This window comes from Spinacia oleracea, chromosome 4 (genome assembly GCF_020520425.1).
Source record: "Spinacia oleracea cultivar Varoflay chromosome 4, BTI_SOV_V1, whole genome shotgun sequence".
Taxonomy (NCBI): domain Eukaryota; kingdom Viridiplantae; phylum Streptophyta; class Magnoliopsida; order Caryophyllales; family Amaranthaceae; genus Spinacia; species Spinacia oleracea.
Window position 1 is genome coordinate 175,177,352 of NC_079490.1, and position 144,179 is coordinate 175,321,530.

At 36.8% G+C, this 144,179-nt stretch overlaps 6 protein-coding genes and 4 long non-coding RNA genes across 11 annotated transcripts in view; 9 read left to right on the plus strand and 1 right to left on the minus strand.

Moving 5' to 3' along the window:
• LOC110792373 (protein FLOWERING LOCUS T) overlaps nt 1-1,595 on the plus strand; it is a 2,616-nt gene extending 1,021 nt beyond the window's left edge. Inside the window, exons 3-4 of the mRNA XM_021997171.2 lie at nt 941-981; nt 1,067-1,595. Coding sequence (XP_021852863.1) covers nt 941-981; nt 1,067-1,290 — 265 coding nt within the window. The 3' untranslated portion in view covers nt 1,291-1,595. The remainder of the gene's footprint in view (nt 1-940; nt 982-1,066) is intronic.
• Nucleotides 1,596-3,556: 1,961 nt separating this feature from the next.
• On the plus strand, nt 3,557-11,834 carry LOC110792384 (uncharacterized). Its single transcript, XM_021997180.2, has 3 exons — nt 3,557-4,817; nt 10,503-10,848; nt 11,406-11,834. The coding sequence occupies exons 1-3, from the start codon at nt 3,730-3,732 to the stop codon at nt 11,646-11,648; spliced, it is 1,677 nt and encodes a 558-aa protein (XP_021852872.2). The 5' UTR covers nt 3,557-3,729; the 3' UTR covers nt 11,649-11,834.
• Nucleotides 11,835-20,360: 8,526 nt separating this feature from the next.
• Nucleotides 20,361-22,122, plus strand: LOC110792383 (actin-depolymerizing factor 5). Its single transcript, XM_021997179.2, has 3 exons — nt 20,361-20,505; nt 20,627-20,886; nt 21,626-22,122. The coding sequence occupies exons 1-3, from the start codon at nt 20,485-20,487 to the stop codon at nt 21,774-21,776; spliced, it is 432 nt and encodes a 143-aa protein (XP_021852871.1). The 5' UTR covers nt 20,361-20,484; the 3' UTR covers nt 21,777-22,122.
• A 2,627-nt stretch (nt 22,123-24,749) lies between these two features.
• Nucleotides 24,750-34,883, plus strand: LOC110792382 (acylamino-acid-releasing enzyme). Its single transcript, XM_021997178.2, has 18 exons — nt 24,750-24,994; nt 26,134-26,309; nt 26,413-26,722; nt 26,925-27,146; nt 27,245-27,463; nt 27,644-27,712; nt 29,298-29,436; nt 30,287-30,438; nt 30,514-30,596; nt 30,734-30,855; nt 30,952-31,030; nt 31,929-32,106; nt 32,463-32,523; nt 32,633-32,755; nt 33,530-33,727; nt 34,108-34,176; nt 34,437-34,513; nt 34,673-34,883. The coding sequence occupies exons 1-18, from the start codon at nt 24,855-24,857 to the stop codon at nt 34,734-34,736; spliced, it is 2,481 nt and encodes an 826-aa protein (XP_021852870.2). The 5' UTR covers nt 24,750-24,854; the 3' UTR covers nt 34,737-34,883.
• Nucleotides 34,884-37,536: 2,653 nt separating this feature from the next.
• Nucleotides 37,537-40,275, plus strand: LOC130472329 (uncharacterized). The gene is made up of 5 exons (XR_008932439.1): nt 37,537-38,124; nt 39,074-39,118; nt 39,220-39,267; nt 39,886-39,940; nt 40,035-40,275. It is a non-coding gene; the product is annotated as an uncharacterized lncRNA (long non-coding RNA).
• Nucleotides 40,276-41,431: 1,156 nt separating this feature from the next.
• LOC110792381 (subtilisin-like protease SBT1.6) lies at nt 41,432-44,665 on the plus strand. The gene has a single exon (XM_021997177.2). It carries the CDS (start codon nt 41,966-41,968, stop codon nt 44,294-44,296), a length of 2,331 nt encoding a protein of 776 aa, XP_021852869.2. The 5' UTR covers nt 41,432-41,965; the 3' UTR covers nt 44,297-44,665.
• A 2,734-nt stretch (nt 44,666-47,399) lies between these two features.
• LOC110792380 (protein EARLY-RESPONSIVE TO DEHYDRATION 7, chloroplastic) lies at nt 47,400-50,686 on the plus strand. 2 transcript variants are annotated; one of them, XM_021997176.2, is made up of 4 exons: nt 47,400-48,425; nt 49,600-49,760; nt 49,881-49,965; nt 50,355-50,686. In XM_021997176.2, exons 1-4 carry the CDS (start codon nt 47,716-47,718, stop codon nt 50,524-50,526), a joined length of 1,128 nt encoding a protein of 375 aa, XP_021852868.2. In that variant the 5' UTR covers nt 47,400-47,715; the 3' UTR covers nt 50,527-50,686. The 2 variants fall into 2 exon arrangements, with proteins under 2 accessions (XP_021852868.2, XP_021852867.2); XM_021997175.2 differs by having other exon boundaries at nt 47,442-48,425; nt 49,600-49,766.
• Nucleotides 50,687-52,195: 1,509 nt separating this feature from the next.
• On the plus strand, nt 52,196-52,937 carry LOC110792372 (uncharacterized). The gene is made up of 2 exons (XR_002534385.2): nt 52,196-52,520; nt 52,698-52,937. It is a non-coding gene; the product is annotated as an uncharacterized lncRNA (long non-coding RNA).
• Nucleotides 52,938-62,778: 9,841 nt separating this feature from the next.
• Nucleotides 62,779-69,445, minus strand: LOC110792378 (uncharacterized). Its single transcript, XR_002534388.2, has 3 exons — nt 69,215-69,445; nt 63,077-63,175; nt 62,779-62,969 (listed from the first exon to the last, which is right to left on the minus strand). It is a non-coding gene; the product is annotated as an uncharacterized lncRNA (long non-coding RNA).
• Nucleotides 69,446-125,845: 56,400 nt separating this feature from the next.
• LOC110792371 (uncharacterized) lies at nt 125,846-127,915 on the plus strand. Its single transcript, XR_002534384.2, has 2 exons — nt 125,846-126,391; nt 126,833-127,915. It is a non-coding gene; the product is annotated as an uncharacterized lncRNA (long non-coding RNA).
• The last annotated feature ends 16,264 nt before the right edge of the window (nt 127,916-144,179 follow it).

Genomic DNA, 144,179 nt, shown 5'->3' on the forward strand with positions numbered 1-144,179 from the left:
ACATTGCACAAACCTTTATAAAATTGAGTCAGATCAGCTCTACATTGTTAATATAGGATACTCTTCATATATATATATATATATATATATATATATATATATATATATAGTTTCAAGATACGACAAGGGTATAAGGGTATGAGATATGAGAGACATTTGATACTCAATAGCATTCTTTGTCAAATTGTATAAACTTGTCAATGCTAAATGTCTCAAGCAATGTAAAGACATGAAAAAGTTGTACTCTGTAATGTCTTTTAACTTGCTAAAGGTAAAGTTTCTTGAAAAAAGTAACAAATATTCCGTACTTGGTAAAAGATACGGAACATGTATACTTAAAATGTACCTTATACGAAGTAATATATACTCCGTACTTCAAACCAAGTGTGTCTTAGCCTAGTGAAAAGGATTCCACCTTCCAACCAAAAGGTTGGGAGTTCAATCCCCACTAGGGGCACTTTGAGGGAGGGTTCCCCTTATAACTCCCCCCACTCTCAAAGTGTCTAGCATGCTAACCCGGGTGGGTTGACCCGTGCAGGGTTCCGACCCGGTAGGGCTATTCATCTTACCTAGCCAAAAAAAATAAAAAAAAATAAAATATATACTCCGTATATTGCATGGACGTACCATTACCATACATCAGTAGTATTTATATGCACTAGTTAGAATCTGAGCATGCATGTCAATTACTCATATCAGATGAGGTGTTATCCAGATAATATAGATTCTAAAATCAGCATTTTCTGATGTTGTGCGCATGAATACTTGATCGAATATGTCAATTCATGCTTTACAAAATTCTTGTTTAAATAAAATTCGCTCATATAATTGGTTGCATTATTTATTGCAGGTAACCAATTATTAATTTGACTAGTAATTCGTTGCATTACTATTTTACTAACTGGATTAATTTGATTTAATTTGTTTGGATTAAATTAAGGCTGGTGACTGATATTCCTGGGACCACTGGTGCATCCTTTGGTGAGTTTCCTTTCTTTTTGTTTCCACATTTTATAATTTTATTTATGTTTCTTTTTGTGACCTAATTATATTTGGGTTCGTTTAGGTCAAGAGGTGGTTTGCTATGAAAGTCCACGACCACCAATGGGGATACACCGATTTGTATTTGTGTTGTTTCAACAATTAGGAAGGCAAACTGTTTATCCACCAGGATGGCGTCCAAACTTCATAACTAGAGACTTTGCTGAACTTTATAATCTTGGACTACCAGTTGCTGCTGTCTATTTCAATTGTCAAAGGGAAGGAGGTTGTGGTGGAAGGAGGTTGTAATTTCGATCTCCATCTTATGTTTCTCTGGCAGCTCCTTAATTTCGCACTTAATTAAGATATTCATAATTTTAGTACACCTTTTAACGCTCTACTCATATAAAAATATTATATATATGTATACTTAGTATTTTATAGCTCTACCTAAATATATTTGCCTTTTTTGTATCATGTGACTCGTAGTACCGACTCACAAAATACAAAATGATCAAAGTTGTAGTAAGAAACTTAAGCAATTATATGCATTGTACTAATTCATGGGCTTGAATAAAACTAGTGATTCTCTTTTGTATAACTTTTTTTGCTTTTAGGTGTTTGATAATACATGTTAGAGTATCTTTGTAGTGCTCTTATTTCGTAAAAAATATTACGAACTACTTATATGAGATTGACAAAGAATTATTTTAGCAAAATATATGTTTATTTATCTTTTAACAACTTATTGTTCAGATCAAGTAAACATTTATGCGGAGTATGTATATTTCAATGGGATTTGTATATGGTAGGTTATATGTTTGAATTTTCTCTTAAAGGTTTGCAATTTGTATTGCTCTACCTCTCTCATTCACAACGAAACAATATGGAGTTTGTATGATAATAAATTAATAATAACCCAATATTTTACACTTTATTCATTTTTTCAATGTCAATTAAACATCATTGTTAGTTGTTATTTTGTCTATAACGTGTTAAGAAGACAACTACAATATACAAAATACAGGGCCGGTCCTAACTTTTTGGTGGCCTATGGGCGAAAAATAAATTGGGGTCCATGTCTTTTAGGGTTAGGGACAACAAAAATTCTCAAAGATGTGGTGTACTTTATTTTATTGAAAAAATATTTTTTAAATCATTAAGAATGATTATTACTCTATGTCTAATTAAACTGGCAAAGAAAATTTAATTCGATAAGAACAATATTAAGGCTCGCATACTTTTGACCTCGTGCTATAAAGAATGAATTATAGTTTAATATTTCACACATTATTATCAAGTTAATATAAGACAACATGACATCTTCAATCTCAATTCAGTTCTTGATTCTACATAACTCTCTTTTTAGTGTTAATCTGGATTTGAATTGGGTACTTTGTAATAGAAGTAATGAAGTATCAACCAAATTATCAAAAGAAAAAGTGACCAAAAAAAAAGACAAAAAAAACTATAGTATAAACATGAAAAAAAAGAACAAAGATTACAAAGAAAGCTGTATAACACGTGAAAAAGAGAAAACAAATAAGGCAATGTTCACAGTGCAAAGAATCGAACCCCGGGTGTATGTTATTTGAGGTGATAACCAAACCACCAGGCTAGTTTACTTAATTGTTAAATAATTTCACGAAAATTTATGTGACAATTGTTCAGGTTGACAAAAGAGACATGGGCTTCTTTCCCCGGGGCCCTGGGCGACGGCCCCTTATGCCCTGCCCCAGGGCCGGGCCTGACAAAATACAAAGTACTCCGCATATATACAAGAAGCTAATACTTCATACAAATACGAAGTGTATTGTATTCAATCAAAATTTTGCACATGAAATCACAAGTCACACAATTTATTACGGGTTACCAAATGGAATTCGATATCTATACTAATATATTAAAAGGCGTTGCGAAAAATGTTTATGTGTCATATAGAACTCTCCTGCTTAGAAAAATGTTTATGTGTCATATAGAACTCTCCTGCTTACGCCACATCATCCACTCACCAAGGTTATGTGATGTTATTGACAACCAAAAATCAATATAATAAGGTTCGAACACAAGACCTCAAGATTGGAGAATATCTCTCATTACCATCTTAACCAACCACTAATTGTTGTTTATCCATGCACGTTAATTTATAATACATGTTAACATGAAGTCTAAAACAACTAAATTTTTATGTTACTTCTTATTTCGTATGGACTATATTAGAATAAAAATAACCGTTACAATATTAGGAAAACCGTGAATTAAACAATTAAAACATTAGAAAAATTCCTTTGCATGGTGCAGATAATGTACATGTGTAATTGATGAATTTAATAAATCTTTTCACTTTTATGGTCTACACGTATCTTAGTCAAATATTGAGTTGAAAAAAAGTCGAATTTTAATTATTCAAAGTAGCAACCGGGGCATCGCCCAGGCTACACACTAGTTGCAATTGTCTAAGACGTGTCCCATTGACTGTCAAAGTCAAATACTGCACTTAGACCTTCCTCTCATACACTCACAACGGCGTCGTTTAGCTGTCGTCTTCCTCATTCTCACATCTCACTGATTCCATCATCATCGTTGTCATCCTCAAACAATCACGACAACAAAACACACTAATCTTTCTTCTCTCACCTTCATCATTTTAGTCAAACCCCCCGAAATGTTCTCCTCTTCTCATCTCTCACCATTCCCCATCACCGTTTCTTCTTCTTCAATCTAATTCTCCATTTTCAGTCTTCATCAATGGCTTCCAGTGAAGAACCCACCAAAAGCTCCAATCTTTACGACACCCCATCTTCCCCAACTCAACCCCTTCTCTCAAAACCCTACCCTTCTCCTTCAATTGAAGATCCTCAACAACAACAATCTTCCCCTCTATCTGATTCCGACCGCACCCAATTCCTTCAAATTGCCTACAATTTTGGTCCTAGACCCTTCAAGGATTTACCTTTCCTCATCCTTTTTATCCTCTTCTCAATTTCTACTTTTGGGTTTGGTATTTTCTCAATTTTTCATCATAATTCTAACTTCTCTTCTCTCTCTTCCTTCTCCTATGACCCCACTTCCTCTTCTTGTGTCAAAAACCCCATTTCCAATCATGGGTCTTTCCCCAATTTTTCTGGGGATTCCAAATTTTTGGGGTCTTTTCTCAATTTGAGTTCTTCTAGTAGTAGTGGCTTTGAAAGAGGTTTGATTTGGGTACTTGTGATTACTTTCATTTTGAGCTTGCCAATTGTATGGGGTGTGTTATTGTTGCTTAAGCATTATACTAAGCAGGTTGTTTATGTTTCTCTTCCTTTCTTTATTGTGATTCCTATTGGTATAAATGTGTACTGGTTTGTTGCCTGTACTATTAGCTCCTCATGTAGTACTTCATTGCCTCTTGCATATAGGATACTGGTGATGCTGTTTGTCTTTTTGGTAATTGGAGTTATTGTGTGGATAATTGTGATTAATTGGCATCGGATCGAGTTAACTATACACATAATTGGTATTGCATCCGATGCCCTATCGAGGAATTTGGGGTTATTTGGTGTTGTCCCATGTTTGAAACTTGGGCTGCTTGCTTATTATGTGCCAATTGTTGTGTTCTTGGTGTTTGCGAGGTATAATGGGAAGATTGTGCCTCGTGAATCCAAGGGAGACTATCACTGTGCTTGGAAGCAGGATAGTTGGGTAGCTGCCTATTATGCATTGGCAATTTTGACAATGTTGTGGTCAGCGACTGTGATGGTGGAAACTAAAGCTTATGTGGTCAGTGGGACTATTGCTCAGTGGTATTTTTCCAAGGATGATTCAACCCCAAAGCGAAAAATAAGAAGTTCGTTGAGGTAATTGCCTATACTTGTTTAGTCTTTGGATATAACTTCATAGCTAGTTCTCTTATGCATGAGGCTTATTGAACTCCAAATATAGATAACCTTCTGTCCTTATAAATTGTGTTTATAACCATGTATCATAATGTATATTCAGACCTCACTTCAGTTCAGGTGATTATGAACATTCAGTATTAGCTTTTGAACATATACTTTTTATTGTGGATATTCATATTTAGGAGTTACAGCATCAGTCGGAAGCATAAAGATACTGATATGGCACAGAGAAAGTACGTTATAATAAGCTTAACTAGGTGAAATAGTGTAGAAATATGTCACTTCTATTAAGAAATGCAGCATTTATCAATAGAATTTCCGGAGTTTTGATTCAAATTGATAGCTTTTCGGAAAGGTATGTTGACCCACTGTGCATTGGCTTGCTGGGAGAGTTCGAATTGGAGGGTATTGAAATGTGAAGAGATCTTGTTATGCTATTAATTTATTAGTGTAGTTCTGTCCGTGGAATTTGTTTTGCTTGAGAACATTGTGGAGGGTGCTATTTTGTATCCTATGAGAAGCCATATTTCTACAGGAAGCAGGTGTTCGGGAGGTTTGGTAGGTTTTTCTGGAGTTTCTTTTGTGTATTTATTAGATCAATAATTGGAGGGAAATTGAATTAGGTAGCCACACACAAATGTTTCGTCTATTTTTGCGTTTTCAGGTGGTAAGAAACAAGTTTTTTTTTTGTTTTAGGTGGTAAAAATATAAAACACAAGTTATAGTTTTTTAGGTGGTAAAAACAAATTTTTGATTTTTGGAGGTGGTAAAAAACAGTTTGTCCTAATTATCACCAGCCAATAAAATAATAAATTAGTCTTACCAGATGTTAGCCGGATCAAAAAGCTCTAAAAACTAAAAAGTTAGGTTAACTTAGTTTCCTCCTCCTTTTCTTTTTCATTTTTATATATTAAAATAATATAGGGAGGGAATGCTTCTGACACTTTATATGATAGCAATGTCTAAAGAATTAGTCAAGACACACCTTTGATCGTGTCGCCGTGTCTGTAAAATTTTGGATCAGAGTGTCGGATCCTCCGACGTCGGTGTCAGACATGACACCTAAATCCGTGTCTGAGCAACATAGGGTGAAAATCTATATCAGGCTAATGATCACTTGATCATCTAGAGATGAAGTGTTGGTAGTTGAAAATAAGATTACAGTATTCAAGTAAATCATCTTAAGATGTGATACATAGAGGTTCTCATTATTTTAATGGAAATTTCAAGATCACTGTAGTTCCTATACCTATATCTTTTAGTTGAGATTCATGGATATAAGGTTAGAACTGTAGTTTCTGATCTTGGCTATATGTATTTAAGTTTGAACATGGTTAGATATGTATCACTATCTTTTGGTTAAGCAAGCTGAGATAAGATGCCACAGTCCTGTGATTGATTTTGTTTATAGGACCCCATCAAAAATAAGGGAATATGCAAATGATGGAGTTTGATGATACTAAGCATACTTATATCTCAAGGTTGTATCTTGGTATACTTTTATTAGTGTATTTTGATTGCCATGGCTCTTGAGGTCCTAGGTGATCCAAGAAGCACTTGGGCTTTCCTATTGGATTTACTGGAATTTGACCTCCTTTAGGATCTCAATCTATCTTGTTTCTCATCCCTTAACTAAGAGGTTGGATGAGTCTTATGGTTCTGATCTGGGTATTTACTAGCAACAGTTTTTTGCTGTTATCAAGTAGACTGTAAATGAATTTCACTCTTGATGAGATTCACAAACCTCTAGCAAAAATTTAGAAACTTACTTAAGTTTGTAACAGGGGAGAATATCGGTGGTAATAAGCTTTACAGGCCTCTATTTTTCCGCCTTTTGTTAACTGGAAATGAAAGTGTAAGAGGATTATGGTATTCTATCTGTTGTTATCATGCTTTAGCTTCTATAATTCTATTTTACCACCTGGATTGCTCTCGAGAAATGAATTGCGAAAGGATCGCCAGCCTAAACCGAATTTCTTGCAGAAGGCACTGCTCTTCTCATCTTCTGCTATGGTTCTTTTTTTTCCTTTTTCTTTTTTCCCCCTCAGTCATGACAGTCTTTATTCTGATATGCATTCATGAGTCATGACAATGTGTATCAACACCTAATTTGTGTCATCTTGGAATACATGTGGTCTAGAATTGCTGTAGTTCCTGTTCAACTTGATTTTTTTACCTCTGCGTTTCTCTTCTTTATGGTTGTTTGATGTTAATTATTTGGTCTGTTGTCAGTACAATGCCTAATCGTGATCTTCACTAGTAAAAGTACCTCACACCACCCTTTATACAACATGTGAGGGGGACAACTGAAGTATTAGAAAGTATTGTATCTTTTTGGTGGTTGACAAGTGTTTCAATGTACCCGATCTCTAGAATGCTTTTTGTTGAAGTGATCAGCTGTCTATTTCAAATATTTTGGCTATGAAGGAATTGGTGTTATTTTATAGCCGAAATTAAGAGATCTCCTGATAAGGAATTATCGCGTCCATAAGTATTGTCTAACCATTGCAGTTTTATGCCTGATCATAGGGATTTCAATGTACATGTTCGTGTCTTTCATGTAAAAAGTGGCTCTTTCCATCTTAGTAATAGTAATCTTCACACAATTGGACGAATGCTTCACTATGGGATGATCCAACTTAATTCTTATCTGTGCGCGTATAGAGTTGTGCATTGAAGGTTGTAAAGCTCGGTTATCATCTTTGGTGGCATCTTAAGCAAGTAGGAAAAAAGAGGTGGTCAATGCTCAAAGCAGGGAGAAGTAGTCTCGAAGTGGGAGACTTTTTCTAGATGGATGTGCAGAAATATTTTTTGGAATATAAGGGGTTTGATAAGAGAGGCAAGGTGATCTTGGGAAATTCTTTTGTGATATAGAAGCACTTTTAAGAGTCTGAAACAGAAGTGGCTAATAGTGTTGCTTGAAATTATATCTTGGACCGGAAAGCACGCTCCTGGTCCCACCAGTGAAACATATCTTTAAGTTAGTTTGAAAGTTATCGTATAGGCGATAAAGCTCAAGATTTAATACATGGAGTATTATTGTTTTCTTTCTTTTTTTTTTGACAAAAAATTGCTGCAGAAAAAATGAACATGTAGTTCAAAAATTGAGAGTTGTATGTGGGGCTGACGTTTTTAGGACTTAGGAGTCCAACTTCTTGGAGCTGTTGGATTCCAGTCATTCCACAGTAGGAAAGTACTCTATGTCTCTATGTGTGTTGTAATTTCAAATTTGCCAGATAATTTGTTTGGGGCCTTGTTGCAGTTGTTAATATCTTTGGGTCTAATGATGACAGCATTTTTTGTGCTCTTTTGAATGAATTTAGCTTCTTTATGTCTCTTTGGGATTCATGGTGCTTATTCAGTGATTTTAATGTTGTTAGATTCCCGTAAGAAAGATCCTGGGGAAGTTGTTTGCCTTTGTCTTCAGCCATGTCTGAGCTTCCACTTACATATTGATTCTAAATTTCTAATTATCTAATTAACCCTGTATTCAAAGGTGGGAACTCTCTTTGCACCAATTGAGCAATGACGAACATCTGGTTGATCTCATATTGAGCGTTGAGTCAGAAGAGGTAGCATAAGGTGGTCACTCGTAGGAGCATTTGCAGATGCCTATTACATCATTTTGAAAGGATCTAGAAAAGTGTCATTTGGTATACGTATAGTCGTATATATATCAAAGCTTTTGTCAAGTATGGGTGGATTACCCTTGCCAAGAAGCATTTATCTGAATATCTCCCGTTACTTTATAGTGTGGCTTCAAAGCTAGAGAAAATTGACTAGACTGATTGTGGACTAACAAATAACAATCTAATAAGTTCTTTAATGGGTTTGAGTGGTAAGATTTGAGTCACCCCTAACATATTAGAGGTCTTGGTACTTTTAACTTTTTAAGGAAAAGTGGCTTTGGAGGATTGTAAATGCAGATGAGTTATTGTGGTAAGATGTCATCAAGTTCATATAGAGTTCTTGTCCTCTTGGGTGGTGGAAGATAAGGTCTTCTCCTCTCATGAAGTAGGAATATGGAAAATCATTGGATGAGAGTTGCGTGTTTTCAAGTTCTCGATTGTTCCGTTCAAGGGCTTTGGTTGTGCGTAACTTGAGGAAGCTGCAGTTGAAGAGGTATTAGTTTAGATTTGTTGAGAACTTCCTTACTTGAGGAAGCTGCAATTGAAGTGTTGTTAGTGTAGGATGGTAATAAGAAGCGTTCAAATGTTTACTTTTCAGGACATCCGAACGGGTGGAAAGAAATTCAGTCTTGAGGCTTTTGGGGTATTTGGAAATTGGAATACAAGCATCTCCTTTTGAGCCGTTTTTGTAAGCACGGGCAGCTGTCAAACAGAAGATCAAAGATGTTTTTAAGAGGAAAGGCTTTGATTCTTGGATTGTCATTTTTGTTAGAAGGAAGATGAGTGATTGAGAATATGTTTACAATCTTTTTTCTTTTCTATCCTTTGGTTCTTCCTCTTAATAATTTCTTCTAAGCCTTGATTTGATGAGCTGGTTGCAACCTCATTATTCCAAAAATATGTTGCTTGTAGAAAGGGGTGAATAAAGTTTGGAAAGCCGAACTAGGGAGGATAGTTCTGTATACATTGGTGCTGCTTTTAACTCTTGGAAAGAAAAAATTACGGATTTCGTACGGTGGTGCTTGCTTGGTCATCATGAAACTCATTCTTCAAGTTCTTTTTTTCTATTTTTTTTTCTTTTCCCGAGGGTGTTGTATAGCAGGAACTAAGTTTTAGATTTTATGGGATATTGTGGTGTGATAGCAGGCATGTTTTTTTTATAAAAATAGTTTTACTCCGTACCTTGGACCTTTTTGTTTATGGATTATGTCCCCAAAATTTCTTTTTACTATCTCTTGGTTACTTATCAAATAATATTTGTTTATAAAATTGTCTTGAAGGAATGAAAATTTGCATATTTCATGTAAGGGACTTTGTTGCTAAAAAACAAAAGATCTCTTTCCTTTTCACTCATGTACTAAAATAGAACTTGTCAAGAATGTCAATCCCTGTATTGGAAGTCCATGGAACATTATGAGAGAAGAATCCATTTCCCCCACCCTTTGGCCAAATAAGGAGGAAAAACCCATGGCTTGTTATGCTAAAATGACTGTTTCTTTGAATGGGTGTTGGTACCTTTTGTTTAACACTTTTTTGGTGTATACTTCTTCTTTTTAGTTTTTTACTACCTTAAGTTTTGTGACTCGCTAAACGTTGGAACCTTCATCTGTTCATCTAGCCTATGAAAGTATAAATGGTCCAGTCAATTGTGTTGCAACTCTGATGGCTGGATCTTTTACTCCTTTTTCTATAGAACTTCTACTAACAATAAGTAATTCACTTTTTTTTTTTTCCAGTCCAATAGAGCATTAGCCATCAGTCCGTCCAGTGACTCCAGTCCTCCCAATTTGGCTCTGTTTGCTTGTAACATTTTTGCTTATTTATCATATTCTAAAGCACTCAACTAGAATACTATTTTTTTCGGAGTTTAGGAGATTGTTCTTGCAAATTTGAAATAGCTACAGATGGGAATGGTTTAAAAAATTCTTAACGATTTTAATTATCGACTGTTTTTCTTTGATTGTTTTAGATTTAATGACATGGGTTTAATCTGACCATATTTTGACATTTACAGAAATGCGTTTGGCCCCTCAGCTGGAACCATATGCTTCTCTGGGTTAATAATATTTGTTGTCCGTATGGTGCGGGCTGCTGTTGATAGTGCAAGACAAGAAGGGGCTACTGGAATCGTGAATGTTGTCCTTAGGTGCTGTGTCAATGTTTTCATGGCAGCTGTAGATTTCTTAAACAAATTCACTGTCAACTTTGCAGCTATTACAGGTGAAGCTTATTGTACATCTGCAAGGATGACATATGAACTTTTGAAACGTAATCTTCTATCAGCTGTTTTTGTGGAGACTATTTCGACACGTTTACTGGGTGGGATAATCTTCGTGCTTTCAGCAGTATATGCTGTTGTGGTAAGTAGTTAATTCATTGTCTGTTGAAATATCGTTCGCGTGGCCTTTTCTTCTCCCTGCTTGAAAATAGATATTAATTTCAGGCATGGTCTTCCTAGTATATACAGTCAAGTATAAAATTTTCAGGCACAAATCTATCCAAAACAGGTGTTTAGTAGTTCCATATTCCATTTCGAGTGATTTTCTAGTGCCTGAATCAGTTAATGTGTGAAACGTTTCTGTTCTTGTAGTCCAAAATGGAAGTGTCAAGTGTCTATAATCTACCCATGTCAGACTGTCGGGGATGCAACATGGGTAATTGAGGTGAAATGAATTGTCCGAATAACATAGGTGAAGAGCATGCACACTATTGCCCTTGTGTTGAACATCATCCTCACTCATATGCCTAGCTTTTATTGTGATTTTTCTTGCAAATGAACACTTGTCCAAGTTATTGGCAATAGATATCGGAAGCCCTTTCTCTTGTTAGTTTTAAATGAAGTTCTGCTATCATAATTTTGGCTTCTCAATTATTACATAAGAAGTTGTGAATTTCATTTTTGTGGGGAATTTTATAGGTATGTGCCATCCTAAATGGTGTAACGAATCTGGGAGTGTATTCCTACTATGTTTCCCTGTTGGCTTGGTTGCTGCTCATCATAGTTCTGGGGTTCTTCGTGCACCTACTTGACGATGTGATCGACACAATATATGTATGCTATGCCATAGATCGGGATAGAGCAGAGGTTAATAAGCCTGAAGTCCATAATGTTTATGTTCAGCTTCCTATAAGCAGGAGCATCCGAACACCGCTCGTGTAAATTATCATTCTCCAGTTTCTTTTGTTTTTTTTATTTCTTCTGATGTGGTTTGATTTCATCCCTGTAATTTGTTATCCCTCTTTGTTAACACTTGGTGGGCTGTGCATATCTTTCTATGTTTCATTTGTAGAATTCCAGGTTTTGCTAACAATAAATTGAATAAATAGACTGAGGCCATTGATTGATTATCTTGTGCCGCCGTACTTACACTCGATAGTCGGTACCCTCTGTTATTCAGCAATGCTAAATACTGAAAAAATAATTAGCACAAGGAAAGACTTCCACACCTGTAAAGAAATCACTGTACTAGTGCCCGATCTATCCGTATTAGCTAAAAAGAATTGTACTACATATCAAGTACGTACTTCGAAAATGGTTATTAGGGATGTCAGTGGGCCGGATTTTGTGGGAGATCCGCCCCGTATCTGCTCCAAATAGGCGGGGATGGAGGTAGGTTTGGCGGGTGATGGGGCCGGGATGGATATAAAAATCGTACCCGCCATGGGTGATGGGCGCCCCCCCTCCCGCCCCATCCCTACTCGCCCCACTTCATACCCGTCATGGGTGATGGGTAAGTGTGGATTTATTACATTTCTAGGTGATAATATGAATTTATGTGAGATTTTTAAGTTTTTTGTTTGGATTTTTTTGTTATGACGGATATTTTTTTCGATTATATATGTTACTTTAGTCATAAGGGTTTTTTTTTTCTTCTAAATTTAACTTTCATTACTCCGTATACATAGCAAATTGGCAAATGTTTGCTAAATAAGAAAAATTAGGCGGGTATTGGCGCGGGTATGGGGAGGGGATGGATACCCAGTTGGGTGGTGGGCGGGGATGGATTTTAGTTTATACCCGTTGGGGCGGGGATGGTGATGGGTTTTGTACCCGTCATGGGTGATGGGGCGGGGATGGGGATGAAAATTTTAGGTGGGGATAGGGATGGAGGGACCTACATCCGCATCCATCCCGCCCCATTGACATCCCTAGTGGTCATTGTTCTTGCTACTTGTATTATACAACAATAGAGTTGCACGGTTGCGCCATTGATAGGTCTCCTATGAGACCTACTGCATGCATAAGACTGCATATAAAAAAATAACTATACGATGATAAAATATAACTGTTTGCTTAGAAAATATAACTAATTGATTTGTAAAGAATACGGAGTAATTAATTGAATATAATATGTAAGTATTTGATTAGAAAGTATAAGTTATAACTAGTAGTTGTAGAAAAGGAAATTAGGTTAGACCATCCTAGCAAGTAACAACGTGCCACAATGTTGCGGATGAGACCCTGATGGGTGATAGGTAGATCCATAGAATATGTGAATGAGGAAGAAAGAGGGGATTAGATCAGATGTTTGATTCCAAATGCATAATGGCTGAGACATATGCATATGTTGGTTGACGTTGAGTACCGAGGAAATGTGAGAAGAAGACAATTAGCCCACTAAACACGTTTCTCTTACTACATCCCATTTGCATAACACCTTCACACTAACGCCCATTTTCCATGGGCCCTGCTTCCCATCTACCCATCTATCCATCATCACCCTAACACCCTTGACCCTGAGGAAATGTTTGTGTAGAAACAACTTCAAACTAAAAAGACAATCACTATCTTCCTCTTCAAAAGAGAACATATACTATACATGTGGGTTATGAAAACGTTGCACCAAAAAAAGAAGGTAACATCTAAATGTGTGGCGGTTAAGGAGATGAAGTATTTCTCATATTTACGTACATAGTAATAGGTAAACATCACGGTAATTAATAATATGATTTATAGATGTTCACGCTCGTACATCTACTTCATTACTCGAATTCTTACTACGGATGTACCCACTGTTGGAAATTCTCATTGGGAAACACAAAGGGAAAAAAGTGAGTGAAAATAAAAGAGTCCCACATGGAAAAAACTCTTCATATTCTCCTTGTTTATTAATTGGGGAATGAGTGTAACTCTTGTTTAAGAAAGCGTGAGAGTGGTATGGGTGGACACATCACACACGCGGGTGCGCGCCGGGTCGGGCTCGGGCCTCGGGCCGTGGGCCCCTGGGCCTTGGTACTTGGGAATGCGGTTCGCGGGCGTGGGGTGGGTCAACCCTATTCTTTTTGGTAACTGGACCGTTTTGCTTAAGTCATTGTTACGGGAATCTGTATTGATTACGTAACCGTTGGATTAATTACCATTAATTACGTCCGTTACTACATTCAATGTCTCTGACCGTTTTTGGCTGTTGCAATATTCATTCCCTCAGCCGTTTTTGTCTGTTGAGTTGCTCTCCTTCTGATTACTTAAATCAGAGTTTTAGTTTCCTTCAAACACAGAAAATCATTCACACAAATACGAAAACACATTCTTTCTCTCACACAAAATTGCTCTCGGTTTTGGGCATATGTTCTGACTCCATCCGGCTTTGTGAGTGCACACAACGTCGGAGTTGCGCTAATCCTGGAGGGCGACCGCATTCTGTTCTACTACACCGGGAGGTAACGCGGAATCGTCTTTTAGGACAGTGGGTGTCCACGACGCAACAATTGTTCTTCGTTCAGTTCATCGAATCAGATAAGTTTGTTCTAATTTTTGGTTTAGTCGCAACACCCACTTCTTCAATCCAATAATTCACCTCTACTTTTTTAAGCTAACTAAGAATATGATATTGATAAATGATAGAGAATAATAGTCCGGTAGCTAGGGCAATAATTAAAGTAAATAATTCGATGCATATAGTAGTCTTGTAGCTAGAGTTGATAGATGATAATATATATTTAGAATTTAGTGTTTTGTGATCTTGCAAAATTTCAACATCTAATCGATCTTCTACTTTCCTATTACTTTTGTTAATAATGTTATGGATAGAGTTGCCATCCAGGACTAACACACAACGTACATTTTTCTATTTAACCATATTCGTTGGATAAATCAACCGATTTTGGGATCTGGTATATTGTGGAAACCATCAAAACTGTATCTTATTGCCCCAAAAAAATACGGAGTACTGTTTATTTGATCTAGAATATAGGCAAATTGGTCTATTCTATATGTTTTCCAAAAATGTTCAAACACCACTCTCTTCATTCCCGCTTCCCCATTTGTAATTTTATATTGCCTTTACGACTCATTCGCATCACATTAAGGGAAAAAAAAGACACTCTTCTTTTTTTGAAGGAAAAAAATCCCACTCTCTTCGTTCCTGTTTGATCATCTTAATTTACAAAATAAATTATTTTAATAAAAAAACTAAATACAAGGCTAATTATAGTAAAAATGTACATTAACAGTTCGTTTAATTTGTAATAAATTATAGTAATGGCCGGATCGTAAGATATTCGGTATGAAAAGAAATTAAAGTGGTGTTGGATATATTAACAAGGCCCTATTTTATTCAGCTTGTTTACACTTATTTCAAATAAAATAAAGTTAGATAAGACGAGTTCAATAAGAATAAGGTTACTCAAGTACTACGTATAATCTATACTAATACATTAAAAATCGTTTCTAATAAAGTATAAGTGCCATGTGGAACGTACCCCAATAACAAGAAACATGACATGTCATCAACTTAGCAAGAAATATGCGCATGAGACCAACAAGATATAAGGTAGAAGTTTTACCATCCTAGTCAACTATTTGTTATGATTTTTACTCCAAGTAAATATATAACTTTAAATAAATAATGAATGTTTATTACGAAATACTATGTACTAACCTGTACAATTATTTTATACTTTTACTGGATGTTAATGGGTAAAACATTTTAATTTGATACCAAATAATTTTTAAGTAGAGAAAATAGTTCAAAGCAACAATTATTCATGCTAAAATCAAATTATATTGTTCAAAGTATAAACCGAGGCATCGCCCGGGCGGTACACTAGCTTATAACTAAAATAAGTTCATATAAGACAAAATAAATGAAAATCAAGTGAATATAACGCACCATATATGTGAACAAGTCAAATAAGAGTGTTTCCTCTTCATCTCAATTTCCTTCATCTAAAGCTATTTTTTTTTCCTTACTTTTTTTTTTGTGGTAGCACCCGGTTAATCCTTAGGGCTAATCCGGATTCGGGGCGAGTTCTAGATGGATAGGTTTCAGTCCCCTCCCAATTGTTGTTGCGGGGGATCAAATACGAGTTCTCCCTATCAAGTTCTGCCCAATCACCACTGAACCAACAAGCAATTGATTTTTTTTTTCCTTACTTTAACTCATCTAAAGTTATCTAAACTTATTATTAAATGTATTTTCCCAAAGTGAAGAACAGGGAATTTGAAATTTGTAAGATCGAGAAAATGGCCTAAAGTTATAAAGTAGTAGTAACTAAAATTAAACATGAAGAAATCCCAGTAAACATGGAGATTTGGCTTCCATTAGTGCAACAATATGTCAATTTTCATGCATAATTTTTCTTATATCGGTAAATTAGTTTTGGGGGGAAGTAAATGGCCAACTTGGTAGACAAAAATAATGAGCAATGCGCACTGTAACCAAATTTCCTTCACTTTCACGTAAAGTTGATCGGCGGATAAACCCTTTGCAACTCCAAGAAATTTAACAGAAGCGAATGTTGGTGTGTGATCCAAGATTTGTCCATTGTATGTACTCGTCTTAATTCTACACTTTCATATTAGGAATGACGGCCCAAATTAGTGCACGTAAATGGGCGGAAAAAAAATCTGATTAACTTTTTATTTAGGATTATTTTTCGGTATGAAACGGGTTTATATTGTATCAATAAGGTAAACGGTAGCAAAACGTCTTGCACACACAAGTCTTTTTTAAACTTTTATCGGGTTTTTTTTAACTTTTAATATCTTTTGAATAATTTTTACAATATGGAAAAAAATTGATGGATAAACATTGTAAAGAGTTACTCCGTAAATTATTAATTTCATACATTATTTTAAAGAATAATTTTTATTAAAATAATAATAATAATAAATTATTATTAAAAAATACGGAGTAGATAACTTTTACCTATATCGGGAGAAGTTGAAAATTATTATGTACACCCGAGTGCACCGTGCACCCAGGGTATTTTATGCCCATTGGTGATCCCTACCACATTTTCTCCTCATATGTAAGGAGAAAAAGAAGGTGCACCGTGCATCCGAGTACATATAATATGCTCTAAGAGATCGAAGTGGATAACACTTTTAAGTACTTTGAGTTAACTTTTATTCTGGTGTAAAATAAAAAAGAATTTGCTTTTATGTGTGTGTGTGTGTAAAGAGAGCCACAAATGGCAAGATAACAAATGATATAGATGAGATTCGATCTCAGGTCTTTAATTGGCATCACCCCCTCAAAACTACCAATAAATAAGAATTTGTGGAACAGTAGAATGGTAGATGCAATTGTATAGTATGGGCATTGAAGACCATCCTTCCATACCAAGTTGTCTAATTGTCCTTATTTATACTTTAGATCTACCAAGTCCGTTTCAAATGATCTTTACAACTTTCCGTTTTACTCTGTTTTATAAAGTTCTTTACATTTCTTTATACATTTTTGTACATGAAAAGTTACAATATGACCTTTTTACTCACAACATTTACAACTCTATACTCAATAATGTCTCCTACTTTATTCATATTTTCCCTATATATACCTATCATTTTACATATTTCTCTTATTTTATCCATATTTTGATATTCATCCACCTTTTTTGTTTTAATATTTATACAAATAGTAATGTAAAGATCAATAATTTTAAAACAAAGGTAGTACAAGTAAATGAGAAGGACAAAAGAAGTCTTATCTCCGTCAAAAAAAAAATAGTCTTACCAAGTTTCGTGTCATGGATTTTTATATTGAATTGCTAATATTAAGAAAAATTGACTTCGAAGATGAACACCAGTTAAAGAAGAGAATATTTCTAAAAGGGATCCAATTGAAAGTAAAATCATTGACTCCTACAATTAAAAAAAAAAAGCGTAAATTTGTAAAAAATGACCTTTTATAACTCAAATTTTGCGAGAGGGAACCTTATATAATTTATTTTGTGAAATCACATCTTAGTGTAATTTTTTTTGCGAAAAAGGACCTAAGGAAAGACTGGGCTTTTCCGGCCATTTATCGAGCTTTTCCGGCCATTGACTTGCTCGTGGGCAACACGTGTGGCTTAACTTGGCTAAAGACACTGATTTTCCCGAGTCTTGAATTTTCAAACTTGATTTTATTTCGATTTTTTTTTCAACTTTAGATTTTAAAGCTTAGAATTTTGGAGGAAAATTTGGTGTGGGTAGCAAAATAAAGCCACACGTGCTTCTCACGTGCAAGTCAATGACCGGAAAAGCTTAGTCAATGTTGGAAACTTACTTTTAGTTGTCTTTTGCAAAAAAACAATTACATTAAGGAGTGATTTCACCAAAAAATAATTATATAAGGTCCTTTCTCGCAAAAAAAAATTACATTAAAGTGTGATTTCACAAAATAAATTATATAAGGTCCCTTCTCGAAAAATTTGGGTTATAAAAAGTCCTTTTTAACAAATTTGCCAAAAAAAAAAAAAAAAACTGGTTTACTTTCACGATATTAGAATGATACAAAGTATGATACTTCATATATAGCTTCCCCACAAGTTTGTAACCTAATTTTCTCAAGTTTGTAGCCTAATCCCAATAAAAAAATAAATTTGATTTTGCACCAAAATTTTAAAAATAAATTTGATTTTGCATCAAATATTAAAATTACTAGTATAATTTATCAGATTGGCTAGCTTTGTCAAATCCAAAAGTGAGTACAGAAATAAGGCTTTTCATGTATGTGGGTGGGGAGGGTTTCTAAACCTCAAGCGACTTGTGTCCACATGGACACAAGTGATCCAAATACAATCATCTTGAGTACCAACACATAATATGTCAGTACCAAAATGCAAAATTGCTTAGAAATATCACCAATATAAGTCATATGTGTTATTATTAGTATTCACATAATTTGTATTGGTATTAACATATTCTGTATTGGTACTCCAAATGTTGTATTGGTACTCACTTGTATACGGACACAAGTCACTTGTGACAAAGACTTGGGTGGGTGGGGGAAGGGAAAGAATTGCTCAACTGCTTAGCCAATACGAGTAGTAATCATGAATCACGCACCCAGTGGCTGAAATTGATGCAGTCACAGTTGACAATTCACATTTCTCACGCCCAATATTACATTTTGATTTTGTTCCTATTACATTTACATACTCTACATTTCGACATTAAAAATCTTCGATTTGTTCCTATTACTAACGATTACATATCACCAAAGTATATAATTTGGTGTAGAGAGAGCGCATAAACTATAATTTTATTGTGTAGGCAGTATTCAATATCAAGTTTTAGATTTTCCCCGCCCAATACGTTAATCAAATAAGATGGTTGGCCTCGAATACGTACATGCATTATAACTTACTAGTGTTTTATGCACGCTGTGTGTGTGGATTTTAGAATGACATTAAGAAATTAAAATTTATTAACGTAAACTGGCTACCTGTTTTCTGTTTCTTCTTCAGAAAGTATTTAAACCAATGATATAATATCAATTCCGAAATTTCATCATAGATGACTGATCGAAAAGTTAAGAAAATGTTTAAAAGATCTATATCAATCTAATGTGTGATTATTGTCATCGAAAATGATAAATCTCAACAACACAATTTATATTTATATTTTCTTAATTTGTTCACGGATTCGGGAGAAGAATATATACACTCACATGTGTCGACTTCAAGAAAAACGGTGGTGGAGTTTTTTTTGGATAAACTCGTTTGTTTGATTACTTTTTTTTCTTAGAATTGTTCAAACTCCTATTACTTTTACAATAAATCGAATGACAAAAGTGATTTGAATAATTTTAGTTTTCCGTATACAGAATAGAGATTTTGGCAATTATAATAAATTTGTAATATTATTTGATTTTTGTGTCTTCCTTTGACTTTAATTTACAATTTTTATTGTTTTCGTGAAAGAAAATGACTTAAATGAGATATTACAGGGCCGGTTTTCATAATTTTTTCTTACTTGTTTTTTATGATTGCTGGATAAATTATTTAATTATTTGTTGACTTTTAGCTGTAACATTATCAATATGGAAGATTTTATGAATGGTATTATTTAGTTTTTCTAACTTACAATTTTGCATGAAATAGCAAGTTTTAAAAATTACTAAAATAATTAATCAGCGTTAAATTTTGTGAAATAAATTATCGAGGATATTTTAGTCTATTCTATAGAAAACACCAAGAGGCCATGCATTTACGAAAATGACTTCATTAGTTCCCTTATAGAATAGAGATACATTTACCAGACCAGGCGAGTTTACCACCACAATGGTCTCCCAGCTCTTTCTTCATAATCACACATCCTGAAAGCAAGATTAGCGCTAGTTTGAGCAATAGTCTTATTGAGTAATGACTTAAGACCTCTCATTTAAGTGGGACAGTATGACAAAAGTTTGAGCAAGAGTCTTGGAATATCAAGACTCTACTTAAGACGTTTAAACAATACATTCTATCTAAATTTTTGTTTTGGTTTTTTTCATTTTCACAAGTTTGAGAAGTCTTAAATGAGTATTACAGTGAGTCTGAAAAGGTTTCGATAAGAATCTGAGAAATTAAAAATAAATAAAAAGATGATGTGGAAGTCTTAGCTCATACTAGAGCTCTACGTAACGAGTGTAATTATTAGCAACTTGAGTGGCAAATAACAAAACCTATTTCTATATAAAGCCAACCCAGTGCCACATCACTACCATCCTACTCAACAAACTTCACAATTACGGAGTAAAAAATACAGAGCAGAAGCAACTCAAGCAAGCAACACTAGTGCAAAAATGGCTATGGCATTCAAGATGGTAACACAATTTTCAATCTTAATTGCAAATTTGATTTATCTTAGTATTTCAAATTACTATTTTTCCCAACTACTAATGGTGATATTGATGATATTCTCTGAAAATTGAATGATAAAAACAGGCGACGTTGGGGATGAAGGTGACAGAGGAATGCAAGAATTCATTCATGGAGATGAAGTGGAAAAAGGTTCACCGCTACATCGTTTTTAAGATCGATGAGAAGTCCGGCGGATTCACCGTCGATAAGGTCGGCGCCTCCGGTGAGGGTTACGACGATCTCACCGCCTCGCTTCCCGATGACGATTGCCGCTACGCCGTCTTCGATTTTGATTTTGTCACCGTTGATAACTGCCGCAAGAGCAAGATCTTCTTCATCGCTTGGTATTGACGCCACTATCTCTTTTTCTTTTTCTTTTTCCTTTTTATTATTTATCTTTCTTTTTATTTGGAATCACTTTGCTGATTTAGTTTTGACCTTAACTTTATGATCTAACTTCCGTTCAAAACTTAAGATTTTTTAAGTTTTAGCGGGTAATCAATGTGAAGTAATATACCTATTACCCGTACCGTATTAGGCATGGCACAACCGCGAATTGTATCTTGTTCGAGACTCACCATCTGCTTGTGTTTAAGAGGATAGATTTGCGTAATTGAGCTGATTGATATGTGTCAGTTCAGTAGGATATGATAACTATGATAAAGATTTTGGACCAAAACGAGTACATAATTAAAACATGAAAATAAATTTACTATTTTGAATTTTCATCGTCTCAAAATTATATGGACAACAATTAAGAGATACTATGAATTCATCATAAGTGCCAACAACATTTTAATTAGGAGTTTATGTTTTTGATTAAAGAGTAACAAAAATTAAAAGAGTTTACCTTATTAACGGATTAACTTTATTCTAGAAGTTAGGTTGAGACCTCCAAGTCTTACTGATGAAGCCATTACCGACACTACCGAAAGTTAGTTCTAAAGCTTACAAATTATGATGATGAAACGCTTTGTTAAAATTGCATTACACTTTTTAGTTTTTACCTTCCTTAAAGTTGTGTTTGTTTGCGTACGAAATTACGATTATGGTCCTAAAGTTTGTGGTTAATTACGGTTTCAGGGCACCATCAGCATCAAGAATTAGAGCAAAAATGTTGTATGCAACATCAAAGGATGGAATAAGGAGAGCATTAGATGGAATACATTACGAAGTGCAGGCAACCGAACCTAGTGAGATGGGGTTCGATATCATCAAGGACCGCGCTAATTAGCTCTAATCTTGATTTTAACTGCCCCTCTAAATCTCAAATTAATCCCAAAATGTTCTAATTTATGTGTTTTTTTTTCTTTTCATAGTTTCAATTGATGACCTTAGATTTAGATCAAAGGTAGTATTAAGATCGGATTCGGAGGAGTTTTAATTAACATGTTTGGTAGTGTTGTTGCTCCCCTTCCTTTGATCTTTTCTTCTTGTCTTCTATTTTGTATGTTGTTGTTTGTACTCGAAATGATGCTAATCTTGTAATGCTAATCCTCTAATTTGGTAAAATAATTGAGGTGGGCATTTGTACTAATTAAATCAAGTAATAAAATAGTAGTATTATCAATTATCTATTATTTATTTTGTTATTTTTGTCGACCATTTTTGCTTTTGTTATTGAAACACAAATGATTCTCTTCTCTTTATTACTTTATTATAATCACAACGATTGTGATGCCTTACCAATCACCATAGTTGGTAGAGCACATTGGAGAAAAACGAAGAAGTAAAAAACGAAACCGTATAAGAAATTTGACCTTATTCGGCCCATGTAGGGTCATTTCTCATCATGTATATTGTAACTGTAGTAATGTGTGGTATTGGACCATTATAGGGAATTAGGGAGTAAGTATTTATCAATTTCGATTCCACTTGTTACTAAATCTAGTGATAAATTGATGCTAGATCTTCTTTTTGATATCCGTTTACGACTAAATGGAAGTTGATGTTTGTGGTCTATAAAGTAAACAGATCGAGTATGAATCACACTTTAACGATATCTAAAAGTTTTAGAAAACTTATACTCGCTTCATACGACATTAGCAAGGAGTATGCGACTTTTTCTGAAATACTAGTGTAGCTTACCATGGATGAAAGATTTTGTGGTATAGTATCATCGTATCATAGCACAAGTAATCGTGATTATAAGTAACATGTCATGTTAAATTAAAACGACATGGTAAAATATAAACTATATCTATATAGTTGGTTGAGAGAACAAATGACATGTTCATTGTACACCTAATAATTCTTCCACACTTTAGATGAGGTTCTTGCAGCCCATTTATCATTAATTTGGAAAAAGGGTCATTAAAATGGTGAGCATAAGTCTAGATCTGCAGACAGTGGACACCAACTAAATTAGTGAATAATAATTTTGATTATCCTAATACGTTTGTCTAATTAGGAAATGGGCAGCAATAATGGAGATTAGACAATAATAATTGGCCTACAATTAGTGAAACAGAATGTGACTGGCAGATAAGTAAATACAAGTAGTGTACTTAAACAAGGAAGTCAGGGACCATGTGATGTTACTTGATAGCTAAATCCTCGCTCTATGTACGCATTGCTAATTTTCTATGAGATTAATTGCCAACACTTTCTCCTACTAGATTTTACAGCAGAAAGAATGGCTCTTTGTTGATCTTATGTTTACTTTTGTATGGCCTGTGAATTGGGCCTATGGCCCCATAACCAGCATGTCCATTTTATTGACTCGGAACTGGCCCGAACCAATTGTGTTTTGATTATAACTAAAATTTCTCGGTTTTTTTACGCATTTGATTTGTAGAATCAACATAAACTATTTTTCAATATAACATGAATTGTAAGACTTGATCGGTAATCGACCGCAAACCTGGTTTGAAATCTCTAAGTTAAGGCTCGAACAAGTCAAATATGATCCTTGTGGTTTTGTGGTTCGGTGACTCTTTATTTTTTTTTATCTAAAAAAAACATTAATAATATGGAAGCTTAAAGTAGGGTTATTCCTATTATCAAAAAAAAAAAATTACCGTTGATGATAAGATGGACAAACTCATTCGATTAATATCCATTTTTTGATAACCTACCAATGAGGTTTTGGCCTAGTGTTTACGACTGAATATTTATATAGGGAAGTCAATAGGGTAAGATCGGAATGGAGTGTAAGTACCTCCATCCCCATCTCCATCCCAACTTAAAATTTTCTTCCACTTCTTTGCTCCATCACCAACCAAACCTTCATTCATCCCCATCTAGTTAGGGGCTTGGGGCGGATTCAGATCCTTGACATGTCATAGGATTCAAACATCTGACTTCTCATTTGTTGATAACATACTTTAACCACTATGCCACAACTCATTTTGTTGTTTCATATATGTTCAAAATTATATTAAGTCAATTTAATTAGATAAATGATCTTAATCATTTATTCATGCTTAATAGTCTCAAGTCACTAATTAGTCATTACTTTTACGCGTTACTAATCTTTACATGATAAATTTTATTAAAGCATATTCAAACCAACATATATTGTAAGGTAAAAAGTAAATTAGACTCAAAACCAGTAATAATAATCTAATTGATATATTTTTCTACTATTAGGGGCATCGATCAGGACACTAACTAGTTGTTAAAATATTAGCAATAAGAAAATAGGTCATTAGTTCATTACCCATTGTTAGAGCTGTCAAAAATCGACCCGACCCGAACCCGACCCGAAAATACTGGGTCCTGAACAAGATTTTGTGACCCGTAACCCGATTTTATCCGAACCCGAACAACCCGAAAAGGAATGGGTCAAAACCCGACCGAACCCGTTTTAGACCCGACCGATTGAAAATCATTGTATTTATAGTAATAAATGAGATTATGAGAAAATTTAAGCATAAAAGACACGTTGTTTTTACTATTGTTCTGTGTAATATGATTTTAATTTGAATTATACGCCATTTTATGATTGAATTTGACAAAATATAAACTTTCGTAGGAAAATTTGTTAACTTGTGCCAATATTTTGTATATTTTTCACCTAAATTAATGAAAATATAATGCGCGTTTTAAAATCTCTCAACCCGTTGGGTCGACCCGAACCCGAAAGTTCTGGGTCTTGAACAAGCATTTGTAAACCCGAACCCAAAAGTGACCGACCCGATTCAACCCGAACCCGAAAGTAAATTTTTACAACCCGACCCGACCGACCCGTTTGACAGGTCTACCCATTGTCCATTGATGATAAGATGGACAAAACAAAATTCGAAAGCAATCATCTTAAGACTTAAGGTGCACCAGAATAGAGGAATCTGTTTGATATGGGAAGCATGGAATGACAAGGTTATTGTATATTCCATTTCCATTTGCATCCACCCCCGCAATCAAAAGTGGATTGAAATTGGGTTTCCTATTCACACCTTTCTCCTCTTTTACAAAGTCCCACTCTTCGATCACTCTTCCTCGTTCTTCCTTGTAAGTATTCTCGCACCGTTGACCCACTTCACTTAACTCACCACTAAACTATTGACTACTGATTACAAATTTTTAATTAGTTCAACAGTGTCCATGTTTCATGCTCCTCAATTTCCTGTTTTGTTTCATTTCTTGTACTGATTAATGTTAATTTTATTTACCAATTATAAGAGATTAATTCTGCATAATATCGCATGTTTTTGTCTTCTTGATTTGGTTTTGAATATCTAGAATGAGCGCTATTGCTAATTAAAAGGTAATCATGGGTGGAAATTGTTGAAATTGAAAATAAAAAACAAAACCTTGATTGCTAATGTGTTTTTGGGTTGAATTGTGGGTTTATTCATCTTAATTGATCTGTGAAACTTGATTAGTTCGAGTTTTAGTTTGGTTTAGGTTTGTTCTAAAGATGACAACTTTTTGTCAAAGGGCTAGAATTTTCTCGGACTATAGTTGTGTTCTTATCAAATTTGCAACTTGAATTGTAAAGTCAATGAACCCCCTTTTCTGATTGAGTGAAGAGCGGGGTGATTAGAAACGATCTATGTGACAAGAAACGGCCAGAGAATGCATAAAGGCCTAGACGGATGCTACTCTTTTTTATTTTTTGTCCATTTCCGATGGAGCCAAAGAAAATCAAACTGACTCTTAAAACCTTTTCGCTTCCTTTCCATGAAGTAGAAGATGGTCGTCCCGTTGTCGTCCTGTTATCGCTTTTGGGTCAATTGGAAACAGCCTCTCTGCAATTGCCTCAAAGATACCCCGCTTCTTGCGGGAGCCTCTTTGAGGCAATGGGGTAATGATAATGATGAAAAAAATGTAAGAAATGTGAGACCTCTAATGGTAATGGCATTCTTAACAAGTTTTGTAAATTTGACTCCTTAATCAATGTTTTTAAACTTCTTGATAAGTTTACGAGTTTAATTGACACGATCAGTACTCACTAACACCGCATTTGAACTCTCAAAGAAGTGAGTGCTGAACTGCTGATATCTGTCTATTTCTTCATGTGTGCATTTTTAACATTTTGTACCTTGAATAGGCATTTGGTCTTTTATTCAAGTTCCCACTGTTTGGAAAATGTTTTAGGTTCAAGTTATTGCTTGTCTTTTGAATTCATCTTTTATGATCACTTGTAGCAAAAGATTATCAATCTTCTCAGCGATGGATGTTTCTAGAGCTGAATCTTCTAAGGAATTGCCACCGGACTTGGATTCAACCATGGTGGAAGAGTATGCTTCTCAGTCGAAATTGCTTTTACAGTTCACTAGCATTCCTAGCATTAATAAAGCTTGGGTGTTTAAATCAGATACAGGTACAACTTCCATTCTTATAGACATTTGCTGATTTTTGTGATCTTTTCAGAACGTACTTCTGTCTGTAAAACCGTTGTCCTCTCATTCCATAAACTTGTGCAGGGAAGAATTCCAAGGCAATATTTTCTATTAATCAACAAAACCTCTTGGCAAATAAATTGAGAAAGTCTCTAATATCTGCTTCCATAAGAAAAGATGACGACAATCCCATCAATATCGAATGGACCCCTTTCCCTATGGAGCTGTCAGGGGTAGCATTAATGGTGCCTTCACCATCAGGATTAAAGCTGCTTATTGTTCGAAATCCCGAGAATGACTCTCCCACCAAACTTGAAATATGGGGCCCTTCAGCCTTGGAGAAGGAGTTCCATATTCCCCAATCTATTCATGGTTCAGTCTATTCTGATGGATGGTAAACTAATTGTTGCTCCTCACATTACTGTCTTTTTCTCCATTACACATAGCTTGTATTTCTTATTAATTACTGAATGTTCTTTTGTAGTACTTTTTGTTTTCTATTGAGGACATGATTCTTTCTAGTTTTTTATGTCCACATAATTTGCCTGATGTTGAATTATTACCTGTTTGTTTTGTTTATCTTTTATGATCATCAGGTTTGAAGGTGTGTCCTGGAACTCTGATGAGACACTTATTGCATATGTTGCTGAGGAGCCTTCTCCTCCTAAACCAGTCTTTAACCAGTTTGGTTACAAGAGTGAAGGTTCAGTTGATAAGGATTGTAATAGTTGGAAAGCCCTGGGAGATTGGGAAGAGGGATGGGGAGAAACTTATGTGAATAAAAGAAGGCCAACACTCTTTGTTATCAATGCTAACAGGTTTGCATCACCATCTGAATGACATTGTGAAAAAAGGCGTGCGTTCTTTATTATGATATGCTATATCTGTAATGTTAGTTCTTTCTAACATTTTACAGCGGTAAAGTACATGCTGTTGAAGGAATAAATAAGTCATTGAGTATTGGTCAAGTTGTATGGGCTCCAGCATCTAAAGTCTCACAGCAAAAATTAGTTTTTGTTGGATGGTCATCGGATTCAAGAAAACTTGGCATGAAGTACTGTTATAACCGGCCGTGTGCCTTGTACGTTGCTTGCAGTCCGTTCGACGAATTAGCAGGTGATGATGTTGATTATAGGTGGGTAACCTTTATCAGTTGCTCGGTAGTAATAGTTTCCAGATTTCCGCTTTCATATTTTGCAATCTTCACCCCATTTTTTACACCTAACTGTCCTTTGGGTTCAGATTGTTTAGTAATGGTTCAGCTGATACATGTACTTGCACTTGATTTGACCTAAGTTTTGTTCATTTCTAACAGATGCAATAAAGACTTGGAGGTGGTGATTTTGACTCAGGGAATTAATAGTGCATTCGCTCCAATCTTTAGGTATGTTTTGTGTGTCAAGCACTTAATGAAATGCTTCGTGTGAGAAATAATTTCAAGGATCAACACTTTGACTTTATAGTTGTCTGAATTTAGTTTTATCAACTTCTGATTGAGGCCTTGTGCGTAAAACAACTACTTCGTATCTTTTTTTTCTAACATCACCAAAACAACATTGCATTTTCGTTTTGAGCGACATTTAATTTGAGCTATGCATGTTTCTGTTAATAATTGTAGCGATCTCTGAAAATCCTTTGTCGAAGTACACTTTCCTTTGACATTTTTACATAATGATGTCTTTTTGACATGAAGAAAATGACTTTTCAAGACCTTGTTGCACTAGATAGAGAAGCACGCGGAGAAAGAGGATCTTTGTGAATGACCATAGGAGGGAATCTATCTCAGATGTCGATTTTCGATCCGAAGAGATTCATGTCTGGTTAATGCCAGCTGAACCCATTCTTTTATGAATAAGGCTTTGGTTTAGTTTTCTCTTAAGAAGAGATGAAGTTACTTTGCATGTTATTAAGAAGCAATGACGTTTTATTTTTCTCTTTTAGGGGGCTTTGGCCCTCTTATTCACCAAAAAAAAGAAGCAGCAATGACGTTTCTTTTAACATCAAGGAAACTCATAACTTCGCCTTTTCCTTAATTTCAGATAGACCAGAAACTTCATTGAAATAGTGGATCATTTGGTTGAAGAAAAATGTGTTAGGGAATGGTAATAAAAAACCATACACTATTTTTTAATTAGTTTCTTGTGTTTCCTAAGAGGACACCTTGTCCACTTGCTGTACTTCTCTCTTTTGCTTAGTAAAATTTCTTCCTATAAAAAACATAAATTGATAAAAGAACCTACACTCGAATTGCACAGTTCTACTTTCTACTAAGATAAAAAATGTCAAAATTATAAGCTTGTAGCAGTGAGGTGGAGTCTATACGGTATTTGTATTAGTGGGGATAGGTAAGTATAATAGGAATAATCATATGGTTGCTTATAGAGATTAGAGACACATCACACAAATTTCCATACTCAGTAATTTGTCACCTCAAAACAAATGGGCATTGGGAGAATAACTAACTCATAAAGATACTACCTAAAGAGCCCCTCTTGTCAACTGTCAAGCCTCTGAATTCTGAGGAAAACCCCTACCTTCACCAAATACTGCAGACTAACTGCATCAATAATAGTTGTCAGAATTTCAGATTAATTCTTTGATTGTCAAATTTCTCACCGGGTAGTCTGTCAAAATGTGCTTTTTGTGAAAGAGGTCTACGAAGATAGGTTTTTCATTTCAATTTGTTCTCTATTTTTTGTTAACTAAAATGCCAAGCTTGACAAGGTCAAGTTCCGAGCAAACCTTTTGCAGAAATAAAATTTGATTTACCAACAAACTTTTGACTCCATGTCACCAATGAGGTCTTGGCCTAGTGGTTAAGACCGAGGGCTTGTGTACTATAGCCTATAGGTCACAAGTTCAAATCCCCGCTTCTCCATTTGTAATTTCCCATGTGGCTCACTTGCACCCAAAGAAAAAAACAATAAACTTTTAACTCCATGTAACATAGTGCTCTTTTCATTTTTCAGTCCTGATGGCAAATCCCTTGTCTTTTTGTCTGCCAAAGCTTCAATTGACTCGGGAGCACATTCAGCTACAAATTCTCTCCATCGGATTGATTGGCCTAGTGATGGAAATTCAAATCCTTCCTCGGAAATTGTTGATGTGGTGAGCCTAACTTCTAGTTTATGTTAAAACTGGATGAGATTAATATACTTATTTTTAGAATGTTTCCATATAGCATAATTTTTTTTTCCATCTTTTGTGTTATTTTCATTTTAAGTGATGTGGAAGTATCCTCATGGTGAGTGTTGTAAGACTTGTAACATAAATCACTTTTCATTAGGGCATAAAAATTCCACCAGCCTAGTGTCTATTAGGGGTGAGCACAACAGGGTACCCTGTCAAAATTTCAGGAACCGGAACCTGTTGCAACAGGTTCCTGAAAATGAGAACCGGAACCGGAACCTGTTCCAACAGGTTCCGATTCAGGGTACCCTGTCATATTAAAAAGTTAAATAAAATTAATAATTTATTGAGAAAAAGTCTACTTTATGGTTTGGGATTTAATTGTTTTATAGCTTGGGCTTAAATTGTAATTTTATATTTATATTTTTCAAAAACTAGCTTGGATTGTTTTATATTTTAGGCATAGGAAACATTTTTATAAGGCCCGAACCCTTATTTTGGGTAATTCATATTAGAATTGGTGTGTACAGGATACCCAACAGGTACCCGTTCCGAAAAAGTGAGAACCGAAACCGGAACCTGTTGCAACAGGTTCCCAATTTTGTTACCCGGAACCGGAACCTGCACAACAGTTTCCGGTTCGCAGGTTCCTAACAGGTTCCGGTTCCGATTCAGGGTACCCTGACTTTTTGCTCACCCCTAGTGTCTATGTTTAAATAATTTATTTACAATGGAATTGTACAAAGTCAACTAATTGCAATATCCGTAGTGTACATGATTCTTTTAAGTCTTATCTGACTGAGTTTTCATGCTTGTTCTCACATGGTAGGTTCCTGTTGTAATGTGTCCTGGGGATGGTTGCTTCCCTGGGATATATTGCTCCGGCTTCCTGAGGAACCCATGGCTTTCTGACGGGCATACTGTCGTATTGTCCTCCATTTGGGGAAGTACCCAAGTAATACTTTCTGTGGATATACTGAGGTAGCAAAGGTCTCATGTGTCAACTCCTACTGCTAATTCAGTTTTACTGTTACCAATATGATTTTTATTTGACAGTGGCAATGTATCACGCTTAACACCTCATGATTCTACTTCTTCATGGAATCTTCTCTCCCTTGATGAAGATAATATCATCGCTAGTATGTCTTTTTGTCTTTCTTCAGCTTCTCATTCTCTTTTCTATCAGTGATTGTACATTTTTCCTTTATCTTTATTAGCGTTGAAGTCTTTTCTGTTGGTTATTTGTAGTAAAATTCTCATCTTTTGCGGTTTGCAGCTTGTAGCAGCCCAGTAGAGGTTCCAGAAATCAAATATGGTTTGCTTCTCAAAGAGTCTTGTACAAGTGTTTCATGGAGTTGGCATGATGTGCCTGGCCCTGTTTTTAAAAGCTCCAAGGAGGTTCACTTTTTTCTTTTGATGCAACCCATTCCTATATTTGCAATGATTGTTGAGGTGTGTGCATTATTATGGATGAGATTTTTCATGTCGTTACAGGTCGAATCCTTGTTGGCTACCCTACAATTCAGCATTATGAAGGTTCCAGTCAAGGGTGGTTCTGGGAACTCCTCAGAAGGTAGGAGTTTGTAAAATATTTTGTTAATGTGGTAGTTTAGTAGAAGTTCTTTGCTTTTTGATTAAACAGATACAAAATGAGAAGTACATGCCTCTTTTTACTCTTTGCCTGGAACATCCCTCCTCCCTCTCACAATACAAAAAATGGATTGTTACTGGTTTAAGCAATTGCGTGAGCTATCAAATATCATATGGTATAACTTCTGGTTTTAATATCCAATTGCTAAATATGAATCGTAAATATTTGATAGAGCCACTTATTAGTCTGATGAAAGCTGAACTGTTGAAAAGTTTGCTCTGTTCCTTGCTAGGGGGATGTTGTTGCCATTGACTAAATGTTAATACTTCTTTATCTCCTAGATGTTTGAACTTGGATTTCCAGCAGCCAACTTCTCTGTGTGGAACAAGCAACTACTCTCAAACAGTTCAATTAGAAATTTACAAGGTTCAGATTGCCTTTAGAATGCTTGATCATTATGCTTGATAATCGAGTGGTTATTCCAAGGAAGCAGTGATCTTTTTTTGTATCCGACATAAAATGCATTGGATGGCGGTACTAATTATGCCAATTCTCTCTAAAAATCTCTTTAGGTGATCAAGAGGGCCGCCAATTTTTCCTAGTTTTCGTAGAGCTAGAAAAGAGAACGAATTTTCCAGTTTGATTAAAATTTCGCTGGTGCTAGGAAGTACCAATTTCTGTCGTTGCCTCACCTCTAGTTTGCTTTCAAAAGTGAAGGAGAATAAATGAGATTGCTATGCTTTAGTGGGATTTGTAATTTACCTGTTGCTTAATTTCACTTCTCATTTAATGCAGTGATGATTACACAATTTGAAATGGTCATTGTTCATCGTGCTATTCAACCCATCTTTTTTAATTAATTCTGGTTCTGTATCTGCAGGTGCTTCAAATCCTATTGAAGCCATATTTGTTTCTTCCAAAACAGAGCAGAACGAATCCTGTAACCCGTTGATTGTAGTCCTTCATGGGGGGCCTCACTCTGTTTCAACAACGGGCTTCTCCAAGTCATTGGCATTTCTCTCTTCAATTGGTTATAACTTACTAATTGTGAACTATAGGTAAGACTTGAGAAGATTATCGATCTTTTACTTGTTGGGCGACACATGCCCGGTTCTTGCATTCTTAGTTGGGATGCAATAGATGGAAAATATGGTGCGTGCATGAGTTGCATCATCTTCTCTTTGTATGATGACATCCTTAGATGTTATGCAGAGACCCAGAAAACAATACCAGCCTAGGAACCTCATAGTACATGGGTATATTGGGTAGGGAAGGTAGTATTTATGTTGTAATTTTTCTCTGTGGTACTTGAAAACATTCCAGACAGATATTAGATTTTGCAAAATTTTAGTTTGATAGTTATGTATATGGTTCCGTAGACTCTGAAGCCATGGTCTTTTTTAAACTTTAACAGAGGTTCGTTAGGATTTGGAGAAGAAGCAGTGCAGTCTCTTCCAGGGAAAGTTGGATGTCAGGTGCTTTAAACTGTCAAGTTTGTGTCTATCATGTACTTCTCTTTAATTCTAATATTAAAAGAAGTTTTTGTTTGTCCTTAATATTCCTATGGGCTATGGTTTTATGCAGGATGTTGGTGATGTGCTCACAGCTATAGATTACGTGATTGATTTAAAATTAGTGGATCCCTCCAAAATAACTGTTCTGGGTGGCTCTCATGGTGGCTTTCTAACCACCCATCTCATTGGCCAGGTGGTGCTGCTTTCTTTTTGTCCTCCCTCCCTGCCCGGTTAAACGGAAAAGAGATATAGTAACAGTAATATTATTGTGTCCTCTTTTGGAAGAATTACCTAATTGGTTGGGTGCTACGGATACTCTATCTTTTCCCTTCTCCTATGGTCCTGCATGTGATATCGGTTCTCTCATTTTACAAAACTGTTCTCTTTTGTCTCAGCCTTGATAGATGATCATTACTCCATGTCAAAGAATGAGTTTATTTTAGTTTTTGACGGGAAACTGTGTTTGTTGATTGTGTGCATAAAGTATTAAAGTTGGGTGTAAAGTTTATCCACAGTGGTTAATAGTTTCTTTTAAACTTTGAAACCTTTGCCTATATGACATATCGTAACACCTATACCAGGAAGAAATCATGTTGTGCATGATAATCGTAATTATGTCCACTTGTAGTAGAATCTTACTTCAATGTTGTGAAGTACAAGTAGTATTTAACATACCCCCTTGATTATCTTCCTAATTGAGGGATTCAGTTGAAGAGCCTCTCTATTCTCAAGGGTAAAGCTATGTACATAATATAAACCCACTCATGATCTGTGTAGGCAGGATACTGCAAGAGGCACTGGGTTGATTACCTGATTCGTTCCCGTATGAAATCGTCAAGGATTTGAACTTTTAGTCCCCGTAGATTTCCTTGTAATGGACCCTTAAAGTAGTAAATATTGGTTTTGCAACTTTGTTTAGTCTTGCTTAACTTTGTGTAATCTTGCTTATGGTATTTACATGTTGCAGGCTCCTGAAAAGTTTGCTGCTGCAGCCGCCAGGAATCCTGTTTGTAACCTTGCTTTGATGGTGGGAACAAGTGATATTCCCGAGTGGTGTTTCGTGGAGTCATATGGGATTGACGGAAAAGCACACTTTACTAGCGCACCCACTAAGGAACATTTAAGTGTCCTTTATGACAAGTCTCCCATTGCACATGTGAACAAGGTAAGGTAACTGATATTTGAAAAAGCATTGCCAATGTAACTAATAAATTGAAATCCACAAGTCCTTTCTTGAAGAGAATAATGAACTTGTTTGTGTATCAATTACCCCTTATGGTTATGTTACAGTTGTAAAATGATTCAAAACAACCATAACATTGCATGGACTGGGAATGTTGTTCAGTAAAACCGTGCGCAATCTGTCAAAGTAAACATTGCAACATTATGAATAACTGCTTTGACATACAGTATATAATTGCACCTCAAGATGTGATGTTGAATTTCATGTCTACTTGATCTAGTGCACTTAAAAGGCTCATTTGATGAGATTTATTCATTGGTAAGAGAAGCAATAAAGTTTCATCTGTTCCAACTATGTTGCAGGTCAAAACACCCACTCTATTTCTTATAGGTGCTAAGGATCTCCGAGTTCCATCCAGCAATGGATTGCAGGTTACATGCTCTTCTCGATCTTTTTCTACCTTATTCTTTATATGCAATTTGGTTCTCATGTGCTATGGGTTAAACTCGGAATATGTTTATGGCCTCGGCTTGGTTCCAAGATGTGGAATGTGTGATAATACGATCAGGCATCAGTTGCAACTCGCAACATAACTAACTTAATAGGCGGTTTAACTTTCGGGCATATAATAGGTCCAAGGGTGCTCCTGTAAATTGTATGACATGATGCTTTTTGTATGGTATGAATGTAGTATGTGCACGCATTGAAGGAAAGAGGAGTTGAAGTGAAGACAATTGTGTTTCCGGAAGATATTCACGGAATTGACAAGTAAGCCAATAAGTCATAAATCAATTAAGGATTAGGTATCCCAGAAAACATACTCCGTATAATAAGTAATAAGCATACTCTTTGCAAAGTAGGAGTACTCTGTATGTGATTTGAGGTGCCATTTGGATGACTGAGGCCGTCTTTTTATCTTCATTGCAGGCCGCAATCTGACTTTGAAAGCTTCCTAAATATTGGTGTTTGGTTCAAGAAATACTGTAAGTAGACAGGAATTGATATTCATACTCGGTATTTTTAACATCCATTCTTGATAAAATTGGAGCTTCAATGTCGAACATCCAATGTTACTGTGGAGTTTTCATTCTGTGTAATGCAAATTCGAGCAATGGCATATGTTATTTTAACCTGTTGAGTGCTGCATCTTGCATTTTAACATTATCTTCTATGAGACTATGACTTTGTTTAGCCAACATGAACATCTCTCTAATCTCTATGGATGGCTCCATCAATCACCCAGACGGGCTCACGGGCCAGAACAGACCAGAGATTCTTTTCTTCCTTATTCCAACCTCACCAATATTATAATATTAACGTATGATATAGGAAGCTGATACATATACCCCCTGGGTGTGGAATAGTGTCATACCCTGGGCTCCCATTGGTTGTTTTCACACAAACAATCCAACTTGGGATTTAAATTTAAATCTAAAATAGCAACTCCACATGGTATTTATAAATCTAAACCAATCACAACCTAGGGTATGACACTATTCCATACCCAAAGGGTATATGTAGCCTTTTTGTATGATATATGATGATGCGCTTCTTTCTCAATAATAAGACATTTGACTTGATAAGATGATAACCGTTGAGACAAATAATTGATGATATCGACTTAAATGTCATAATCCACGATAAGGACAATGCCTTATGCCTCATTAGTCATTACCCCTTTTCCCCTATAATTAAGGATGTAACTATTTTGACACTTGCTGATCTTACTTTTCTTCTATATCACACACCTTGATGATTAAGAAAAACTATACGAAGTATAAGTCATGCCAAAACCTACTATCCTCAAATCATTTATCCTAAAGAAGAGTTTGTTAAGTTTATAAAATCACTTGAATCTAACTTTTGATATGCGGCCGGAGAAGAAGAAAAAGTGGTCACAATTCACAAAGGACAAGCATATGTAGTACTCCGTAGTGATAGTACTAAAAATGATGACATGTCTCCTGTCTCCGCCACTTAATTGCCAACAACAACCGTCCAATAATCTGGTTCTAATTACATGAGATTAACGTTAAGTTGGACTATTCAATGATTATAACACAATCTAGGCTTGATTGCAGCCGTTGATCAAGCTAATTAATTTACTCTTGTTTCTATTCCTTTTCACTCTTCTCTGTCAATGCCCACTACTCAAGTGTCTACTACCATGCTCATTCAGGACTTTCACAATCTTAGGCGTTAATATCAAATACCAAGTATCAAATATTCTAAGATTAGCAAGGGCTCTGTTGGTTAGACGAACCAGGCCGGCACGTCGGTTGGACTGTGCATGTGCCGAGAGGCATGAGCCATCACTATGTTTCCTTGGCCATCATGGTCTATGGCCCTACATGGTCCGGCATGTGCCCAACTCTAACCCAGAGTTTCACAATTGAGTCTCTTCTTCCTAACTAGTCAATTCCTTGGTCAAGCAAATTACAATGCAATCCAGCATGGATAACAACCCAGAATACTTCCAATCAAAGGTGATTCCATGACCCGTCTCTTTTTGTTCTTTACGGTTTTTTTTTTAAAAAAAAAAAAAAATTCTTTACATTTCCTTTTATATTATCACATAAATGTTTTAATATTCTATCAAACCAAATGATTATTTTAACCAATTAAATTCATAGGGTCATTTAATCTCTCACGTTTTTCTATTGGGACATTAAATTTTTCTCATTTTTCCAATCTCAGAATTTTGATAAACATGAAAACATTATAAATAAACGTAATTTTTCTTGTTTAAATAAAAAAGTAGAGGAACCTCAATGCACATTAATTAGTCGTGTAGGGGACGCCCGATGGGCTTAGTTAGTGAAAAATGTCACAAGTCATGGACTGACTCAACTCATGGGTGAAGTGTGAAGTAACTCCCAACTACTGCTAGCTCAAAGACCGTACTTTTCTTGTGAACATTAACCAGTGGAACTGTGGAAGTACATAATATTAATATACGCAGAGGCATTGCCAAATTTACGTGGAATCGATTGGGATTTTGAAAGGTCTAACGACTCAATCTTGATATTTACGGACTTTTTAGTCTTAATTACAAACTTGCAACAGAAAGGATGTATGACATTAGCCAACCATGGATGTTGGCTAATATTCGACGAAAAGGAAAATGTTTTAAAGGTTGTGTTATCTACAAGGTGGATCGTGATCAAGTTCAACGAGTACATGGTCTAGTAAAAGTTGCAACGCTTTTGGAAAATTGTGCCAACTGCACTATCCCTTAGAACCGGATTAGTTTTTTTTTTGTTTTTTTTTTTTGATTTTCTGTTACTCTTTAGTTTCCTTGAACTTTTTAGCCGATGACAAAAAAGAAAAGTTGAACAGTGTCGCATTAGTTAAACAACATTTAAAAGTTCAACAACAACCTCTAATTTTTATTACTTAAAATAGAATTTTTTGCAATATCTCCATTAGAATATAAAGGTCACTTAGGTAAGAGCATTCATCATTCTTTCATTGAGGATAACTGAAATTTTCAATTCTTTAATCCGTCTTCCTAAATAAAAGCATTTATCTACCATTGTGTTCATGTGGTGACAATGTGTTACAGTGTTGACTTATAAAAATTGAAATATTGATATGATACGAATTACTCCTTCCGTCCCAGATTAGTTGTTGCACTTATATTTGCACAAAATTTTAGGTGATAAGTGGTTGTTTGCACTACTAGAAAAATGACCTATAGCAACGCCAAATAAGACAACAGTTTTCACACCGTTGTAATAGATAGTCTATAGCAACACTATTTCGAGTTTGAAGATAGCTTCATTCGGGTTTAGTAAAAGTGTTGCCATAGTTGAGAAAAGGCAACAGTTATATCTTTTTTATATATTTTTCTTAGCTACTGCAACACTTTCTACTCTATGAACATGACATTTTTCTTTTCTTTGGAATTTCCCTTAACCTAAAACCCTCTCGTATTTTCATTATCTAATTTGATTTTTCACATTCTGCCACTAGCCCACTACAACCCCTCAATCTCATCCAAATTTTCCCTCATATCTAAATTATTCCCTTAATGAACTTAATTATTTTTTCCCTTTTAATTTCAGATATTAAAAATCTGAACTAAATTAGGGTTTCAATTTTGTTATCAATCTCTCTCACTTTCGATTTCCTCCAATGCCGTCAATAGTGAACAATTCAGTCCCACGTTCATCACCACCCCCGTTAACGGTGTCGGAAGCAACTTTTAGGGTTAATCAGCGATCGCGGTCGTGCACAACTTCAGACATAGTCGCACAACCTTAAGTAGTTCCGCAAGTTGTCATCGCCGGAAACCAAAGCGGCGGCAAGTCGATTGTTTTCGAAGCTCTCGTGGCCTGCGGTATCTCACCACGAGGGTGCAGATTAAAAGGAGCGGGGTTAGTTCTTGTATCTTTATCAAAAGCTAATTTGTGATTTTAATGATATTCAGAGGGAAATTCAGGTGATTGATATTGCCTTTTTGTTATTTGTATGAAATTTAGGTATTTCTTCGTGAGAAAAATGAAGATTTGATTTCTATATTAGAAGTGTTTATGGAAAATTATTATTAATTCATGGATACCTTGACAACTTTGTTGCTTAATTTTGAATTAGAATATGTTAGAATACTCGTATGATCTGTAAATCTGTAATGGATATTTAGAGGAAAATGAATTGAATTTAATGTTTGAAAATGATGATCTCCTTGCTTTTGAGTAAGTCTTTTCTTGGGTTTTAGGGCTCTTCCTTTATCAGTGTTGACATGGAGGTCAAATTTCTAACACTATATCTGCTTTTTACTAAATCTACGAGCGAAGCAGAGTCGTCAGTAGAGTTGCCCACCACCATTGGTGACCTCACAATATAATGTTTGTAGATGGTGATCATCATAGAAATCATATACAATATATAATCTTAGACTGTATTGTTTTCTTCTAATTTTTGTTCATCAGAGAATAACCCACGCTTTTTAATTATAAAGCAACACAACCCAAATTCAAAGAGTCTTAGGATTCCTAAAGAAAACATGGGTGATCTCATAAGCAATTATTTTGGCAAGCTAGACAATGAGTCAATGACGGAGTATTCATCCTTTCTTTTTCAGTATAGTATATTTGTTACCCTCTCTTTCTTTTTTATTGAGACCTTACTTGTTTCCTGCTGATTTTTTCTGGTTACACAAGCACAAATCCATGACCAGACTTGCCTATAGAAACATATATTAGAAACTTATTCTAAATGCACAACTGACCCATATAACACTCAAAGTGTTGGGGGAGGGATAACAGGATATCATATACCTCTTACTATATATTTTTTATGTTGTAAATCTATATGCTCAACCAGGTCTGGACCTCAATGAAGAAGGATATTGCCTTGGACGTTATCAAGGTAAAACAGAGTAAAAGAATTCTTTGTATATTTTTAGCTTTCACAATTCCAATCATCTGAGTGAAGTGCTAGACAATCTAATGTTTACTTTATTGCTTCAGTGATACAAATATTAACCACAATGAGGACTATGGAGGCTCCTGCCTGAGGTAAAGCTAATTCATATTTTTTATAACTAAGCTACAAGTGTGGAATCTTTTTGCGAACAATTTATCTAAGAGAGTGTATTACATTTTGTGTTGTTAGACAAATTAAAAATCTAATTAAATGCTTGATTAAGAAAATGAGAAGGATATTCTTGAAAATGAAAATTCATGTGAGAGTTTTCTATTAGTATTATGCTGCTCTGTTTTGAATATTTGATACGAGTTTATGTCATATTCTGTTTCTCAAAAAAGCAGGTTACTTTTACATTATCTTTTCTTGTTCTCTAATGAGAAAGATAACCCTTGGCAATTGAAAAAGACGGGACAAGTGAACCATCAAATAAAGAGTACATTTACGTTGTAGAACCTACTAAGATAATTATTAGTTTAGTTTAGTTTATCGTGAGTTGGTATTCAAGATTTGGAAGAGTTGTCTGAATTCCAACTCCAACTACATGAATATCATAATACAGTCGTAGTTAATTGTAAGCCACTTCTTATGGTTGTTAGTAAAAGTTGTTAATCCTTTGCGCTTCAATGATTCATCTTCTATCTTGTAATATAATTAACCACCGTTTTCTTGCAGTCTCATACTTGATAGTTTTTTTTTTGTTATATCAGGCTTCTATTCAGAGGATGATAATTATCATGACATGAGCTCATCGTTGTTGATTAGGTACAACAACGTAGAAGAATCGTATTCATCTCTTTACTTCATCTCTATTGGTTATACATTTTCTTACTCTTCAATAAATTATGTGTGTTTGCAGGATGATACATATGTTCAAATGTTCAAGTATTACAAGCTTCATGGAATAAGTGAAGATATATTGGATTTTGTTCATACTATATTAGATAGGTTTTAGAAGATATAGTTTACCGGGCCATGGCCTTGGAATATTTATTTTAGTGTATATAACATTAGAAATAATATTTTTTTTTTCCTGCTAAGATGGATGTAAATCGTGGAATGAATATTGTGTTTATGGATTAAAGTTAATTTAGAATGCACTATAAGTTTTCTGGGTTTTATTTCGTTGTGATAATCATATTATATGAATTCTCAGCATATTTGTTTTACATTTATTTGGTTAATATACCCAATTGAAATGGTTGTTTTAGACCCAGTTGAAAGTGTTGCTATAAACAAAAAGAAAGTGTAACTAGGAAGAAGCTAAAAATTGTTGCTTAAAATGGGTGAAAACTGTTGCTTTAAATGGGTGGAAATTGTTGCCTTAAATATATAAGTGTTGCCTTAAGGTATTGAATAACCGTTGTCATAAGTTGAAAAGTGTTGCCTCAGTAAACCGTTGCCATAGTTATTTTTGGCAATAGTTTACCAAAACCGTTGTCTAAGGTAGGGAAACCGTTGCTATATAGTTTTAGCAACGCCCCCTATTGGTAACGGTTTTTAAACTGTTGCTATAGGCCAATTGCAATAGTTATTGGGGCTATAGTAACACTTTATTGTTGTTGCCATAAGTCTTTTTTCTAGTAGTGTTGGTTATCAATTGTTATTTTATTGAAAAAGTAGATATGATAGGAGTTAGTGGGGTACTCCCTCCGTCCCTTAATACTCGCACTGTTTTGACTGGACACGCTTGCCAATGCACAACTTTGACCACCAATATATATTATAAAAACTTATAAAATATTAATATTTTGAAAATATATATTGAGATGAAGCCAACAATATATTATATATTAACATTTGTTTTCATATACTATAAATAAAATAGGGTCAAAGTGAATTATGTGAATAGTGCAAAAAGTCAAAACGGTTCGAGTATTAAGGGACAGAGGGAATATTATTTTAATTGAATGAGAGAGGGTGTGGGTACAAAAAAATATTTAGTGGGAAGAGAGAGACCATATAATAATTGTGGGGTCATTCCTAATTTAGAAGTGTAACAATTAATCTGGGACGGACGAAAAAGGAAAGTGTAACAACTAATCTGGGACGAAGGGAGTAGTTGTTTTTGTTTTTTTTAATAACTAAGGTATCTATTACCAACGATATTAACTAACCCCCCGCATTACGCATAAGGGTTTGGACCCCAACCAATTAATTAAAAGATAAAGTGAGCAATTATTATGCCAATATCAACTTGGTTATAGACGAATGAATTGTGAATATGTAGCCGTATAGGATTAAAAACATAGAAAAAGATGATCAATTTATTTATTTACTAATGTATTAAAAAATGATGAATACTACTACCGTGGTACCACACGGCCCTCGTTTAATTCAAGTTACGGAGTACTCCGTGTCATACAAAATACATAAAAATATCTCACCATAATCTATACAAACCATTTTTTCATTTTTTGATTTTAAAAGCCGTTGGTATGATGGTATCTAACAAATGACAAACTATTATCAAAGAAATTGAGCCAAATATCACCTAACAAAAAGGAACTGATAGAGTTGAAAAAAGTGTGATGAATCTTATACTATCATGCTTTAACGACTTTAAACTCATCAAATTCCCCCCTGAAACGACAATATCATTCCCCGAAACAAATTAAATTAATTCTAAATTCAAGAACAAAAAAGGATTCGCATTAGACCACCTTTACTTAATTAAGTGCTAATTAATTACATCCATAAAACACAATCATCTCTGACAAACTCTACTTAACAGTCCTCCTCTTCAGTCTTCACTATCACTTCCCACTCTCCCCCACTCTCTCTCCTCCCATGGCGATACTCAATAACCTCCTCCCACCATTCCTCCTTCTCCTCCTTATTACCCTCACCTCCGCCCAATTACCCGAATCCGAAACTCAAACCCGAAAAACTTACATTATTCGGGTTGACAGAACCGCTAAGCCCACCGTCTTCCCCACCCATTACAACTGGTACACCTCCGAGTTCACTTCTGATGGAACTCAAATCCTTCACACATACGACACCGTTTTCCATGGCTTCTCCGCCGTTTTAACCACTTCACAAGCGGAAAACCTAAACAACAACCCCTCCATCCTCGCTGTTCTTGAAGACCGCCGCCGACACCTCCACACAACGCGGTCCCCACAATTTCTCGGACTCCGAATTCAGCGCGGGCTCTGGTCAGAGTCTGATTATGGCTCAGACGTCATCATCGGAGTTCTCGACACTGGGATTTGGCCGGAGCGTCGGTCATTTTCGGACCAAAACCTCGGCCCAATCCCTAAACGTTGGAAAGGAACCTGCGAAGTGGGTGAGAGATTCTCCCGCCGCAACTGTAACCGCAAAATAATCGGCGCTAGATTCTTCTCCAAAGGACACGAATCCGCGTTCCCAGGGATTGGTGTTGGCAATACGACGTCAACTTTGGAGTACAGGTCCCCGAGAGACGCCGACGGTCATGGGACCCACACAGCATCAACAGCCGCCGGAAGATACTCGTTCAGCGCGAATATGAGCGGTTACGCTCCTGGAGTTGCAAAAGGGGTTGCTCCAAAAGCAAGGTTAGCAGTTTATAAGGTTTGCTGGGAAAAAGCAGGTTGTTTTGATTCAGATATTTTAGCTGCTTTTGATGCTGCTGTAAATGATGGTGTTGATGTTATCTCTATCTCAATTGGTGGAGGGGATGGTATTTCTTCACCTTATTATCTTGACCCGATTGCAATCGGGTCATACGGTGCGGTTTCTAGAGGTGTATTTGTGTCGTCTTCCGCCGGAAACGACGGCCCAAATACCATGTCTGTGACAAATTTAGCACCGTGGATTACCACAGTTGGAGCGGGGACGATTGATCGGAATTTTCCAGCGGAGATTGTGTTGGGAAATGGGAAGAGAATCTCTGGAGTTTCGCTTTACGCGGGTTTGCCATTGAAGAAGGGTTTGTACCCGATTGTGTACCCGGGTAAAACGGGTACTCTTTCTGTGTCTCTGTGTATGGAGAATTCTCTTGACCCGAAAGAAGTTAAGGGAAAGATAGTGATTTGTGATAGAGGAAGTAATCCAAGGGTTGCGAAGGGGGTGGTTGTGCAGAAAGCTGGTGGTGTTGGGATGATTCTTGCAAACGGAGCTTCTAACGGCGAGGGACTAGTAGGAGATGCTCACTTAATCCCAGCCGTTGGTGTTGGATCCAACGAAGGAGATTTTATTAAATCATATGCTTCCACTTCACGGTCACCGACGGCAACAATTAACTTTAAAGGAACAATTGTTGGAATTAAACCAGCGCCGGTGGTGGCGTCGTTTTCAGGGAGGGGACCAAGTGGATTAAACCCGGAGATATTGAAACCCGATTTGATTGCACCAGGGGTTAATATTCTTGCTGGATGGACAGACGCTGTCGGTCCCACCGGGTTAGATGTTGATACTCGGAGAACGGAGTTCAACATTCTATCAGGAACTTCAATGGCGTGTCCCCATGTTAGTGGAGCTGCCGCTTTGTTAAAATCGGCGCACCCTGATTGGTCGCCGGCGATGATCAAGTCTGCAATCATGACTACTGCGAGTGTGGTAAACAATCAGTTAAAGCTCATGACGGATGAAGCCGTCCCTGGGAAAGCGTCTACACCGTACGATTTTGGGTCCGGGCATTTGAATTTGGATCAAGCTATGGATCCTGGTCTTGTCTATGATATCACTAATGATGATTATGTGAATTTCTTATGTGCAATTGGATACGGGCCCAAGACAATACAAGTGATTACTCGGAACCCTGCAAATTGTAACATGAAGAGGAAAGCATCCCCGGAGAATTTGAATTATCCCTCCATCGCGGTATTGTTTCCGGGTTCTGGGGTTACAAGCAAGACGTTTATAAGGACGGTTACAAATGTAGGAGACAATGTGAATGCTGTTTATAAGGTGAAAGTGCAGGTTCCGGCAAAGGGAGTGGCCGTGATAGTGAAGCCACCTACATTGGTGTTTAATGAAAAGGCCAAGAAGGTGACATTTACCGTGAAGGTGACAGTGGATAGTCGAAATTTGAATTTGGGGGAATCAGGTGCGGGTTTTGGTTCAATATCATGGGTTGATGGAAAGCATGTGGTTCGGAGCCCCATTGTAGTGACCCAAGTAAACCCATTGTAATGTGTTGGTGACTTGGTGGATTAAGGATGGGATGTTGTAGGTTGTTGGTGTATAATAGGGAAAGAAGGAATAATCAAGAGATGGTTGTAGGATTGTAGACGTTTGATGACTAGCTTTTGATGGATTATTATATTAGGTGTTTTTTTTTTCTTTTGTTTTTTTTTTTAACCTATTTATGGTTGATTAGCTTTTGAAGTTTCTTGTTTAGTTGTTTGCTTTTGGGATGGGTAGATGGGGTTGGGGTTCTGTCTTGATGATGATGTTGTAAATAAAGAAAAGACAATGTTGTATAAAGACAGAAAATGACAAGTTAATAGAATTAGTAGTATAAAAGTTCAAATAGATGTTGCAAAATTGAATCGCATCAAATATTTCACATGTGATATGTTGGCTGTTTAGAGTCACCCTTTATGTATGTGAGTAATTGGTAAGTCTTATTGTTATACTTATGGATACGAGACTCATAGCTTGTTGTCACGTGCTGACTATTTTGCCTAGTCCCTTGGCCTAGTCACGTACCGTGCGCCACTCTCCAAGCCTCGATGCTTAGACGAGTCAGGCTTCTCCAACAATGGCACAAATCCTAGTGCCTAAGTTTACGTCGTAGCACGACTCCTTTGTGCTAGAGATAGCAACGATTAGCTATGCACTCACCCTTGGTGCCTAGCTAGTTGATTACGACGCCCCTCGGTCGTAACACAATGAACACACAAGCTTGTCCCTCACTTGTATGCCTACACACTCGATTGACACTCTAAGTGCCTTGGATTTCCTTACTACTTCTCTAAGTGTAGAAGGAAGGTTGAGTTGGAAGAGAACACAAGTGTTTTTGGAATTCTTTCTTGTATTGAACTCTCAACTTGAATGTACAAATGAGCCTTGGTGCCTATTTATAGGCCACCATCCCCTAAGTCTAGAATATTCACACTCTAGAATATTCTATACAATTCCTACAAGGAGATGCCTACAAGTTTCTAGAACGTTCCCACCTCCAAGGGAACTTTCTATACAAGGAGGTACCTAGACCCTTCTAGATACTTACAAAAATATACAAGATAGTTCTAGAATATACCTATCTAGAACCTTCAAGCTCCACCCATGCTAGAATGCTCAAGAACACCGTAGAACATTCTAGAAGTTTCCGAGCCCATCTGCTACTGTTCTGCTGCGTGCGGGCCTTTATGGGCCTGATCTGGAAAATCCGGCCCAACCATCATCTTCATTGGCCCAAAACTGGTGGGACCCCCAAATTTCAGCCCAAACAGTTATCGTTTGGCCCACCATGCCCATGCGATGGTGAGAGAGACGACTCGTGACATTGTGCTCTGTGGGTGCAGTTTAGACTTCAATTTGCCAATTTCATTTTCTAGTTGGGACTTGTGAAGCTTATCATCAATCCTTAGGGGAAAATTAAAAGCAAGGAGAGACATGCGGCATGCAAACATCATCTTTAAAGTATTTATTTATTCAATCCAATCATCAAGGTTAGTGCAACATTAGATTTCGTCTATGTTCTATTCGACTTAATTTGACTTATGTCAAACAAAATAAGTTGAGAAAATAAATAAATTCCACAAATAAGTTCAGATAAATTAAGATCAAATAAGTCGAATAGAACGGATGCTTAGAGTGCCGGATAGAAATGCAGATTATCCGAGTGGGCATGAAATAGACCTGACACGGCACAAGCTTATTATTAGCTCAACACGAACACGATAGGTCACCTGCACCGCAGGCTCTCTTATTGTAACCCGTTAACCAAAAAAAAAAAACAATCTTAAGACTAGTAAAGGAAGTATGTTGGCCCTACATTGAATTATAGGATAGGGGTGCAAATGAGATGAGACTCTCAATTAACTACTCTGATTTGAGGTCGGATAAAGCTCATTCATGTTCGTTTATTTTAAATGACCCGACCTTGAACAACTTTGAAGCTTGTTTAATTGAACATGAACATACATATGCTCATTCATTTAAGTTGATGAATAACTCATTTATTTATGTTCATGAACAAACTCGTCTATTTGTGTTCATAATCAAAATTTTCAAGATAAAATCATATTTTGACATTTAACTTCCAAAAATATATATCATAGAGTAAAAAAAAATTGATTTTAAATGGCGAAATTAGTGCATTGTTAAACTCTAAAGCGCAAAGCTCGTTGGAGAAAAAAGCTCGTTTATGAACTCGTTCTCGATTAATAAGTGAGACGTTCATGAACATAAATGAACACAAAAAACTCTTAAACGAACCGAGCTTTAACATATTTTGAGCTCGGTTGAAAGCTCGAATCCGGACTCACCTAAATTAAATGAAGATGGACTTGAACAGGGTAGTACTCGACTCGCCTCGCTTGCACCCCTAATTATAGATCGTGCATGAACCTCATCTATACCTATTATTTAAAAAGGATAACCATACATAATTAGCTGACACGTGTCACCTCCTTCTTTCATCCATGAGATTTTTTTTTGTTAGATGACACGTGTAACCTCCTTCTTTCATCCATAAATTTTTTATTTATTTTTTTTTTTTCTAATTTTTCATAGTGTTTGTTATATGAAGAATTTCACAACTTCAACACATCTTCCACTTCATCTTCCTCATCCAACATCGATTCACCATTGAATTCTTATTCAACCTCTACTACTTCATTTCCTTCTTTAACACTTAATATTAATTCACCATATAATTTATATATTTTTTCAAATTAGAAATTTAATCACCTCTATATACTTTAACTAAAATCACAAGCTATCAATAAAATTAACACTTCAAAGAACGGCTTAACAAACACTATACAATTGCCCATTTTTTTTAAAACGGGCTCCAAAATTAGTTTATACAAAAGACGAGCTCGACACAACACTCAGTTTCACTAGCCCATTCTAAACACGATCTTTTATAAAAGGAGGCACGCTAGCATGACACATGAGTATATACAGTATGACGCTGGCCCAACTCTACATTTCACCGTATTTTATATGATTGGTTCAATTTTCACCTCAACTTTATCCTCGAAGTCCAACTTGATAAATTGTTGGAAATCTAAATGGTTTCTTGAAAGTTGGGCTTTATGGACCACTAGATGGGCTTTCACACCTTATTTACACGTAAAACTCCAACATCTTTGATTACTTAACCCAATCAACAACCTAACGTGTCCCCCGCCAAAGCGCGGGACCAAAAATCTATTCTTTTTCACAAATACCTTTCTTCTTGTGATGAATTTACACGAGGCACTCCTCTACAACACCACATGGCTCCCGTCCCATTTTCCTTTGCCACTAATCACCCACCTCCTGCCCTCATAAAACCCTCACTAAACCCTTCCTAGACGATTAGACTCTATCAATTTACCAAGTTCCAACAAATTCTCTCTCCTTTGACTTAATTTTGACCTTTCAAGAGCTTTCTCATGGATGGAAACACCCATTCGGAACAACCTTCGGCCGCCATTGACGCAACAGAGGAGCTCCTAATCAAAATCCCAGCCGCCATAGTCCACCTAATCGACAACCAGCAGAGTGTCGAGCTCGCAAATGGAGACCTGGAAATCATCCTCCTCCGCCAAGACACCGCCGGTGTGGCGGTCTTAGCAAGAATCGGCGATCAACTCCAATGGCCTCTTACTAAAGACGAAGCTACCCTCAAACTAGACGACTCCCATTACTTCTTCACCTTCTCATCCAACGGCGACGTTTTGAACTACGGCTTAACCATCCCTTCAAAAGGGCAGGAAAAGTTATTGAAGAAATTCGACTCTGTTTTGGAGAAATACAGCGGGTTTAAAGAAGAGAGGGTGGAAGTGGAGGTGGAGCGTGAAGCGGGGTGGGTGGTGGCGAGGGAGGTGACACCAGAGGAGGTGAAGGTGGATATGGAAAAGAGAGAAATAATGGAGGAGAGTGCCGCCGCATACTGGACGACGTTGGCCCCAAATGTGGAGGAGTATAGTAATTGTGTTGCGAGGATGATTGCGGCGGGGTCGGGGATGTTGGTGAAGGGGATAATGTGGTGCGGTGATGTTACTGTAGAGAGGTTGAAATGGGGGAATGAGTTTTTGAGGAAAAGGTTGGGGACCAAGGAGAATGCTCAAGTTAGTCCTCAGTGTTTAAGCAGGATCAGAAGGTTTGTTAACTTAATAATCACTCTCTTTTAAAGTTTTTACCCTTTGTTTTATATTCTTGTTATTGTTTTATAAATCATGATTTTTAAAGTTGACTAGTCTATGCATGTTCCATGGATGCGTTTAACCCTTTTTGTTTTAACCGGTAATAAACAACAGTGGTCATAAGTCTAATAATTGTACATTTGTGTTACTCCCTCCGTCCCGGAATACTTGACCTGTTTTCCTTATCGGGTCGTCCCTTAATACTTGACCTGTTTCTAAAAATGGAAATATTCTAACAATATTATATTATTTCTCACTCCACCCCTATTAACCCACCTACCCCCTACTCCATACAAAAAATAATTAAAAATTCAACCCCTACTCTCCCCAACCCCACCTCTTAACCCACATCCCACTAACTACATTAAAATAATACCCCACTATCAACTACTACCTATTAAATTAAATAAGTCAATTCAAGTCCCTTAAACTCTGTGCCGGTCAAACTGGGTCGAGTATTCCGGGACGGAGGGAGTATTATCTTTAAGAATGAATTAGAGGTGAAGTTTGAAAACCTGTACAAGCCAAGACACAAGTTGGAATCCCTTCCCAATTTACAATTTGTAATATATTTATGGCTTATCTGACACAAGAAATTTGTTCATGAAACTACTTTTTTTTTTCGGGTGAATGATGTGGAGTCGAGCAAAATAAACTAAAACTACAGGTAGAACACAAACCCTAGCATTAAGCAGCTACTGCTGGCACGCGGCGGAGCAAGCTACTCCTCCTTACTATTATATTCATGAAACTAGAATAGTATTAGTAATGCAATTGAATAGATAGTGTGATGTTTGAATGCGGTTGAAGTCAGTGTAACATAAAAGCTAAAACTACACATAATATGTTCACGAGACTATAATAGTATTAGTAATGCAATTAAGTAGACGATGTGATACTAATTGAGGTTGACATGAGTGGTTAAGGGCCTCTTGTTCCTTAACCAAGGTACCGGGTTCAAGCCTTGGTAATGAAAAAGCCGGAAGGGATGTATACATAATAGAGCTTGTTGGTGTTGGTATTGGTTTTGGTATTGGTGTATTTTACAAATTGAACTAGCGTAGGTGAAGGTGGGTTTTGCTGTAAATCCTTAATAACTTTCATAATGAAATGAGGATCTGATGTGCTTAGGGTGAAGAGTATGACAAAGAAGTCAGAGGATGCTGCAACGGCAATTCTTTCAGGGGTTATAAAGGTGTCGGACACTATCACAGGCTCAGTCGTCAACTCAAGAGTAGGAAAGACATTCTTTAACATGTTCCCTGGAGAAATCATCTTAGCTTCATTTGACGGTTTCCGTACGCCTTCTTCTTTTCATTTCTTTTGTATTCGAGTTTTGACTAAAATGATCATTAAGAAAACCTTGTATGTTTTTTTTTTATCAAACTCATTTGTTTTCGGTGTTTTAACAGAAAAGATTTGTGATGCTGTTGAAGCTGCTGGGAAGAATGTTATGTCAACATCTTCACATGTGACCACAGAGCTTGTTACAGAGAGGTAATACACACGCTGTGATAGTTTGATTTGAACAAGTAATAGGTGTTCCTTTATGGGAATCTTGTGATGTAGTTGAGTCTTCGGACCTTGAGCGTGAACCCCAACATCGGGGGAGGCTCTCCGGATCAAGGCCTTAAATTAGTATCCATTATACAAGAGAAAGAGTAGAGGAATCTCTAGTGGCTTGTGGAATATTAGGTCATGAAGTTAGGTCGTTGGCCTTTTGTAGCCCTGACCCATAATTCTGTAATTTGTTGTTCTTGTATTAAATTGGGAAATACAACTAGCTTTTTCGGAGTAAATATAACGTTCACACTGTTGTGCTTGCTCTGGAAAAGTAATCACCCCGTTAATATGTTTGCTAAATCCTGACTAATCACAATGTTTAGGTATGGAGAGGAAGCAGCCCAAGCTACAAATGAAGGGTTGGATGCAGCAGGTCATGCTTTAGGAACAGCCTGGACAGTTTTCAAGCTAAGGAAAGCTTTGAATCCCAAGGGTGCTCTTAAACCCACAACTCTTGCCAAAGCTGCTGTCGGAAAAGTCAAAAAATCTTTATAGGACGAAGATTATGTAATTTCATTTTATTGCCACCTTTTTCATTGATGTTGTAGGAGCAGTAATGTAGTAAGCATTACTTGATGATGCCCAGAGTTAACACTGTTGTTAACAAGTTATACAGTTTGTTCTCGCTTGAATAAATTCATTTTCCTGATCGAAATGTCTCGCATTGTATGTTTGTGAGAATACTTGTGTTTGTAGTTTTGTACGACTAGACTACCAAATGTCCGAACAGATGGTGGTTACGTATTCTTACAAACAATTACAACATACGTTAATGACAGTTTATCAGGTCGATCTTGAAACGCTTGTGTGTCTACATACCAGTTAATGAGCAATAGTTTTATTGAGTACGAATCTACATCTTCCATTTAAGTGAGAGAGTATTATAAAAGTCCAAGCAAAAGTTTTGAAATACCAAGGCTCTATCTAAGACGTTTAAACAATAAATTTTCTTTTAATTGTTTTTTGGCATTTTTGGAAGTTCGAGAAGTTTTGAATGATATGAGGGGTGAAGTGAATGACGTAGGAATGATGGCTGCACGATTCGACAAAGAAGGAAATCGTCGAAAATGGCTGAAATAATTTCTACTGGTCGGGACTTCGGTGTATGATTGCTTAATAGAATATATATATTCGGAAAGGAAACAGATCCACGAGTTCATTTAGGGCTCGAGAACTGCAGTCTAATTATTTTTTACTTTTGTTTTTAATTCCGTTTCGTATTAGGGTTTTGTGTTAACTATTTAAACGCTTTATTTTCGTCATTAGAAATCTACTATTCTTTTGATAATAAAATTCTGAGAGTTTATCTCTTTTCTGGTGGATTCCGGAGTACAGATTTATCGCATGTAAATATTTTCATTCGTTATAAATATTAGCGTTTGTTTTTCATTTATAATTCTGACTGTGTCAAGTGGTATCAGAGCAGGATTTCTCTTGTTTCTCTTCGTATCTTGATTAGCCATGGGGGAACCAGTGACCAGAGCAGATCTTGAGGAGGTTACCGCGACTTTTACCACGACCCTAACTGTTTTGACTAAATAGCACTACAAAAAAACGGTCGTTTTCCGACCGAATTTTCCGACCAAACAAAAATTAGTCGGTAAAATATAAATTCACCGACTAATTAAATTGTAGTCGTTAAATTTGCTTTTCACCGACTAATTTGTAGTAGTCGGTAATTTACGACTACTTTTCAGATAAATTACGACTACTTTATAGTCGTGAATTAAGTCGACCAAAACAAATGTTTGGGAAAAAGTACTGACTACTTTTACCGACCAAATTTATTACCTACTACCTTTTTCAGTCGGAATTTACCGACTAAAATAAGGTTGGTCGTAAAAATTTTATTCGTTAAAATAAAAAAAATACCGACCAAAAATAAGTAGTCGGTAAAGTTGCGACTGCTTTTTACACTACGCCGACTAATTTTGTAGTCGGTAAAATCTCGACTAAATAAGCTCTCAAAATTTACCGACCATGTAATAAGTAGTCGGTAAATTATTATTCACCGACCGCCCCTGACGTGGATGAAAAATTATTTGCCGACCACACAATTGATAGTCGGAAATAATAGTTTACCGACCGCTAAAGCAGTCAGTAAAAATTTATTTACCGACCACCAGATATATAGTCGGCAAAATGATTTCTCTCACTTGTTCGCTCAAGTTGAACCCTAAAACTAATGCTCTCACTTGTCCCCCCCCCCACACCCACAAAGTCACACACCAACTTTCACATTCTCTCTCTTCTACTTTCCCTCTTTCACTCCCCTTCTCACCATCGCTCATCAACCTCCCTCAATCTCTCTCATCTTTTTATGTTGTTGATGTTGCTTCTGCTTCCCCTTCGCATCTGATGTTGATGTTGCTGCTAGGCTTGGCTTCCTCTTCCCTATACACCAAGGACTCCAACTCTTCACTTCTTCAGCAGTCTTTCTCTCCCTCCCTCATTTTATTTTTCAGATCTATTGCTTCCGAGTCAACTCGGTTCGAATTTAACGAAATTGTTTTAATTTTTTTCGTTTTCAAACTCTTTCATCTAATTTCTATGATTTGTTTTTGTATTAATTTTTTGTCTTTTTCATTTAATCTCTATGATTCATTGTCGTTTTAATATTTTTTGGTTGAATTTTAAATCTTATGAGTTTGTGTGGTTTGATGTAGGTGAAAAACTCAAGCAATGAAGAACATGAAGAATTGTAAATCTTTTTCTTAATCTTGGTGATATTATAGGGTGATAGTATAGGGAAGATGATTTTTTAAGTTCAGGTGATTGTAAATAATTTTCTTTTTGAGCTACTTCAGATGTTTAGATCTACATTTTAGTTGAAATTTTACATTTTTTTGGATATTCCTATGTAATTATCACTGTTATATATATCTTATTATTTTGGTGATTCTGTATTTTATTTGGTGAAATTTGTGCGTAGCTTCGATGAAATCGAAACCACTAGCTGGGTTTTTCCAGTTTATGGTTTCATTTATTTTTTTTTTAAAAATAATTTTACCGACTACTGTTTTAGTCGCTAAATTTGTTATTGTAGTTGGAAAGTACCGACCAAAGATGTAGTCGTTAATTTAGCGACTACATTAGTAGTCGGTATTTTCCGACTACTTCCATAGTCGTTAATTTAGCGACTACTGTTGTAGTCGGTATATTCCGACTACTTTTGTAGTCGTATTTTAGCGACTAAAAAGGTAGTCGGAAATTTAGAAACTACAATATAGTCGGTAAAGTAGTCGGTGAAATTTATCGACTACTTTTCAGTCGTAGTTTTCTAATATTCCGACCAGTAGTTTTCCGACTACTTTCAGTCGGAAAACTTCTTACCGATTAATTTCACCATTTTTCCGACTATTTTTGGTGGTCGGAAAATTGGTGATTTCTTGTAGTGTAGGTGACAGCGTTAACAACGCAGATTAACGTTGTGCAGAATAATGTGAATCAACGGAGGAACGTGAGAGGGAGTCCAAATAGGGCTCCGCAGGGGAAGAACTGGCGTAATATCAGTGGTGGTAGTTCGAGTTCCGAAGAAGAAGAACACCTCGAGGAAGAAAGAAGTAACGATGGAAATAATCATCATAAACATGATTATCGGATGAAGGTTGATATTCCATTGTTCTACGGAACCATGGGGGTGGAGGAGTCTTTCATGAGATACTCGCCCCAGAATAACCTTAAGGTCGTGGGTGATAAGGAGAAGAGCGCAACTGCTAAGGAATACAACCCTGCAAGCAAGGGGTTGGTAGTTCTAGTAGTGTGCAACCCGCATGCTAAACTCGGTTGAGACACGTATGCTAAACTCGGTGGAGACACGTGTTATTGCTGTAATGGCAAGGGTCACAGGTCCAACATTGCCCGTCTCGGAGAGTAACTGTTGTTTTGGAAGGGGATGAAGAGGAACCTGAGTTAGAGAATGATGAGTATGCAGACGTGGAATTTGCGGAAGAGGAGTTTGATGATAGGGTTAATTTTGTGTTGCAGAGGGTTCTTTTGACATCGAAAGATGAAGGGAAACGCAAAAATTTATTCAAGACTCATTGTTCCATTCATAATAAGGTTTGTAACCTGATCGTGGATAATGGTAGCACTGAGAATCTGGTTTCACAGAAGCTGGTGGATTATTTGAAGTTACAAATGGAACCACATGGGAAGTCGTACACCCTTGGTTGGGTCAGTAAGGGGTCCCGAGTTTGAGTCACATTGGCCTCCAGAGTCCCTATCTCTATCGGAAAGCACTACAAGGAAGAGGTACTTTATGATGTTCTTGATACGAATGTTTGTCATGATTTACTTGGTGGGCCTTGGAAGTTTGATAACGATGTTACTTTATCGGGGTCGGGATAATGTGATGATATTTGCTTGAGGTACACATAAAATTTCTATGGCACCTGTTTTGCATTTTGAAAAGAGGGGGGGGGGGGGGAGAAGAAGTCTAGTTTCTTGATAATGACGTATAATGATAAGGAACTTGATGATGCTGTCAAGGAATCTGATTATTTTTGTCTAGTAGTGATTAAGGGGTTGTTGAGTGCGGGTAAGGAAGAAATACCAATTCCTGGAGTAGTGCTGGAAATCTTAGAGGATTTCAAATAACCGATTGCTGATGAGCTACCTAATGACTTGCCTCCTATGCGAGACATTCAACACTAGATTGACATGATTCCAGGTTCGAGCTTACCCAACCTTCCCCATTATCTCATGAGCCCTAAGGAGAATGAAATTTTAAGGGAACAGATTGAAGATTTGTTGAAGAAAGGGTTCATCTGGGTGAGCATGAGTCCTTGTGCAGTACCAGTCCTTCTAGTCCCCAAGAAAGGAAATCAATGGAGAATGTGTGTTTATAGCAGGCCATCAATAAGATAACTATCAAGTATCGATTTCCCATTCTTCGACTGGAAGACATGCTTGATGAGTTGTCAGGTTCTAAGGTGTTTTCGAAGATAGATTTGTGTAGTGGATACCATCAAATCAGAATCAGACCTGGAGATGAATGGAAGATTGTTTTTAAGAGCAAGGATGGATTGTATAAGTGGTTGGTGATGCCTTTCGGATTGTCAAACGCACATAGTACTTTAATTTGGTTGATGAAGCATGTTCTTCGTCCTTTTACAGGTTCTTATGTTGTGGTTTATTTTGATGATATTCTGATTTATTGTAAGAACCAGATAGAACACCTAGAACATGTGAACAAGGTGTTGCAAGTATTACATGAGAACCAGTTGTACATTAATCTGAAAAGTGCACATTCTGCACCAACAAGTTGCGTTTCCTAGGTTTTTTTTTTTTGTTGGTGAAGAAGGGATTCATGTGGATGAAGAGAAGGTGAGTGCAATTAGGGATTGGCCCGCACCTACATCAATGACTGAAGTACATAGTTTTCATGGTCTTGCCACTTTCTACAAGAGATTCATTAGGGACTGTGGTACTGCAGCAATAATATAATGTTTGAAGAAAGGGAAGTTCAAGTGGAGAGATGGGCAGGAAAAGAATTTTTCATTGCTCAAAGTGAAGTTGTGTAGTGCTCTAGTGTTAGCTCTTCCTGACTTTGACAAAGTGTTCCAGGTTGAATGTGATGCTAGTGGAGTGGGTATTGGAACTATATTTTCCCAAGAGAAGAGACCAGTACCTATGATCAGGAATTTTATGCAGTGTTTAGAGCCTTATATCAGTGGGAACATTATCTGGTTCAGAGGGAGTTCATTTTTTTACTGACCATCAAGCTTTGAAGTTCCTTCACAGCCAGAAGGTGATAAATAAAATGCATGCTCAGTGGGTAAGTTATTTGCAAAAGTTGCCTTCATCATTCAACATAAGCCGGGGGCACTTAACAAAGTAGCAGATGTGTTTAGTAGAAGAGCTTCTTTGCTCATTATCCTAAACCAGAAGATTCTGGGCTTTGAGTTCTTGAAGGAATTGTCTGAGGGCGACGCTGAATTCAAGGAATTGTGGGCCAAGTGCAGTAGAGGGCAGCCTGGTGCGGATTTTCATATTCGAGATGACTATGTTTTTATAGGGGATCAGCTGTACATCCCTTGCTCGTCCTTAAGAGAAAACTTTATTCGATACCTTCATGGTGGTGGGCTTAGCGGTCACGTGGGTAGAGACAAGACAATCGCTGGATTGGAAGAGAAATTATTATTGGCCTCACTTGAGGAGAGATGTTGCCGCGATAGTCAGAAGGTGTTATACTTATCAGGTTTCGAAAGGTCAGTCCCAAAATACTGGTCTTTACATGCCTTTACCTATTCCTGGTGATATTTGGCAAGATTTGGCTATTGATTTTGTGTTGGGATTACCTCGTACTCAGAGGGGCGTGGATTCTGTGTTCGTTGTAGTAGATAGATTCTCCAAGATGACACACTTTATTCCTTGTAAGAAGACTGCCGATGCATCCAATATAGCCAAGTTGTTTTTCAGAGAGGTGGTGCGCCTCCATGGGGTCCCTACATCTATCACGTCAGATAGGGATACCAAGTTTCTTAGCCACTTTTGTATTACTCTTTGGAGGATGTTTGGAACAGCCTTGAACAGGAGTTCTACAGCTAATCCATAAACTGATGGGAAGACGGAGGTGACTAACAGTAGTTTGGGGAATATTATTCGAAGTGTTTGTGGAGATAAACCGAAGCAAAGGGATTGGGCTTTGCCCCAGGTGGGGTTTGCTTACAACTGTGTTGTATACTTGGCCACGGGAAAATCAGCATTTTCTCTAGTTTACACATTTGTTCCTAAGAATGTGGTTGATTTGATTAAGTTTCCTACGACACATGGAGTTAGTGCAACATCGGAGAATATGGCTGAAGAGATTGTAGCTGTTAGAGAAGCTGTCAAGGCTAAGTTGTATGCTACGGGACAGAAAAATAAGGTTGCTGCTGATAAACGGAGAAGAGTTAAGGTTTTTAGTGTGGGGGATGATGTGATGGTGTTTCTTCTTAAGGAGCGATTCCCAGTTGGTACTTACGACAAGCTTAAGTCGCGCAAGTATGGTCCGTTCAAGTGACTCGCAAGATCAATGACAATGCTTATGTGGTAGCTCTCTCGGGTGACAGAACATATCCAACACCTTCAATGTTGCTAACATTTATGAGTACCATGCAGATGAGACCCTTTATGAGGATACAAACTCGAGGTCGAGTTCTTCAGAAGTGGAGGAGACAGACGTAGGAAGGATGGCTGCACGATTCGACAAATAAGCAAATCGTCGAAAACTGCTGAAATGATTTCTACTAGTCGGGCCTCTGGTGTCCGATTGCTTAATTGTAACACCCTGATAATTCCTTATATTTATAATTCCCTTTTCCGACTAATATAAAAGAATTATCAAGATATTACCGCCGCCGTGATAAGGCTAAGGCTATATACCAGAATTACGCAGCGGAAATAACTAATTTTCAAAACGTAATTAATAGTTAATGGTCAATCAACAACCTGGAACCATTCAGGCCCAAACCCAAAGCATTAAATAGTTTAAAACCCATTAACTAAAGTTTAAAAGAATAAAGTAGTCATGACTAGAAATAAAAGTAGAGTTTATAAATACGGAAGAATAAATAGTCTCTCAACACAATTCCCATGATAACTTCTCCCACAAGTTATCTCTACGAACCTGCTTATTGAAAACTACTCCCCAACAATGCAAGTGCAATGGTGGATCATCATAGGGTCATTAAGGCGAAAGCCATGACCGAAAGACATGAAGCACGAACTCAGCAAAAGCTGAGTACGAACAAGCTAGAATGAAATCCTAGTCTAACATGCTTCACTCAACGATATAATAATCCACATGCAAAAGCCAGTTAATAAGCAATTAATCAAGGAGACAGACTCGATACTCGACATGACTCTTGACTCATAGATTAATAAGAAATAGCTTCGAACGAGTAAAATATAATAACCACAGAGGGAAAGATAAGGGTGTTGGGAGCCAACCAAACACCAAATAAATAAGAGTCGGACTTTCTACCGATAGACGGGCCATACTGACGGAATTCCTGCGCATAAAAGCGATAAACAAAATAATGAAACAACGTCTTGTATCATTCAAGGAGTACAAGTTTCCGACAAGACTCCCCCCATTGTTCATACTCAAGGTATATACTTTCCAAGAGTTTTGAAGCTCATTCGGGTTACACTTTACGTTAATTAGTATGTTATGTTCAAGGCGACGCAAGACTCAACACAAAACATAACAAGTAAGCAATTAAACAATGACACTTTATTTTAATCCTTTAGGACTTGTGATCAAACATAGGACTCAAGTGAAATTACTCCCATTGTTCCTTCTCAAACACTGTTGAGATAACCTGACATTGCCAGTTAACAAGCGGGGTGTGCCCATCCACTAGGCTCAAAGTATGCTAGACAACCCGTACAATAGCATAATCATAAACACTTGCATGTGAAACACTCATACATGCATATAAACTTGAACAACATGCTTGACATAATTCAACGATTATAAACGTCCATAACATGATTGTCCACATAGAATTCATAGATTCAATAATAATTCACAACATGCTTGTTCACACATCAAACATGAATTCTCAACACTTTAAGTTCACATGATTCACAATCAAAAAATATAATATAATCCTCATGGAATAGGTGGTCACCCTAGTCATGTACGTACTGGAATACCTAAGTACGGGGGCCACTGTGCGAATTACGACTCAAAGCTAGAAATCACCTCCTATAAATACAATAAAGAAACTTAATTATTATCCATGTTTACTAAATTTCCAGCAACTATTTTAGATTCTAAAACCTTTTTTTTGATTAGAAATTAATCGTTCTTTAATAAATCAATAGTCTCAATTGGTCAATTAAAGTCCTAGTATGAAAACATTGACTTTTGGCCTTTAAAATCATTAAAAATCAACACTTTACGACCTTATATTAAATCTGAAAATTAAGTTTGATTCCCATAATTTAAATCATCATTAAATTATGTAAATCAATTGCCTAAATATTTGGGATTAAAACCCTAACAATAAACCATCATAAAAATCATGTTTTGATAATAAAAATTGACACTTTGATAGTTTATTATATCTGAAAACGATAGTTCATATAATATAAAATCTATCTCATGAATTCAAATACGAAAACATTATAATACAGTGTTCATAACCGTTCCGCAGTTTATATAATCCAAAACAATAATAATAATTTAATAATTTAAAACGGAATTTAAAATAGGATAAAAGTATACAGAGTATTCAGAAAACAATACACAACACACACGAGCACATTGTGTGTGTGCGAGCACGAGCAGCAGCAGGGACGCGGGCAAGGCTCGCGAGGAGCAGCGAGGGGCGAGGCTGGGCGCGCTCGTCGACCACACAGCAACAGTGCAGGCTGCATTGTGGCGCGATGCAAAAGAGAGAGAGACGAGGCGAGTGCGGGGGCAGCGAGGGGACGATGGGCGAGGGCACCGCACACTCGGCACAACAAGCAACAACAGCAGCAACCCCAAGCAGCTAGCGCTGTGCGTTTTGGGTGAGAGGGACGCGAAGGGAGTGAGGCGGGACAGTGCGCGTGAGGCGTGAGCGGGGTGCTCGGCTATGTGCACGAAGGCGAGGGCGAGCAAGGCAAGAAGCAGGGCACGGCTTGCTTGCGGCCGAAGACACGGACGAAGGGAGGAGAGAGAGCCGAATGAGAGGAGAGGAGATTTCAGAATTTTAATGTGGGGATTAATGTGAGGGAGGGTTGTATTTATAGCTTTCCCATCCCTTGTGGTCTTAGGTTTTAGGAAATCTAGTTGGGCTTGCAATTTGGGTTTAATTAGAATTAATTGCTTGCAAGCCTAGTTGGGTTTACCAACGGAATTGGATTGGGCTTGGATTATAATTAAAACAGTTTTTGAAATACGACCCAACAATTCCCAAATAAATAAATTCATTTAATTTATTTAATAAAAATACGGTTTTCGTAAATAATTAATATTTAAATTATTTAAATTAAAACACATTTAAATCACATTAAATGTAATTAAATTCATAAAAATCTTTTTAAGTACATTAAAATATATTTATAAATTTCGAAAATACGAGGTATTACATTATAGAATATGTTTTCGGAAAGAAAACAGACCCATGGTTTCAACAAACCGCTATGCTATGACTGATGGGCTTTTTAGGCCATCCGAGTTCATTTAGGGCTCGAAAACTGCAGTTTAATTATTTTCGACTTTTGTTTTTAATTCCGTTTCGTATTAGGGTTTTGTGTTAACTATTTAAACACTTTATTTTCATCATTATAAATCAACTATTCTTTTGATAATAAAATTATGAGAGTTTTATCTGTTTTCTGGTGGATTCCGGAGTTTTTACAGATTTATCACTTGTAAATCTGTTTCTTCGTTCGTTCTAAAGATTAGCACTTTCTTTTCTTTGATAATTTCGACTGTGTCAGTAAAGAATTCAAGTAAGTCTGAAACGATTTCATCAAGAATACGAGAAATTAAAAATAAACAAAAACTAATAGAAAGATGGTGGGGAAGTCTTAGCTTAGACTGACGTTAATTTTGCTCTTAGTTTGTGCTTAGCTTGCGGTAATGGAGCAGTATTCAGAACCTTAAGGCTAGTCCATGAAACCATCTGTTATTTCTGCTTGTCCATTTTCTGAACAAATTCCATTGGCATGGGTAAAAAGAACAAATTCGAGGTACTGTTCCTAGGAATCCAAGCTCAAGTTTGTGTATCGCCATTGTACGGGGTTGTCAAATATTGACCTGATCTAACTAACGTCTGAAGTGGACGGAAAAAGAAATCCACATTTACTTTGCAAGAACCTCGACCCACTAGGTATTTAACCTTAAAATCTTTTCACTATAGGGCAACAACTCTGTTATAAACGTGTAAGGAATTCGTACTTTACTTGAGTTCCTCTACGAATTCAAGTTCCCAATAGTTGTTTCTCAAATAACTACGCTATCTCTAACTTCCCTAGAAGTCTCTCTTGACACTTTGGCTTCACTCAAAGCCTCTCTGATTCTCTCTCATGTAACTCAAAGTCTACCCAAATACAACCGGAACTCACTGAAGTTCCTACCCCAAATTTGATACAAGAATTCACTCCAACCCTTGACCAATATATTCTCCATTACAGGAGTTCACTCAAATCTTTTACCAACTCTCAAAATACTGATGTTTGATAATTGATTGAACTCTAATATGTAAGTGAATAATTGTAAAGGAACTCGGAACTGACAGGAACTCGGAACAGCTGGAACTGAGTGAAAAATGTGGAAAACAAAATAAATTTATCTATGAAATTATCCCACCTAAATCAGATATGATCCTTTGGAATGACTTCTAGAGTCAGACACCCTTGAAAAAATATCTAGACTCTCCTTTAATAGAGGAAGAAACCTTAATCACTTCCTCCACAATCTTCTCACTAACCACCACCAAGACCTGCAATTAAGGCATGATCCCATGACTTTACTCAGTAGAGTAAATCATGGAGTGAGAGCCAAGCATAACCAGATTTTCTATGATCTCCTATTATTTCTCCACCAACATAGGTTTTTTCAAAACAACGTAAAACAATGTTTTTATTTTCTAAAATAAAACCTTTTAAATATGATTTTAAAAAAATAGAAAAATAAAGTTTATTAAAATAAATTAACTAACTAATCAGATTTTATTAAGATTAATTCTTATTTATTTATTAAAATTGAATGTTTAAACAGATAAAAATGAAAATGATATTCAAATCAAATCTTAGAATAAATAGGACATTATTAAAATGAAATTTAAATAATAAATAAATAAAGGATATTAAATTCAGAATCCTAACCTAAATAAGATTTTATATGGGTTGAGGGTCAAACTGAGGTCTCTAATTTGATTGTTAATTCCTTAAAGGATGTCTTCTCGCCCATGGTGCTTGATGATCAGGCACAACAAGTCGACTTGGTTTTGAGGGAGTTAGACCTTCCAAGTCTTTCGGCTTCACAAGTAGCCAAGTAGGTACACTTAGTAGGCCTTTTTCGAATATAGAGATAAGGAAGGCAATGTTTCAAATCCACAACTCAAAATCTCCGGGGGCGGACAGCTTTATTGCAGAATTTTTCCATGTTTATTGGGAAACTGTGGGAGAACAAGTGACAAAAGTAGTGGAAAGATTCTTTAACACGGGGTTATTGCTTAAAGAATGGAACCAAACTCTCTTGGTGATGGTCCCTAAAGTTGAAACTCCGGAGTTAGCTTCTTATTTTAGACCGATCAACCTTTTCAATACTATTTATATGTGCATTTCGAAGTGCATGGTGAATAGAATGAAAATTGTCCTTCGTTATCTTATTTCGGATTATCAACATGCGTTCATTCTGGGACGTAATATTGAGGACAACGTTCTTTTAAGTCATGAGTTGCATGTTATAAATACTAGGAATTCCCGGACATGGGGGTCCTAAAATTAGACATGTCGAAGGCGTATGACTAGGACTGTGGACCGGTCCAAATTTGGTCCGGTCCAGACCGGATCCGGAATCTAGTTTTTTACATGTCCGGAGTCCGGTCATTTCCTGGAAATTTTGGACCGGACCGGTTTTAGACCATTTTGTCCGGTTAATATAATCTTGAAAACCGGTTGAATTTTTAATCAAAAACCTGCTGTTTTTTTTTAATCAAATACCTGCTGATTTTTTATTTTATTTTTTAATCAGAGGCCTGCTGTATTTTGATCAAAAGCATGCTGTAAATTTTTATCAAGAACATCATACTCATTGAATTTGTAGTAGCAAACCACTACGCAAGTAGTGAGTATTATTAAAATACTAATTATACTATTACATCAATCAAGAACACCATGGTTCCACAAAAAACACCAATTACATCTTAAAATCCAAAAAAATGACAAGTTATACAATGGTTGTACACTTTCTGCCAAAAAGGACACTGTTTGGATTGAGAGCTCTCCATCTAAAAAAAATATACAAATAATGCAATTTAAAGGATTAAGTGAGGACTCAAGGTAAAAAAATAATGTACAAAACACCAATGTTATAAAAAATAATCAAGCATCTTACATTACAAGAATAAGAGTATGTTGTTGTTTCTTGTTGGTGTTCTCTAAAAACACAGCACCAAACAAATACTATGGAGTATGGACCAACAAGGCAGCAATACTACAAAAGAAGGAAGAAAGAAACATGACAGATGGTCAGTATTTGTTGGAAATCCTTGTGAGAAATACAAAAGAAAATGAGTGTGAAACGGAAAATGTGGGTATGTGGAAAGTCCCACATGGGAAAAACACCTACTACATTCATTGTTTATATTTGGGGACTTGAGGGAAAGATTTGTTTAAGAAAGCATGAGAGTAGCATGGGTTTGTGGGTCGGGTTATTCTTTTTGGGCAGAAGTGGTTCTAATTAATTCTGACGGTTAGAATAATTAATCAACCCATTCAATATTGTAACTGCCCACTTATTCCACCCACTAATCATGTAACCACCCACTACTTCCATTATTTATTTTCTAGCCATTTTATGGCGGTTACAGTTTCCAGAAACTCTTAATATATATTTACCACTTCCGTTCTTCAAAATATACACACAGAAACTGTTAACTAAATTCCTCTCAATTATCTCATGTTCTGGGCAAATATTCTGGTCTCTTGTGAGTGCACACAAGTCTTGATGTCGTGTTAACCCTGGAGGGCAACCGCAAGCGTTCTACTGCACCGGGGTAGCGCGGAATTGTCTTTTAGAGCAGTGGTTCGTCCACGACGCGACAATCGTTCTAATTCGGTCACCTCGTTCATCACGATATTGAGATAAGTTTATTCTAATTATATTCCAATTAAATTATTGTGGCAACATTATTCTTTTATCGTATTAAATCGCAACAATCTAAAAGACAATATTAATGTTGCGTATGTTTATGATATCGTTGTTTTGCCGTTCATTCTTAATTGTGCCGATGATACAATCTGTTTGAAGATGGAAGAACTTGTTGCGCCTGCTTCAAATTAGTTTTTGTTTCACATTATATATTCCGCATACAATCTATTCTTGTGGGAGTATATTTCGCCCAATGATAGTGTAATATTATACCCTATATTCTTTTTATGATGTTGTGGTACACACTGATATCTTGCGTTATGGGGGTTTGTTTGTTTGTTTTTATTTTTATTTTTTTTTATGCATAAGAATTGGGAATAAGCCAATTAAAACAGAAAAAACAGAACAGAAGCAAACAACTACTACAGCTATAGCTACGAAGAAAAGCTAAGGAGGAATGGGGGTTTGTTATTGAGGTTGACTAATTCATTTATTGGATGGAGGGTGTGAGAAATTGACCGACAATCCAATGCAATGAAAATTAGCGTACAATCAAATTAGCGACAAAAGTTGTGGGTCGATTGTTGTTTTGGCATTAAGAGAGGTCAATAACACTCTGGGGACAAGGTTAGCTATTGGAATTATTTTTTATTGTGCCGACTGAAATTATGGTAACTAATTTCCAACTTTACTACTACGTATTTAGTTCTAGCGACCAGTTTTATTTTCTGAAATTGACTGAATTAAGGACTGAGTAAACTTGGTGGCTGGGAATCCTCTAATTAGTTAGGTAAAACTCAACTTCACATGTTATGTTCTTTTATTTTTTGAAATCTTGTTATAGGGGACACTACTTTTATTATTCCCTGATTTGGTGTATTATATGTGTAAGGAGGAAATTTAAGTTTGCGGCTGAGTTCTCAAACTACTCTGTATTTGATAATGGCGATGTGGATTAAGGTGTGCATAGGTGTTATGACTTCAGGTTCTTCAATTTTTTTTTCCAGTCAAATTCTTCGCATGTTACTTGTTTCTTTGGAATAGATGAGTTTTCTGTTAAGGTATTGGAAGGCCCAATCATATGTTAATTAGGCTTCCTCCTTGATAAGGTTTATATTTGTTTGGCATTAAGAGAGGTCAACAACTTTGCTATTATGTAGGCAATTCCTTTGGGATTTTTGATACGAGGAATTACCTTCTCAATTTATTATAAGCTTTAACTCATTTACACATTTTATTTTATTTACCCTCTTATAGCCTAAGCTCATGTTTAGTATCTTATTTAATACTTTAGTGAGCAATGTGGGGGTAGAATTTAAAGTTTGAAGTCTTGAACACTAACAAGTAAGTAAGTCTTGGTTCGGTGTTGTTCACTAATTAACAAGGTTGTATAGATCCTTAGACTTACAATTGATGTGACTACTTGTTTGTGATACTAACTATAAATGAGGTAGCTCTCTACTATTTTGGCGAGCAGGCACACTGATGGTAGTATATCTATCGTGCACAATAGCAGGGCAGTCTCTACTCACCTCATTATACATTTGTCAAATTATTATTTTGTAAATATGTTTAGTTTGTGCCCTTTATATGCATGATATTTATTTCAATAAATTGTTGTGCAATGTGGGGGTGAGTCGTGACCTGGTATTTGAGACTATCTGATACGTTAGTTGCAACTTAATTTGGTGAATATATATATATATATATATATATATATATATATATATATATATATATATATATATATATGCTTGTGAAGTTTTAAAGGGTCGTTACATGCACCAAAGTAGTGGTAAACAAGCTCTTAAATCTACTCTCCATTCTTGATTTATAATGATTGGATTTATTGTACATGTGTATCTTAATATGTGAAGTTTATAGTGTCCATGCATATGGCTTGTTATGATTATATATTGTTGATTTACACACACTAGCTTTAATACTTTTGAAGAGACGACTGAAGTTTTCTAGTTTATTAAGCCAAGATGTTCGAGTACGATAACTATTATGGTACTTGTGGGAAATGGAGCGAGAAAGGAGGTCCCTCAAGTGAATTCGCGTGGCTAGTCAGATATGCTCTTACATTCAATATTACTTTCTTGAATTTTATTAACCATATTAGTTTGCTGAGGATAATTGATTTATTTGATTGACGATCAAAGTGGTGTACGGAATACATAGCAGGATAATATTCTTGTGATTTGTGTGCTATCAAGTTACTCACAAATTTTGGAAGAAATAATTATTTTTGCTTTTACTTTGGATTATTTATTGGTATCAGTGTTGGGAATACATATTATGGGTAATAATCAATTTTTTATGATTGAGGGATAACAATCTATGTTTATTGGGTTCTCTTGAATATTCCAATGTGACTTTGGTCAATTAAGTTAGTGTGCAGAAATTTGTGAAAACTTTTTCATGTGAGCATGAAAATTCCAACACGTTTTGAAACCCTTAAGTTGAAAACACATGTAGCAAGGCCACTCATGGATTGCTGGCTCTAGATAGAGTGCTTGTCAAGCCTACAAGTAACCGAAGGTTAAGGATAATCAGCTGGTAAACATGCTCTAATCTTATCCTCATTATGAGGAGAAAATTTGGAAATCGTCAATTATCTAGATTAGACTTGTTGTGGTTCTAGCATACTATTATTAATAGTTTTTGAGAAAGTACTCTCAAAATATTAGACCAATGTGTTTGTAAATCTAATATCGTGATAATTTACTCTTGATTTGATGTTGCTTTGCAGTAAACAACGTTTGTTGGTACAATTATAACACTACTAGTGAATTTGAATTTTACTATGTGGTAGTGTAATATTTTGAGAAGAAGTATGTTGTACTATACACTATGAAGTTGAGATTGAATCTTATTTATCATGAGACAAAGGTTTGTAAAATTGGTTAAGTTGTTGAAGGACTTAACCAAACTCCTAAATAATAGCATTAAAAAACAATGATTGGTAATAGTTTTCATGTCAACGAGGTTTTTGGTAGTATCATGTTTTGTATGAACTACACTACGTTTGACATTGATTATTCTGTGAGTGGATTGAGCAGGTACACTCATATCCCAATCCATGGTACCACATGGTACAGAAGCAATCACCTTATAGCATCCCACAAAATTTCCAGGAGTGTTGGAGGGATTATGTGATGCCCATTTGATATCTGGTAGTGATAAGGTTCACTCCAGCATGGTTATTTCTTCGCCCTAGGGGGTGGAGCTGTATCTTGGAAATCTTGCAAGCAATCTTGTACTCTTATGACTAATATAGAATATAAATGTATTGTTATCGAATTGGCAGGTTGTAAGGCAAATGGTTGAGGAATGTGCTTGCAAATATTCCATTGTGGGGGAAGCCAACTCCTTCAGTTGCAATTGTTGTTGCAAATAACCTTGCCTACAAGGGAAGAAAGACACATTCGTTTGAGGCATAAGGCCGTCAAAGGTATGTTGTCTATTGGAGTTATATCTTTAGAGTGTGTAAATTCTAAAATGCGGATCCGTTAACGAAAGGCCTATTTAAAACTAGTTTTGGAAACATCGGAAGGGATGGGCTTGAAGCCCATTGGATGAATTGTAAAGTAATGAACTCCTACTCTTAGAGTTCAAAGGGGGACATTATATGACAATTCGGAAGCACAAAAATTTATTTTTACCCATCCCTAGATGTTTGTTATGTGCTTGCTACTATTGGAACGAGGTTGAGCACATGGCTCTTAATGAACCCATATCCATATTTTTGGTGGTGTGATGTAGCTCACACTTGATGGGATTCACCTACTTAGGTGTGGAAGTGAGGCCGCTTCCTACGAAAATTGCATGGGCTATTCTCTAGAGCACCTATGAGCATCCAGGTTATGGACGTATGGCCAGTATAATGCGTCACTTTTATTGGCGGAGATTCAAAATATTATACATGTTCAATTGTGTGCTTTGAGTGACGGGTTTCTAACCTCCTATTAAGTTCAAAACGAAAGTCACTTGGTAGGAAAGAGATTCTAGCTTGAATGTCACTAAGTGTTAATTCAAGTCGTAAGACATTGACACCTATTCAATTGTTTGTTTTGCCCAGAAATTCAATTCTTTTTTCTTTCTTTTTTTTCTCATCTTCGGACCTGTGGGGGATTGTTGGAAATCCTTGTGAGAAATACAAAAGAAAATGAGTGTGAAACGGAAAATGTGGGTATGTGGAAAGTCCCACATGGGAAAAACACCTACTACATTCATTGTTTATATTTGGGACTTGAGGGAAAGATTTGTTTAAGAAAGCATGAGAGTAACATGGGTTTGTGGGTCGGGTTATTCTTTTTGGGCAGAAGTGGTTCTAATTAATTCTGACGGTTAGAAGAATTAATCAACCCATTCAATATTGTAACTGCCCACTTATTCCACCCACTAATCATGTAACCACCCACTACTTCCATTATTTATTTTCTAGCCATTTTATGGCGGTTACAGTTTCCAGAAACTCTTAATATATATTTACCACTTCCGTTCTTCAAAATATACACACAGAAACTGTTAACTAAATTCCTCTCAATTATCTCATGTTCTGGGCAAATATTCTGGTCTCTTGTGAGTGCACACAAGTCTTGATGGTCTCTTGTGAGTGCACACAAGTCTTGATGTCGTGTTAACCCTGGAGGGCAACCGCAAGCGTTCTACTGCACCGGGGTAGCGCGGAATTGTCTTTTAGAGCAGTGGTTCGTCCACGACGCGACAATCGTTCTAATTCGGTCACCTCGTTCATCACGATATTGAGATAAGTTTATTCTAATTATATTCCAATTAAATTATTGTGGCAACATTATTCTTTTATCGTATTAAATCGCAACAGTATTATGAACAACACATTTGTAAAGTTCAGAACACTAGGAAATAGGAATGTATAAAGCATTAACATTTACCATTTTCCAAATAACAAAAGGCATATTACTCTAAATCTCTAATAGCTATAAGAATTTTCAATGGCGACAAATGAGTATAAGCGGCAACAATTGAACCCAAATTAGTCTATGTGTATTCTCTTCACACCCAAATTATACGGATCCAACTGAGAATACGAACCCAAATTACCCACTTCAATATTTTATGTTTCAACTATCCACCTGATATTGTGATTTGTGACCATATAAATATTAACCACCGAAAAGCAACATCAAGTTATTGTCAATAATTTGTCATCAACTACGCTATGCTATTCATAGAATCATAGCAATAAAAAAAAATAAAAAAAAAATAAACCCAATACAGATTGTAATCCATTTAACAGCTAAAAATACGAGTAGTAAATTCTACTATCTTAACAATTGTAGATTTATAGGTTAGTAAAGTAGATAATTGAAATAATGAAAAACGGAAAATGGATACCTGGATCTCAAGGAGGATATGCGTGGGAGGTGAGTTCGTTGACCCGCCTTGAAGTCTGGAAAGCTGCAGTCGGAGGTGCGTCGGAGGACCGTTGTCGTGGATCTGGTGTCGATTAGTTCGACTTTAGACAGTGAGATCTAGAATTGAGGGAGGGAGGAGGAGAGAGAATGAGGGAGCAGGGAGGTTATGACTTGTTAGTCCGTGAAAGAAACTGAAAGAACAGAATATAACCCTAATGTAAACGGGTTTCTGGACAAAACCGGATTTATATCCTGAATCCGGAATGCTTAGAGTTTTAGGTCTGGTCTGGTGTCCGGTCCTGAATCCATCGGTCCGGACAATTCAGGTTCGGATTTTGAACCCACGCTATTTCTGCACACCCCTACGTATGACAGGGTAAACTAGATTTTCCTTTAAAGGTACTTCAAGCTTATGGTTTTACCCCCTTTTGGCTACAACTAGTTTCTCAATGAATTTCTACAATTTCCTTTAAGGAACTTGTAAATGGAAAGACTTTGGAACCCTTTAAACCATCATGTGGTTTAAGTCAGGGTGATCCTTTATCCCCGTATTTATTCCTTTTCTGTATGGATATTTTCTCTAGGATTCTCTTGATGGCAGAAAACATAAAGCAGTTTCGAGGTATTAAAGTCGCAAGGAGAGCACCTTCAATCTCTCATCTATTTTTTTGCAGATGATGCGTTAATTATTATTCTTCAAGGCTCACTCGAGTGTGTTCCACAATATGGTTGATATTCTCTCAAGGTTTGGTAAGATACCAGGCCAACAACTAAACTTCCAAAAATCTCTGGTTAAATTTTCTCCAAAGATACCCCTTCGAGTCAAGAATGAACCTAAGGAAATTCTTGTTATGCCTCAAGTGGATAATATAGGATTCATGTAGGAGTGCCCATTAATCTTATGGGGAAGAAAACCAGGTTGTTCCAACCTCTTGCTAATTCAGTTACGCAATTTTTTTTGTCTTGGTCTACCTTTGTGTCTCCCAAACGGCTAAACTGATCTTGATTCAATCAATTTTTCTCAGCCTATCTGCTCATGTTATGCGTTTTTTTAAACTTCCAGTTTCTATAGCCAACAAGATTGATTTTGTAATCACAAGGTTCTAATGGGCGTCGAATGGGGAAAAAGGGATTCATTGGGTTAATAGGAGTACCACCCAGCTTCTGAAAAGTATGGGGGGTCTTGGATTGAGATTGGTTGAACCCTATTATGACACTTTACTTTTCAAACAAATGTGGATCCTTCATCACAAACCAACTTTGTTAGCCTCAATAGCTTTATCCAGTATGCAGGGGTGTTTTTGTTTGTAAAAGTAAGTTCATTCGTTCTTTTGCTCAACGAGGCTCGTGGGGTAGAAGAGGATTGTTTCAAGCTATTAAAAAGTTTGAAGAAGGTTTAGCTTGGAAAATTAGTGATGGTTAACTTGTAAGGGCAACTAGTATGCCTTGGGTTAATGGTGCAATTCCAAAGGTTAAATCAAATCAGTTGTTGAGCTAGACATGCTAACAATTGGATGGTGAAGGACTTTATCTCGCCCTCAAAAGTTTGGGACTCAAGGTTGGTTAGAGAAAGATTTGAGTGGGAGGATGCGCAACCAATCTTTTCTATTGATCTTCCTCATAAGCATGGACGAGATTTCTTGTACTGGAAGAATCACCAATCCGTTATTTTCACAATCAAGTCAGGTTATTCTTTTCTAACTTCTTATCTCAATGAGATGTGCTCTAGGGAGGTGGGTATCAATAAACTAATATGGAGACTTCTAATCCACCCAAAATGGAAAAAATTTCTTTCGAAGTTGGGTCATAATGCTATGGCTCTTAATGATAACCTTAGTCATAGGGGGATAGAAGTGATCAATGTCTGTGATTACTGTGGAAAGGAGGGAGAGACTTTGCAACATCTCTTTCGTACTTGTAGCCTTGCAAAGTTATCTTGGGAGTTATGCCCAATCTCACATTGGCTAGATAATTATGGCGTCATTCTCTTTAAATAATGCTTACAAAGCTATGTCTTGTTGTTTCATAGCAAGGATGGAATCAACAGTTCCCGTATCGATGCCTTTGTGGCGATGCTCTAGAGCTTATGGATCACAAGGAATGCAAGGATTTTTAGGAATGAATCGACACATGTTCGAAGGGTGTTAACAAACATGAGGAGAGCAATTGATGAGTGTGAAATTTATAAGAAACCAAAAGCTACACTCACTGACTACTCGATAAACTATCAACAGTTGGTTAGGCCGCCAGGTTTTCACCATGTTCATCTGAGACGTCAATCGACTTCTTTTCCTAACTTTGTTTTGCAGGTTAATGGTTCGTGGGAGAAGAAGACAAAGAAGGAAGGGTTTGGTTGGGAGACTATGAACAAAGATGATGGTATATGCAAGGATGGGGGTGGAACTTATGACTTGTCTCACTCCCCCTTTCACTCAAAAGCTAGAGCATGCTTGGAAGGTATTCGATGGTGCAAGGAACAACGGAAGGAGGAAGTGTTAAATTATACGGACTCGATGAACCTAATCTTAAATCTAGCAACAACAAGAGAAAAAAAGGTCCCGATATTTTGGACAATTGAGGCAATTAAAGATGTAGTTATTGCCTTCAAAACATGTGTCGTCTTCAAGGTGGGTCGTCATCAAGTACAACGGGCGCATGAAATAACGAATTTGTGAAGGACACTTTGTGATTAGTTATTTTCAAAAAAAAAAAAAAAAACTCAAAGTCGATGGTAAATCCCCAACAACTAGGAGTGTTAAAAGCCACGTTTTTTACACTTAAAAGTACCTTAAGACTAGGAGTATACTAGGAAAATAAACTGACATTATAGCTCATAAGTTCCGTTAAGTTTCTTTTGGCACCCTGTTCCTTAATAATTCAAGTTTCTACATACTTACATGAATCCTAGAAAATAAACTCTTATTTTCTTATTCATGCTCCATGATGCTCCAACTCAAGAGTCTCATGTTGGTAGTTCCGCCTCTGGAACTTCTCCATGCTTGTTCCTACTCGGGAACTTTATACTCGGTGTCCCTCTTAGGATCTGCTGAGGAACTTATCTGTTTTTGTTCCTTTGAAGAACTCTGTTGTTGTTACTTGATTTATTAACTTGAACTCTTCATATTTGTTTCTTCATCAAACTTATATTTGCTTTGTAAACATAATGGAACTCAATCCTAGGTTAGTCATTTTCTAGTTATCATCAAAACCATAAAGTTGGTGATGACAACCAATGCAAACAAGATGAAGAAAACTAAGATAATAAACAAGTATGCAGTAGTTAAGGACACAAACTCTAGGTCTAATAGTAGATTCATACAATTAGACTTCTCTTCTGAAGTTCCCTTCATTTCTAGAGTTCCTTTCAGAAACTTCACTTCTTCTTGTATATATCTTCAGAATCTTCCAACTAAATGATCTTTATTGACCTTCATTACTTGCTCATACACATCTCAATAATACACACACACATTAGTTAGATAATCACTATTTGTTTATAAACATCAAAATACTATATTACTCACCATACTCCATGTACGTGTCCAACGTCCAAGGCCCATTAAACATACGTATGCCCAAAGAATGAACACATAAATTAAGTGTATACTAAACCCCAAAATTAATACCACCACATCTATACTAAACTCAACCAATAACTAATTCTATGCATTGTATAATCATTCGTTCTAGTTATATAATTAAGGTCCTTTTGAGATGGCAGGCCTCGGATTTTGGGCCTCTTCTTTGGCACTATTTCGTAGTCTCCACTTTCAAGTTAAAATTGGTAATATAATGGCCCAGTGGGTCTAGCTTAAAGTCTGGTAGCTTTTTCTTTTGTTTTTGGTGTTAGCACCCGATTCACCCTTACGGCTAATCCAGATTCGTGACGAGTTCTTGGTGGTTAGGTTTCAGTCCCCTCCCAATTGTTGTTGCGGGGGGTCGAACACGGGTTCTCCCTACCAAGCTCAACCTCAATCACCACTGAACCAACAATCAATTGGTCTGATAGCTTTTTCAGTAACCCATATTAATAACAATAATTTGAAATAATAGCAATACACTTAAATGTCATTCAATTAACTTTGCTTTTCGGTTTTCGCAATCTTTGAGAACCGAATTAGGAGTAGTTCTTAAATTGATATTCTAAAAATATACATAAAAATTTAAGAATATCCATAAAAAATGTTACGGGGCAATTTTAAAGGGGTGGAAGGAGTATTTAAGAGGGACTATAACATCATAATGTCCATAATAACACAATTCATTCCCGGGCTTGAATTTTTCTTCATAAATGTACATTATCATCCCATACACCCAATGTGTAGAGAAAATAACTTCAAACCCACGAAGGTCGATGACCAAGAGTTGGTTACGTGCATCTTTTTCTAAAATACGGAATAGTTAATACGGAGTACTTAATACCAATACGTATTACTTCCTCTGTTCTTTTTTATATTACACAATCATTTATGTACATTTTCTAATGCAGGATTTCAAATATTAATATTTTCAATTATGGATAAGAAAAAAAATATAAAATGTTGATATTTAAAAAATATGTATTGAGGCGAATCAAATAGAACCCCACACGACTACGTTTATTCTTAAGTATAAATCACAAAAGAAAGTCAAATGAACTTGTATAAATAGTGTCTAAAATCCAATTATGTCATGTAAATAAGAACGAATGCAGTATGTTAGGCTCTGTTCTCTTCACCTTATTTTCACTTATTTCAGGTCTGATAAGATAAGATAAGATAAAATAAGGGCCAATATGATAAAATAAGATAAGTTCAGGGCCAATAAGATAAGATAAGATAAAATAAGATAAGTTCAGGGTCAATAAGATAAGATAAGATAAGGTGAGGCAAATATTACATAAGATAATGCTATAAGTTTCAATAAGATAAGATAAGATAAGGGTCAATAAGGTAAGATAGATAAGGGTCAATAAGATAAGATAGATAAGGGTCAATAAGATAAGATAAGATAAGATAAGGTAAGATAAGATAAGGGTCAATAAGTTCAGATAAGATAAGATAAGATAAGATAAGATAAGAGTCAATAAGATAAGATAAGATAAAATAAGATAAGTTCAGGGCCAATAAGATAAGATAAGATAAGTGAAATTCAGATGAAGAGAACACTACCTTATAAGATGTTGAGTGTGGATGTAAGTAAAAGAACGAATAGTAATGAAGATAGCTGGAAGTTGGAAAAGCAGAACAAAGTGTACGAACATAGGATTGATAGGTTTGTAAGTTGGTGTAAAGTAGTAGACCTCCTAATCCATCTTGTTTGGTAGAAAATCACATGTTTTTTTGTTGTTGTTGTGGAAATGTCTTTCATTAAATCATGCGCAAACATAGACGACATTCAATCATCTACACAACTGACCTAAATTTTTGGTAAACATTTCTGCTATTTGGTTTTGTCGTCTCGTGTAATAATGCCAAACTTAACGTACTTTGATTTTTAAAAAACTTTGAAAATTATGCAAATCTTCAATCAACAATGTTATTTCTTTTTTCTTTTCTTTTTTTTTGTTTTTTTGGGGGAACCATGTATTTTAAGGAGCGATTTCCTTCAATATTGCATAAAGATCCAACAATTCCCTAAATACGTTACTTTTTAAGTTATTTCCCACCATACCGTCCACGTAAGCAAGGGAGAAAGAGAAGTAAATTTTTTTTTTTCCGGTTCAGCATTGAACCGCTATATGAGATAGCGGTTTCGTTTTAAAGCAAACCGCCATCTCAGATGGCGGTTCAATGTTATAAAACGCTATCTCAGATAGCGGTTTGTATTAAAACAAAACCGCTATCTCAGATGGCGGTTTACTTAATTGTAAATTATTTTTAACATGAATTACAGTTTAAATAGAAATATAATTTAGAAGTAACCTCTTATGACATCAATTGTGTCTGTAGCTCAGTGGATAGAGTGTGTTGTTTCTACGCAGGAGGTCGTGGGTTTGAATCCTACCTGATGTGTTTATTTCTTTTTAACCATTTATTAATATTAATTATAAACATTTCTAAATTTAACTTATCAACATTAGTGTCTGTAGCTCAGCGGATAGAGTGTTTATTTCCTAACCAAAAGGTCGTGGGTTCGACCCCTAGCTGATGCAGTTTTTTTTTTAACCATTTATAAATAGTACTACCTACGTGATTATAAACCGCTATCTCAGATAGCGGTTTACTTAAGTCAACCGCTACCTGAGATAGCGGTTTAGTGTCGCTTCGTTAAAAAAAAAAAAGAGACCGATTTTAATGCTGACGTGGACGGTATGGTGGGAATTAAGTTAAAAAGTGGCGCATTTTGGGAATTTGACGTTCTTTAAACAATATTGAAGGAAATCGCTCTATTTTAAGTTGTTCTTGTTAGGAGAAAAAATTAAAGTTAATCGGCATTTTAAATAGTTGGTATACAACGCCTAGGATTGAATCCCTTAATTTAGTTGGTTGAAGTCATAAATGGTATACAACGCCTAGGATTGAATCCCTTAATTTCATTATGGTATGACGTGATATTTAAAGTAACCTCAACATCAGTTTGAGATGAAAATTCATGTATATACAAGGCTTTATATGTGTGATTTGATTAATGAAAATAAATTATTTTTTGACCCAACCCACTTAGGCTCTGTTTGACACGCTACTTCAGGCGTCTTAAATGATAAAATGCTGAAATTTTAAGTCAGCTTAAATAATTAGAACGGTTTGTTAAGCACCTTAAATGAAATATAAGATCCGGAAATTGACACGTTACTTTGAGTAATGTTTCAATTTAGGATCCTTAAACTTTCGTGTATTCTACAGTTAATTTTTATTTAAAATAATTATTTTATAAATTTCAGCTCCTTAAACCATTAATTAGAACTCATCTAATCAGGTATCTTATTAGTTTCAGCACCTTATCAGTTTCAGCTACAACCTTTTCAGTTTCAGCTAATTTATCAATTCCATCTCGATCTATTTCAGTTAGTTTTGCCAAACATAGGCTTAATCTATAGGATTTTCGCATCGATTGGCATTCTGGGACTGATGTGGCTGACGAAAACTTGAGTTGACATTGGAAATATTTGTAGGTAGGTCGACAGCCAAACTCAATTCCCATACTTCGTACTCCGTATAAATTAAAGATGGTTGTGGGGCAGGTCGGGTGGGGCTTCGTTCCAAGCAACGGGTCGTTGGCCTGAACGGGCCAGGTCCACGTCAAGACCACTCTATATCGTGTTGGGCCAGGCCAAAAGTTGCAAAACAAGGCCACAGGTCACCGTGCCGGGTTGGGTCGTCGTGCTTAAGCATAATTTTACTAAATTTAGCGTGTTTTGTCGAGCCTTGTGCTTTTCCCTTAAAAAATGCGGCTCAAGCCCGACCCACGACTTCGAGCTGGGACATGCCTTTTCGTGCTCGTGTTGGGCTGAGCTTTTTTCGTGACGGATCGAGTTGGGCCTCGAGCAGCCCCACCCACAACCATCTTTATGCCTCCGTATCATTTTATATTTTATAGACGTTCAATTTTCCTCACAATAAAAATGAAATATTTACTTTTTACCCTTTTTAGTTTTATGATGTTTGGAGTTTTTTTTTTAATGCAAGCTAGGATAAATTAAAGAGTTACATGATAGTTCAAGGAGACCTATCCTTCAAAAGCGTTAAATTAAACATTGATTAGCCTAGGGAACAATGGCAAACCTAGAAATCTAAGAGTTGTAGGGCACCGTAATATAAAACTTCAGAAACCGTAAATAATTGCTTAACTTTTACGGAGTAGTTAATACGAAGAATTTGAAATACCTCCATCCTCATTATTGTAACTATTGGCGTATTAAGGAGTACATTTGATTCAAAAAATTTAGTACCTTAGTCGAATTCCAAAATTTATAGTAGTAGTAGTAGAATAGCAGATTATTGCAAACTTAAGTTTACAATACAAAATGTCATTTAAAAGAAAATTGTACCGCACATGTACTATAAAGGATATTAGGAAAAGAAAACGAATTCTTAAATGGACTTGGTCTACACTAAACTTATTGTGGACCATGCCTTAAAAACGGTCAATAATTTATTTCTAATTTATTTTGGCAAGTTTATTAGGATTATTATGACAAAAATATCAAATTAGTATCTTTGATACATGTTGTGCTTGACTAATGTGATTTTAAGTCACAATTCACTTTTAAAAATATAGGATTACTATGAATCAAAAAATGGTTACTATGTCTAAAAATTTTGGTGTTTAATTTATTATAGTCACTATATGAACAATAAAGGTCTCTATGTGTGTAAAAATGGTGCTAGAGAAAACTATTGATTTTGGATCCACACTAATATTAACGTGGACCTGGTCCACGCAAGAATATTCCGGTAGGAATATAAAAGCAAATGAAAAGAAAAAAAATTAAAAAGACAAATAAAAAATGAAATAAAAAGGGTTAAACCATTGAAAAAACACATAGAACAAAGCGAAAGAAAGGGAAAACACAAATAACAAAAATGCAAACACTAAGATTCGAACACGCATAATGTGCAAGGTATGTAATGAACTAACCACTAAACCACGCACCACTATAATTTCTTGCTAGTAGTTGTAACTTATTTTAATCTTTTTTGTGTCCCACCAATCCACCATGCACAACACTAGGTTCGTCAGTGCTAGGGAACTTTTAGATTTTTTAACTGAATGAACCACATTGACATTATAAATAGTAAACTAATGAGATCTATTTGCCAAATGGTTAAAAATGAGGACATGTGTATGACAGATTTCAGGTTCGCATCCCCGCTCATATTTGTAAATTTATATTGTCCGTGTGGCTTATACCCTAATGGTAAAAAATGAAGGCATTGTATGATAGATTTTGAGAACTTTTTGCGATAAATAGGAAAAGAAAAGAGCGATTTCCTTCAATATTGTTTAAAAAACGTCAAATTCCCAAAATGCGCCACTTTTTAACTTAATTCCCACCATACCGTCCACGTCAGCATTAAATGCTCTATCCACTGAGCTACAGACACTAATATTGATAAGAAATGGTTAAAAAGAAATAAACGCTTCAAGTAGGGTTTGAACCCACGACCTCTTGCTTAGAAAGCACACACTCTATCCACTGAGCTACAGACACAATTGATGTCACAAGAGGTTACTTCTAAGTTATATTTCTATTTAAACTGTAATTCATGTTAAAAATAATTTACAATTAAGTAAACCGCCATCTGAGATAGCGGTTTTGATTTAATGCAAAGATAGCGGTTTATAACATTGAACCGTCATCTCAGATGGCGATTTGCTTTAAAACGAAACCGCTATCTCATATGGCGGTTCAATGCTGAACCGAAAAAAAAAATTACTTCTCTTTCTCCCTTGCTTACGTGGACGGTATGGTGGGAAATAACTTAGAAAGTAACGTATTTAGGGAATTATAGGATCTTTATGCAATATTGAAGGAAATCACTCAAAAAAAAAATCTTTTTCCATTCAACTTTATTATTTATTGGATGGGAAGGAAAGTAAAGGGAAATGTCCCTCAGGAAATAGATAATGCTAAAGATGTACTCCGGACTCCATATGAGGTAATCCAAGGAGCTGGTAGGTGAATTAAATGAGGTCGGCCCACTATGATTGATGAAAGGGTGGGCCTACATAAACAAGAAAGAAAAACAGAGTGAGAGTGAGACAAGCCCATATTTTGTAATTAAAGCCAGAATGGGCAACTTCAATCGTAGCAGAAACATTTTCTTGACTTTTGACCTTATTTTCGAGTTGTTAGAGGAAAGATAATCTCTAATTAGGAAAACGAGATAAGTTCTTGTAAAAGATCGTGTGAATGTGTGATAGTAAGAAAATTTTCATACGTTGTATTATATGTTATGGCATCCCTCTCCTATCAAATTGGTAGACTATCAATATGGTTTGACAGTTAAGTGAGCGTTAGACAATCTAATAAAAGAAGGGAAGAAAAAACGAATGAATTGAATTTAGGCATTTAGGCAGTCAACATCAAATATAAACCCGAATTAGAAAAAGGGGATAAGTTCTTGTAAAAGACTGGTGAATGTGTGATAGTAAGAAAACTGTCATACGTTGTATTATATGTCATGTCATCCCTCTCCTATCAAATTGGTAGACTATCTATATAGTTTGACAGTTAAGTAAGCGTTAGACAATCTAATAAAAGAAGGGAAGAAGAAACGAATGAATTGAATTTAGGCATTTAGGCAGTCCAACATCAAATATAAACCCGAATTAGGAAAAGGGGATAAGTTCTTGTAAAAGACCGTGTGAATGTGTGATAGTAAGAAAACTGTCATACATTGTATTATATGTCATGTCATCCCTCTCCTATCAAACCGGTAGACTATCTATATGGGTTGACAGTTAAGTAAGCATTAGACAATCAAATAAAAGACGGGAAGAAGAAACAAATGAATTGAATTTAGGCATTTAGGCAGTCACCGTCAAATTAAGTTGATCAAATAATGTGGGAGACCCACCAATGAGGAGCATACATTCACCCACCAAATTTATGATCTCATCCACACACACATAATATCATCCAGACATCCACCTCTGGCTCTTTCACGGATCCTTTTTCTCCTGTGGATACCTCATGCCCCTTATCTTCTTTTATGTCCTATTTTTTAAATATAATTATTTGAATAATCTATCCTACCAACCTTTTTTTGTTTTTAACTTCCTCCTAGTCTCCTGCTATCCTTGCTTTTTCTATCTTGCGCAAAGTAAGGATGGTAGGACGTTGTAAAAAAAAAAGGATGGTAGGAGACTAGAAGGAAGTTAAAAACAAAAAAGTTTAAATTACTACTAAATTAATTATATAATGCAATATAAAAGGAAAAAGAGAGTGTAAGTTGAAAATCACTCTCTTCACTACAAAATAATCATTTTATAGAGACGAAAAATTTCGTCTCTTTATAGTCTAAATCCGTCTCAAATTGATGCTTAGAGACGAATTTGAGACAGAAATAGGGCGTCTCAAAAAAAATTGAGACGGAATTTTTACAAATCCATTACAAATTTGAGACGGAATTTTTGAAATTCCATATACAATTCCATCTCAGTTTTAATTTAGAGACGAAATTTTAGTAATCCGTCTCAAGTTTGAGACGTTTATTGTATCCGTCTCAAAATCCATCTCTAATTGACGCATAATTTTGTAGTGCTTATAATTACATTAGATTGTTAAATAATTGGTGTACATATTAGTTAATTAAAATTATATACGTTATACAAAAATCTCTATTTTATAAGGGAACTTTTGAGGTATATAGTAAATGACCTTTTGGTGTCCCCCTAAATATACAATAGTCTGAAATACCCTCTTTCACTATTAATTAAATAATCAATTAAAAAAATCCAATCTATTAAAAAGAATACAAAATACACTACAAGAAATTGTACTATTAAAGACGGGAAATCTCGTCGCTAAAGGCCAATAATTGTTGATTAACGACGGGATTTTTCGTCGTGAACCCGTCATAAAAGGGGGGCCGTCGATAATGGAAAATCCCGTCATTAACCCGTCATAAAAGACATTTGCGACGGTTGCTCCCGTCTTTGTTGGGTCGTTATCCCCGTCACAAAAGCCCTTTTACTACGGGATTTTTACCCGTCGTTATTAGGTTATCATAAAAGATACAAATTTTTGTAGTGATAGTTTAACTCAAATTTTACTAGAATAATCATTTGACATAAATTTGATTGAAAATGGCAAAAATTAATACTAAATAAAGCTAATATTACCTCCAATTTGGTTGCACATAAGGTAATTGTTGCAAACTAAGCACAATTTAAAGCATAATTGCAAATTAGAAAAAAAAAAAAAAAACACAATAACCAATCTTGGCCTGAATTAACCAATCATAATTTCCAATTCAAAACAAATTAATTAGACAAATTCAATTATATTTATGATTATTGCAAATTTGCAATCATACTTTATCACTAAGCTAACTTTGGCATAACATTAATTAACACATAATTCACGTCAATCACCTCTCAAGAAGTTAGTTAAAAATAATTAGCATTTGCCTACTAGATAAACCTGGCTAGCTCCCACGTCATCCTAATCACTCAAACCACAATCTACATTTCCCCTCTCAGTTTATTTGACCTATAATGTATGTCCATGCATGTTATACATTTATTTTATGGAATATTGGATGTTATTGTTGATTGTGATTGAATTGCTACTAATTATACAAATATAATATTAGTTTTCTTACAATTATGCTTCATACATTTGGTGGATCTCAATTTATCGTTTCGTTTTTTAAGTTTTCAACCTATGCCTTTTATTGCTATATATCTAGCTTTTATACCATTTTCTTAACTTTTCGATTAGTTCTTTGAGACAACGTTTTGAAATGGATGCTTTCAAAAGAAGAAAAAACAAAGAGGTGGTAACTTTACGATATTAAATATTAATTTTTTAATGTTGGCTTACATGCATTCTAAAAATTCATGCACACGTCGCGTGTATAAAAGACTTTTGTATTATTAATTTCAATTGCTAACCTAATACTATCTTTTTTCTATTTGCAGACGGATAATTGCAAAATTGCAGATGAATGTAACCCTAACATCGGGGCCTCGAACCACTGTTCTTCGCCGGAGTCTAATGATTTCAAAGGCTTTCTAAAGAATTGTAACATATGAAAACAGCCATAGCAACAAAAATTCGGAATTCTAGATCAAAGTGACATAATTTCCATCGGTGCCATTGCAAGGCCTTGAAGAAGCATTTGTGCTCTATTTAGCAAAAATCGAGGAGAAATATTTACACAGGAGAGACGTTGAGATAGAAGGAGAAAATTTAAGAGGAAGATAGAAGAGGAGAGAGAGAGGGGATCTTAATAGAGTTGCAGAAGAGAGAGAAAAAAACGACGAGGAAGAACGAAGGAGTGGGGGAAGAGAGAGAAAAAAATAAACGCTTAAGTGTGGATCGTGTGGTAATCGATGCACTGGGCTGAGAATTTCAAATGACCTACTTTAAATTGTAATTTCAAATCCTTAGTCTAGTGGGCTTTTCTTAACTATTTCAGAATTTGGGTTAGTTCCGAACTTCAAATTCTAAGTCATCCAAACAATAGAATTGACCCAATTCCGGAATTTCAAATGAAATCCTCATATCCAAACATACCATAAAACGATTTAAAAAAAATATATCTCTATTATATAAGCCAGCTCTTGAGGTTATTTTAGTAAATTAACTTTTCGTGTCCACTTGCAAAAAGACAATAATACCCTCCCCCGTTGAAATCCCGCATCCAAATAATACTGCATTTCTAGGGTTAGACTTCTCCCGCAAATATGGTATTCAATCGCCTCTATCCTCGATCGCCTCGACGGCGGCGTCTCCCTCAACAGCCGTGACGAACTGACTTGGGTGCTGAAACGATTCGACGCGCGTACGAGTTGTAGATGGAAATGGGTTTTAGGGTTTAAGATTTTGTTTTTAGAGGAGAGAGATTCAAATTGAAACTTTCGTAATAAATAATCGATTAGGGGTTTAGGAAAGGGGATTGAAGGTCGATAATGGAGGAGAGAGAAAGCGATGGTGGGTGATGGCTCCTTGGAGGCGGCGGCGATGGCGGCTCACCTTCCATTTCATCCTTTCAGGTTTAATTTCAAGCTTCCCTCTCCACTTTTTCATTTCAGTGATTGATTCGTAATCTGGTGTTAGGGTTTTACTTCAATTCAATTCAATTCAAATTCTTGCAGGATTTTCAACTTCTTGCAGAATTTTTAATCGCTGGAATTCTGTTGCACCAACTGAAACTGTTCTTGATGAATCACATTTTATCATCAAACCCTCAATTTCAAATAACCCAGGTCATTAAGGTTTTTGAATTGGCGATTCCAGTAAAAAAAAATTGATTGAATATTGAAATTTGAGAATGTTTGATCAACATTATAATGACAATTTGTTGTTCATATTCTGTTGGAGTGCTTATGATTGTAGTTAACCACATTAACAAGGAGAAGGCCATTAGAGAGATTAGATATTCTGCGGTTGAAAGACACAAAGGAGGTATTGAATCTATTTCCTTTGAACAAACAGATTTCAGGGCTTTTTTTTTTAAGTCTGTAAAGTAAGGCCCTCTTTTTTGTTTTCAGTGGTTAGTTGTTGATTAATTTCATTGATATAATCATTTTGGTGCTGGCTCTACAGAATCATTTTGGTGCTGGCGAATAAATCGAGTTCCAGAATCAAAATCTTTCTCTCTCAGGTAAATCACTCAATTTCTTTACTATTGTTGATAGTTGTAGTTGATCAAGGTAATGCCGGGATTTGTCTAACATTAACTGAGTTGTGTTATAATCCCGTAAAGATATATTACCAATCTGTATTTTTGTGTTAATTCTTTGAATTTGGTTGTTTAATGCCATTGTGTTTGAATTTTGATTACATTTTTGTGTTAATTCTCTGAATTTGGTTGTTTAATGCCATTGTGTTTGAATTTTGATTGCATTTTTGTGTTAATTATTTGAATTTGGTTGTTTTATGTTATGTGATTTGAATTTTGATTGCATTTTTGTGTTGATTCTTTTAATTTCTGAGTGATTTTTATTTGAATGATTTTGATGTGAAATGTGTCAATATACTCACTTCTGCTTCAGATTTGATTTTTGTTCAATTGTTTTACTGTTGAAATTTTCTTTTTCTACAGTCTTTTAATTGTTTGATTCGAAAATTGTGTAGTTTGATTGGAAAAGTAGTGAAGTGCCTAAAATGTAATGAGAATGAGGAGGATTGAAAATTGATATTGTTTGGGTGATGAATGTTGCTTGAGGTATCAAGTTATTGAATGATTTGGTGTGTTGCTGGAATTTGCAGGAAGCATTGATGCTTCTAGACTAATAGCTGATTGAGCGTCAATTTTTACACCTACATCTTTGTCTTTATTTAAAGCCCTCTCAAGCTGGCAGCCGCGACTGCTTGGAGGTTTGCTGCCAATCTGATTCACAATCGAACCAAAGAAAATGTAAGAATTCATCTTTTTTTTCTTTATAAATACGAATTATTGTTAAAATAGTTTAATTTTACTGAAATTTTGTGTTTTTGTGATGATTTGAATGAAAAACAGTTGGATTTGGATAGATTTAATTCGAATACATCAGCTATGGATTTTGATTTTGGTTTATTTTGTGAGTTTAGTTTGATTCAGAATCGGAAGTTAGTAGTAGGTACACATTAAATGAAACATTTCTAATAGAGAACCCGGGACAACTAAATTCTTATATACCAATGATTGGGATTGGTTGCAAACATAAACAACTCTTTTTACTCTAAAATTCTCTGAAACGACAAGTTATCTGCACTTCTTAGTTGAGCTGAAGTCGACCCCTTATTATGGGTTCTTCTTTAGTTATCATATGTGATCAGTTTTCTTATATAATAGAGAACCTGGGACAACTAAATTCTAATATACCAATGCCTGGGATTGGCTGCAAACATACGCAACTCTTCCTACTCTAAAATTCTCTGAAACATCAAGTTATCTGCGCTGCTTAGTTTAGCTGAAGTCGACCACCGCAAACATAAGCAACTCTTCCTACTCTAAAATAATGTGAAAATTGTGGTTAAATTATGAACTCCAGGTGCCTCAACCACCAACTGATTCTGTGTCAAGCCTTCATTTTAGTCCCAAGGCTAATCATCTTATTGCAACTTCATGGGATAATCAGGTTCGTCTTTTTTGCATTATAGTCACATGGTTACATTATTTTACGTTTTTGCTACATAATTTGTTCAGTAATTTTATGTTGTGACTTGGTGTTTCATTACATTGTTGTTGCAAACTTTTCTTGGGTTGCTTTGTTTTTTGTAGCACTCGATTTATTGAACAAGGTTAATAGTGTACTGCCTTATGATTCGTAATGGACGAATTTTTGCAATAATTAGTGTGGTTTTGGTTTGAGTTTGGTGACAAGTACATTCCCGTTGTTGTAATTGTAAGTGTGTGTAGTCGAAAAGATTGGGTTTATGACTGTAAGCTGATGTAGCCATGTAGTCTTGAAATGCTTTAGTCCCAATACTGACATTCTTCTGGGTTTGTGATATGGAATTTAATTGAATTGGTTTGTGAACGAAATTTCTGGAAACAGATTGATTTGGGTTTCTCTAAACCCCGAAATTCAGTACCAAACTAGAATAGTTGTAGATAATACTCTGTATCCTAAACTAATTTAAAATAGCTTGAGGGCACAGAGATTCTGGAAGCTTCCATTAAGCTAGCTTCTGTAATTCAATTCATTTTTGCTCAAATTGTGTGATTTCTCAAAAAGAAAAATTTGACTTAATCTAAAAAAACTAAGGGTACACCTTGCACGCTTTTCATCATAGATTTCTAATTAAATAATGTACATGAGTGATTAGCATCAAAACTGGGATACGATTTGGTTAGAAGCCAATGAGACCTTGAAACGCGTTGAGAGTGAGAAAGTTGTTGTAGCGGAAAACCTCAGCACCTTGAGGCATAGTAAAGTTCTGCAGCTGTGTTTGCTGCTGCTGTTGTTGAGTGTGTACCTGCTGTTAGTTCAGTTCTGATTAGTTCAGTTAATCTGGCCAGTTACGTTCAGTTGTTCAATTGTCCAATGGCAATGATGAGGTACCTTAATAGAAAAAGTACCTCAATTGTCACAGTGCTGGACCTCCTAGGGTCCTATCACATCTCAGTTTTGGACCTTACGAGTATAATTTAAAAGAACAACTAAAGTTTTATATGTTCCTTGAACCATTTTCTATATGACAAACGAGATAGAGTAAGTTGGCTTATCAAGAAGGGCTGTAGATTAAAACTCAAGTTACAATAAAAATTTTAGGCAAGAAATTAGATTTTAGCTTGAGTTGGACCTTATTTGTTTTATTTCTGTTTGTTCTGGCATATAAAACTTTGAATTGTTGTGCTGAAAATTATATTGCTCCTTGAACTGTTTTATAACGGTGTCCCATTAGGAGGTCCTCCTAGGCTTAGAGTCGTGTACTATGTTCTGGCATTTAAATTTTCATTGTGATTTGTCAAAATACCATCCTAGAAACGCACAAATCTTGATTTCAGGTGTACTGGATGTTCAGGGTAGCTACTGTGAAGCAGCAGCAACAAGAGGATTCTTCTCTACCAGTCGAAGATCATGGCTTTCTGAATCTCGGAGATTTGGGGTTTTAACAGTGGTGATCAGCCTGGCTATACAACAACAATGGTGAAGAATTCATAATGTAGACTTCATGTAGCAAACTCAGGATGGTATTTGGGTGTTCTATTTGGGCAGAAAGGCTCTTTATAAAGAGCAGGTGCCCATGCATCATATCCCCAATGCATCATTGTGTTTCATAAGTTTATACTAGACCCCTGATGGTTTGTTACTTTTTGACATGTCTTGATGTCATTTTAGTTCACAGCCTTATGATATCAGCATTGCAACAGGCTCATAGCCTTACGATATCATCATTGTGTGGGATTAAGTTGAATTTCCGTCTACTAACTTGGTTTTCCTCCCCTAATTTTCTGTGTGTAGAGTTACTTATATTTTAGTTTTTCAATAAGGAATGGACCTACAATTTAAAAAATTTATATAATCCCGCACGTATCGCTCCCCATTATTTTAAGTTTTTCGTCATGTAAGGCTACGCGTATTGTATGACTTCACTATCGCAAAATATGAACTTCACGAATGCTTTTTAATGCTTTCTAAAATTCCGCACGCATCGCGTGCATTAAATACTAGTATTCCTATCTTGGACCAGACTTCTCAAGGAGATGACGTCTAAATTTGAGGCGGCTGATAAGGAGAGCAAGGATGCGGAGGCGAGACTTCAACAATTTGTCAAGAATCGGGAGATGATTCAGAATCAAGCTGACAAGGTGCCTGTTCTTCAGCTGAAGATCCGAGAGAAGGATGAGACCATTCGAAAGCTGGAGCAAGACCGAGCTGACCTCTATACTGCTGATCAGTGTAGAGAGCAGTATTGGAATGGTATCCTGGGTGCTCGGCTATTGTTTGCGAAACACATGCCTCATTTCCCTTGGAATGAGAAAGTTCCTATCTGGATGCGGGCCCAGGATCTCTTGGTGGAATGCCAAGCTGATCGAGACGAAGTTGAAGCTGAACGCCAAGCTGCTCTTGCAGAGGCTCGGGCCCAGAAGGCGATTTCCGAAGGTGACACTACTGCTGGGGGTTCTTCGAAGGATGCTCCCCTAGGGGCTGTTCCTGAGACTCCCAAGAGTTAGGGATTCGGGCAGTCGTCTTAAGAGTCAGTCGGTTCCAGTTGAGGACTTCTGAATGTGTGCTTGCCTTTCCCCCTTTTGCCTCGGCGCTGCGTTGTACTTGTTTCTTTTTGCTTTTTAGTACTTCGGTAGGCCGGTATTGTTTGTTGATGGCTGCCGATTTTAACTGTTTCATTTTGTTTTCAATTTTTGAGGGTCCTCGGGTGTGTCCCGAGTTGTTTGATGTATTTGTACTTCCCCCGAATATTGAATAAAAAATGAATGTTCGTTACTTGGCTGCTTCTTTTCAACTTTTTGTACTTTCCGAAGTTTTAAGTCTGCCTTTGAATCTGTAATTCTCGAGCTTTCTTCTCTTTGTGGACTTGTTGAGAAATCCTTTGATTTCTGTGAGTTCTTCAAATCCGTAGATCTGCTAAGAGACTCTTTAATTTTGCGAGTTCTTCAAATCCGTAGATCTGCTAAGAGACTCTTTAATTTTGCGAGTTCTTCAAATCCGTAGATTAGCTAAGAGACTCTTTAATTTTGCGAGTTCTTCAAATTCGTAGATCTGCTAAGAGACTCTTTAATTTTTCAGACTCTTCAGATCCGTCGATCTGCTAAGAGGTCCGAATTGTTCTTCCGATCTCTTGTGGTTCGGAAACCTGGGCAAGAGATCGCTAGTCTGCCTCTTAGTTATGACTTTGGCGATCCGTGGATCTGAGCCGAAGTTTTATAACTTGATTTGAGCGACTTTTTGTTGCGAACAAGTTTTATCGAGGTATCGCGAATCCGAGGATTCTGGACGATTACCCGAAGTGCGTGATTTGGTCATTTCTTGCATTTTATCAAGGAATGGGCAAAGTCGACCTGTCTTTGGTCTCGGATTGATCAGATCCGAGGCAGCATGCATATAAAAGGGCAATGAATTTTAAAATATAGAGATAGGTTTAATGAAACGCATGGTGCCACAAAAGGCTTTCCTCTTCTCATTAAACAACTTACTTGGCTTACAGAGAGGTCATACAAAATATTGTTAGGTTATGATACATATGACAATTCATAAATCATGCGGAAACAACCATTAAGCCAGGAATACATATTATTTACACATAATCATATAGCATAATTTAGATGCATACTCTTTGTTGCGTGCCTTCCCTAGCTGCGCCCGAACCGAACAAGAACAAGTCTTTAGGACTCCAAGTGTCGTCCCTCCGTAGATAGTCCACAGCACGTCCGGATCCGCCTTAAGATTGACCAACTAGAATCGCCCTTAAGGTACTAGAATTTTCGGCACTCTTAGGTAAGAAATATGACTGAATTTTTTCTCAAAACTCACTTTGAATACTTGAAATGATCTATGAAAATATGTGACCCTAGGCACGTATTTATAGAGTTATGGAAAGGGAATTGGAATCCTAGTAGGATACGAATTAATTAAACTTAGAATCCTATAAGAACTCTAATTAATTAATTTATCCTTTTAGGAATAGGAATTTAATCATATACTAATTCTAATAGTTTTAGGAATCGTGCATGAACACAAACTCACACACACACACGGCAGCCACGAGGGCCGCCCATGCGCGTGCGTGCGAGCAGCAGCCCACGCAGCGAGGCCATGGCCTTAGGCGCGCGCTGGGCCTGCCTTGCGGTGGGCCTGGGCGCTGCCTTGGCTGGGCGCGCGTTTGGCTTGCTGGGCGATGGCCCGACTTCGTGCTGGGCCTTCGTCCGGCAAGCCTCGTCCGATGCTAATTCGTACGATACGCTTCCGATTAAATTCCCGGTTCCGGAATTCATTTCCGATACGAACAATATTTAATATTTCCGATTCCGGAATAAATTTCCGTTTCGAACAAATATTTAATATTTCCATTTCCGGAATTATTTTCCGATTCCGATAATATTTCCGATTCTGACAATATTTTCGTTTCCGGCAATATTTCCGATTCTGGTAATATTTCCATTTCCGATAACATTTTCCGATACGTACCATGTTTCCGTTTCCGGCAACATCTACGACTTGGATAATATTTATATTTCCGATACGATCCATATTTCCGTTTCCGGCAATATCATCGTTTCCGGAGTATTCATTTCTTGCCTGTGACGATCTCAGCTCCCACTGAAACCAAGATCCGTCGATTCCGAATATCCATAGATGGAGTATCTAATGCCATTAAATACTTGATCCGTTTACGTACTATTTGTGTGACCCTACGGGTTCAGTCAAGAGTAAGCTGCGGATTAATATCATTAATTCCACTTGAACTGAAGCGGCCTCTAGCTAGGCATTCAGCTCACTTGATCTCACTGAATTATTAACTTGTTAATTAATACTGAACCGCATTTATTAGACTTAACATAGAATGCATACTTGGACCAAGGGCATTATTTCCTTCAGTCTCCCACTTGTCCTTAGGGACAAGTGTGCATTTCCTAATTCCTTTGTCGCTCGATGCTTGCTCTTGAACATAAGGTAAGAGTTGTCATCCTTATTATGTCCAGAGGTGTTCCTCGGTTTCAGAGTTCAACTGATCAAATAAACAGATAATCATAGCCTATGATTCATCCGAGCACGGCCATGCATTTCACAGTTTCTAGCTCTCCGAGTGGCCTTGTACAACTTTTAAGCATCTCATCCCGATTTATGGGAGGACAATCCCAATCTTGCGATCTTGAGATTAGACTTCGTTTGATAGGTGATTACCTGAGCGTTGCCTTTATAGCCTCCTTTTACGGTGCGACGGTTGGTCAACGTCAAAGCAACCAGTTCTCAAACAAGTAATCTCAAATCACTCAGGTATTGAGGATTTAGTGTCTAATAATTTAATGAAATTTACTTATGACAGACTTTCATCTCTTACAGTAAAGTTTCATAGGTCTTGTCCGATACTAGTCTTCCCAAAGTAAGTATCTATGCAAATGATTATGACATTACCATGTCCACATAGTTCAAGAAACAGAACTACTAGTCATCTTGCATTCTAATCGTCTAACGTTTTCTATGCGTCCAATTTTATAGAAAACTCCAAATAGGGACCATTTTCAACCTTTGACATTCAAGTTCACTTGATAGACATTTCTTAGTCACAGGACTGGTCCTGACAGTCTATCTTGAATATATCGTCAAATTGAAGGGACTCATCATTTAATAAACCACAAATTAAATGGAAAAATGAATTCTTTTCATTTATTGTGAATGATTAACCAATAATGTTTTACAAAGCTTTAAACTCTAAAACTTTAAAACATTAAACAGAGACATCAAAGCCATTCTCCAATATGCTTGATTCCCATAGCTGCAGTGTGCGAGTTGTGCTTCGCCTGCGGCAGAGGTTTAGTTAATGGATCTGATATGTTGTCATCAGTTCCAATTTTGCTTATCTCGAATTCTTTTCTTTCAACGAACTCTCGTAGAAGGTGAAATCTACGAAGTACATGCTTGACTCTCTGGTGGTGTCTAGGCTCCTTTGCCTGTGCAATAGCTCCGTTATTGTCACAATACAGGGCTATTGGTCCTTTAATGGAGGGGACTACACCAAGTTCACCTATGAACTTCCTTAGCCATATAGCTTCCTTTGCTGCTTCATGTGCAGCAATGTACTCCGCTTCAGTTGTAGAATCCGCAATGGTGCTTTGCTTAGCACTTTTCCAGCTTACTGCTCCTCCGTTGAGGCAGAAGACAAACCCAGACTGTGATCTGAAATCATCTTTGTCGGTTTGGAAACTTGCGTCCGTATAGCCTTTAACAATTATTTCATCATCTCCACCATAGACCAGGAAGTCATCTTTGTGCCTTTTCAGGTACTTCAGAATGTTCTTGGCAGCAGTCCAATGCGCCTCTCCTGGGTCTGACTGGTATCTGCTCGTAGCACTGAGTGCGTACGCAACATCCGGGCGTGTACATATCATAGCATACATTATTGAACCAATCAATGATGCATATGGAATCCCATTCATTCGTCTACGCTCATCAAGTGTTTTTGGGCACTGAGTCTTGCTTAGAGTCATTCCATGAGACATGGGTAGGTAGCCTCGCTTGGAGTCCGCCATCTTGAACCTATCAAGCACCTTATTGATATAAGTGCTTTGACTAAGTCCAATCATCTTTTTAGATCTATCTCTGTAAATCTTGATGCCCAATATGTACTGTGCTTCTCGTAGATCCTTCATCGAAAAACATTTCCCAAGCCAAATCTTGACAGAGTTCAACATAGGAATGTCATTTCCGATAAGCAATATGTCGTCGACATATAATACTAGGAAAGCAATTTTGCTCCCACTGACCTTCTTGTATACACAAGATTCGTCCGCGTTCTTGATGAAACCAAAGTCCTTGACTGCTTCATCAAAACGTATATTCCAGCTCCTGGATGCCTGTTTCAATCCGTAGATTGATTTCTTTAGCTTGCATACCTTTTCAGCATTCTTTGGATCCTCAAAACCTTCAGGCTGTGTCATAAACACAGTTTCTGTTAAAACGCCGTTTAAGAAAGCAGTTTTGACATCCATCTGCCATATTTCGTAATCGTAATATGCAGCGATTGCTAACATTATCCGAATAGACTTTAGCATTGCAACTGGGGAAAAGGTTTCATCGTAATCCACACCGTGGACTTGCCTGTAACCTTTTGCAACCAATCTAGCTTTGAAAACTTCAAGTTTCCCATCCTTGTCCTTTTTCAGTTTGAAAACCCATTTGCTTCCAATGGCTTGGTAGCCATCTGGCAAATCGACCAAATCCCATACTTGGTTTTCAGACATGGAGTCTAATTCAGATTGCATGGCTTCTTGCCATTGCTTGGAGCTAGGGCTCGTCATAGCTTGTTTGTAAGTCGCAGGTTCATCACTTTCAAGTAATAGAACGTCATAGCTCTCGTTCGTCAAAATACCTAAGTACCTTTCCGGTTGAGATCTATATCTTTGCGATCTACGCGGGGTAACATTTCTAGATTGACCATGATTCTCACCAGATTCTTCTAAAGATCTCTGAGTTTCATCCTGAATGTCATCTTGAGCATTCTCTAGAGTTTGTTGTTCGACTCGAATTTCTTCGAGGTCTACTTTTCTCCCACTTGTCATTTTGGAAATGTGATCTTTCTCCAAAAAGACACCATCTCGAGCAACAAACACCTTGTTCTCAGATGTATTGTAGAAGTAATACCCCTTTGTTTCCTTTGGATAGCCCACAAGGATACATTTGTCAGATTTTGGATGAAGTTTGTCTGAAATTAATCGTTTGACGTATACTTCACATCCCCAAATCTTAAGAAAAGACACATTTGGAGGCTTTCCAAACCATAATTCATATGGAGTCTTTTCGACAGCTTTAGACGGAGCTCTATTTATAGTGAGTGCAGCTGTATTTAGTGCATGTCCCCAAAATTCTAATGGAAGTTCGGCCTGACCCATCATTGACCTGACCATGTCTAGCAAGGTTCTGTTCCTCCGTTCCGACACACCGTTCCATTGTGGTGTTCCAGGAGGAGTCAATTCTGATAGAATTCCACATTCTTTCAGATGGTCATCAAATTCATAGCTCAGATATTCACCGCCTCTATCAGACCGCAGTGCCTTAATCTTCTTGCCTAATTGATTTTCTACTTCACTCTGAAATTCCTTGAATTTGTCAAAGGATTCAGACTTATGCTTCATTAGGTAGACATAACCATACCTACTGAAGTCATCAGTGAAAGTGATAAAGTAGCTGAAACCACCTCTAGCATTTGTACTCATTGGTCCACATACATCTGTATGGATTAAACCCAATAGTTCATTTGCTCTTTCTCCAACTTTAGAGAAAGGTTGCTTTGTCATTTTGCCAAGTAAACATGATTTGCATTTACCATAATCCTCTAAGTCAAATGGTTCTAGAATTCCTTCCTTTTGAAGTCTTTCTAAGCGTTTCAAGTTTATATGGCCTAATCGACAATGCCACAGATAGGTGAGATCTGAATCATCCTTTTTGGCCTTTTTGGTATTTATGTTATATACTTGTTTGTCGTGATCTAATAAATAAAGTCCATTGACTAATCTAGCAGATCCATAAAACATCTCTTTAAAATAAAACGAACAACTATTGTCTTTTATTAAAAAGGAAAATCCCTTAGCATCTAAGCAAGAAACTGAAATGATGTTTTTAGTAAGACTTGGAACATGGAAACAATCTTCCAGTTCCAAAACTAGCCCGGAGGGCAACGACAAATAGTAAGTTCCTACAGCTAATGCAGCAATCCGTGCTCCATTTCCCACTCGTAGGTCGACTTCACCCTTGCTTAACTTTCTACTTCTTCTTAGTCCCTGTGGATTGGAACATAAGTGTGAGCCACAACCTGTATCTAATACCCAAGAAGTTGAATTAGCAAGTATACAGTCTATAACGAAAATACCTGAAGATGGAACGACTGTTCCGTTCTTCTGATCTTCCTTTAGCTTCAAGCAATCTCTCTTCCAATGCCCCTTCTTCTTGCAGTAGAAGCATTCGGATTCAGAAGTGGGTTGACTGACCTTCCTCTTTACAGATTTGGCGCCAGTTTGCTTAGTTGGGCTGGCCTTGTTGCCACCTTTCTTAGCATTCCTCTTCTTTCCAGATTTCTTGAACTTGCCCCCACGCACCATAAGCACATCCTGCTTATCACTTTTGAGCGTCTTTTCAGCGGTCTTCAGCATACCGTGAAGCTCATTGAGCGTTTTGTCCAGACTATTCATACTGTAGTTCAGTTTGAACTGATCATACCCGCTATGAAGAGAATGGAGGATGGTGTCTATAGCCATTTCCTGAGAAAATTGCTGATCCAGCCGACTCATATTCTCAATGAGTCCAATCATTTTGAGAACATGTGGACTTACGGGCTCGCCTTTCTTAAGCTTGGTCTCAAGAATTTGCCTATGAGTCTCGAATCTTTCGACTCGAGTCAGATCTTGGAACATGTTCTTCAACTCACTGATGATTGTGAAAGCATCTGAGTTGATGAACGTTTTCTGCAGATCCGCACTCATGGTGGCGAGCATTAGACATTTCACATCCTTGTTGGCATCAATCCAACGATTGAGGGCTGCCTGAGTGACCCCGTCGCCTGCAGCTTCGGGCATCGCCTCATCTAGGACATACTCCTTTTCTTCCTGCATAAGAACTATTTGCAAGTTCCTTTGCCAGTCAAGGAAGTTTTTCCCGTTCAACTTCTCCTTTTCGAGAATTGATCGAATGTTGAATGAATTGTTGTTTGCCATATTAAAAACTACAATTGAAAAGAATAAACAAATAAATAACCATTCACAGTTTCTCTTAATAAACTTAAATTCTAGCATACATGCATAATTCAATGTTTATTAAGCATTTTATTCAAGTTATGTGTTCCGGCAGGTGTGAATAAAATGATTCCAAGATCCTAAAATCATTGAAGAACTAAGTACAGTTTGTCGACTTAATCCTAAAACATCTTAGGTAAGCAAAAGCCTTTTGCTAATAGTCTAGAAACTATTCTTGGTTGATAGGTACGTCTAAGAACTTATTAGGTAAACCTATCGATTTTGCCACGACATAAAAGGACTCCTTACTTATATCGTTGAGTTTCACCAAAACTAACATGTACTCACAATTATTTGTGTACCTTGCCCCTTTAGGACCAATAAGTAACACCTCGCTGAGCGAAAACTATTACTAGATTGATGTAAAGGATATCCAAGCAAGTGTATATTTTGGCATGGCACCTTGTAACTCAATTTTTAAGTTTGGAACTTAAGGCTCTTACTATGTTGGTTAGATTTTAAGTGAACTAAAATCCTTAATCATGCAACATAATCAAGCCACAATCTTACGCATAATTAAGACATATTTAAAGCAATAAATAACTTAAAGCATGCATAAGATAAACGTGATCTAGTATGGCCCGACTTCATCTTGAAGTTTTGACTTCAAAGTCCGTCTTGAAAATCTCCGTGGGAGGCACCATTTTCTTCAAATAGGATAAGCTATAACTATTTACAACTATTTGATGGTACGCAGACCATATTTGAATTGAAAAACAACTTTGGTGCTTTAGACCAATCACATTCAAATTAATGGTACGCAGACCATATTTTCTATCCTATTTGGGCCATACTAGTCACTTCATAACCTGCAAAACAGTACATATACAATATATACCATTCACCCATTCATTATCATGAATGGCCCACTTAGCTGGTTAGTAAAACACATTATGCATCACGTAAACATTTGCAGCAATTAATCAAGGGCACCAATAATCTACCAATTATTCAGTCCTTATTAATTCTAATCAAGTTGTTTTAACCTTAAGGATTTGTAGACCTAATCAAGAGTTTATGACTAAAAGTGCTCCCACTTAAACCAATAAATTCATATGCTTTACTAATTTTAAACATAAAAATGTATTTCTAGTCTAACCGGAAACATACAAATTTAATTAAAATTTAAAGCTCATATAAATTTATAATTGAATCCAAAAGTTTAATTTAATTTCAGTTGTATTTAAATTAATTCATGATTTTAATTTTAGTAAAATAATTAGAATAAATAAAATTTATTATAATTACAATATTCAAAACTAAAATCCAAGAAAATAATTTAAATTATTAATTTTAAAATTAATTAAAATTACGCAAACTGAAAAATTTCAAATTAAACATTCAAAACGATCTAATCGCAACGCAAACACCCTACGCATCGCACGCCCATGGGCCGCACGCACACAGCCATCGCTGGCCATGTGCGCGCAGCCCATGCGCTCGTCGCATAGCTGCTGCATCTTCCATCGCAAGCCATCGCACGCTGTGGTGCTCGCTGCGCGCGCGCCAGCGCTGGACGCACGCGAGCCATCGCTCGCTGTGCGCGCTCGCCAGCGCTCGCTGTGCGCGCGCTCTATCGCTCGCTGTGCGCGCGAGCCATTGCTCGCTGTGCGCGCGAGCCATCGCTCGCTGTGCGCGCGAGCCATTGCGCGCGATCAACGCTGGGCGCAGCGCTCGTGGCACGCGAGCTTGCGCTCGCTGCGCGCGAGGCTGCGCGCGCTTGCGCGAGGCAGTGCGCGTTGTGGCGCAGCTCGCTTGCTGCCCACACGCGACTGCCTTGGCTTGCCTTTCGCCCATGCCCATTTGTTCATAGCTCGTGGCCCACGACACAAGGCAGGGCTGCTGCCTTGTGCTCGTGCACCATGCCCTTGCTCATTGCATTCGTGCCGCACGGGCGACGAGCTCCCTTGCTCGTCGTCGCATGCCCGCACTATACAACACCCCTTAAGGGTAACACGAAGCGTCCATTGCTTTGTGCGTGCAAGTTATATGAACGAATCGCATAAAAATTTAAAATTTATATTTAAAATCAATGACAAATTAATAAATAATATTAATTTCATAATTTTAGGGCGAAAAATCGAAAATTTATTATTCAATTGATTTCCGATTGTCATGGATTCAAGTCTAGGTCATAAAAATTTAAAATTTATCATAAATTTACAATTTTTATGGTGGTTTTTAATCATAGGTTTCTAATTAAATTATAATTAATTATGAAAATCAAATTAATTCTAAATTATTCTAATTTTCAACAAATTAATCATAATTACAAATTAGATTGCATAATTAACAAGGCTAGGCATTCAAACTTGTTAAACATATACAGTAGGTCAATCAAAAATTCAAGATTTATCAACAAGAATCGCAAATATTTAATTTAACATCTTAAATTTACGAAATTTTGCATTCGAAAAACTAAAACCTTCGAAAAGTCATAGTTAGGCTTCGAATTTGAGAATTCTGGGTTCGGCATGCGGAATTGACACAAAAATCACTCGATTTGGATGAGTAACGAAGAAACTGCCGAAAAACTGCGTACGTACAATTAAATAAACGCAATTTGCAATTAATTAACAATTACGAAAATTAATCACCCCTTTTAATTCTTGCAAATTTGTAATATTTAACCATGTTCATGCAATTTAGATTATGAAAATAATAAGGGGCTCGTGATACCACTGTTAGGTTATGATACATATGACAATTCATAAATCATGCGGAAACAACCATTAAGCCAGGAATACATATTATTTACACATAATCATATAGCATAATTTAGATGCATACTCTTTGTTGCGTGCCTTCCCTAGCTGCGCCCGAACCGAACAAGAACAAGTCTTTAGGACTCCAAGTGTCGTCCCTCCGTAGATAGTCCACAGCACGTCCGGATCCGCCTTAAGATTGACCAACTAGAATCGCCCTTAAGGTACTAGAATTTTCGGCACTCTTAGGTAAGAAATATGACTGAATTTTTTCTCAAAACTCACTTTGAATACTTGAAATGATCTATGAAAATATGTGACCCTAGGCACGTATTTATAGAGTTATGGAAAGGGAATTGGAATCCTAGTAGGATACGAATTAATTAAACTTAGAATCCTATAAGAACTCTAATTAATTAATTTATCCTTTTAGGAATAGGAATTTAATCATATACTAATTCTAATAGTTTTAGGAATCGTGCATGAACACAAACTCACACACACACACGGCAGCCACGAGGGCCGCCCATGCGCGTGCGTGCGAGCAGCAGCCCACGCAGCGAGGCCATGGCCTTAGGCGCGCGCTGGGCCTGCCTTGCGGTGGGCCTGGGCGCTGCCTTGGCTGGGCGCGCGTTTGGCTTGCTGGGCGATGGCCCGACTTCGTGCTGGGCCTTCGTCCGGCAGGCCTCGTCCGATGCTAATTCGTACGATACGCTTCCGATTAAATTCCCGGTTCCGGAATTCATTTCCGATACGAACAATATTTAATATTTCCGATTCCGGAATAAATTTCCGTTTCGAACAAATATTTAATATTTCCATTTCCGGAATTATTTTCCGATTCCGATAATATTTCCGATTCTGACAATATTTTCGTTTCCGGCAATATTTCCGATTCTGGTAATATTTCCATTTCCGATAACATTTTCCGATACGTACCATGTTTCCGTTTCCGGCAACATCTACGACTTGGATAATATTTATATTTCCGATACGATCCATATTTCCGTTTCCGGCAATATCATCGTTTCCGGAGTATTCATTTCTTGCCTGTGACGATCTCAGCTCCCACTGAAACCAAGATCCGTCGATTCCAAGTATCCATAGATGGAGTATCTAATGCCATTAAATACTTGATCCGTTTACGTACTATTTGTGTGACCCTATGGGTTCAGTCAAGAGTAAGCTGTGGATTAATATCATTAATTCCACTTGAACTGAAGCGGCCTCTAGCTAGGCATTCAGCTCACTTGATCTCACTGAATTATTAACTTGTTAATTAATACTGAACCGCATTTATTAGACTTAACATAGAATGCATACTTGGACCAAGGGCATTATTTCCTTCAAATATTTCTTGAGAACATCGGTATTCCAATGGTTCTTCAAGATTGTTCCATCTAACTGTTTCAGCATAAAAGTGCCTGGCCTTTTCTCAGAATGGATGATGTATGGTCCTTCCCAGGTGGCTGAGAGTTTGCCATGGATCCGTCCTTTCTGAACCGAGGCGGCGTTTCTGAGTATTAGATCGCCGATTTTTAGGGGTCTGGCGTTGACTCTTCGATTGTAATGCTTGTTGACCCTCTGCAAATAAGCTGCGTTGAGTGTCCTTGCATCGTTCCGAGCTTCATCTAGTAGGTCGAGAGCTTCAGACAGAAGTTGATCGTTGCTTTCTCCTTGGAGTCCATCATATCTGTTGTATGCCTGGATCCTCAAGCTTTCTGTTCCGACTTCCACAGAGATGACAGCCTCGGATCCGTATACTAGGTGGAACGGTGTCTGTCCAGTAGCTTCTTTCTCGGTGGTCCGAAGGGACCATAAAGTTCCGGGTAGCTCTTCTAACCACTTGTTTTTGTCATCCTCGTCTCTTTTCTTGAGTGCGTTGAGGATGAGTTTGTTTGCAGCTTCAGCTTGCCCGTTGCTTTGTGGGTGGCAAACTGCCGAGTAAGCTAGGTGTATGCCGAATTGTTTGCACCATTTTTGCAGCGGGGTGTTGTCGAACTGTTTCCCGTGGTCGAATACCATTAGCCTTGGTATGCCGAACCTTGTGATGATGTTCTGCCATATGAACTTGCGGACCTGAGGTTCGGTGATGGAGGAGACAACTTCGGCTTCGATCCATTTGCTAAAATAGTCGACTCCAACAATCAGCCACTTCTTCTGGTTCGTAGCTGAGGGGAAGGGACCAATGATGTCTAACCCCCACTGTGCGAATGGTAAGGGATATAGTGTTGATCGTAGAGTTTGAGCTGGTTGATGGATAGCTGGTGCGAACTTTTGGCATTTCTCGCATTTCCTTGCCATCTGCTTTGCTTCGGAAACCATAGTGGGCCACCAGTATCCGGCCCGAAGGGCTTTGTGTGCCAATGTCCTGCCTCCGATGTGGTTTCCGCATATACCGAGGTGGATTTCCCTTAGGATATAGTCAGCGTCGGTTGGACCCACACATTTTAGCAGTGGAGCGGAGAATGATTTCCTCATGAGCTCTCCTTCGGCGTCGATGATGAACCACTTGTTGAATCTCTTCATCTTTCTCGCCTGTAGCTTATCTTCGGGAAGTTCTCCCCTTTCTTTGTATGCAATTACTGCGTCCATCCAGCTAGGTTCGGTACGTAAACTGCATACTGTGGGGGGTGGCAAGTCAATGCTTCTCTCTTGGTGAACCTCCACGTGGACCGACCTGTTTAGGTCGATGAGTGTTGAGCTTGCGAGTTTTGACAGTGCGTCAGCTTGCGTGTTTTGTCCTCGAGGAATGAGGATGACTTCAAAGGATCTTAACTTTGACGTTAAGGATTTAATTTTTGCTAAGTAAGCTGTCATGCTGGGCCACTTGGCCTCATACTCCCCTCGGATCTGGTTGGCTACAAGCTGGGAATCAGTTTTGAGACAAACATGCTCGGCCTCCAGGGATAAGCAAAGCTCTATCCCTGCGATTGCGGCCTCATATTCGGCCTCGTTGTTAGTTGCTTTGAATCCGAACTTCAATGCATACTCTATGCTTTTCCCTGTTGGGGGGATTAATACAACTCCTGCTCCTGAGCCGTTTACTGTGGAAGATCCGTCAGTGAAGACCTCCCAAGTGCTTTTCGTATCATCCAGCATTTCTTGGTATGAGCACTCGGCCAAGAAGTCTGCCAATGCCTATGCCTTGATGGCTGTCCTCGGCTGATATTTGATGCCGAACTCTGATAGCTCGAAGGCCCAGGCAGCCAATCTTCCTGACCTCTCTATTTTGTCGAGTACTTTCTCGAGTGGTTGGTCGGTCAGTACTGTGATCTGATGGGAGTCGAAGTATGGCCTCAGTTTTCGTGCAGCTACCACCACTGCATATGCAACTTTCTCGATGAGCGGGTACCGAGTTTCGGCCCCTGTGAGTGTTCGGCTGGTGAAGTAGATTGGCTGTTGCTTCTTCTCTTCTTCCCGAAGAAGCACTGCACTGACGGTTCCAGGGCTGACTGCGACATATAGATATAGGGTTTCCCCTTCCTTTGGTCTGGCCAGTGTCGGCAGTTGGGCTAGGTGGGCTCTGAGCTGCTGAAAAGCCTCTTTTTGCTCTTGCTCCCATATCAGCTCGGGGTCCACTTTCCTCGGGACTCCCTTTTTCTTGATTGGTTCTGCTTCTCCCCCTGGGAGGCTCTTTGGTTTTAGCGCTTTGAAGAAAGGGGCTCCCTTGTCCGAGGCTTTTGATATGAACCTTGTTAGTACGGCTAACCTGCCGGTTAGCCTCTGCACCTCTCTCTTGTTCCTCGGCTCGGGTAGATCCAATGCTGCTTGGACTTTGTCCGGGTTCGCATCGATTCCTCTTTCGCTCACCATGAATCCGAGGAACTTCCCTGACTTCACCCCGAAGACACATTTTTTCGGGTTCAGCTTCATGCTGTATTTCCTCAGATTTCCGAAGGTCTCGGCTAAATCCTTGACATGGTCTTCCTCCTTGATTCTTTTTACGATGGAGTCATCCACATAGACCTCGACGTTCCTCCCTTTCTGGTCGGCGAAGACATGATCAACTAGCCTCTGGTAGGTAGCGCCGGCGTTTTTCAAGCCGAAGGGCATCATTTTGTAGTTGAACACTCCTGCACTTGTGATGAATGCTGTCTTCGCCCTGTCGTCGGGGTGCATGAACACTTGATGGTAACCTGAGAAGGCATCCATGAAGCTGAGCAGTGCATGGCCGCTGGTAGAGTCGACCAATTGGTCTATCCTCGGCAGGGGATAGCAGTCTTTGGGGCAGGCTCGGTTCAGATCTGTGAAATCCACGCACATTTGCCAAGAACCGTTTTCTTTCTTGACCATCACCACGTTGGCCAACCATTTTGGGTACATGCATGGCTCGATGAATCCAGCTTCCTGCAACTTTTTCACCTCTTCGGCGATGGCTTTGTTTTTCTCCGAGGAGTAATTCCTCTTCTTCTGTTTGATTGGCCGAGCTTCAGCGTTGACGTCCAGCTTGTGACAAATCAACTTCGGATTTATCCCTGGCATATCTGCTGCTGACCATGCAAAAATGTCTTTGTGATCCCTGAGCAGTTGGATCAAATCGATTCGGAGCCCCGAGCTTAGGCCCTTGCCTATTCGAACGCTCCTGTCTGAATCCTCTTCGAGGAAGATATCCTCCATTTCTTGATCTGGCTCGGGAGATAGGGTTTCGGGGCGGGCATCAACCTCCGCGGGAGAGAAGCTGCTCGTGCCTGCTTTTCTCCTCTTTGCCTCGTTCTCCTCTCCTGGAGCATCTTTCTTTTCTCCCTCAGCCTCGGAACCGTCTCCTAATTTAGGCTTTCGGATGGTGGTGTGGCAGGTTCTTCTTGCAACTTCTTGATCACCTCTAATTCGTTCGGCGAATCCTGCGTCCGAGACGTATATAATCAGCTGATGGTACGTGGATGGGACTGCTTGCATCTTGTGAATCATGGTTCTTCCCATGATTACGTTGTATACTGAGTCGCAATCCATCACTAAGAATTCGTCTCGAAGGGTTTTTGCCGCTTGACCTTCGCCCACTGTGACTGGTAGGGTGATCTTTCCGCGAGGGATAGCTGCGGATCCGTTGAATCCGATCAGGGGGTAGCTGACTTTCGTCAATGCTTCCTCTGACTCCTCGAGGATCAGTTGCTCGAAGCAATTTCTGAAGATGATGTTGACGGCACTTCCTCCGTCGACCAACACTCAGTGTACATTGTGGTTATTGAGGTCCATGGAAATGACCAAAGGATCGTCATGTTTGTACTGGACCGCGAAGCAATCATCGGCAGTGAAGGTCATGTTTGGGGGGTGTGGTTGGTTTTCTCCCACAGCGCTGAAGTTGACTCGATGGGAGAGAGCTCTCAGGTGTTTCTTGCTGGCCTGGCCAGACCTCTGTCCCCCGAATACCACTAGGATGTCATTCTTCTTGTGCCCTGTTGCTTCGTAAACCCTTTTCTGGGGTTGCTCGTGTTGTTTGCCGCTTGCGGCCTTTTCTTTTTCCTCCCTTCGGTCTAACAAGTATTGTTTCAGGTAACCTCGGCGAACGAGGTCCTCAATGTTGTCTTTCAGCGAGTTGCATTCTTCAGTGTGATGACCGAAGTCATCATGAAACTCGCACCATTTGTTCTTGTTTCTCCGAGCTGGGTTGGACTTGAGCTTCCCTGGTAGCTTCCACTTCTCATCATTTCTGTTGAGGCTAAAGATTTCCTTTCGGGGCAGAGTTAGTGGAGTGTAGTTAGCGTATTTGGGTTGAAGTTCACCCCTTCTCCCGTCTTTCTTCGGGCTCATATCCCTAACTCCTACTTTCTCCTTCCCTTTCCTTGAGCTGCCCTCGGGCTTGCTCTGGACATTTTTTGTGTCTCTCGGATCTGACGATCCTTTCAACCTTGCAGCAGCTTTGTTGAACTCTTCGGTTCTGATGAATGCATCAGCCATTTGGAGCACGTCGGCTATTTTGGAGGGGTTTTTCATTGAGAGTTTGTCACGGAATTTCCCTTCCTGGAGCGCGTGCTTCAAAGCGAAAATGGTCACGTCTGGCTGCAAGTTTGGTATGTTTGTTGATTCCTTCATGAATCTGGCCATGAATTCTCTTAGACTTTCGTCTCTTTCTTGTTGGTTTGAGGTTAGTTCTGCGGTGGTTCGTTCGAGGCGATAGTTGCTCACGAACTGCGTGCAGAATCTCTTTTTCAACTTCTTCCAGCTTTTGATCGATCCCTTCGGCAGCGATCTAAACCACTCTCCCGCCACTCCGGTTAGTGTGGTTGGGAAATATTTACACCAACATGCTTCGGAGTAGGGGCTCAAGAACATTTGCTGCTCGTAGGAGATGATATGATCCCTCAGATCTGTGGTTCCGCTATATGTCAGGTGTGCTGGCAGCCTCACCTTAGGGATTTCTTCCATGATCAGCTCGTCCGAGAAAGGGGATGACGTGGGAGTCATGATTCTTTTCCCGAGTCTAGCCCTGATGCCTTCGTTTGCCGAGGTTCTGTGATTAGAACGCTCGGGCGTACGATGGGGGCTAGGGGTTCGATCATGCCTCCTGTCTCTTCTTCTTTCTCAGCTACTGACCTAGGGCCGTTCGCCGGATCTACTCGATTCGCCTACCCCGAGTCTCTAATGGATCGAAGGTCTTAACCTTGAATGGACCGAAGGCCTCAATCTGCTGAGTATCGAGCTTCGGATCCGAGTGTTACGAGTAGTCGATTCGCTTTGGAGAGCTGTTGGAGTAGGCGTTGGTCTTGCAAACCAATCTGGTTGTTGTTGTGCTCTTTTTTAGGTGTCCCACGTGCTTTCCATCCATCTCGACGTCAGGTGTGTTCCTGTCAAGGGAGGGAGCTCTCGTTCGGGTCTGGACACCTCTACACTGGGCGGCTCGTTCAGCCGTCTCCTGGTCCTCCTCTCCTCTCTGCGGTGTTTCGCCAATCCTTGCCGCTTCTCATTGAAGAGGAAGTTTTGCATGATGGTCATGGCCGCAGTGAGCTCTTCCCTAGTCGGAATCGGAGGTCCTGCATTTGTGGCGGTCGTGGCTCTGCTTGGCTGTGACCTCGCCACTGATTGAGGGTGCCCTTCTACGTCAGATTCTGAATCTGACCGCACTATCATATCGTCATCATTGTTGTTGACAGCATCATTAACCATTTTGCAGAAAGAGGTGGTTAATTTCTTTAAAAGGATTTGAAGTGTTCTTCCCCACAGACGGCGCCAAATTGTTCCGGTGTTGTAAAGGTGGAAACAATGGGCTTCGAATGAAGGCCCTTTCGTGTGTGTTGAAGATCTTGCTTGCTTGAATGAGTCGAGTCCGAATTCACCTGCACAAGAGTAAAGTCACTAGCCTTGGGGGTGTTTCCGAGGAAAGCCCCTCCGATGCCTAAGTAAGAACGATGCTCGGATTCTAGAGAGAAGTTCTCTAGAAGAGTAATCTTAAGGCGATAAATTGGACGTACCTTGAGGTGTGAGCCTTGGCGGCCTATTTATAGTGTTTGCATAATAAATGCCCATAGGTCATTTATTGCTATTGGGCCTTAGGCCTTAATGGATGGCTGAATAGCCATTGTGGTAGGTTTGATGCTGTTGTTTAGAGCCATTGGGCTTTGGACTTAGTGGCCCAATTGAATATCAATTGGGAGCCCAAACATATCCTACCAACCTTTTTTTTGTTTTTAACTTCCTCCTAGTCTCCTGCTATCCTTGCTTTTTCTATCTTGCGCAAAGTAAGGATGGTAGGACGTTGTCAAAAAAAAAAGGATGGTAGGAGACTGGAAGGAAGTTAAAAACAAAAAAGTTTAAATTACTACTAAATTAATTATATAATGCAATATAAAAGGAAAAAAAGAGTGTAAGTTGAAAATCACTCTCTTCACTACAAAATAATCATTTTATAGAGACGAGGAATTTCGTCTCTTTATAGTCTAAATCCGTCTCAAATTGATGCTTAAAGACGAATTTGAGACAGAAATAGGGCGTCTCTATAGAGGGCGTCTCAAAAAAAATTGAGACGGAATTTTTACAAATCCATTACAAATTTGAGACGGAATTTTTGAAATTCCATATACAATTCCATCTCAGTTTTAATTTAGAGACGAAATTTTAGTAATCTGTCTCAAGTTTGAGACGTTTATTGTATCCGTCTCAAAATCCATCTCTAATTGACGCATAATTTTATAGTGCTTATAATTACATTAGATTGGTAAAATAATTGGTGTACATATTAGTTAATTAAAATTAATGGTGACATTAGTATACGTTATACAAAAATCTCTATTTTATAAGGGAACTTTTGAGGTATATAGTAAATGACCTTTTGGTGTCCCCCTAAATATACAATAGTCTGAAATACCCTCTTTCACTATTAATTAAATAATCAATTAAAAAAATCCAATCTATTAAAAAGAATACAAAATACACTACAAGAAATTGTACTATTAAAGACGGGAAATCTCGTCGCTAAAGACCAATAATTGTTGATTAACGACGGGATTTTTCGTTGTGAACCCGTCATAAAAGGGGGGCCGTCGATAATGGAAAATCCCGTCATTAACCCGTCATAAAAGACATTTGCGATGGTTGCTCCCGTCTTTGTTGGGTTGTTATCCCCGTCGCAAAAGCCCTTTTACTACGGGATTTTTACCCGTCGTTATTAGGTTATCATAAAAGATACAAATTTTTGTAGTGATAGTTTAACTCAAATTTTACTAGAATAATCATTTGACATAAATTTGATTGAAAATGGCAAAAATTAATACTAAATAAAACTAATATTACCTCCAATTTGGTTGCACATAAGGTAATTGTTGCAAACTAAGCACAATTTAAAGCATAATTGCAAATTAGAAATTAAAAAAAAAAAAAAAACACAATAACCAATCTTGGTCTGAATTAACCAATCATAATTTCCAATTCAAAACAAATTAATTAGACAAATTCAATTATATTTATGATTATTGCAAATTTGCAATCATACTTTATCACTAAGCTAACTTTGGCATAACATTAATTAACACATAATTCACGTCAATCACCTCTCAAGAAGTTAGTTAAAAATAATTAGCATTTGCCTACTAGATAAACCTGGCTAGCTCCCACGTCATCCTAATCACTCAAACCACAATCTACATTTCCCCTCTCAGTTTATTTGACCTATAATGTATGTCCATGCATGTTATACATTTATTTTATGGAATATTGGATGTTATTGTTGATTGTGATTGAATTGCTACTAATTATACAAATATAATATTAGTTTTCTTACAATTATGCTTCATACATTTGGTGGATCTCAATTTATCGTTTCGTTTTTTAAGTTTTCAACCTATGCCTTTTATTGCTATATATCTAGCTTTTATACCATTTTCTTAACTTTTCGATTAGTTCTTTGAGACAACGTTTTGAAATGGATGCTTTCAAAAGAAGAAAAAACAAAGAGGTGGTAACTTTACGATATTAAATATTAATTTTTTAATGTTGGCTTACATGCATTCTAAACATTCATGCACACGTCGCGTGTATAAAAGACTTTTGTATTATTAATTTCAATTGCTAACCTAATACTATCTTTTTTCTATTTGCAGACGGATAATTGCGAAATTGCAGATGAATGTAACCCTAACATCGGGGCCTCGAACCACTGTTCTTCGCCGGAGTCTAATGATTTCAAAGGCTTTCTAAAGAATTGTAACATATGAAAACAGCCATAGCAACAAAAATTCGGAATTCTAGATCAAAGTGACATAATTTCCATCGGTGCCATTGCAAGGCCTTGAAGAAGCATTTGTGCTCTATTTAGCAAAAATCGAGGAGAAAGATTTACACAGGAGAGACGTTGAGATAGAAGGAGAAAATTTAAAAGGAGGAAGATAGAAGAGGAGAGAGAGAGGGGATCTTAATAGAGTTGCAGAAGAGAGAGAAAAAAACAACGAGGAAGAACGAAGGAGTGGGGGAAGAGAGAGAAAAAAATAAACGCTTAAGTGTGGATCGTGTGGTAATCGATGCACTGGGCTGCGAATTTCAAATGACCTACTTTAAATTGTAATTTCAAATCCTTAGTCTAGTGGGCTTTTCTTAACTATTTCAGAATTTGGGTAAGTTCCGAACTTCAAATTCTAAGTCATCCAAACAATAGAATTGACCCAATTCCGGAATTTCAAATGAAATCCTCATATCCAAACATACCATAAAACGATTAAAAAAAAATATGGCAACAAACTAAATCCCTATTAATCTCTATTATATAAGCCAGCTCCTGAGGATATTTTAGTAAATTAACTTTCGTGTCCACTTGCAAAAAGACAATAATACCCCCCCCCCCCCGTTGAAATCCCGCATCCAAATAATACTGCATTTCTAGGGTTAGACTTCTCCCGCAAATATGGTATTCAATCGCCTCTATCCTCGATCACCTCGACGGCGGCGTCTCCCTCAACAGCCGTGACGAACTGACTCGGGTGCTGAAACGATTCGACGCGCGTACGAGTTGTAGATGGAAATGGGTTTTAGGGTTTAAGATTTTTTTTTTGGAGGAGAGAGATTCAAATTGAAACTTTCGTAATAAATAATCGATTAGGGGTTTAGGAAAGGGGATTGAAGGTCGATAATGGAGGAGAGAGAAAGCGATGGTGGGTGATGGCTCCTTGGAGGCGGCGGCGATGGCGGCTCACCTTCCATTTCATCCTTTCAGGTTTAATTTCAAGATTCCCTCTCCACTTTTTCATTTCAGTGATTGATTCGTAATCTGGTGTTAGGGTTTTACTTCAATTCAATTCAATTCAAATTCTTGCAGGATTTTCAACTTCTTGCAGAATTTTTAATCGCTGGAATTCTGTTGCACCAACTGAAACTGTTCTTGATGAATCACATTTTATCATCAAACCTTCAATTTCAAATAACCCAGGTCATTAAGGTTTTTGAATTGGCGATTCCAGTAAAAAAAAATTGATTGAATATTGAAATTTGAGAATGTTTGATCAACATTATAATGACAATTTGTTGTTCATATTCTGTTGGTGTGCTTATGATTGTAGTTAACCACATTAACAAGGAGAAGGCCATTAGAGAGATTAGATATTTTGCGGTTGAAAGACACAAAGGAGGTATTGAATCTATTTCCTTTGAACAAACAGATTTCAGGGCTTTTTTTTTAAGTCTGTAAAGTAAGGCCCTCTTTTTTGTTTTCAGTGGTTAGTTGTTGATTAATTTCATTGATATAATCATTTTGGTGCTGGCTCTACAGAATCATTTTGGTGCTGGCGAATAAACCGAGTTCCAGAATCAAAATCTTTCTCTCTCAGGTAAATCACTCAATTTCTTTACTATTGTTGATAGTTGTAGTTGATCAAGGTAATGCCGGGATTTGTCTAACATTAACTGAGCTGTGTTATAATCCCGTAAAGATATATTACCAATCTGTATTTTTGTGTTAATTCTTTGAATTTGGTTGTTTAATGCCATTGTGTTTGAGTTTTGATTACATTTTTGTGTTAATTCTCTGAATTTGGTTGTTTAATGCCATTGTGTTTGAATTTTGATTGCATTTTTGTGTTAATTCTTTGAATTTGGTTGTTTTATGTTATGTGATTTGAATTTTGATTGCATTTTTGTGTTGATTCTTTTAATTTCTGAGTGATTTTTATTTGAATGATTTTGATGTGAAATGTGTCAATATACTCACTTCTGCTTCAGATTTGATTTTTGTTCAATTGTTTTACTGTTGAATTTTTTTTTCTACCGTCTTTTAATTGTTTGATTCGAAAATTGTGTAGTTTGATTGGCAAAGTAGTGAAGTACCTAAAATGTAATGAGAATGAGGAGGATTGAAAATTGATATTGTTTGGGTGATGGATGTTGCTTGAGGTATCAAGTTATTGAATGATTTGGTGTGTTGCTGGAATTTGCAGGAAGCATTGATGCTTCTAGACTAATAGCTGATTGAGCGTCAATTTTTACACCTACATCTCTGTCTTTATTTAAAGCCCTCTCAAGCTGGCAGCCGCGACTGCTTGGAGGTTTGCTGCCAATCTGATTCACAATCGAACCAAAGAAAATGTAAGAATTCACCTTTTTTTTCTTTATAAATACAAATTATTGTTAAAATAGTTTAATTTTACTGAAATTTTGTGTTTTTGTGATGATTTGAATGAAAAACAGTTGGATTTGGATAGATTTAATTCGAATACATCAGCTATGGATTTTGATTTTGGTTTATTTTGTGAGTTTAGTTTGATTCAGAATCGGAAGTTAGTAGTAGGTACACATTAAATGCAACATTTCTAATAGAGAACCCGGGACAACTAAATTCTTATATACCAATGATTGGGATTGGTTGCAAACATAGACAACTCTTCCTACTCTAAAATTCTCTGAAACGACAAGTTATCTGCACTTCTTAGTTGAGCTGAAGTCGACCCCTTATTATGGGTTCTTCTTTAGTTATCATATGTGATCATTTTTATTATATAATAGAGAACCTGGGACAACTAAATTCTAATATACCAATGCCTGGGATTGGCTGCAAACATAAGCAACTCTTCCTACTCTAAAACTCTCTGAAACATCAAGTTATCTGCGCTTCTTAGTTTAGCTGAAGTCGACCACCGCAAACATAAGCAACTCTTCCTACTCTAAAATAATGTGAAAATTGTGGTTAAATTATGAACTCCAGGTGCCTCAACCACCAACTGATTCTGTGTCAAGCCTTCATTTTAGTCCCAAGGCTAATCATCTTATTGCAACTTCATGGGATAATCAGGTTCGTCTTTTTTGCATTATAGTCACATGGTTACATTATTTTACGTTTTTGCTACATAATTTGTTCAGTAATTTTATGTTGTGACTTGGTGTTTCATTACATTGTTGTTGCAAACTTTTCTTGGGTTGCTTTGTTTTTTGTAGCACTCGATTTATTGAACAAGGTTAATAGTGTACTGCCTTATGATTCGTAATGGACGAATTTTTGCAATACTTAGTGTGGTTTTGGTTTGAGTTTGGTGACGAGTACATTCCCGTTGTTGTAATTGTAAGTGTGTGTAGTCGAAAAGATTGGGTTAATGACTGTAAGCTGATGTAGCCATGTAGTCTTGAAATGCTTTAGTCCCAATACTGACATTCTTCTGGGTTTGTGATATGGAATTTAATTGAATTGGTTTGTGAACGAAATTTCTGGAAACAGATTGATTTGGGTTTCTCTTGAAATGGGATAAAATCTAAACCCCGAAATTCAGTACCAAACTAGAATAGTTGTAGATAATACTCTGTATCCTAAACTAATTTAAAATAGCTTGAGGGCACAGAGATTCTGGAAGCTTCCATTAAGCTAGCTTCTTTAATTCAATTCATTTTTGCTCAAATTGTGTGATTTCTCAAAAAGAAAAATTTGACTTAATCTAAATAAACTAAGGGTACACCTTGCACGCTTTTCATCATAGATTTCTAATTAAATAATGTACATGAGTGATTAGCATCAAAACTGGGATACGATTTGGTTAGAAGCCAATGAGACCTTGAAACGCGTTGAGAGTGAGAAAGTTGTTGTAGCGGAAAACCTCAGCACCTTGAGGCATAGTACAGTTCTGCAGCTGTGTTTGCTGTTGCTGTTGTTGAATGTGTACCTGCTGTTAGTTCAGTTCTGATTAGTTCAGTTAATCTGGCCAGTTACGTTCAGTTGTTTAATTGTCCAATGGCAATGATGAGGTACCCTAATAGAAAAAGTACCTCAATTGTCACAGTGCTGGACCTCCTAGGGTCCTATCACATCTCAGTTTTGGACCTTACGAGTATAATTTAAAAGAACAACTAAAGTTTTATATGTTCCTTGAACCATTTTCTATATGACAAACGAGATAGAGTAAGTTGGCTTATCAAGAAGGGTTGTAGATTAAAACTCAAGTTACAATAAAATTTTAGGCAAGAAATTAGATTTTAGCTTGAGTTGGACCTTATTGGTTGTATTTCTGTTTGTTCTGGCATATAAAACTTTGAATTGTTGTGCTGAAAATTATATTTCTCCTTGAACGGTTTTATAACAGTGTCCCATTAGGAGGTCCTCCTAAGCTTAGAGTCGTGTACTATGTTCTGGCATTTAAATTTTCATTGTGATTTGTCAAAATACCATCCTAGAAACTCACAAATCTTGATTTCAGGTGTACTGGATGTTCAGGGTAGCTACTGTGAAGCAGCAGCAACAAGAGGATTCTTCTCTACCAGTCGAAGATCATGGCTTTCTGAATCTCGGAGATTTGGGGTTTTAACAGTGGTGATCAGCCTGGCTATACAACAACAATGGTGAAGAATTCATAATGTAGACTTCATGTAGCAAACTCAGGATGGTATTTGGGTGTTCTATTTGGGCAGAAAGGCTCTTTATAAAGAGCAGGTGCCCATGCATCATATCCCCAATGCATCATTGTGTTTCATAAGTTTATACTAGACCCCTGATGGTTTGTTACTTTTTGACATGTCTTGATGTCATTTTAGTTCACAGCCTTATGATATCAGCATTGCAACAGGCTCATAGCCTTACGATATCATCATTGTGTGGGATTAAGTTGAATTTCCGTCTACTAACTTGGTGTTCCTCCCCTCATTTTCTGTGTGTAGAGTTACTTATATTTTAGTTTTTCAATAAGGAATTGACCTACAATTTAAAAATTTTATATAATCCCGCACGTATCGCTCCCCATTATTTTAAGTTTTTCGTCATGTAAGGCTACGCGTATTGTATGACTTCACTATCGCAAAATATGAACTTCACGAATGTTTTTTAATGCTTTCTAAAATTCCGCACGCATCGCGTGCATAAAATACTAGTATTAAATAAGTTAACAGGTGGGGGCAATAACGTAATCACATTTTTGGTGTCCCCCTTAGAAAATACTATATTACCCTTGTTCATAATTATCTCTATTATATAAGTGAACAGGTGAGAGGCAATAACGTATCACGCTTTTGGTATCCCCTTAGAAAATGTTATATTACCCTTGATCATAATTAAATTAATCAAATTATATTACATAAAAAAGTTAAACAAGAAAAATGTACTATTTAAGAAAATAAAGGAATACAATCAAACAAGGAAAATGTACAATGTGAGAAAATCAAGGAATATGATTATTGACCCAATTCATGGAAGATGTGTTGACCGGAAACTTAGTCATGTAGGATTTAAAATACGGATTTTTCACCAAATGCCCCTGAGGTTTACTTTAATGCACCAAATACCCCTAAACTTTCCAAAATGCACCAAACACCCCTGACGTATGCAATAATATCATTAAATGCCCTTTTGTCTGACGGACGTTAACCCTCCGTTACCATGTTTTTACCTTGTTGCCCTTACTTGTCCTTTCTGGCGCCATATCAAAAAAGAAAAAAAAAATAATTCAAAACCTAACTTCCCAACTTCTTCCTCGACATTTCTCTCTGTTCTCTTACACCATTAGAGAGCACTTGAGTACCAAACCAAAGAGAGAGAAAGATCGAAATTCGCTGGGATTTGTGTAAAACAACTCGCAATAGTTAGTCGAAGTAAATCCCCACGAAAAGATCGACAATTTGGTCCAAAAATCTGCAGTTTTCGCGAGTCCTACAAAAGTGGGTGCAAGGAGAGCAAAGGACTGGAATTTGTGGCTTCAACTTCATCAAAATTGTGTCAAGGTTAGTTCACTCAATTCGTTTCTTGTTCTTGGTGCTATTTTTTGCGAATTTTGCTTTGATTAGGGTTAGGGTTTTGCTAAAATCGTGATTTTTCCATGAGATGGGTTAACTTGAATTTTGGGGTGTTAATGGTAAAACATAGTGTCTGGTTGTGCTTTGTTGTTTTGCCTAATGATTTAGTTCATTAATTTGAATTTTTGTGTTGTGTTTATTGTTTGTATAGGATAGTCGCAATTTGGTTGTTATGTCATTATAATGATCGGAATTTTGATGTGAGGGTACAAGATACTGATGAAACGAACTACATGGATTTGGTTGATGACTTGTTTGATGATTCTATTAAGCAAGATGTTCTGATTCCCGATTTATTTAGATTGTTTTATGTTAATCCTAGTACGAATAAAAGAGTAGAATTGTTGAATGATGTTGGTTTGATGGGCATGTGGGGTTTATTTAAGCGCACAGATACTGTGGAAATATGGATAGAGAAGGCAAATGAGAAGGAAACTTCAATCCAATTTAGGACTGCAGTTAAGAAAAGGAAGGATAGGAAGGAAAGGAAGGCTGCAGAACTTAGAAGGAAAGCTGAGGAGTTTGAGAGGGAGAGGGAAGAGGAAAGGAGAAGGTTAGAAAGGGAGGCTGAGATTCAAAGGGATTTGGAGGAGCAATTGGCAAACACAGTGGCAGTTGAGGTGCCTGTGTATGATGTTGAGGATTTAAGCGTAGAGTACGTACGTGTTTACAGCTCACAACATGCTGAGTGCTTTTCCCCGGGAGGTTCCCAACCACCAAATACACAAAAAGAGCCTTCACCACCACCAAGAGAGCCCTCACCACCACCAAATAATCCATCACCACCACCAAGAAGTCCCTCACCACCACCAAATAATCCATCACCACCACCAAGAAGTCCCTCACCACCACCAAATAATCCATCACCACCACCAAGAAGTCCCTCACCACCACCAACCTCACCACAGACACAACCACAGCAACAACAACAACAGACAGAACATCAGCAACAACAACAAACAGCACATCAACAACAACAACAAACAGAACAATAGCAACACCAACCCACAGAACAGCAGCAACAACATCAAACAGAACACCAGCCAGATCAGACACCCCCTCCTAACAGGGCTGAGTTAAACAAAGGGAGGGGTTTCAGAATTTCCAGAAGTCATGCTAAGAAGACGGGTGAGTTTGTTCCTAAGAAGAGGGGGGGAAGGCCTGCTGGTTCAAGGGTGAGGAAACCCACTGCATACAATGTGGAGGAAGAGGAGCAATGGGATGATGAGAGTGATGATGAAAATTTTGAGGAGAGTGAGAGTGATAGTGAAACTGGTTTCAACTCCGACGATTTCATTGACGAAGAAATTGAAGAAGATGAAGAACAAGATGTTCTTAAGGAGGTAATTTCTGAGAGAAGTTTTGAGGATCATTTAGATGGGAGTAATAAGCTGGATAATTTGTATGCAAATGGGAAAGTTGTGGGAAGCATGCCATGGGGGACTATCAAGTTGCAACCATGGATGATATTCCAAAGCAAGACACACTTCATGGAGGTCTTCAGAGACTTCTGTATTCAAGAGGGATTTGCTGTGAGTGTTGAAAAGGCTGATACAACCAGATTCACTGCAATATGTCTGGTTGAGTCATGCAATTGGAGGATCCATGCCTGTGTGTTGTTGGATGGGGTCAGTTGGGCCATTAAAACTCTTTTCAGTGAGCACAAGTCTTGTGGGAGACTTGAGGAGAATCCCATGGTGACATCTCAGTGGCTATGCACCAAACTACTTCCTGACATTGAAGCAAATCCAGAAATCCCAATTAAGACACTTCAAAGAAAGGCATTGGGGATTTATAGGGTACAAGTGAAACAGAGGTTGATGTACAAGGTGAGAAGCCTCGGGAGGCAGCAAATTTATGGAGGTTTTGATGAGTCATATGCCCTTTTACCATCCTATGCTGAAATGATCAAATCTACCAATCCTGGGAGTTATGCCCTGGTCACTTGGACTGCAGATTCTGGTAACGTGACACCCCGTTTCAAGGCTTGCTTTTTCTCCTTTGCTGCACAAGTTAGGGGTTTCTTAAGAGGTTGTAGGCCTATCATAGGCATTGATGGTGCACATTTGAGTGGATACTATAAGGGAATTCTCCTCACTGCAGTTGCTATCGATGGGAATAATGAGATTTTTCCATTAGCCTATAGCATTGTGAGTACGGAGAGTATGGACACATGGTCCTATTTTTTCAGAAGTTTGAAGGCTTTGTTTGTTCAACATGGGTGCCAGAGGGATGACTGGACTTTTATTAGTGACAGAATGAGGGTAATTACTCCTCCCTTTCTTGGTTTTTATTATTTGTAGTATTGTTTATATTTTTTTCAGTTTTCTGGTTCACTTCCCTAGTTATTGAAACTTGGAATTGTGTTATGCAGGGAGTAGAATCTGCTTTGTATGATGTTTTCCCCAAAGCAGTCAGGAGGGTCTGTGCTCAGCATCTGTATACCAACTGCAGACAAGCTGGATACAGTGGCACAGCCTTCCATGACTTGTTCTGGGTTGCTGCTGATGCATACAATCCATATGTCTTCAACAAAGCCATGGAAAAGATTGGCAAACTCATCCCAGAAGCAGTGGGATATCTTGACAAAGTGCCTGAACAGTGGTCCAGACACAAGTTTGATGTTGGGGTCACTTGTGATCACAACACCACCAACTTTGTGGAATCCTTCAACGCGTGTACCAAACCCTTTAGGGATCTTCCTGTTTTGTCACTTCTTGAAGGTAATCCTTTACATTTTATCCTATTTTTGTGTCATTGGAACTTATTTATTTAGGTTTGTATTCAAGTGTCCGAGTCGGGTTTGTGTTCAAGTGTCCGAGTCGGGTATGTGTTCAAGTTTCCGAGTCGGGTATTTATTTTGCATTAAAATGTGTGATGCCAATTATTGTATTCTGTTATGTTAGAAATAAGGTCTTGGTGCATGACGAAGATCGGGGCCAGATTTGATAAAGCTGTTGACATTGGACCCGATCAATTGACGCCATATGCTACTAAGGAGCTTGAAGAGAGGAGTGCTGACTCGAGGTTCTGTTATGCAACTAATGCTGGGGGGGTGAATTTGAGGTTTTAGATGGTCATGTGAAGTTCCCTATTAGGCTTGCTGCTAGAGTTTGTGGTTGTGGGAAATGGCAAGGGTGTGGTATACCTTGCAAGCATGCTATTAGGGTAATATACCATCAAAGACTCAATCCTACAGATTTTGTTTCTCCTTACTTCAAAGGGGCAGCCTATAAGCTCACATACTCAGAGCATATTCACCCCATGCCTGACTCAACACAGTGGCCTACATTTGAGCTACCTAGGATTCTTCCCCCACTAATGAGAAGGGCAGCTGGCAGACCAGCCAAGCAGAGAAGAAGAGGTGCTCATGAGAAGAAGAGGGGGAAAAGAAACACCACTGTCAAGTGTGGGAAATGCAAGCAAATTGGGCATAACTCAAGAACCTGTAAAGGAGGTTCCACTGGAAAACAGAGGAAAGAATCTGCTGCAGCTGCTGCTGGTTCTGCTGGTGCATCAACATCTGGTGCTAGGAAGAGGAAGGCTCCAACATCTTGATTACTTCTTTACTACAAACATTAGACACAAAAACATTACAATTCCTATTTTAATTGCTGCAGCTTGGAATTTTTTGAGCTCTTTCACTCTTTTCTTCAGTTTCTTCAGTTCGTCACTTATATTGTCGTTGTCTTCCGATGTTCCCTCATACTCTATATTGCTCTGTTGCTGTTGGTGTTGTTGATTTTGGTGTAGAACACTTCCTTTGCACCACATAAAATGGTTACAAGGATCACACTTGTAATATAGCCTCTGTGGATTTTTGGATGTCTCGGAGCTTTTTATTGCACATTTTTTGGAACAAATAGGACAACATTTGTTTGGAACAAGTATGTATGAAAACAGATTGGATGATGATGTATTGGAACAAGAACTCATGATGTGTTGTTGTTCTTGCTGCTCTGTTGTTGCTGCTTCTGTTGTTGATGCTTCTGTTGTTGCTGCTTCTGTTGTTTGTTATTGTTGTTGTTGTGTTGTGTTGTTCTTGCTGCTGGTGTTGTCTATTCTTGTTGTTGCTGTGTTGTTCTTGCTGCTGGTGTTGTGCTGTGTTGAAGTCCTTGCTGCTGCTGCTATTGGTGTTTGTTCTTGTTGCTCTGCTGTCTTGTTATTCTTGTTGTTGCTGCTGCTGCTGTTGTTGTTTGTTCTTGCTGTTGCTGCTGCTGGTGTTGCAGGGTTCTGCTTGTTGTTGGTGCTCCTGTTGCAGTGTTCTGGTTGTGCAGGTGGGGGTTTGGGGTGGACTGTTTGTGCAGTTGGGGGGGATTGGGGTTTAGGGCAGTGTGGTGTTGTTGTTGGGTATGGTATATATAAGGGAAATTAGTGTATGGGTGACTGCAACGGCTATATTATTCAAATTCAACGCCTAGTTTTTGGAAAAAAAATTACCAAACCTCAGGGCTATTTGGTGCTTTTTACCAAACCTCAGGGGTATTCGGTGCATTATGTTTTAACGAACTAACTGCCTAACGGACGGTTAACGTCCGTCAGACAAAAGGGCATTTAATGATATTATTGCATACGTCAGGGGTGTTTGGTGCATTTTGGAAAGTTTAGGGGTATTTGATGCATTAAAGTAAACCTCAGGGGCATTTGGTGAAAAATCCGTTTAAAATATGAATAACTATGAACAATACCATAAAAGAGCAATTAATTAAGGTAATTATCATAAATCAAGGAATATGATTATAGAAAAATATTCATATATTGACCAAAATTAAGGGAATTATTCACAAAATTTGATAATTCCAATCAATGAAGAAACAAAGAAATTGGGTAGTTACTTTTTTGAGGGAATTATCAAGTAAATTTTTTTTTGAGTAAAATTTATCAAGTAAATTGGGTAGTTACCCAAAAAATTTGCAATAAAATTATCAATCAATTTCTTTTCAACTCACTATATTAAAAAATTATCCCAAATATATATTGTTTCCCAATATTTATTAGTCATATAATAATCATCTTTGTAAAAGAATTATCTGCCTTTTACTAATGTATTGTGCACTCTATAATATAATCCTATTGGTCCGCATAAAATAATACTCCGTACAATAACAGTAAACCAATATTATAAACTATTATCTACATGTAATTTGATTTTATACTCATGATTTGTCTATTTTATATAAGTAGATCGATTTTATAGTTCATCATTCAACTTTGATAATCATCCTCAAACACCTTTCAAAACTACGATGAGTCTTTTATTAGCCTTTAGTATCATGTATATTATATTACTAGACTTTAGCCCGTGCGATGCACGGTTTCTATTAAATTGTTACGTTAAAATAAAACCCCTATATATATCAACTGCTATATTTTATATATTATATTAAATTGATTTTTTTTTGGATTGAATTTCATTTTAGATTTATTTTTTAAATTATTATAATGTTTGATTTTGGATGAAATTGTATATAAGAAATATTAATAATTATTTAATAAAAATATTTACGTGGCACCTAATTTTTTATCTGCGTGACATTCGACTTTTTAATTCAAAAATAATTTTGAAGTCTTATTTTTTATTGGTTGAAACCATTAGATTTCCTACGTGGCGCTCTAATATTGGATTAATGTTTGATTTTGGATTGAATTTTATTTTAGATTAGTGTTTGATTTTGGATGAATTTTATTTTAGATTTATTTTTTAATTATTAGAGCGTTTGATTTTGGATGGAATTGTATATATTAGTAATTAATTAATTAATTTAAATATCTACGTGGCACTCGATTTTTTTAATTCAAAAATAAATTAAAAATCTTATTTTTCATTGGCCGAAACCATTAGTAATCCTAGGTGGCGCTCTAATAGTTCAGCAAATATGCCTCATTTATATGTGTATATTAGATTTTTACCTTTTCACGTAACGCGTATTTACAATATTTAATCTTTCTACATATTTTGTATTTATGCAATTTAATATACTCCCTTCGTTCTTAAATATTAGTCTTGTTTTGACTTTTCAACTCGTTTCAACTCAATATTTAAACGTAAATATCTCCAAATACGTACTACCTCTGTTTCAAAAAGATCTTTACAATTACTATTTGCACGGATTCCAATGCAATATTTAACTACTAATATATCCAATTTCGCATGTGAAAAAAATTATAAAAATTTGATATTCTGAAAATACATCCCGACACCAATCTAACAAGATCTTACATGTAACGTTTTGATGTATATAATGGTGAGAATTTACGGTTAAAGTTTTTATACTTTGGACACATTTTCCAAAGCGTAAAGAACTTTCTGAAACGGAGGAAGTATGTTAGAAAAATATAAATTTGATATTGTTAAACTAAACATTAAGACGAACAAAATAAGATCTCACATGAATATATTTTGAAGTACGTATTTGAAAGAAATTAGAAGATTCCCATCAATTGTGAATAGTGTCAAGATTCCAAAAGGGACTAATATTCGAGAACATAGGGATTAATGAAATACGACAATCACCCATATATTCAATTTTAATCATAGTAAAGTCATACAAATGTAATGTAGTACTTTATTTTCAAATCATGCATTGTGATCACAATGCTTTTGTATCATAAACCCTTTTAAAAGCAAGAACTCATGCTTTGGAACAGTAAAATTACGACCTTGCCCCTAAAATCCTTCTTTGAAAACACCAAGTTTTTCTTAGGAATAGTGTTTTTACTTATTTACCCTTATACTCCAATTACAATCTAGCCCTCTCCCCTTAGCCAATTTTGTGTAAGTTATAGTTTTTTTAGCTTTTAGACTAGATTTTGTTATATTTTTATAAGCGATATAATTTTACGCTTTGTATTTGATTACTTTTTTCGTATATAAGTTAAATTTTATACTCCCTCCATCCCTTTTTATTTTTTCGTAATCCGTTTTTAGTGTTCTAGTTTAATCTTTACGTTTGGAAAATTTTCTTTTATATTATAACATAAAATATACTCCGTACCTCGTATAGTTTTTTAACTAGGGTTTGTCATCTTTTTAAAAGAAATGGTAACATTTTACGCTTCGTACTTGATTATTTTCCAGATAAGGAGTACAAGTTAAATTCTACACTCTCTCCATCCCCTTTTCATTCTTTACGTAATCAGTTTTGAGTTTTCTATTTTAGTCTTTGTATTTGAAATATTTTCTTTTATACGAAGTATGTAACAAAGATTTCCCCCAATATTATGTCAAAAATCGTGTCAGTTATTATTTAATCAACGAAATTCATTAGCGCATTAAATCTATCACATTTACCTATTGAGGTATTAGATCTATCTCACTTTTCCAATGTTAGACTTTGAATAAAAGTGAAAACAATATTAATAAACGTAATATGCATTATTTAAGTAAATAAAAAAATAATCTTCATCCATATTAATTATTTGTTAAATCACATGCATGATAGTGTACTACCAATTGCAAAGAATAAAAATCAACAAAGGAAGTAGTTTTTAATGGTCTGGATCCTCTAGAAAGAGTTGTATCTAAACCATACATTTTAAAATCAATGACTCATATTAGTGGGAAGAGAAATCATGGGGTGGATATTGAGGAGAAAAAATAGGGGAAATTTTAAAAAGATAATATGTGAGCCATTGATTTTTCATTCAATGGTTGATATTGCTCAAACTCTATCTTGTAGCGTTATTTTAGAACTCTAGAGGATTTAAATACGGTTTTTAAACGGGCTATTTTTGTATTTATTCTTTTTCTTCCTCTTTTTCTTTTGTTGCATCGTGTTTAATTTGACAATTAAGATTTATCGTTTTTTTTACGGGCATTCGCGCGCTATAGCGCGCGACCTGAAATCTAGTAAATGAAAGCATATGCAATACTTATTTCAACTGACATTTTACAAAGAACCAATTTCCAAGGCATACATGTACAAAAGGTTAGTGATCGTAAATTGATGTGAAATTTATAAGAAATTGCCCTAGATGTCCTGACATAGACGTGGGATTGTTTAGTGTTTAGTTGTTTACTATAAATTCAGAAATTGGCTTACATAACCTATCGAAACATGCAGACGCAATGTGCATTCATGAGCGAGGTTCAGATCGAGTCAAAGATAGACCAATTCTTCCACCATATACTTTCAAAAACAAAAATGTAGTGGTGCATGTGAGAGCGTAAAAACTAAAAATTGTGTAATTCCATATAAAACTAAAAACAATGTCGAAAATATCTTCGTATGAACATTGTGACCAAATTTTCTTACATGTTATTGTGGTGATTTGATGTATTAACACAATTTTTATTTTTTACACTCTCGCACGCATCGCGTGCATATAAGATTAGTACTTTTGTATATGTGTAGTGTGTATGCTCATTCTGAAAATGAGAAACTTGAGAAAGAAGTAATGGTTATATCAGGACTAGGGATGGGCATTGGTCGGCTCTGGGCCGGGTCTGGTGAGACCCAGATCCAAACCCATATTTTTTAGGCGGACCAAGACCCGTCCCAAATCCATTGGGTCTAAAAATTAAGGCCCATTCCCAGATCCAATGGGTCTAATGGGTCTCGGGTCAAAAATGAGACTAGTGTTATTTTTTTATTTTTAACATTTTTGTCTTTAAAAAAATTTCCGCGCCATTAATTTACCATCACATATTCACATTCGATAAATAAAATATCACAATTCGCAAATTAGTGCCAAAATACTAATGCAATCATGTATCTAATTAGACTATTTCTAATTTCTAATAGTTGACCGGGTCCATGGGCCGGATCTGGAACGGTCTGGATCTGAGAATATTGGACCCAGACTCAGCCCTGTTTTTAAGCACATGGATCCAGATCCGCCACAGATCCATTGGGTCTCAAATAATTAGACCCAGACCCTTAAAAATGGATCGGATCCAACCGGGCATGGGCCGAATCCTGGACCCATGCCCATCCCTAATCTGGAAAATCTATACCTTGTTGTTGTATTTAAAAAGGTAAACCATATTTGATTAGGTGACATGTGTCAACACATTTGATTAGATTACACGTGATCGCCTCTTTAGGTTTTTTATTTTATTTTTTCTTTGTTGTTTGATATATTATACAACTTCAATCGCCTCTTTCACTCCATCTTCCTCATACAACATCAATACACCAATCTATCATTCAACATTTTTCGCTCCATCTTCCCGATTAACACTCAATATTAATACATTTTTTAATTTATGTATTTTTTCAACTTTCAAAATTCACCTCTATTTAAATCATATATTCTCTCTAATATCACAAGCTAAATAAAATTAGAACATAAAAAGATAGACTAATTAAATAACCATTATACGACCGCCCGTTATTTAAACGGGCTCAAAAGCTAGTTACAATTAATTGGATTGCATTAAAAAACTAAAAGTCCTGGAACCGGAGTTTACTTTAGCTAGCTAGTCCGCTTTTAGGAGTATTAACTAGGTGTTTTAGGTCCACTATTAGTACCACAGAGTCGTAATAGGGTATGGACCATGTAGTGTTAGGTGCACTTGCATATATCATACGAAGTATATGTTGATTATATGCCCTACCTATGAAAGGGATATGTACCATAATATAACATGGAAATCGGGAAAAATAACAAAATGCCGTCTTTTAATTATTGAAACAAATTCGAAAAGCCAATTAGGCTCTTGCTTCTCCCTCTCTCCCTCTTTTCTCTCTCTTTTAGGGTTTACAAAAATTAGGGTTTTTTAGGGCGGAAATAGCCAATTTTCTTCGAAAATTTGATTATTTTCGCTCTTTATCTTTCAATTCTGTTGTATTTTTGCGTTATATCTCAATAAAACTAGATAGTTTCAGTGTAGTAAGTACCCTTATGGTGGGTTTGATTGTTTTGGTGTAGTAAATACCCCTATGGTGGGTTTGTTTTTAGTTAAGTTTTGTGTGTTTAGTTTAGTTCAGGTTGTTTCTTTGGTAAAGATTTATGCGGGATCGAAAAGGATATCAATCTTCCGACTATAATCAGACGAATTAGACGGAAATCATATTTGTCACGGCTACAACAGATCTATAGACCCCCTCTTCAATGAATGCTGTAAATCACATCGATATAAAAGAGGGTATACAGAATGCTTGATATACTACGATCGTAGCTATGGAGAAAGTTTTTATTTGATTCGATTTTTATGTATTTGTTAGATTTAAATCTTTATGTAGATGTCGTATGACTTTTTATCAATGAATTAATTTGTTTATCAAAAAAAAAGGCTCTTGCTAAATACTACTTTCATTTCATAATGTTATTTACGGTTACTATTTGCAATATTGAGACAAAAACGAAAAAGTGTGTAAAAAAGTGGGTGGATATAATAAAATGTGGATAAAGTAAGTGAAGGAGTGTAAAAATGTGGTGGGTGTGAGAAAAAATGAATGAAATAAAAGAAAGTGAGTGGAAAGAATGTTATGGGGAAAGATAACAAATTTCATGTTAAAAAATAAAATAAAGTAAAATGTAAAAAATATTATGAAACAGACTAAAATGAAAAGTGTAAAGATCATTTTAAAACGGATGTAGTATATTGCATCTGTTCCTTTTGAAATGAAACATTTATTCAGGCAAGTTTGTCAATGCACGATTTCAAACTTTAATATCTCGAATTATGGATAAGAAAAAATTATAAAAGTTGATATTTAAAAAATATTTATTGAGACGAATCTAATAAGACTTCATACGACTATGTTTTTTTCTTAAGTATATACCACAAAAGGAAGTCAAAGTAACTTGTGTGAATAATGTCCAAAGCTCAATTGTATTTTATTATAGGAAAATTTGCCAATTACTACCTAGGTGTTTAGAGACTTTGCGAATTACTACCTAGCTTGTTAAAAGTTGCTAATTACTACCTAGGTATTTAGTTATTGTTGCCAACTACTACCTTAGCCTATATTTCGATCAATTAGTCACTAATTATATCATAATCAATTGTTAATCATACTTTAGTTATTCTAATTAATTAATTAAATTTTTTAAAAAAATATCCGAAAACTAATCAATTGTTAATCATAAACTAGTTATTCTAATTTTATTTTATTTTTGGATTTTTTTTTTGGATTTTTTTTTTGGGTAATTTTTGGGATTTAATTTTGAGAAATTTTTTTGGATTTAAATATTTATTTATTAATTAAAATGATTAAATTATAATTAAATGTTAATTATAATATCATTAGTGGACCAATTGGACTAAGGTAGCAATTGACAACAATAACTAAACACATAGGTAGTAATTGACAACTTTTAACAAACTAGTTAGTAATTCGCAAAGTACCTAAACACCTAGGTAGTAATTGGAAAAAATTTCTTTATTATATAAGTGAAAAGGGGAGGGGATAGGAGGCCCTCTCTTCTCTCTCATATTTTAGGGTTTCAGATTTCTTTGCCGCTTAGGCCGGAAATAGTCTAATTTCTTCGGAAATTAGCTATTTCCGACCTTTTTCTTTTTTTTTCATCGTTTGTCTTTGTGGTTTGTCTTGTTTTTATTTTGTTTTCCGTTGATTTGTTCCCAATTTATTCTTGGGTTATTCCCAATTTATTTGGGTTTTTCCTAGAATTTTCTAGGTTCTTGATTCTCATCCATGGATGGGAATTTTTTTAGGGTTTCAATAATTGGGAAGGAGATTTGGATTCATACAGGTTTAGGGTTTATCATCAACTCGTCGATCAGAACAATTCGTGCGCAAATTGTGAAGGGCTCTACTTGGAAAGATGCAAAAACATCTGCTCGCGTTAAGCTAGAAGCGGTGGAGTACGAGATGTGCTTTAGGATGCAGAATAGTAATTGTTTTGATTGTAACAATTATGTATTTCCTTCGATCTGTGATATGCAGATCTATTTTATCATTGTAGATGTCGTATGGCTGATTATTAATGAAATTGTTCTTTCCCGTCAAAAAAAAAAGAAAAAATAAAAAATAAAAGGGGAGGGGTATTTCGGTAACACCACCTTTGGTGTCCCCCTCTAAAATTTCACAATTAAATTCAATTAAAAATCTGATTATTTATTGATTTTAAAAACTGAAAATCAATAACAAATCAAGAACGTTTTTTTGGTGCCAGCATTATGGGCTAATCCCCATATACGTGTAAAATTTAATGGTCTAATATTTAGAGATCTTTGACTTTCTATAAAATTAGAAAACTATTATGGCATTTATTTTCCATAAGAATGGTAAGATATGATTATGTAGAAAAGACTATAAGTTATAGTTGCACGTAGTATGTATAAGATCTTCACATACGCCATACGTCAATATTAAGTAAAAATGCAATTTTAAGTTTTTAATAATTTCGCATGCATTCACGTGCATATAAGACATACAAAGCATATCTCTATTTTATAAGGGAATTTATGAGGTCATTTTAGTAAATGGTCTTTTGGTGTCCCCCTATGGAGTAGACTATAATACCCTTAATAAGTTTTAATTTAATTTAATTATAATAATTCTAAAAACTAATAATTAATGTCATATTGTAAAAAATAAAATTTCAATGCACGTGACAACCAAAAGTCAACAACAATTTAATTTCATTCAAATAGTAAACATGAAAGCAATTATTAAGGCAGTTAAAAAAGTTGGAATTCAACCCTTCAATCTTACTTTTTTATTACTATTACAAAATTAAACTTAGTCTTACTCTTAATCATACCTTACTTTTATATGGTTATATAAGCACAAAAAAAATGAACAAGTAAAAAACACAATCTTTTACGTTTATTTTAGTTAATTTGTTATTACATTAATTCCTAAAAAGATTTTTTTACATATAAATATGTATATTTTTTTCTTAGTTTTAAATACCAGTTGCTTTCCTGTCAGACCGCCTGACAGCCACGCGCCTGTCAGACGGCTGACTTGCCCACGCGCGCGTGATTTCACGCGCAGGCATAAAACATTTTTTTCTCTCTCTTCCATTTTCATTCCCGTCTTCTTCAGCGAAAGCAAGAAGCTCTCTCTCCTTCCGCGAAAATTATTTCGCGATTCGCTCTCCTCTCTTCTACTCAACCTCCACCGCTGTCCTTCATCACCTCCGCCGCGCTGATCCTTGGTGATATGGCGCTCTACCTCTTTGGCCGCCGAATAATCTCTCAATATCTTGCAGTCACGACGGCGAGCAGTGAGGAGCTCCGCTCTCCCGATCCTCTATTTTCTCAATCCGGTGAATCTCTGAATTCCGACTTCTGCATTCTTTTTACCGGTAACTCTTTCTATCTCAATTAATTTGGTTTTATTTTGGAATTTGGAAATCTCATCAATTAGTTTGGGCATCTTGAGATATTAGGGGTTTTTTTAGGTTTTTGATGTTAGGTTTTTGACTTTAGGATTTTGATTTATGTATTTTTTTATGTTTAGGTTTCTGATTTAAGATTTTGATTTAGGATTTTGATTTTCATGTCCTGAACACCATCTGATTCATTTAATCTCGTTTTAGTTAAGAATTTTAGTGTTTTAGTTATATATGGGTTGTATTTAGTTTACATGTTTTTTTAATTTTGTGTTTCTAGTTGCGATTGAGGTTTTTGATTTTGATGATCTTCTTTGATTATTTTTGTTGTTGTGTGGGTTGTTTTGCTGTGAATTTGTTTATTTTATTTAGTTATGCTTTTCATGTTTTTAGTTTTGAATTAGGATACTTTAGTTATGAACTAGGAATTATTCAAGCTTCTCTATAAAAGAAATTTGGTGCTCTTGACCATACTGTAACTGAATCAAAGCCCTCCACCTGATGAGGTCCCAGCAAGCACGACTCTTACAAGCGTGCTCAGTCTCTCCAGAAGTCCCATGGGGGTTCCCATTTGGCTGTTGATCACTTGATCTTGGGGATTATTGAGGATTCTCAGATCAATGATTTGCTCAAGGAAGCTGGGGTTGCAATGGCCAGAGTGAAGACTGAGGTTAAGAAGCTTTGAGGAAAAGACGGGAATAAAGTGGAAAGTGCCACTGGAGACACTACTTTCTAACCCCTTAAGACTTATGGTCGTGATTTGGTCGAGTAGGCTGGGAAACTAGACCCTGTGATTGGTCGTGATGAGGAGATTTGGAGGGTTGTCAAAATCCTGTATTGATTGGTGTGGGTAAAACTGATGTTGTTGAAGGCCTGGCTCATAAGATTGTGAGTGGTGATGTTCCTGGTAACCTTTCTGATTTCAGGCTTATTTCATTGGATATGGGAGCTCTAGTTGTTGGAGCTAAGTACAGGGGTGATTTGAAGAAATGCTGAAGGCCTTGCTGAAAGAGGTGGAAGAAGCCGAAGGGAATGTCATTCTGTTCATTGATGAAAGCCATCTTGTATTAGGTGCAGGAAGAACTGAAGGTCGATGGATGCAGCAAACGTGTTTAAGCCTATGCTTGCCAGGGGTCAACTTCGTTGCATTGGTGCAAACCCTTGAGGAGTATAGGAAGTATGTGGAGAAGGATGCTGCATTTGAGCGGCGTTTCCAGCAAGTGTATTTTGCTGAACCAAGTGTTCCTAATACGATCAATATCCTACGAGGGCTGTAGGAAAAGTACGAAGGACACCATGGTGTTCAAATTAAGATCGAGCCTATAATTCTCCTAAGCAAGACATCATTTTAGTTAAGAATTATGTTGTTTTAGTCATAATTTCGTTATATTTATTTAAGAAATAAAATGATATAGTTACATTTAAGTCGATTATTGTTTTAGTTGTAATTTTGTTATCTTTAGTTAAGAAATAAAATGATTTAGTTGATTTTTTCTCCATTTTAGTTTTATTGTTTAATTTATAATTAAATTAGTTTTAGTTCAGATTAATATGTTTTAATTACGATTAAAATTGTTTTAGTTAAGCATATTTTCGATTTAGTTAAAATTAATATTGTTTTAGTTAAAACGAAATTATGCTTAACTGGTTGGTTCCATTGTTTAACTAATTGAATTTTAGGCTTAACAAATACTTTCGATTGATTAACTAATTAATTCCATTGCTTAACTAATTGGTTCAAATGCTTAACTAATTAGTTCGATTGATTAACTAATTAATTCCAGTGCTTAACTAATTGGTTTCATTGCTTAACTAATTGGTTCAAATAGTTAATTAATTAGTTCGATTGCTTAACTAATTGGTTTCATTGCTTAACTAATTGGTTTCATTGCTTAACTAATTGGTTTCAAATGCTTAACTAATTAGTTCGATTGATTAACTAATTAATTCCAGTGTTTAACTAATTGGTTTCATTGCTTAACTAATTGGTTCAAATGCTTAACTAATTGAATTTTGGCCTTAACTAATTGAATTTTAGGCTTAAATAATTGAATTTTAGACTTAACTAAAACACGATAATTCTTAACTAACAAAATAGTTAACATATAAAGATAAATAGTTAAACTTATGAATCGAATAGTTACGATTTATAAAAAAACTTATTATTATCGTGTTTTAGTTACGTTTTGTAAACAAACTCATTATTAATTAAAACTCCGAAAATCATAACTAAAACTCATAAAATCTTAACTAATTAGTTTCAATGCTTAACTAATTGGGTTCATTGATTAACTAATTGATTCCATTGCTTAACTAATTAGTTATTAATTTTAACTAAAACACAATAATTCTTAACTAAACCAAAGAAAATCTTAACTAAAACTCTTAAAACTTTAACTAATACTTAGAAACACGTAACTAAAACACGATAAAATCTTAACTAAGCTTAAGAAAATCTTAACTAACAAAATAGTTAAGATATATTTCTCAACTAATTGATTTCATAACTAAATATGCCAAAATTATAACTAAAACGGAATAATTCTCAACTAAAACCATGATGACTTTAATGAAAACAAAAGTAACTAAACTATTTTATTTCATAACTTAATAGGCCAAAAGTATAACTATAACCAAATAATTCTCAACTAAAACCAATTAAATCATTACTAAAATAAATAAAACAAAAATTATTTTAATTTACAATTTACAATACAGATTGAAAATCATAAGAGCTTGCAAAACATAGAATTAGAGAGCATCAAGCATCCAGGAGATGCGCAACTGAGATGCCACCCTTGCACGCCTAGCAACACAAGCCCGCACAAACCTTGCGAGGCTTCTGCAGCTGCCTATCCCTCGCGTAGCAGCCACCAGGCGGTTCAAATCATCCATCAGTTCATCATAACTGGCTTCACCAGCAGCATTAGCATAGCCATGAGATCCAAAAGGAGGTGCAGATGGTCTAGAGTTCCTCTGAATTCGGAGCACTAGAACCTGAAAAACACCGCAGTAACACGTTCAATCAATTAATGTATCACACACATTTCAAAAAATAAAATCAACAGAAATGAAATCAAGAGGTTCATCCAACAATAAAATTAAAAGCAGGAGGTTCACATTAAGAGCACGATTTACATCCAACAAACGATTTACATTAAGAGCACGATTTACATCCAACAAACGATTCACCAGCAAATTACAACAACAAATTTAGTCAAACAACACTTTAAGAGCACGATTTACATTAACTGAGAAATCGTACAGTAATCTTAATTACACCAAAACCTAACCCTAGATATTGCGATTCAAACTTGAAAACATGAAGAAGATGGAGGAGATCAAAGATAATGGAGGAGAGAGATAGAAGAATTACCTCGTCGACGCTTCATTCTCAACCTCGTCGTCGACGCAGGAGCGAAACAAGTAGCCCATCACGAATCGCCAAAAAGTGATCGGATTAGGGTTTGATCTTCGAACCGAATCTTGAGCGCTTCCGTGCTAAGGAGGCGGAGGTTTGGATCGGCGGTGCGGATGAGTAATCAACGAGAGATCATTGCTACTTCTCCAAGATTTGAGGAGAGAGAAAGAAGAAGAGAGTTTAGGAGAGAGAGAGGGGGAGGCAGAGAGTTTGAGGAGAGAGAAATGAATTAGGGCTTTGAAATAGGGTGAAAAATAGACATTTATATAACCCATGAACTCTTTCGACCCGCGAATTGACCCGCGAGTTGGATGGACTGACCGGTCAGACGGTCTTATTAAAAAAATTGTATTTAAATACATTTTCTTACATGTTTTAGAAAATGTACATAATTTTAAGAATTTCTAGCGTGTATATATATAGGACTATGTTTTAATTAACAAATTAGAGAAGAAAGTCATTGAAGTGCTATTTTAGTTCATTATGATCAAAATTTAGTTTTAATAACTTAGCACTTAGGTGTCCACATAAGATATCGATAATACACTTATAAAAATTGTTAAAACAATTATAAACGTTAGAATATACTTGCATATATATCAAATCAGATTTTTACGCATTGCGTGCATAGAATACTATCCAAAATTGCAAGCATGCATTTATTCCTAAATAGGTACACTAATATAGTGATATGTATAGGCCCAAGTCTTATCCATTTCATTGCTCCATACATCGTAAAAGATTCGTTACCATGCATTATATGTGCTTTTAACACACGTGTTCCATTTATCCGAGCGTATGAACATATGGTATAATGTTACGATAGAAATAGTGTATCGCTATTCGACGTCCTTTTTCGGTAAAAAGGCCCGTGTATTTTACATGAAAGGACGTTTGTGCCCTTATATAATCTACCCCACCCCGTAACCATCTCCACCACCATCTCCACCACTGTATCCATGACAGGCTAAATCGCACTCCTATCAAAGATAAACCTAACGTTCACCAACTAAAAATATAGCAAGGGAAGCAAGGATCGTATCCACAGGGAAACAATGTTCTTTCTACTATTAATCGGCAATTCTAGACTATTGGGAAACAAGAATATAGGTTGATTTGTATAATGAAACTAGGGTGATAATAAAGTAGGGAAAAATCAGATATTAAAAGGTCTAGGGCACAGGTTCACCGATGAACAACATTCCAGGCTGACAACAATCGATAATAATCAATAAAACAGTTAATTAGACTAGCATGCTCTCTCGAATCGATACTAATCATAGACTTAGAATTAACGGGCTCTCGCTACGTATTAATCCCAATTCTACCTATTGAAACAAGCCTAAACATCAAATTGCATCTCTCGAATCTTAATTTGATATTGCGAAACTAATACAATCAAACCTGCGCAAATCTAATTGCAAAGTAGATAAGGGCAATCAATAGGAATTAACAGCTAAACCAACAATCAACAACAATTAATCATCCTTTCACATTCGTTCATGGATTCCCAAAACCCTAGAAAATCAACTACTCACACATATTAACAATAAGCAAAGCAATTGGCATGATTGAAAACATAATTAAAGCTTAAACAAAGAATTGAAATAAGGAATAATACCTAATTGAAGAACAATGGCAAATGAAAGCTTCGATTTTTGATTGAAAATAAACTAAGTGTTTAGAACAAATTAGAGAGAGAAAATTAAGCTTAGGGAAATAAAACTAAGTGTTTTAACACTAGGATATGAGATAATGAAGTAATAATATGTCCAACTAAATTCTAAGGGCTATATTTATAGTTTTGCCCAAAAAGCCCAACAAAAACCGGAAATACTAAAGTAAATCGCGCGCTAAAAGGCTCCTGGGTTGTCGTCGCCCGGTCGGGCAGCCTTCCGCCCGTCGGGCGACCAGCTCGTAACCCGCCCGTCGGGCGCAGGTCTGCCCGCCGGGCGGAGGGAGAAATTCTGGAAATCATCGGCACGCGCCCGATCGGGCAGCTCCCGCCCGTCGGGCAGACGTTCGCCCGTCGGGCAGCCATTCGCCCGCCGGGCGCGCGTACAAACTGCACGATCCTCTATCTTTAAAACGCCATATCTCCTTTGTTATTTGTCGGAATTAGGCGAGTGACCACTCGTTGGAAAGCTATTGAAGTCTAGAATCCAACCCAATTGGAATCACTTCATTTGGAGTTGTATAACGTAAGTTATGATCAAAAGAGTAGACGAGTGTCGGTTTTCTACTTCTTTCACTATCCGCTTTGCTCGAAAACTCTTCCAACTCAATGTGTGTGCTCTCGAAAGTACATAATCTCTTGTATTGATTCAAATGAGTAGGAAATGCACAAAAATATGCTAATTCCTACAATGATGAACCTGAAACTACAAACACACTACAAGGAGCACATTAGTACTAAAAATCGCTCCGAAGAGCTCATTTGAGATCAAAAAGTACTAAGGGGCGGGGGTAAACACACTATAAAATATTAACATATCAAACTCCCCCAAGCTAGATCTTTGCTTGTCCCTAAGCAAAGAAATCATCGATGAATACATAAATCAACTTCACCCCAAACACATCTTAAAACAATGGATACGATTCAAGTAAAATCCAACAAGCATGCATCAATGTCAACCGATCAAATCTATTCGACCGCTTATCCACCTTAACAATCGTTACGCAAAGCGAACCACAAATGCACAATGGAATTCAAGACTAGTGCTCACACACTCGTCACTCATTTATGTGGCGGATAAAAGATGTACCCGTTCGCTCTCCTCCCAACATATAAGTGAACAATGCCCTCCCAAACTCACAACACTCGTGTGTCTAGAAAAACATACACTCAACCTAGTGGTCGACTCGGAATGTGTCATGTCATAACTTGCATTGATAAACAACTATTTTCACATAAGTACGACTCTATGCACAAAGGTCAGAAGGTCTTCAAAGCTTGTAATGTTAGGCTTAGGTAAGGGTGCGGTAAATTTGGGTGAAATGTGAGCTAAGCCTTGGCTTTGGGGAGCATAAATCCTAGCAAAACCATGATCAACCACAAATAATGACCACAACTCTCCCACTCAACACATGATAAAACAAAAAACAAGCCACACCATACTTTCTTGCCTTTTTTCACAATTATGACCAACCACTCATAAAGATATGGAATTACAATACTTGAGTGAAACAATACTTTGAAATTTTTCTGAGAGTAACGAATTTTTCTTTTCTTTTTTTTCAATCTCTCTTTTTTCTTTTCTTTTAGAAACCTTCACATTTTCTATTCTTCTCATCTCTTTCATTTTTCAACTCATTTTTCAATAATAAACATGATAAGACGAACTCCTTTTTCAACAATACTACAACTCCCTCACCTCACTACTATTAGCTCCCCCAAGCTAGGCTTGGGACTAGTAACCAATGGGGTTTTCGCGGGCTTGTAATGTGGCTAGTCACCGAATAAAGGGCACAAGCAACAACATGGGTAGAAAAGGAGGGAACAAATGTATCTAATTTCATCTGAAGGCTACCTAAATAGAAAAAATGCCTTCGTCCTCCACAATGTGCATGTATATGAGTCATAAAATACTACTAATAGTTGCAAATCAATACTCAAAATCAATGACACACCAGGAAGCTATCACACATTCCTAACCAAATCAACTGGCCGAGCACCAAGTCCACAAATAGTTAGTCAGAGTTGACTCATGTTAAGGTATCAAAGCAATCGGATATCAAATCATGGCTAACACATTTACATTTCTCATCATCAAATACCAAGAATCAAAACAACTTTCAATCTAGGGGCACAGGGAAGCATGGTTTTGTATTCATCGGAACGTATTTTTGTATTTTTTTTTTTTTTGTTTTTTTTTTCAAAAGCGATAAACTACTCTAGAAATCAATAACACATACCTCCCCCAAGCCAAACTCAGCAATGTCCTCAGTGCTTGAAGGAGTGGAGATCGAGGGTCTCGATATTCATTGAACCCCTCCGGCTCCAACTCTTATGTGCCTCCCGCAAAGCAATTGGTTAGTAAATAACCAACCAACGAGCGTAGAAGCTTGTCATGCGCACTCGCACATCTTTCGTGCAACAAGACATGCATGATAATCAACAGCAACATTTGCATAAAGTCCGAATGAGCTCTATTCCAGTAAGGAGTAGGATGCCTAAAGGAAGAAGAACAAAAAGAAAAAACAATAATAAAAGAAGAATAAGAAAAAGAAGGAAAAGAGAAAGTAGGCATACTCTCCTTATGGAAGTTGTTTTTGCGGACTATTGATTCTTCAACCTCAATGATCAATGAAATAACTCTCTCTGTGTTTTGGCATTCATGGTGGACAGACTTTTCACCATATAGAGCTCTCTGCAAAGCATCCACCTCTTCTTTGTAAGTATTGTAAGTACCTGCAAAAGACTCACAAAGAGGAACATACTCTATTGGGTCATTGGGCTTTTGATTTTCGTGGGGAGGAGGAAGATCCTCAAGCAAAGGTTTTATGGGGAAAGAGAAGGGGAGTGAGACGGTGTAAACGGGGCTAAGATAAACCCTTCCTGGACTTGGAATATGAGGGGTAGGGGTTGACTCAACAACAAGGGTTTTATCAACTTCAACTTCCTCATGGACTTGCTCTATAACATATGGCTTTTCAGTTTCAACAAATCCTTCATCTATTGATCCAACAGTCACATCATCATCCTCCAACTCATCCTCAACCTCTGTTATAAGTTCCTCCCACTTTTGGTTGCCTATGGGTTCACTCAGTTGACCCCCATCCCCAACACAAGTCGAATCATTATTTTCAATAATTTCTTGAACTTTTCTAAATCTCTCAAGAGTAGCCTTACTAGCTTTAATAATCTCATTAGTAGTCTCTTGAGATCTAGTACACTGAATCTCAATCTCAGAGTTTAATCTTCTTAATTCCCCTAAGAAGATATCTCTGCTTTCTGATTCGGGTTGAACAGGATTGGGCAAGGGTTCACAATAATACACGGGAGAAGCAAAAGTGGAATCATGAGGCAAAACATTGATATCCATGCAAGGGTTAGAGAATTCATTAGAATAGGCATGATTATCATAAACATTAGAACGCACCTCATTATAACAAGCATTCAAGGGAGAGGGGGTAGAAACATGTAGATTATGCTCATAATTTGGATTAGCACATGGAACATTAATGGCCATTTCACGCTCATATGAATCTCTTGCAAACCACATATAATAATCCCACATATCATACAAAGACAAGGCTCGAAAATCATCATTAAATCTACTTTCTATCACATTCCTTGTATACTCATTTAAACCACCATAAGCAAACCCACAAGAATCCCAAAGATTAAAATTGTGATAACCAATAAAATCATTTAGTCTATCGAAATACACCCAAAAAGGCTCATTTACAAATTGAGGGAAAGAATAATAATCCATTTTTTTTTCAAAAAAAAAAATAAAAAAATAAAAAAAATAAAAAAATTAAAGAAAATAAAATATATACATGGTCTCAAAGAGCTGGAAGTTCTCTGAGACTCAAGAAAATAATCTAGATCATAAAATAATAGCAGAAAATTAAACCGTTTCCCCGGCAACGGCGCCAAAATTTGACAGGCTAAATCGCACTCCTATCAAAGATAAACCTAACGTTCACCAACTAAAAATATAGCAAGGGAAGCAAGGATCGTATCCACAGGGAAACAATGTTCTTTCTACTATTAATCGGCAATTCTAGACTATTGGGAAACAAGAATATAGGTTGATTTGTATAATGAAACTAGGGTGATAATAAAGTAGGGAAAAATCAGATATTAAAAGGTCTAGGGCACAGGTTCACCGATGAACAACATTCCAGGCTGACAACAATCGATAATAATCAATAAAACAGTTAATTAGACTAGCATGCTCTCTCGAATCGATACTAATCATAGACTTAGAATTAACGGGCTCTCGCTACGTATTAATCCCAATTCTACCTATTGAAACAAGCCTAAACATCAAATTGCATCTCTAGAATCTTAATTTGATATTGCGAAACTAATACAATCAAACCTGCGCAAATCTAATTGCAAAGTAGATAAGGGCAATCAATAGGAATTAACAGCTAAACCAACAATCAACAACAATTAATCATCCTTTCACATTCGTTCATGGATTCCCAAAACCCTAGAAAATCAACTACTCACACATATTAACAATAAGCAAAGCAATTGGCATGATTGAAAACATAATTAAAGCTTAAACAAAGAATTGAAATAAGGAATAATACCTAATTGAAGAACAATGGCAAATGAAAGCTTCGATTTTTGATTGAAAATAAACTAAGTGTTTAGAACAAATTAGAGAGAGAAAATTAAGCTTAGGGAAATAAAACTAAGTGTTTTAACACTAGGATATGAGATAATGAAGTAATAATATGTCCAACTAAATTCTAAGGGCTATATTTATAGTTTTGCCCAAAAAGCCCAACAAAAACCGGAAATACTAAAGTAAACCGCGCGCTAAAAGGCTCCTGGGTTGTCGTCGCCCGGTCGGGCAGCCTTCCGCCCGTCGGGCGACCAGCTCGTAACCCGCCCGTCGGGCGCAGGTCTGCCCGCCGGGCGGAGGGAGAAATTCTGGAAATCATCGGCACGCGCCCGATCGGGCAGCTCCCGCCCGTCGGGCAGACGTTCGCCCGTCGGGCAGCCATTCGCCCGCCGGGCGCGCGTACAAACTGCACGATCCTCTATCTTTAAAATGCCATATCTCCTTTGTTATTTGTCGGAATTAGGCGAGTGACCACTCGTTGGAAAGATATTGAAGTCTAGAATCCAACCCAATTGGAATCACTTCATTTGGAGTTGTATAACGTAAGTTATGATCAAAAGAGTAGACGAGTGTCGGTTTTCTACTTCTTTCACTATCCGCTTTGCTCGAAAACTCTTCCAACTCAATGTGTGTGCTCTCGAAAGTACATAATCTCTTGTATTGATTCAAATGAGTAGGAAATGCACAAAAATATGCTAATTCCTACAATGATGAACCTGAAACTACAAACACACTACAAGGAGCACATTAGTACTAAAAATCGCTCCGAAGAGCTCATTTGAGATCAAAAAGTACTAAGGGGCGGGGGTAAACACACTATAAAATATTAACATATCAATCCACCCCCCATCTCCACCATCGTATCCACCCCCATCTCCACCACCAGCTCACCGTCAACGTCTCTACGACCAACTCACTGTCACCGTCTCCACCACCATCATCTTCACCACCAGTTCTTTAACCCCTCTCGTCTCTTCCACCGTCATCATCTTTACCACCATTTATCGCGTAATCACGCACCACCACGCTCGACCACCTAAACCGCACGACCACCTGGAACGCACCACCTCATGGACGACGATGTTCCTTCACGTTGTGGTCGTCGGCCATGTGGGTAGCCTCTTCGTCGAAGGTTTGCATTTTTTTTTATTAAATAGAAACGAGGATGCCGCCCAGGAATATATGGTCTGGAAGGACCATGGTGGGCCGCCTAGAAATGTCGGCACCCACCATAGCACAACCGCAAATCTTGGGTGGGTGAGCCATGGTGGCTGCCGCCATTTCTGGGTGGTCCACCATGGTCCTACGCCGCCATTCCTGGGCGACAGTCGCACATTTAAAAGAAATTATTTCTTCGCGCCTGTGTTAAAATATATAAAAAAATATCGTTCCGGTTCCTCGCTATGCTCCCTCGACGCGGGCCCTGAATCTTCTGTGGGTGAGAGTTCTATTTCGATTGGGTTCTTTATTTCTTTAAAATTGTGTTTACATTTAAAATAATTTCGAGATTCTTTAAAAATTATGAAAGTTTAGAATTAGATTTAAAAAAGCCTTTAAAAAATCAATTCAAATTTCTTTAAAATAGAAAATGCCGCCCGGAACTGGCGGTCGGGCCATTTCGTAACGCCTTGAAATAGCGGCGTTGGCTATGATTTATCCTCCCAAGATCTGTGGCTCAACCATGGTCGTCGCCGTTATTCCAAGGCGTTACGACCATGGACCGACCGCCAATTTAGGGAGGCACGACCAATTTCAAAAATAAATAAATTGCAGAATTCTTACCACTCAAAGCAGAGGAACCGGTGGGTCGAGGGAGCGGCAACAGCGCATCGGTGGCAAGGGCGCATCGGTGGCAAGGGCGCAGCCGGCAGGGAAGGTGAAGGTGGTTGGGGTGCAGAAGCGGGGGGGCAGCTGCGGGGGTGAAGGAGTTTGGGTGCAGAGGCGGGGGCAGCTGCGGGGGGCAGCGGCAGGGATGCGGCGGTTTTCTTTCTCCTCCTGCTCGCCGCCTGCAGATTTTATGGTGGTTCAGGTGTGGTGCAGTGTGTGTAGTGGTGGTTGACAACCGTGGTGGTTGACGTCAGGTAAAGGGTGGTGGTTTTCTAATCTGAACGTGTATGAGGGGTTGAGGTGAGAGGAGAAGGGGAGGGAAGGGGGTTAATTTTTACAAGGGTAGTGATGTACTTTTACCATTAAAATAAGGGCGTTTTTAGCGGAATAGGACGTCGAATAAAAACCCCCTAGAAATATTAGGTTAATATTGTAAAGTTTTATACAAAAGTTAACTTATGGTGTTTTTGCAAAACAATTTCCAAGAAGAAGATGGAGGAGTATTATATTAGAAAGAGCATTGTTGAGAATAACGTTGTTATCGTAGAGGATATAATATCATAAAAGATAGAATTGTGTTTTATGATATGTTATAGAAATTTATAGGACTTAGAAAACCCACGAAGAATATGACATATAGATTGTAATATAAATAGAGGCGTATGCCTACAAGTAATATGAGACAAATCAAATAACATATTCTCTATATTTTAACATGGTATCAAGAGCCAAGGAAGATCATAGAGACCGTCTAACAAAAAATTTCACCAACCGGTGGGTTAGAAAAAAATAAACCCACCAGTGGGATTTAAGGTTAAATAAATAAATATTTCCGTTGCGTTAATGGCTTAATGCTAGTTGTATTTTGGTGAGTTAAAGGAGATATATTATCATTGATGTGATAAGAGTACGTTGTTTTGACTGCATATTCTATTATATGCGTGATGATGTTCGTGGTTTCTTTGGCCACCATGGAATTAATGATTCACATCAACATTGATATTAATTATTTTTTGGATATTTTTAGCGTATGAGTTAGTGCGTGAAGAATTCTGCTGATCGGATTCAAGTGTGGATCTGAGTTTGACTTTGCTTCGAAAAATCAATGAAGATTTAAGAGCTCGGTTTTGCTCCGAAAAACCATTGATGGATTGAGCATGATTTTGCTCAAGAGAAGCCGAAGGCGTTCCCGTTATGTTGAGATAATTGGTGAGTTCGAAAAGAAAGACGTTCTCATCAAGAGAAAAAAAAGTGCAAGTTCAAAAAGAATGGCATTCCTGCTCGAGTTTTTTTTTATTGAAGCCGACATCATTGATCGAGTTGTGCATATCGACTTCTACAAACGAAAAAGTATCATTTCATCCGATTGATTTGGTGCTAACCCGTAGAAGATACTTTTACGTTTACAATCGCAACGTTCGTGAAACTATCGTTAGTTACGATTGCGGGAGCATAACGTAGTTATCCTAGAGAATAGAATATCATATAAGATAGAATTGTGTTATATAATATGTTATAGAAGTCTATAGGACTTAGAATACCTACGAAGAGGATGACATATAATCTAATATATATATAAATAAAGGAAGTATATTCACTGAGCTATTAGAGCGTCACGTAGAAAATCTAATGGTTTCTTCCAATGAGAACTAAGATTTCTAATTTATTTTTGAATAAAAAAATTGAGTGTCATGTAGATAATTAATTAGGTGTCACGTAAATATTTTAATCAACCAATTACTAATATATTCAACGTACTCCATCCAAAATCAAACACTCTAATAATTAAAAAAAATCTAAAATAAAAATCATCCAAAATCAAACACTAATCTAAAAAAATTCAATCCAAAATCAAACATTAATCCAATATTATAGTGTCATGTAGGAAATCTAATGGTTTCGGCCAATGAAAAATAAGAGTTAGGAATTATTTTTGAATTAAAAAAGTCAAATGCCACGTAGATAAATAATTCGATGCCACGTAGATATTTTTACTAATTAATTACTAATATTATGCATATACAACTTCATCCAAAATTAAACACTTTAATAGCTAAAACATAAATCTAAAACAAAATTCAATCCAAAATAAAAAAAACTAATCTATTCTAATATATAAAATATAGCAGTTGGTATATACAAGAGTTTTATTTTAACTTAACAATTTAATAGAATCCGTGCATTGCACGGGCTAAATCTAGTTTGTAATATAAGTAGAGGCGTATGCCCACAATTAATATGAGATAATCAAATAATATATTCTCTATATTTTAACAAGCATCCACATAATTTATAAAGAAAATATTTTTAAAAAAAATCAAGAAATACCCATAGGGTGGTACAAAGAACTTTTGTGTGGTGAACCATTAGAGCATGTTTATCAAACACCTTGGTTTTGGTCTTCAACCTAATAAAATGTAATATTTTTCCATTTCTCTCTCCAACACCAAACTCAACATCAACAACATTTAATAACATTTATCAAACACCAAAAATATCATCTCTCTCCTACATCATCTATACCCTACCTACATTTATATCTCATGATATTTTTATGGATAAGTATATAATCAAATTATTAGTGGCATAATTAATCATTATTAATTAAGTTAGTGGCATATTAATTGTTTATTAATTAAATTTTTATAATCGGCTAATAAATATTTAATAAAAAATACTTAAAAATTACAATAAGTAAAACTTCACTTGTTAAGTATATAATTTATGTCAATAATAAACTTAATTTGTTATCTAAAAGCTCGATCATTACAACCTTTAAATAAGTGATATTGCATACTACTAACATATAACTAATCAATCACTAGTTTGTCTATATTTTTGTCATACATTTCCAATAAGGTCTTCCTTGAGAGATTTGTGATCTAAAGTTAAACAAGAGAGGAGAAAATTAAGATTTTTTTTGTGATCTAAAGTGGATCAATATGGTGTCTATTTATAAAGCATAAAAAAATAAAGACATTTATAATTTTTTTTTTTTTGAGTTGTAGTATTTATTTTATGGGTGTTGTAAATCTGCAATGGGTATGTATTTTTAGCACAACAAATCTATGTCATAAATCACATTACAATTGAAAAAAAAGGATAACCAATAATTTTTGTCCCCATATGACACATGTCAATGTATCCAAACAAGATTTTGGATTTTGCATTTGGTGTTCATGAACACCAATTTTTTTCTGGTTTTATTCTCTCTCTATATTTCTTACTTGTCTCTCTACCTCTTGTAATATTTTTTTATTTACTTGTCTCTCCTAAACACCAAACCAAGATGTTTTATTTACGCAGATGTTTTACAACCAATATATACACACGTTATGCTTCTAGAAGTAAATACTATGCCCTACTAGCTTCTTCTCACCCACTTGAATAATACTCAATGAGCTTCTAAAATTAAGCTACTTTATTTATTTAATAATATAATAATATTAGTTAGGGTTACTGTATAAAGTAGGAGTTTTTGTTTGCTTTGACAGGATATCTAACTTCTCCAATCAATTACTCCGTAGTAGTTGATGATTGACTTAAGAATGTCGCCACACCGCAATACCGCATAAGCAACTAAGGAGGAAGTATAAATCAATAATGTCGCCACACCCATTAAACGATAAAATAGGAAAGACAAATGTTAAAGAACAAAATTAATTTTTTTTTTAAATGGCATTCGTTTTTGGAAAATGAGATTGGTTTTTGAAAAATGGCATTCATTTTTCCAAAATGGCATCTGTTCTTTGAAAATGGCACCTACTTTCATTTTTGTCTTATCTATATTTTGTTGTTTAGTGGGGTGATATGTATCTTGAAATACATATCGAATATTGGTCTTTTCGCCCTCAGCAACTAAGCAAGCGTTACTCGTTTTTCATTTCTTACTTGATCAACTACCTTGATTTCCGCTCGCGTAATTCCATATAAAATTACACTACATGAGTTTATAATTAATTACCTCGTCCAATAATCCAAAACCAAACCAAACTAGCTGGATACATAATTTTTACATTACATGCTTTTTACATTTTGTTATGGATCGAGTATTAGGGCGCATTAACATATACATATAATGTAACATAAATTAAATTAATTACCTACTCCATATTAATTCTATTGAAGTTTCTCGGAAGATAGAGAAAAGAAGGTCCTACAGGCGCAAACAACACACATGACTACATGAGGCTAGGATTGGAAAAAGACAGCCACCAACTACCCCCTCAACAAAAACCTAAAACCAATAAAACCCAAAACTAAAAAGAGCTAGAGAGTTGGTAGAAATCTAGAGGTGCCTTTCACAATATCACCATCAAGTCCTTCAATCCCTTTCTTTATTTCCCTCCCTCCCTCTACTAATCTAATCTCTTTGACAGGATATCTACCCCCATAGTCATGACCAATTGCATAGATCGTTGGTTAGATTCAGGTTAGGTCGTACCCCATGCATAGTCATGACCAATTGCATAGATCGTTGGTTAGATTCAGGTTGGGTTGTACCCTAATAGTCATGTCCTATTGCATAGATCGTTGGTTAGATCTGCACCCAAAAAATTCATATATAAATAAATAAAGAGAATATACGTACACGTACTCTCGTCTTTTTAAAGTAAGGATATGTTAAAAATAAATCAAAATATATACTACTATGAAGAACTAAATTAAGAAAAAGTGACAATTTTCATGCCCCAAATTTAAAATGTGAATATCGATTTTGAACAGATTACCTACTTACATTTAATTATGGAGTGTACTATATATGATGAAAGCCTATAATATGGAGGCCCGACACCAAAGTCGTGCATGTGATGTTGGTGAGAAATGAGGCTAGCATTAAATTAAGTACTTATATGATGAGTTGATGACACAATAATAAATTAATTAACCCATTGATGGAGAAAGATGCAATAACAAATGAACAATAATAATAATAATAAATTACAAAATAATTAGGCTTGTGACATAATTCTCCTCGAGTTTCAAAAAAATCCCAATAGAAGGTTCTAATGTATACCTAACCCATATTGAAAAAAGGAAAATGGAAAAAGTAAGAGAGTTGAAAAGTGAATTTGCTCTTTTCTGTGTAGGAAAAGCCACTATTTTAGGATATTGTTGATTTGTTGTTTTATTCACGTGTCCCTTTTCTCTTTTGGTCTTGGACTCATCTTTGTCTTTGAATACTTTTCTAACCTTTTGGCTCATATTTTATCCCTTTCTTTGCTCATCGATCACTTCTTTGTCATTGAAATTTTCTCGAGAAATGGCAAGAAGAAAGAGAGTGTAGCAAGACTAGCAATCTTTAGTAAACTTTGTTGCGATTAAAGCGAAAATTAGAACAAACTTATCTGATTCGATGAACTGAACGAAGAACAATTGTTGCGTCGTGGACACCCACTGTCCTAAAAGACGATTCCGCGCTACCTCCCGGTGCAGTAGAACAGAATGCGGTCGCCCTCCAGGATTAGCGCAACTCCGACGTTGTGTGCACTCACAAAGCCGGATGGAGTCAGAACGTATGCCCAAAACCGAGAGCAATTTTGTGTGAGAGTAAGAATGTGTTTTCGTATTTTGTGTGTATGATTTTCTGTGAGAAGGGAACTGAAACTCTGATTTAAATAATTAGAAGGAAAGCATTGCAACAGACAAAAACGGCTGAGGGAATGAATGTTGCAACAGCCAAAAACGGTCAGAGACATTGAATGTAGTAACGGACGTAATTAATGGTAATTAATCCAACGGTTACGTAATCAATACAGATTCCCGTAACAATGACTTAAGCAAAACGGTCCAGTTACCAAAAAGAATAGGGTTGACCCACAAAACCCACCCCACGCCCGCGAACCGCATTCCCAAGTACCAAGTACCAAGTACCAAGTACCAAGGCCCAAGGCCCAAGGCCCAAGGCCCACGGCCCACGGCCCATGGCCCATGGCCCACGGCCCACGGCCCGCGCCCGGCCCGGCGCGCGCGCGCGTGTGTGTGATGTGTCCACCCATACCATTCTCACACTTTCTTAAACAAGAGTTACACTCATTCCCCAATTAATAAACAAGAGGAATATGAAGAGTTTTTCCAATGTGGGACTCTTGAATTTTCACTCACCCTTTTTTCCTTTGTGTTTCCCAATGAGAATTTCCAACAATCCCCCACAGGTTCGAATATGCGGAAAAGAAAGAAAAGAAAGGAGAAGGATATTGGTTTT

What these genes read in the sequence shown, in the direction of transcription:
- LOC110792384 (XM_021997180.2), top strand. Translation starts at nt 3,730, where the DNA reads ATGGCTTCCAGTGAAGAACCCACCAAAAGCTCCAATCTTTACGACACC. An exon ending in AAAATAAGAAGTTCGTTGAG is followed by an intron (nt 4,818 to 10,502) that starts GTAATTGCCTAT and finishes TGACATTTACAG; the next exon opens with AAATGCGTTTGGCCCCTCAG. An exon ending in CAGCAGTATATGCTGTTGTG is followed by an intron (nt 10,849 to 11,405) that starts GTAAGTAGTTAA and finishes GGAATTTTATAG; the next exon opens with GTATGTGCCATCCTAAATGG.
- LOC110792383 (XM_021997179.2), top strand. Translation starts at nt 20,485, where the DNA reads ATGGCTATGGCATTCAAGATG. An exon ending in TGGCTATGGCATTCAAGATG is followed by an intron (nt 20,506 to 20,626) that starts GTAACACAATTT and finishes TGATAAAAACAG; the next exon opens with GCGACGTTGGGGATGAAGGT. An exon ending in AAGATCTTCTTCATCGCTTG is followed by an intron (nt 20,887 to 21,625) that starts GTATTGACGCCA and finishes TTACGGTTTCAG; the next exon opens with GGCACCATCAGCATCAAGAA.
- LOC110792382 (XM_021997178.2), top strand. Translation starts at nt 24,855, where the DNA reads ATGACAAGGTTATTGTATATTCCATTTCCATTTGCATCCACCCCCGCA. An exon ending in TCAGTCTATTCTGATGGATG is followed by an intron (nt 26,723 to 26,924) that starts GTAAACTAATTG and finishes TATGATCATCAG; the next exon opens with GTTTGAAGGTGTGTCCTGGA. An exon ending in TGAAGATAATATCATCGCTA is followed by an intron (nt 30,597 to 30,733) that starts GTATGTCTTTTT and finishes TGCGGTTTGCAG; the next exon opens with CTTGTAGCAGCCCAGTAGAG.
- LOC110792381 (XM_021997177.2), top strand. Translation starts at nt 41,966, where the DNA reads ATGGCGATACTCAATAACCTCCTCCCACCATTCCTCCTTCTCCTCCTT.
- LOC110792380 (XM_021997175.2), top strand. Translation starts at nt 47,716, where the DNA reads ATGGATGGAAACACCCATTCGGAACAACCTTCGGCCGCCATTGACGCA. An exon ending in TGTTTAAGCAGGATCAGAAG is followed by an intron (nt 48,426 to 49,599) that starts GTTTGTTAACTT and finishes TGATGTGCTTAG; the next exon opens with GGTGAAGAGTATGACAAAGA. An exon ending in ACAGAGCTTGTTACAGAGAG is followed by an intron (nt 49,966 to 50,354) that starts GTAATACACACG and finishes CACAATGTTTAG; the next exon opens with GTATGGAGAGGAAGCAGCCC.